At 38.0% G+C, this 144,179-nt stretch overlaps 1 protein-coding gene and 1 long non-coding RNA gene across 4 annotated transcripts; both read left to right on the top strand.

The window, feature by feature from the left end:
* Positions 1-1,953: 1,953 nt before the first annotated feature.
* On the top strand, positions 1,954-11,560 carry hykk.2 (hydroxylysine kinase, tandem duplicate 2). Of its 3 annotated transcripts, XM_049465920.1 has the most exons (6): positions 2,003-2,058; positions 2,292-2,385; positions 5,437-5,742; positions 7,397-7,539; positions 10,614-10,794; positions 10,900-11,560. In XM_049465920.1, exons 2-6 carry the CDS (start codon positions 2,349-2,351, stop codon positions 11,361-11,363), a joined length of 1,131 nt encoding a protein of 376 aa, XP_049321877.1. In that variant the 5' UTR covers positions 2,003-2,058; positions 2,292-2,348; the 3' UTR covers positions 11,364-11,560. The 3 variants fall into 3 exon arrangements, with proteins under 3 accessions (XP_007234062.2, XP_015456982.2, XP_049321877.1); XM_007234000.4 differs by lacking the exon at positions 2,292-2,385 and having other exon boundaries at positions 1,954-2,058; XM_015601496.3 differs by lacking the exon at positions 2,292-2,385 and having other exon boundaries at positions 1,972-2,075.
* Positions 11,561-16,628: 5,068 nt separating this feature from the next.
* On the top strand, positions 16,629-95,830 carry LOC125782318 (uncharacterized). Its single transcript, XR_007424937.1, has 4 exons — positions 16,629-16,701; positions 18,154-18,276; positions 52,927-53,047; positions 94,830-95,830. It is a non-coding gene; the product is annotated as an uncharacterized LOC125782318 (long non-coding RNA).
* Positions 95,831-144,179: the final 48,349 nt, after the last annotated feature.

Consider the following 144,179-nt stretch of genomic DNA (forward strand, 5'->3'; position numbering starts at 1 on the left):
GAACATACTAAGTCATCAAAACCTTTTAGCTGGATAGGGACACTTTGCTAACACTAAGTAAATTAAATTTTTAATGTAGATACACACAAAAATATTATTCAAAACGCAAATATAAAAAATACCATTGCAGCTTTAGTGAGCTCCTTTTCTATTGGACAAGATAAATATTAGCAAAGATTTTAAGACAGAATTACTACATAATGCTGCTTTAAATGTTTCAGGCTTTCTGTGTCTGTGTAGGAATTAGAAGGGTATATTGTTGTATGTAGAAAAAAGCATACCCTATAATTGTCAAGAGCTAGTTAATGAACTAGCCTACCAGTTTAGTTTTTTTTTTAAGACTAGCTGGTCTTGAGATGGATTGTTTTAGCTGTGTTACAATTATCATATTAAAAGTTTACAATGTTAAATTGTGCAAGCCTATCATAGCCTTTAAAAAGACAGCATGGTTGTCTTTGTGATGTTGCATGTCGGCTAGCTTGGTGTTTAGTGTTTGACATTTATTGTTCACTTAAAACACATACAAATGATTTCAGAACATGACCGTATGTATTTGTTTGCTCAACTGTGTGCGTTAAGCTGAGGGGAGAACTTTCAGGCAGTGTAAGCAGGTGTCAACATACACAAATCCATTTATTCAGCAGTACAGTGTTCTTTAATGATGCTTTCCCATCTGTCCCCTTATTAATATTCACCATCTGATCCATAAACTCATCACACCTCCAGTAAACCCACCTGCTCTTACCTGTTATTTATCACTGAGAAACACACACCACACCCTCAGCTCAGGATCCTTTGCATACATACATGCATCTCAGTGTGCAGAGTAAGCAGGGTATATATATATATAACAGACATCTATCTATCTGTCTGACAATAAATAAATGTACTAGTTTATTAAAAACACCTTTTATACACACAGTACCTTCAGCTAGTTCTCCAGGTGTCACCATATTGAAATTGAGTCACAATAATTCAAATGATGAGAACAAACATATAAGCAGGATAAGGGAACATTTTGCTAAATGAATTCTGTGAAAAGCATGAACAATATATTTATGCTTCCCACATAGATATATTTTTAACAACTGCTGGAATTCAAGTATTTCCACAAAATTAAATTTGCAATTTGTTTTCCATATTCTACCTGTTCATTTGTGCTTGTCAGTCGACTTTAACGTGACCTAATTTTAAGATCTCAATTACCTCAAGGTATGTCTTTGCATGGGGAACGCTATGCCCCTATGACTTATATAGTAAACCAGTTGGAAGCATTGGCTAAAAGCTCTGCATTTTGGAAGGCTAGAGGTAAACTGAGATGGGCTGATAGACAAAAGTTGGTAACGTTACTCAATATCATGTTACACTACATCCCAAGTCAATTTCGCATTGGATTTCTCTTTCAAGGGGCTGCTATGCTAAGACGAGAGAGTAGATAGGAAAATATATATTTACAGCTCTCTTTCTTTGATTTTCCTATTTTTAGGTATATGTTTGAGTAAAATTAACATTGTTGCTTTATTCTTTAAACTACAGAAACATTTGTCTTTCTTCAAATTCCAAATAAAAATATTGTCATTTAAAGCATTTATTTGCAGAGAATGAGAAATGGCTGAAATAACAAAAAAGATGCAGAGCTTTCAGACCTCAAATAATGCAAAGAAAACAAGTTCATTCATTCAAGTTTTAAGAGTTTAGAAATCGGTAGTTGGTGGAATAACCCTGGATTTAAATCACAGTTTTCATGCATCTTCTTCTCCACCAGTCTTACACACTGCTTTTTGGATAACTTTATGTCTTTCCTGGTGCAAAAATTCAAGCAGTTTAGCTTAGTTTGATCGCTTGTGATCATTCATCTTCAGGACTACAGGACTGTATCTATCTCTCTGTTTGTCTGTCTGTCTGTCTGTCTAGCTGGAGTTATCTAGCTAAGTGAAGCGTTTTGACATATTGAACGTACCTCTGCTGTTCGCTTATTGAACGCACCTTTTAACGTGGCTTCACGTGACGGCTCTCTCTGCATTTGGTGTTGTTGGTACCCGTAAGCTGAGCTCGTGGGTATGTAATATAATCAGGTACTCTCTGAATTTATTCACTTTAAACTCTCGGTGTGTATCTGTGTGTGTATTATCCGTGTCTGTGTGTGTTCAGCCTCAGTCTGTGTCTGTGAGGCTGTGCAGTGTTTTCTGCAGTTCAGGGTTTGAGTTCTGGTTGAGGGTTAAAAGTTTTATAGTCGCTTATGCAGAGGTAAATCAATTTTAAAGTGTAAACGTGCTGTTTTGATCCTGCAGAGACGGAACGTGACGTGATCTGTGCCCTCAGGCACCTGTATTCACACAATTACAGCCATGAAATATCTACACAGCCAGCTTACAGCGTTTCTCGGTCATTTTGGTCTATTTCTCACATCAGAAGTGAATTTCTTAAAACCAGTAACGCTATGTTTAGCCTGCATATCATCTATTCACTTGTGCACATCATAGAAGCCATTTCTCATTCTTTCTCCCAGAGTCCTGTCTGCTCTTTTCCCATATTATCAGTATGCTCTGTAGATAACAATTATTATAACTATTGTAACTACTTTACTGTGCTGAACTGCTCTCCTATCCAACAAAGCATCTTGCCATTACAGTACACAGGTCCTTACATTTAGATTAGTTAAACCAGTTTTCACGACCTGTAAAACAGTTTTTATACATTTTTATTAGACATTTCTGCTAAATATCTCGTAAATTGACCACTAGCTATTACATACATCATGACTTTTTTGTGGATATCTTCTAAATATCTCGTAAATTGACCACTAGCTATTACATAAATCATGACTTTTTTTGTGGATCTGGAATGTGATTTTGAGGGCACTGTACACTCAAATAATGCACCATGCTTTGTAGTAAACTTCACTGCATACTATATGAGCTAAATGTGTCCCAAAATGCATTGCAAGTCTCGCTACTAAGCAACATACAGCCAAATAAACAAAACAACGAGTCATCAGGGTTGTCAAATAGTTAACTACATTAGCATCCAGATAAAACCAATTCACTGGATAAAACGTGTTTCAAATCCGCCTCAATGCAGAGAAAACCTCTCATGTTCTCATGTTCAGCATATTAAGAGTATTAAAGGATTAATTTCAACATGCCCTTTAATAGAATAATTCATCCTAAATATCACTTATTACAAAAAAAATCAACACATTTAAGTGATTTTATCTGCATGTGTGTATTGTTTATTGTTTTATGTAAGATAAACTTGCAAGCAAAGAAAGAAAGTAAGTACTCATACATAATAACCAACACAAACATTTATTATTTAAATTTCCATCAGCAGGACTAGCACTGTCTCTGCAAGGTTAGCATTATCTGTCTGCAGCACTGATGCATTAAATTTCTTAACACTTAGCACTAAAGCACTGCGTTTCCTCAAGACAATTTCAGGCACAATTCGACATTAGGTATGAAACCACCCAATCAACACTATGTGTCCCTGGACCCTGTAACTTAACACATTTCTCCACTTAGTTCATGAAAAAGCCACTAATCCCTAAACCATACATACCTGTCCTTATTATTATTTTTACATTTCTTCTCCTTTAAAAATCCCTTTATTGTGTTAGTTTCCACCTCTGCAGCACCCTCTCAGGTTTAATTGTGCTATAGACAAGACACTCATGCCCTGCTCCTAAACCCATACATCACCCAGTACCCCTCCCAAACTACCCTTCACATTTTGTAGCCTTTTTAAAATTTGAGCTGAGGGTGGAGTCAGCAAAAATCAGGCGGTTTAGTGACCCTTTAATGTGAGGATTATGTTTCTAAACAGTATAAATGTAACGGTCAGAGATTACTCCATGATCAGCATAGAGCATCACTAACTTTTAGATTGAAGTTTTAAACACAGTTTAGCTATTCAGCCTTACCAGAGCGGGCACATGTTAATGATGAAGGAGTGTCTGAATTAACTCGTATTTCAGCACTACTGTAGTGAACTAACTAACGCAACACTTTGAGGGAGTGGGTGCCGTTTCAGTTACAGCCTTGGTGTGCAATCTAACAATGTACTCTGTACTGTAATACAGTATACTTCATATTACAGATAAGCAGAGTGCCTCTTTCACCCCTCAGCAGGAGGATCCTACTCTCTGTTTCATGATCATAGCCAGGCCTTTTTGCAACTATTTTTTAAATATTTTGTTTCTTTTTCTTTTGTGAGGATTAAATATAAACTTTCCCCTTAAATATGCTTTTGTAGATTTCCAAACAAGATTAGACAATATATCTGGCAGTTTATTAAAAAAGAGAAATTTGTGGATCTCTGAAACTGGCCGACACCTGATTTAAAAAAAAAAAAATAAACAAAAAAACTCTGATAAAATCTGGACTTTGAGCCTGTTGAGCTCTGGACGGGATGCACTTTTGCTGACACACACCTGCACTGAGTTTTTTTTTTTTTTTTTTTACCAGCTCAGGGTTTGTTGAATTAAATCAAGAATCAAGTGGAACAAACTAATGGATCCCTTCGTATTGGATATTACAAAATACCAGCTAACTGGTAAAGTCTTGAGTTATGGGCAGTAATGTCAAGTGAACTCCAGTACAGTATGAATCAGGTTTAGGTATTTCCGTTCTCCAGCTTCCGAGCCGAATCAAGAGCATCTGTGAATTAGTGGGGTGTGCTCACATCATACAGAATAATATCATAAAACATTTTGACACGATAAAAAAACTCCACTATTGTTGTAATTTTTGGTCATTTCTTAAAAGCATGTTGTTTGTCTATTTTGAATGTTCGTTTGCAGTTTATGTGCATACAGTAAATACGCTGAACTTCAGTGTTGTGGTAGATTTTTGTTGAATCACTTTATTTTATTATTATTTTGTACTTTTACTGTTTTAGAAATAGATTCAACTTTTAAAAAACTAAATAAAACTTTAATATGTATTTGATTGCAGGAGTATATTCTTAAAATTAATAGAAAAAAAGGTAAATCATCAATAATATCGCTATAGAAAAATACCCTGAAATATCTTTATTTTAGGGCCATATTGCCCACCCCTACTGTGAATACACTGGCTTGCAAAAGTGTTCACCCACATTTTGTCACCTTACCGCTTGCACTTCACACTTCTCAGATTTGTATTTGATTAAAAATTTGAAAACCGGGTTTCATTTTTGTTCCACTTCACAATTTTCTTCTACTTTGTGTTGATTTGTCCCTTAATATCTCAATAAAAAACATTTCGTTTTGTGATTGTCCCTTAATATCTCAATAAAACACATTTCGATTTGTGGTTGTAAGGTGACAAAATATGAAAAAGTTCTAGGGGTATGAATAGTTTTGCAAGCCACTGTATGTCGAGCTGCATACTGTCCCTGTGTTTTACTACTGACTCAATGATATCAGTGTATTAAGTGTCTTCTCGTCTTCATCAGTTATGTCTGTGAGAGACTCCAAGCCGTATCTCAGCCTTTCCCAAGCTACTGAGCTCACGGGACGACTCTTCGGCCTGACCGTGACCAGTATCCGCCCACTGCCCAGTTATGATGACCAGAACTTTCATGTGGAGTCTGCAGAATCTGGACAGTATGTGCTGAAGGTCATGAACTCTGCTGCCAGCCAGAACCTGCATCTGCTGGAGGTCCAGACACACATTATGAACTTCTTATGGGAGAAAGGTCTTCCTGCCCAGACTGCAATGCCCACCGTAACCGGTCAGCTGATGAGTCTGGAGGAAATTGGTACAGTGTATATATACATTTATTTGTTCTGGTGACTTGCTGTAAATGTAGAATGCCTATCAGTGTTAATGTAAAATTGATAAAGTCGGAAAAGCATAGCATGAATTTTGCTAATGTTCCCATTTAGTGTATAGCAAACCTGCTGAATCTGCTATGATTAAACAATGGAATATAATTACAGTACAAATATGACTGTGACCAAAATAGGTCCATACTTCTTAATTATGCTATGTTCAAGTAATTATTCGAAGATTGTATAGGCTAGTTAAAAAAGATATCTAAAAAAAAAGCTATTTGAAAAATGTTTAACATTTATTTCTAAACAAAGACTGTAATGGAAATACTCTAAATAAATCAGTATTGATTCGGAAATTGAATCAAATTGGGACCAAGTGATTTGTAAATCAGTGGCAATACTCAGTCCTAATACACAGAATTTATGGGCAAGTTTGACTTTTTCTTTGGCAGTCAGTGTAAAAGGTTTCAGTGTATGTTGTAAACTTGTGTGTCATCTAGAAAGTTGAGTTTTCCATTTGTAAATATTAGTTCATTGCCTTTTCAAGTGCAATTTTTTCAGTGATACTAATCATATTTCCCAGTTTTAGATACCATTAAATAGCAGGGTTAGTATTGGCCTATACAGGAAGACACTGTTTAGTTCACTGAGTAGCGTTAGATGCACAAATTAATTCAGATATTAAACTACGTAGCTGAGACTAGTGATGCACTAAAATGTAAAACTATTACATTTTACATTTTACGTATCTTTTGCACTGTTTACGTATCTTTTGCACTGCTTAATTTAATTTAAATTATTATATAACTGTATTTGCACTTTCTGTTTGGCTGACATCAGTTATCCTCACATTATGCACATCAACTGGTGTTCACTGTCTATTGTGTTCAACTGCACTACCTCCATTCTCCATCTCCATTACACACACACACACGAAGACTGTACATTTACACTGTATATTCTATTTCTTATTTGATTGTATTTATATGTATCTTTATATTTTATATTTTATCTTTTTTAACTTTGTGTATTGTGTAACCTGCTGCTGGATGCCAAGAATTTCCCCCCGGGGATCAATAAAGTATCTATCTATCTATCTATCTATCTATCTATTACAAATTTTCCCAAAACCAAAAGTTCTTTATTCACATGCAATTGTTTACATAAACAATGGAAGGACAAAATAACAGAAACACCACTTAATACTCATCCTGTTAATGCATTACTGAAATTTAAGTAGAAGTAAATGATTGCTTATTTAAGAAAATTCTCAAGTGATGGGTTAAGTTAATTTTTTTTGAGTTGCATTTGTGTTTCTTCTCCAGTATTGTTGGGACAGTGAGCAGTTAATACAGTAATCAAGAAAAATGATCAACAAATGTTATTTTCATCCTTTTACGTCCAATGCCAGGTACAGCTACACTTTTAGGGAAGTTTCTGTTTTTGTGCCAAAAGCAAATACAAAGCTTTTTCACTCCTGCATGTTAAATTAAGGAGGTCTGGCACAGTTGGGTGGTCTCAGAGGAGGTGTGCTTTTCTAGACCATATTACTGTCTTTATGCCATTCTCCACAACAGAGGCTGAGTGTTGAACGTACAATATCCTATAATGACTCTGTTTTTCCACCTTTTCTTACAGACTGTGGTTTTGGCCTGCAGAAGTATATGGTGCGTTTGCTGACATTCTTACCTGGAACGCCGATGGCGAAGGTGACCTACACTTCACAGTTTTTGTTTGAAGTTGGAAAAATGGCTGCCACCGTAGACAAATTACTGCTGCAGGTAAAGAATAATGTGTTAAAGAAATTAACACCGACTAATGTCCTTCTTTGGTAGTCTTTGTCTTGAAGCTACAATTATTGGTCACTATAACACGATGGAAGCAAACAAAAAGTCTCTGCTTGGCCTCCTTGTTGTCATGGTTGCACAACTGCAGGTAGCATAGTCTAAAAGAAGAGGGTGGCATTGAACTCTGAAGACTAATTTATGCTTCTGTGCTGCTACACATAATCTATGTCCTTATGCGCACTCCCCCGAAAAATATTACAGCGATAACAGCAGCTGTGATTGGTCCACTGAGTCCTGTGTTCCCGCCTTCACATGCACACCAGACATTAACACAGTCAGTCCAACAAACAATTTCTGCTTTGAGAAATAGTATAGGAATTCAGCCAAAAGAATATAGGCAGGCTTGTTTGTCTAAGTAACTGGTTGAAAGTGATGTAAATGGTTTAATTTGTAGTAAAAACCCACAATTGGGAAAATGAGAAATAGGATCAATGAAATAAATGTCAAGCTTGAAATTACAATATTGCTAGTTACAATATGTGTCCTGATATTGTTTTGGCACATGCAGTATTTGAGGAGTAGTTTGGAATTGGAAAGGACTGTTAAAGTTCCATTTGCTCCTCAGCTAAAGTGAATCTGAATTGTACAGTTGAAAATTTACATTGATTAATTTAGCTTAATAAATCACTATGATTAGCCTATAATTAATTAGATTGTTTAACTGCTTGAAAACACTCAAAACACACAAATCATAGAGTTGTTGTTTGCCTTCACACTTTAACCACAGAAGCACCAGTATGGGTGCCAAGTGGTCCAGAGGTCTAAAGCGCTGCCACTATGAGCGGGAGGTCGCAGGTTCGAACCCCCGCTCATGCAGCTTTGCCATCAAGCTGCCTGTGCTCAGAGGGAGCAAAATTGGCCCTGGTGGGTAGATGGTGCTCTCCCCCCACATCACTACTAGGGTGATGCCCGCAGCACAGGGCATTGATGTATCAGAACCGAGCCGCTGCGCTTTCCTCCAAGCGCGCTGGCTGCTCGGCAATGCTGCACCAGCAGCAGCTCGAAAAGAAGCAGTGGCTGACTTCACATGTATCGGAGCAAGCATGTGTTAGTCTTCACCCTCCTGGTGTGTTGGAGCGTTACTAGTGATAGGTGGAGTCCTAATTGGGTTGGGTAATTGGCTGTGTAAATTGGGAGAAAATACGAAAATATAGAAATAAAATTATATATACAAAAAAAGAAGCACTAGTACCGTGCAAATGATAATATGTCCAAATGTTTGTGGACATATTTAATACTTTCCGCTATTTTAAGTTGCACCCATTGCTGGCACAGATGTGAAATGCAAACATAAAGCTTGTCTAGTTCCTGTAGAAAGGTATTGCCAATAGAATAGGTCTCTCTGAAGCAGATAAACATAAACCTACTGGCACCATGTCTAATGCCAAGTGTGTACTGCAGCAGTATTACTGTGTTCTCTGGAATAAGGTAGTTCCATCAAGTACTTTTGGAATAAGTTGTGGAGTTTGGGATGATGATCATCCAACACCCTGACCTCACCAATGCTTTTTACACTGAATGGAATCAAGTTCCTTACAGCTGTTCTCCAAACTCTTGTAGAAAACATTTCCTTGGACAGTACAGAAAGTGGATGGTGTGTGTATTCCAGCCTGGCCTTCCTATTCACCTCGTTAACAGTTTTTAATTTTTAATCTTCTGGTGAACCCTTTGTAATTTTGTTCCCGATCTTCTGCGAACAGTAGATTGTGATATCTTTACTCCTGCCCTCTAGAAGTTGGTGCTGAAGTCACTACCAGTTGTTTTAGGGTCTTTTTTTACAGCACGCATAATGTTTAGAGGTGTGCCAAAAAATCGATTCACATAAGAATCTTGATTCTCATTTACTACGATTCAGAATCGATTTAAAATGTCCCAAAATCGATTCTGAGGGGCGGGTTTTAGACTGATTTTGGGCTGGGTATTTTTGTTGGACCTGGCAACCCTGGGGATAGCGCTTGTCCTTTCAAACGGAGATCTTCCAGACACACACAGAGCGTAGGTGTTTGAGAATCACCGGTAAGATGGCAGAACAAGCACTATATTACATTAGATTAACGTGTAGTTTCAATGTTTTATGGCAGAATGCTTCATAACAAGCATAAAAAAGATCGCTAGTAGTTAGTTTCAGTAACTGTTAGCTAGCTAACTAGCTAACTTTCCAGTTCCACCTTAAATAACGCTACAGGTGGCAGCGGGCTGCAGCATTTAAGGCGGAACGGAAAAATACAATAAGCTAATCAGAGCTAATTTCAGCTCCTCATCACAGAGGAATTAAGGAATGGACCATATGAATTAATTTCTCCACCTCCTGCCCCCTTTCTGAAGAAATACAACGACCTTAAATTAACTAGTTAATCAGCAGCTGCTCCTGAACTTTAGCGCTCCACTGCTATCATCACATCAGCCCAGCAGCGTCACCTACACACCACCGCTAGTAGCCTGGTAATAAAGCAGTGTTATTTATTATTTATTTATTGTTCATTAACGTCATTGTGATATCCCAGTGATTCCTCTGTCACTGAGGACCCACATTCCTGCACATTTTATTGTTTTTGTAACACATTACCTGCTCCAGGACCAGTGTATATTATGGAGGGTTTTTTTTCAATAAGATTCATAAGCCAGAAGCAGAAATTTTTATAATTCAAATCGTTTTGAATCAAAAATCGATTTTGAATCGAATCGTGGCCCCCAAAATCGGAATCGAATCGAATCGTGAGATAGTAAACGATTCCCACCCCTAATAATGTTTGTCACCGACTGATGTGTTTTTTCTTGGTCTACCTGTTGGACACCTGTTACTTACCAGTACATCAGTGATGACCTTCTTCTTCAGGACTTTCTAATCAGTTGTAATAGCTATGGACAATATTTGTACAACGGCTCTGATTGATTTTCCATCTTCTCTCAGCTTCACAATTGCTTGTTTTTCAATATATGATTTATAAAATAATAAAAAAAATACATTTGATCACTTTCTGTTGCTCCTTTTTACAAATGTGATGTAGATGGAGCATCCACACCTCAGCGCTCTTCAAAGAGAAAACTTCATCTGGAATTTAGCAAGTGTACCTCTATTGGAGCAGTTCCTGCCATTGTTTGATGGAGAGCCCATACAAGAGGTGGTGAAGAGAGTTTTTGAACAGTACCGAATCAACATAGCACCAAAGATACACTGCTTTCGTAAATGTAAGTTTCCTGTGCTGCTGATGTCAACCACTTGATCAAGCCACCAATTTTTCATAATTTTCCAAATGATATTTTGTCCCTGATATTTTGTTTCTTGCTCTGCAGGTATTAACCATGGTGATTTTAATGATCACAATGTCCTTGTTGAATCAGACGCTTCATCTGGGTACAGGATCAGTGGAATTCTCGACTTTGGCGATATGAGCAATGGGTATTTTGTGTTTGAGCTGGCCATCACCATCATGTATTTGATGATCGAGAGCTCCTCACCGTTAGAAGTTGGGGGTCCAGTAATTGCAGGCTTTGAGAGTGTGATTCCGCTGAACTCGGAGGAGAGGGAGGCGGTCTACCTGCTAGTCCTGAGTCGCTTCTGCCAGTCTCTGGCTCTGGGCCGCCACGCAGTCCAACAGCAGCCTGAAAATGAGGAATACCTGATGATTACGGCCAGACCGGGGCTCCGGCTGCTGCAGCTGCTGTGGAACACGGGCAAGGATAAGGTGGAGAAGATCTGGTTGAGCGGAGCTGCGGAGTTCTTAAAGAAAAGCAATAATGCTGTGACACAGAATTAATTAAGGTCAATTTATGTCAAATTTGCAAACTTACATGTTTATGGGGATTCTATGTGATAGACCTAGTAAAATAGCAAGTACTGTGGACTGAAAAAATAATACATTAATACAAATGGTGCACTTGTATGTAATACTTTTTGATGAACCTGATTCAATATTTTTTTTATTTTTACTATTGAATAAATATGCAAAGCGTTTTTCCCTTGGTTTGGTTTGTTTTCACACAAGGAAAAACCACAGGAGTGCCAAAGTGCATCCCAACAAACCACTTTAGAATATTCTCTTTGATTGGAGCAAGAAAATTAATACAGGAAGAAGTTCCTATGCTCTGATATAGTACATATTTTCTGTGTAATTTAACATGGAGTGATGGCAGATGGCAGAATCTGGAAATTATAGAAGGTTAAGTCATTTTAAGTCATTTAGCTCACACTTGTGGGGTACGCACGATAGTCAGATCGAATTTGGATCACATTCTCACCACAAACTAACTGCTCTTTGTTAGTTTGTTTGGGACCAGACTGAGACCACCTCCTCTAGCAGGTCTCAAAACAGTTTTAATCAGCATATGAGTACAAGAACTGTATTCACACCTGCTCAACATAATAGCATCAAAGGGAAAAAATAACCAGGGCAAAAAGTGCTGGTGTGGAAATGCTCTAAGTAACTGGAAAACCTCAGGTATGCCTTTTTTACATGTGTCTTACTATAGCAAAGGCTTTAGACCCGCTTTGAGATCTTTAAGGTTTCACAGAATAAAACAATAAGACTGTGAATCGGGAACAATTAGAGCATAATAATGTGATTTTTGTATGTGTGTGTGTGTTGACCGCAGCAGGGATACTTAATTTGATAAATTAAGCTTCTTTAAGTAGGTTTTTATGTACACATTACAGTGGCCCTGAAGGGAACAATTACATAAAAAAAGAAATAAAAGGTCATATAATAAATAAAATGCTGAATTAAGAAATGTATTATTTTGTTTGTTTTTATTTCATTTATTCCACTTGTGTTGAGAGTACATGATGATTAATGATTTTCTCTTTATTTTTATATATATATATATATATATATATATACAGCTCTGGAGAAAAAGGAGTTATTTATAACTATATTTTTCTTTTCATTGGCTTTCCTGAGAACAAAAAAAATTAGCAACGAGACAGCATTACTGGCCTATAGGTAACTTCCAGGTATGGGAATATCACGGCCGTCCAATAAAAAAGTTTTTAATTTTGTTAACCATTGTTTAATGGCTTTTTAGTCTGTAGTAATAATTCTCGATGACCAGACTAATAGAATAATTTTTTTTAATTACTGTACAGTGACAATGTATACTGACATATGTAAAATATAAAATAATAATAGTGGCAGTTTTTGTTCTGATTTCAGAACATTTGGAACAAGATGCAACCCCCTACTTGTTTTTGGTTTATTTAACTGTATTTTATACAGTATACAAGCATATAGTTTAGCATAATAGGATTGCACACACATTACAAGAACACTTAAAATCTAAGAACTAATTTAAACCTAGTTTAAAAATACATATTTTATAATTGGTTTAATAATTTGTATTTTTCAGTGTTGTGTGTGTGTGTGTGTGTGATTTTGTTTACCATTTATCATATCACAACTTAATTTTAAAACTTTCAAAAAGTGGTTCATCAGGGTCACTGTAATACAGTAAATAACAGTAAATAAAAAATCTTTTTTATTATGAAAATGTGAAATAATTTAAAACTTTAACACTATAAATGAAATATAATTGCAAAAAATAAAATGCTGAATTAAGAAATTCATTCTTTGTTTTTATTTCATTTTTTCCGGTTGTGTTGAGTGTACACATTAGTTAAATGATTTATTATTATTCGTATTCTTCTTATTATTATTATTTAATTTCTAGGTTTTTTAAAGTTTTCTTTCAGAGCAGTTCATCAGTTGCTCTCGTCTCCATATCCTTGATCTCTAATACAAAACATAATTAAATTAAGATTAAATTAACACATTTGAAGTCCCACGGGCAAGGGACAAAAAACTTAGGAACCTAGTGCACTATTTGTATTAAAGGCCCTGATTTGGGAAGCACCTCTCGAGGATGAGCAGGATGAACTGTACAAGTGCAGAAAGAGGCCTGCTTTCTATCTATCCCCTAAAGACAAATATACTTGAGCTAAGAAATTATAATTCAGCAGGATGTTCACCACAGGAGACGCTCACCTCCCATCATTATCTGCTCTAAATTTGAATTAATATTTTATCTGCTCTCACTCACGCTGAGAATTATAATCTGCTGAGGCTGAAATAAAGAATGACTGTTCTTTTTGGTCTGTTATGCCCTTCAGAAGTACTGGAAGAGTCTGTGTTTTTATCTGGACAATCAAGCAAAATCTGGATCAAAGATAAATATAGAATTGTAAAGTAGGGTGATTTAGTGAATCACTACTGCTTGATGTCAATTTAGGGTGTCCTGTCACTAAGTACGGTTTGGTTCAATCGTTCTAGAGCACGGTTGGTTCTGCCCTTTCCCCACATCCCGCTGGCCTGCACTCACACTGCGTTTAAACAATGCGTGTCTGATGCATGGGCTTGCCGGTGTTGTGTCAAATTCAGCACCCCTGCCATGAAAAGCACCCTTTCTCAGGAGCACGTTCACGCCGTCTTCTTGATATAGAAGGAGATAATCTGCCTTAAATTACATATGCACCAAAAGTCATGGTTATTTCGGTCACAGTTACATGCATAGAGACATAGCGCGAACTCGTGAGAGGGGGTGCTTTTCCTGGCAGGGATTCTGAATTTGGAACAACACTGCCTTGTTTATTTACAGGAACATTGCATTACTGACATCATCATGTTCTGTGCTCAGGCACGGGTTGCGCTCACACTACATGAGTACTGTGCTCAAGTCCAAGTGAACCATGCTCATGCCCACGTCTTCAAGCACGCCAGGGCACGGTTTGGAGCGATCACACTAGACAATCGAGCCGTGCTTTTGAAGGTAACTATGTCTATGCATGGCACAGATTGCCTAGTGTGAGTACACCCTTAAATTCTATACGGCTCAGGTAGCATGCTTTAGGGACAGGTAATACACAATGTACCCATTGGTTAAAATATTCACAGTTGACTATGTAGTGTTTACAATGAACCAGGAATGCCACCTCTCCCAGAAGTTGCATGAGTCTTTTGCATGTTGATAGTTGCTCCCTGATGCTTGCAAGTCTTGCATCCTGTACAATATTTGAATGTACCGTCAACCTCTTTTTCAGTGTCCATGATTTCAGTTCACTTTGTTTAGTTCATGCTTTGTGGCTTTTTTAGAACAGAATGTAAGCCATTAGAGTCTAGTGAACTGAGTGGAGAATTAAAACAGTGCTTGAACTTGGCTGACACAGTACACTGTGCATTACTTCAGTAACGGATACTGTCATGTCATATTATTTCATGTCGTATCACGTCATATCATAGCCTTCATCAGCTGTTAAAAAGAAGTTGATTCCTTGTAATACGCTGAGACATTCATGACTTCACATTTTAATGAGGACTATCTGAACTCATTATTAGAGCCTGAGCACTTTTCTGTTTCTGTTTGTGTGTATTTTCTGCTCTCTGGTAAATCTGTGTGTGTGTTTGAGTGCATGTGTGTGACCTCAGGGATGGATGTTTGCTGACCAGAGTGAACACGGACATGAATGTGATGTCAGATGCCATACCAGATCAGAGAAGAGTGCGTCAGCAAACCGTAGCAAAGAATATGACCTCTAATGGCTCCCACACACATGAACTATGTGACAGAGAGACTGGACACTGACATTTAACTGACCTCTACAGGCTCCACCCACTTACAGTTGGGCTAGTTTTACAATATACACAATCTCATTCCCCCCCTAATGAGAGAATGCCTTGCCTTGTTGCAACAGGCCTAGCCTTAGTCATATGTCAGGAGGGACATTCCAGAATTTTGTTACATTTCAGGGGTGGTCTTCAATTTGATCATTTTTAGTCATATATTTATTCAATACAGGTAATAGACTATCAAAAAGTTTGATATGTCAAGCTCAGGTATCAAAGCAGTTTTTTAATTAGATTATACAATATATTTGGTAACTTACAGTAACAGGGTTGCAAATCTAGGCTAAGTTGTGGTTTACCCCAGGAACAGATGCTAACTGTAAATGTAGCTATGTATACAAGATCAAGGACAAACATGGTTATATAAGTAAATAAAGTAAATTTTGACTCTACTCATTATTAGTCTTACAATATGAGTAACAGGGTTGCGTTCACTGAGTGACACACACAACTTGGACAAACATATTTGGAAAAAAAAAACTTGAAAATTGTCAGAGCACTTACCCTTGGTCTTGCCACGTGGGCAGAAAATGTCCTTATGATGTAACTTCCTTTGTGCCAGTAGACAAATATTTTAACTCTTTCTCTGCCAGGTAAAATTCCTTATGGTAACAGGGTTGCGCGCATGTTATGGGACACAACTTAATAGCATAAAAACTGTAACATGCAATACAATGTAGACCAAAGAAGTTGTTTTCATAAGTAAAGGAGATGCATATCAACAATATACAAGAGGAAGTCATTTATTTAGAGCTTATTTTAATTGTTAAATTTGCCAAAGGAGTTGGTCACCCAATGAGCGGGACAAGAGAAAACCAAAGGTATTTGGTCTTTTGAATAATATCTAAGGAGCTTATTTTTCCACCATATTTTACAGTTTGTCTTATAACAAGTTCCTTTTTCACAAAAAAAATGTCATTTAGATATTTTGGATATGAACATTTGAAATTTAAGTGGTGACACAGGACATGTACCAAAATCATGGAATGTCCCAGGAACATTATTGACACACTGCAAAAAGTTTATTGGCAAAACCTAGAGAAAATATATGTAAATATTCTGCAAAAAAAATATTCTGTTAATTTTTCTTAGTAAGATTTAATAAAAGAAGCAATTGCAAAGTCTCAAAATTAGTGAAGAAAGTTTTAAATCAAGCAAAAATCACAGATAAATAAAAAAATAATTTAATTTGGACACAGAACCGGAATCAGAATACACTGACTGGTGATTTTGTGCTTATTTTGAGGTCAAATTGCTTAAAATGAGAATAAGATAATGAGGGGAAAAGACTTAAGATCATGATTCCTAAATTTAGCAAAAATTTCGCGTGCTATGGCTTTGGTTTTTGCAGTGCATTAGTGTAAAAATGGCTCCACCTAGTGAAGGTAACACTCAGTTACAGCTGTAACAGAGGGACCTGGGTCCTAAACATACAAACACAGCGCTGCGGTCTTTGGGATTGTACCTCTGTTTACTTCTTCTGGTTTGTCAATTATGTTTATTTTAAAAGCACTAATGTTGTACAACATTTTAAGTATGTTATTGTTTGGTGCTTGTTTTAGTGTTGCTCCCTCCTGTAACAGTGAATGTGAATGTGAAAGTGAATCCTGTTAATGCTACTTTTAGAATAGGTCCAATTAATGCTAATTTCAGTGCTGATACAGTGCTACTTTTAGGGTTAGTATAATTTATGCTAGTGTTTGTGCTAATATTGTTAATGCTACTTTTAGGGTTAGTATAATTTATGCTAGTGTTTGTGCTAATATTGTTAATGCTACTTTTAGAATTAGTATAATTAATGCTAGTGTTTGTGCTAATAATGTTAATGCTACTTTTAGGGTTAGTATAATTAATGCTAGTGTTTGTGCTAATATTGTTAATGCTACTTTTAGAATTAGTATAATTAATGCTAGTGTTTGTGCTAATAATGTTAATGCTACTTTTAGGATTAGTATAATTTATGCTAGTGTTTGTGCTAATATTGTTAATGCTACTTTTAGGGTTAGTATAATTAATGCTAGTGTTTGTGCTAATAATGTTAATGCTACTTTTAGGATTAGTATAATTAATGCTAGTGTTTGTGTTAATAATGTTAATGCTACTTTTAAAATTAGTACAATTATGTTTATTTTAAAAGCACTAATGTTGTACAACATTTTAAGTATGTTATTGTTTGGTGCTTGTTTTAGTGTTGCTCCTGTAGCAGTGCAGTTATTCTGTTACTTGTAGCATTTAGTGTTAATAAGGTTAATCCTACCTTCAGGCTTGCTACTTTTAAGGATAATTTAATGTGAATACTGTTTATGCTACTTTTACAATCGGTTCAATCCATGCTAATTTCTGTGCTAATAATGTTAATGCTACTTTTAGGGTTAGTGTAATTAATGCAAGTGTTTGTGCTAATAATGTTAATGCTACTTTTAGAACTGGCACAATTAATGCAAATGTTTGTAATAATATTTTAATGCTACTTTTAGGGTTTGGATAATTAATGCTACATTTTGTTTTATTCTGTTTATGCTCCTTTTAGAGTTTATCACAATTAATGATCATTTCTGTGATAATGTTAATGCTACTTTTCTGGTTTGTATAATTAATGCTACGTTTTGTGATACACTGTTAATTTTACTTTTAGGACTGGTACAATTAATGCTAATTGTTGTGATAATGTTAATGCTATATTTAGGGTTGGTATAATTAATGCCACATTTTGTGCTAATAGTGTTAATACACCTTTTTTGTGCTTATACATTTAATGCTAATTTTAGGGCTTTTACAATGAAGGTTATGTCTTGTGCTAATAATATTAATGCTAATTTTAGGGTTGCTACAATAAATGCTACTTTTTGTGCTAATCATGCTAACACTTAGGCTAAGCCCCAGATGTTTAAAATGTTCTGCTTGGAAGCAGTATGACAGATTTTTTACTCTACAGGTGGAGAGTGCACCTTACTGCAGCGATGGCAAATGGACCTTCTGAACAGCTTTTGTTGCGGTTGTTGACAAGCTGAGAGACACCGAACCGGCATCTGAAGAAAGAAGCACTTGGACTAACAAGGTAGAGCAATATTACAGGATTTTACACACATATATGGCTTAAGTTCCTCCATGATGCACAGGTCTTCATCTAAGTTTCATAGGGCAGTAGCTGTGATCCAGCCTGGAGTGACAATGCCAGAAGTGCCTATATCTCTATTACAATCAGTCTACTGTCAACATGATTTTGAAGCTGTTATCTTAAAGTAATAATTATTTGTTGTTTTAATAACTCCTAAAACTTATTTAATAAACATTAATACATAAACATTTAGTCATTAACCATCCCCCCTAATAATGCTAATAATGTTAATGCTAGGCTTGAACCAATACATGCTTTCTATGCATATACTCTTTAAGGCTACTTCCCAGATTGCTACATATAATACTTCTTTTTGTTCTAATAATGTTAATATATGTAGCAGGGATATTCAATGCGCATTATGTGAAAATACTACAAATAACTTGTGACGTACAAGTAAAATAAACAAATAAACAATATAAAAACACTAATATAAACATATATCTAGTTCACTGTACCCTCTTCAATCCTACTGGTGTGTATGACCATATAACATTATGTTTGGTTTAATTGTTGATTTAAAACCCTGTGCTTTTGGAATATATTTAGAATATTTTATCCACTTAGTTCCATCCAGACACTAAACCACAGGTGTTTTTTCAGAAACTGATTAATGTTCATTTACCTTTGCAATTGAGCATTTTTAAGCTGTGGTCATTTACCGTGTGTGGCTCTTGTTTAACTGTCTCATAACAGACATTTGTTTCAAATAGATTTCTTGTTTAGACGCATTTTTGATGCCAAAAAAAAAGAACATGTCCAGGAAAGATATGACGTATGGTCACCTTAGTATATCCACTGCTTAAATACCAAGAGGCTCTTCATCTAAATCCCTCTTGAGCTGATAGAAGATAAAGTGAAATGTGTGAGCGAGAGAGAGCGAGAGAGAGAGCTGTTGTCGAGTTATTGACAGTTAAATTAAAGTTTCTGAATGTTAATTCTCTGATCCAGCTCCCCGCTGCGTGCATGCTCTCGGATCTCTCCTCCAAATGAAATAAAGCGAGCAGTGAAGATCTCAGAAGGATATTAAAAGAGAAAATGCCGCAGCTAATCCTCCTGACATTTCAGAGCGCCTCACCACCCGCTGACACGAGCAGACAGTAATACTGCATTACTGAAAGTGTGGAGGACAAAAATGAAAATCTGAAAGATATTGTGTTTTGAAACGGGAGGCTTAGGTACGTTTATTTGTTTCATGAAAAACAACTTATGGCGGTGTGTTTTCAGGTTAGATGCGTTATTATCTGTTCTGTAGCAATAATGTTCACTATCGCTGCCGGTCTGTGTGTGCTTTATAGACTGGGACACTGTGTACACATTCGTGTTTGTTTGTATTCTAATAAAGGCTTCTAACTACACTTTTACAGGCGTATATATAACTTCCAGAAATGGAAGTTTTCAATAATAATTGACCTACTTAAATCCCACATTTAATTTGATCCAGTGCATTATTTTGCAGGTACTCTAAAACTCTAATGACACTGGATTAGACTAAAGCTATGGGCTGTGTGGACATGTCAAATCTGATCTTTTCCAAGTAGATCTAGTAATATATTCAATTTGTAGGCATGAAACATGAATGTAAATGCAAAATTCAAGTGGAATTTCTGTGGGTTTCATGTGGGTTTCATGCATTTTTATTTTTTTTGTTTGCATGTGCTTGAGAGAGTATAAAGATTGAAGGATCAAGCTGGGTTGCTGGTGTGCTAATGGTGAGGTAGAAATGGGGACTGAGGCCTATAGTAATGTTGTGTGAGGCTGGTAGCTGCTGTAAAATCACACAATTCAGCATTTTGCATGTTAGTATTCTCTGTTTCACAAGTTAGTATGCAGGAATGAGACCAGACATATCGGATGACAGCCACAAGACACCATGCACTTCCTGGTCTTTATTAAGCGTTGCTAGCTTGTCGTCCTAGCACCCCTAAAAGTGAAAGCAAAAAGTTGTGTTTTGTTTGACTTTTTAAACAGAAGTGTGTCTTTGATAAGCCAAAATGTTCGGTCTAAGAAAAAATATCATTAACAGAGTTTTAAGAAAATGCAGCTCCCTCACAGTGTAAATATGCAACCACTTTCTCCCCATGCTGCTGTGCACTGGGCACACAAAACTAAACATCACTCTTTTTGCTATTTTGGATTGATACTTTTTATAATTTAATTAGCAAATGCTGCAGGCTGGAGTGAGAGAGGCTAGCTGTTATGCTTTTAGTCGGTTTGTGTGTTTATTATATTTAGTGTGAGGTGCTAGACTAGTAATGTGTATCAGTTAATAAATGTTATCTATACTGAGTTCTAAGTAGTTTTTAGCTTTTATCTATTTAAATTAAAAGAGATAATGGGTGATGCAGCTGTGGAAGGACCTTTTCATAAAAAAATATGTATAAATGGGCCTCCAACAGGTTTATCTTCTTCTTCTATCTGCTGAAAAGATGTTTAAAATGAAAGTACCACAGCTGTCCTCGTATGTAAAGTTTTGTGTGTTTGATTTTAATCTAAATTATTCTATTTCTTGTGATATGATACACTCACTCCTTTTTTAAGGGAGGACAGTGGGGCTGGGTTTTGTTGGGCGATCAGCAGCCCTAAACCTCTGATCCTATAATGGAAATGGGAAAAGAAGTGGAAAAGAATTGTATGGCCTTACTAACAATTTGGCCCTGCAGCGGCCATAGTTGCAGGACTACCAGCTTACAGTAGCTTAAAGCAGTGATTAGTAGTACAATGATGCAGGTGTAAAAACTCTGTGCTTAGACACAACAATACTTCTAAGCCAATCAGAATTTGAGGGTGGAAAGAAGTTCAGTGTGAAGCAGATCGCATTGTGGGCAGATGCAGCAGGGTGGTGAAAACCACGGGAAGATTTACAGCAGCATTTATTGAGTTATTGCGGGTTTGGCCGGTGATTTGAAACGGGTGGAAATGAAGAGGAGGAGGAAAATCACCCACATCACTGAGTCTCTGGCCTTCACTCAGCAGTGCTGGATTCTGCACGGCCCAGAGAGTGCAGTAACCGTTAAACAGCCCGGAAGATTCCACCAGCGACATGTTTTCCCATGGAGGAGTCGCAGGGGTTTGATTTATTGGAATGCTCACTGGCTGTCAGATATGGGCCGTCTCACCCCGAGCTGTATAGCATGTCACACGTCTGCGTTTGGCGGGGAGGAGAATAATTTGTTTCCTGTGAGCTCCACAGCCAGAAGAGTGTTTATCGTCTAGCCTTTGAGGAATGAGTTCCAGTGGAAAGGCCGCTCTGTGAAAAGCAGCGATGCCGTAAGATGTTTAGACGTTCTGGAGCTTTTGCCAGCATTGCAAACCCCCGTCTGAAATGAATCTGGTTTTATTACGGCTAATGCAGATTCCTGACTGCGCTTTGATTCTCCACTTTGAAGCCACTCTGGGAGGACTAAGGCCAGATCCATTAAAAAGCTTTTAAGGAAATGGTTAAGAAGTACTCAAAAATGTTTTTTTTTGTCTTTTAAGAAGTTCTTAATGATCATCTGAAGAAAAAATAAATCTCAGTGTGAGAAAATCCATGAGGCATCACTGAAGCAGCTAGTCTGGATAAGATTTTTATGTTGGTTAAGTTTATTTTTTTTACATATGAAAATCATTTTAGGCTGCTTGAATCACAGAACTAGCCACATCTTTGTGTTTAAGAGACAAGCTCCCAAAAATGTTCAACAGAGAGTGAGGAATACATCTTTGATGCACTGCTGGGTATTATTTAAATTTATTTCAAGTCTCATATCTGTATGAATGGGGAGGGACCAAGTTACTCAAAACTGAAGGGCTTACTTGAAATCCTATTTGAAATCGCTAATAAAATCTGTGAAAATCTACATGAATAAAAAGTAGTGTTTAGCTTGTAACAATACAATAATAAAAAAAAAAAACGATTTTTCAGATGGTTTTGTCTGCTGCACTTAATATATATAAAATGATTCCACTTTCGAATATGGTTTGACTTTATATGGCCATGTATATCATATATGTACATATATTGCATTTCTGGATGCCTGACCCCAGATAAAATCATGCAAATCTAACAGTGCTAAGAACCACTGGACTAATACTAAAATAATAATTTTTACATATGGGTTCTGGAAAATTGCATTAAAATCAGGTTTTGCACAATTGCATCCTGTTGTAAAAACTAAAGATACAGTGTCAAATACTGCACAAGTCTTGGTTAAGTGACTGTACCTGAGGTCAGAGATCATTCATGGTAATGTAACTTTTTACAGTTTTTCAAGATTGTTAAAAAGAAATTAATGAATTTTGTCTGATTATGTCTTTTTTTTTTTTGCTGTGCAGAATATTTTTGCTTACCATCCTGTCCAGAAAATATAAAGCGCAGCTGAACCACACAGAAAGTTTCTCTTAGGAGAAAATCGTAAAGAATTTAATAGAATTAAACTTTCAGGATTCACACTCACTGCTCTCCAGGCTAAAAGTTTAGAGATAAATAAAAAAAACCTCAGACCGAGTGTCTTTCCAGGTGTAAATTTGAAGCCACATGTCTCCACTGTGTCTGTTTGTCGTGTTCTGGGTATAATTTAACAGTGATGGGAAAATGCTGAGTGATGTGTTGTGGTGCTTGGAGAACTTGAGCAGTGCTGGGAGTCGCCGAGTGTCAGCTCCGGTGTGCTCATCCTCATTAAAAACAATGATTTTGAATTCCTTTAGAACATTTTCCTCATGGTTGCCTCTTCCTCTTTCTGTTTCCTGTTTAAGAAGCAAAAGAAGCAGCAAAAGTTCTTCCCACAAACTTTCTGCTTGTCCGGGAAGTTTGGAACTAATTGACGCTTCCGAAAGCGGCTTTAGACGACCTTCCTGTCATTTACTCATGATTTCTTCATGTGCAGTTGCAGTATATCTTGAGGTGATGACACTCTCGCACTCTCATTAGTGTGTGTATGTACCATGAGGTGTTGAGGGGCAAGAAGAACACACATACATGTCATCTGGGAGCAGATCCGTCACACAGCAGCAGAGTAAGATGACGTTTTCTCATAAATGTTTCAGAATTTGGTCTGAGTGTTTCCTACTGGACATCCATGTCCACTTCTCTGCTTCTCTAGAGGAGGTCAGGCAGCTTTACACTAGCCTCATTTAATCAGTCTGTTCTTCTATTGATTTTACAAGATCTCATAACTCAGGGCTTCTGAGCTCCAACACTCTCCTACTGTTTTGTCCAAACAGCTTCTGTAGTTTGATTACCTGATGCAGACGTGACAAACACTTCTCAGCGCCCACTCTGCAGGCTGAGTGTCACATTGTCACAGTGACAGATCATCTGTCTCCAAGTGTCTGACAGTTTTAGGACTGTTTTCCATTCTCGCTGCAGTCTTTACCAGAGAATCTTACAGTTTGGGCCAGAAAAGTTGAAACTTGTTCAAAAAGAGGAAAAAAGTATCTGTTAATATTGAATTCTAGCAGTATGTTAGCACTAAGCTATAGATCAGATTAATCCTAGAAATCTATAATATGAGAAATCTGATAAAAAAAAGAAAAGAATTTTAGCTCAGTAATTAGATTTTTTTTAACTCTTGTTTGCAGTTACTCTAAAGCACAACTAAATTACCAAATATGTTAATAGAATAGCCAGGTTTTGTTTTGCAGTTCTTTTAGCACTTTTGAATCAGAAAACTCCAGCTCCTGTTGCCGACCCATGGCATAGATGAACCTCAGGGTTCCTTACTGGTGCAGACTCACAGTGAGGCACATTAGGCTATGCTCAATCCAGTTTTGCATTACTAAGACCCAGAACTAAAGCCATATAAAGACACTAAGACATTAGAATTATGTTATGTTGTGTTTTGGGTCATTGTCTTGTTGCATCATTTGACTGCATGTATTACTGTGTAAAATTGCTAGCAGAGTATTCTGTTACTGAATACTGAATACTCCTAATACTCATTAGTTACTGATACAATAAGTCAAGAAAGAAGATTAATGAGGCAAGTGCAGTGCAGTGAGGCCATGAAACACCCTCTACCATGTTTGACAGACAGACAGAGTTTGTAGGTGCCAGAATTATGGCATTTGCTTCTTTTGGACAAATCCCATTTCCTGTTTGTACCGCTACTGCTTGTTTTCAAGTGTCACCCTTACCTTTGGCAAGTTAAAACTTCTTCCATCCTTAGCTACTGGGATGAAATACACATAATTATTATTTGTGCTTGTTATGAGGAATAAGACTTAAATAGATTGAGACTACATTAAACTAGCAAAGATCAATGGTTATCATTTTTTTTTCTTTTCATTATTTGTTTCTTTAGTTGCTTGTGCAGCCATCTTGCTGTGATTTGTAGTAACCCTTCGTTTAGCCTGAATACTTTACCTTATCCCTTCTATCCCAACAAGAATTGGGACCCTATACACCTAAATGCGAGGGTGCAAATTTAGGGGTAGGGCTAAGTGGTAGGTGCAAGGTTTGAAATGGGATTGGGCCTTTTTTTTTGTTTGTTTATTTCTTGGCAAATTACAAACTTGCCCTGCTAGACCTACTGCTTGGTGCTGGCTTGCTTGTTCAGTTATGTAATCTTCTTTCGCTCTTCTTTTACTCTTCTTTTGCTCTTCTTTAGAAGCTAGCATGTAATAATTTCACCCCTTGTTATTTAACAAGCTTACAAAACAACAACCAAAAGACCAAGATCATGTAAGAAAGTGAGAAAATGGCTTTGATGACCTGAGGCAACATCGTCCCAATAGAAGGTTACATTTCTTCACTTGTAGTCTGGTGCCCCATTTTGTCTTTCATGCCCATGTTCTTTCATTTCCTGTTGTTGTAGGTTATATTACACAGTGACTTTCCCACTGAGTGCTGCCTGCTTTGTCTGAGTACTTTACCCTGAGTTTTCAAAGGGTCAGCAGTGAGGATGTCATCTTCAATTTCTCTGTGGTCAGCCCTCCTCTGCTTTCACTCCTGTGTTTTCCTCTCACCTTTGACCTCTTTTGTCTATTCCAGGCCTTGTACAGATTGGGTATATAGAGGTTGTGTAGCTGCGGAAAGTCAGATCAGTTTTTAGAGAGAAGCGTCTCTCCAGCATCCTGGAGAGAATAACACTCCTCTGCTGGACGCGTGGCTCTGTGGGGTCTGACCCGAGAGTGTACTGCAGTCGGGCCTCTAACGACCTGAGGAAGTTCCTGAACTCCACCTAACCTATCACTGCTGTCCCAGATCCCCTGACACGTAAACTTTCACAAAAGAGACATTCTGTGCATTAAGTGTTTACAGTCTCAGGTTAGCACTTAAGGGACATTAAGAATGTGAGTATTTTTTTTTTGATTGGCCATTTATGTGGAATTTAATGGCTATCAACAATGTCACCCAGAGAAACGCAGTCAGAAATTGTCACAGTAGTGGTGAATGGAGCAAGATGTCTAAAATAATCAGAGCCTGAAAAGCTGATAACAGACAGGAATACACTACATGAGAAGCTGCATGGACCATAATTTTGAGAGTATTATTCGTCTAAACTTTGCTTTTAAATCCCCGTATCAATAAATGGTAGAGGAATACATGATGTGTGGCAAAAGTAGTCTGCCCATAAATAGATCCGTTTCAGATTTGCTGCTGTTTTTACCAGTATAAACATTAAATATAAAATCCAGAAGACATATTTAGGTTTACTGGTGGTTTATGGTAGTAAATAAGATGTATTTTTGCAGTGACAGTGAAGGTAAACTGCAAAAGGTAAAAATATGTTCATTTTTGTGCCCTATTTCAAAATTGATTAAGTGCAAGTAAGTAGAGGTATTTAAAAGGATGCCTTTTGACTCTTCTTCTTTTTTATTGCCATTTTAAATACAGTATATATTATACATATTATACTTAGAATTTTTATTTTGGGATTACTATTTCCAAAACACACTGTCATACTAAAGTCATGAGTTACTAGTAGTAAACTGATCATGAAATGATCATAAAATTTCCTCCACTTGTATAAGTTGTTTGGTGTTATCCTGTGGGTGAGACTAAACACAGGCTAATTTGTATGATCAAGCTTAATTTGAGTTCAAGCCTATAATGGGGTGCCATACATTTTGTGGGCAGATTCTACAGTGTCACTTGTGTGCGAAGAAGGCATCATAAATGTAGAATGAACAGAACAATGGCTGATATTGATTGTTACATTTGTACAATCGTAAAATTGTCCAAGCAAACAGACAAGCAACTCTACGATGATAATAAAAATGCATCAGTTTACTGTAGTTTTGCTGTAAATTTACATTTAATTATATTTCAACACATTTCTGTGCACATAAAATAAAGAACAGACCTTGTCACTGTATATAATGATGTATAAACCTGTCCATAAAAACTAAATCTACATCAGAATGTTAGAAGGCAAACAAATGCTTTTCTTTTCTTTTCTTTTCTTTTTTTTTTTCTTTTTTTAAGCTTATTTAGTCATTTGTATTCTGGTGGCCATAATTCTGTCCTGGAATGCCACATCTTTAACTGCGAGGTCTCTATATTTTCCACTCGTAACACTGTTTAGTATTACAGCAAAGTGAAGGCAAATTGAATCTATCTGACAGTGATTTATTCCTGCACATCAAACATGAAGTGCTCACACCAAAATGGATGCGTTTTTAAATCTGTGTGGCACATCGTTGCATAACGTGCTGAATATGAATGGAAAGAATGTGTTTGTTTCTAAAGATGCTCGCTGAGCTTTATTGCGTTTTGAGGCAGATAATCCACTTGCTTTCTCTCACTGTCAGAATCTACAGTCTGAGAGCGAAATCTCTTCCAGATGATCTGCATAGTTTTAAACGCTCTGGAGATCAGGGTTTCTTCACAAATATGAATAATTTTTGTGTTATTTCCTCCCTGATGATACACTTATATCATTTTTGCATGGCCATCTATACCTATTAAAATAAAAAAAATGTGGTTTATGTTACCGTATTTTAAAGGTATATGGAAATTAGCTTTGTTCTGATTGACTGTCCTTTTTCATGCCTTAAAAATGTGTCCAGAACTGAATCATACATGTTCAAAACTGTAGTGGGCAAATAATGAAAGGTTATACCCTCCACAGTTAGCATTGGAACTATGTAGCTATGCAAATACCATTTTTTTCGCACTATAAGGCACACTTAAAATCCTTTAATTTCCCCAAAAATCGTCAGTGCTCCTTATGTATGAATTTTGTAAGGAAGTTCAGGTTGTAAGGAGCAGTAAAGAACTTTTAGTTTAGTTCTCCAGCAGTGGTACTCGCGCTAAGTGCTAACACTTTGGCTGTCCAGAGGTATCGGCCTGTTGCTAACCTCAGCTAGTGCTGCTGGAGCAGCATTCGTATTACCCACTAGCGGTTAGCTGCTAATGCTCCAGCCTTAGTGAAATTTGGAAATCTAATTATAACTTTACTGTTATACTAGATTAACATCCAGTGCTCATTTGACTTTTCTGACTCGTCTGAATTTATTTATTTATTTTACTGTTTTGTTTACTTAGCTTAGGTTTTACAGGCCACCCAGTGACGAGACCTGCTGATTTAGAAGAGAAACATGGTGACACTACTGTTCCTTACTAGAGACCGGAAAATAGACCTTTATTGACAGTTTGCCTTATAATCCGGTGTGCCCTATAGTCTGAAAAATAAGGTAACAGATAGTGAAGTTTCACACCCCACCAGTTATCACTAGAGCTGTGAAGCTAACGTAGGTAGTTAACAGATAATGAAGGCTCATATCTCACCAGTGTGCACATTAGCTTCATAGCTCCAATGATAACTGGTGACGTATGAGCCTTCATTTGCTCCAATGCTAACGGATAAAGTATACTGTGTCTAAGAACTTATACTTCATCAATTAGCAGTGGAGCTAATGTACCTAGTAAATGATAAGGCTTTTACATTTCCAATTAGCACTGAATGTACTAGGCTAATGTAGATAATGAAAGCTTATATTCCACCAATTAGTGCTGGGCCTACAAGGCTAATGTACATAACAATAATACAAGCTTAAATGCTGCTGATTACTATTGGTAATGCTCTGAGGCTAGTATGGCTAACAACTAATAAAAGCTAACACAATCCTTTAGTTTGTTGTTTCCTTGCATCAAGATATTTGCATTGACAAAGTGGCGAAAATCTCACTTATTTAAAATAAATGTCACTTCTAACACTAAATATCCACTACAAATAGCTACTCCTCATAGCAAATGACTGATCACCTGTCGCTCTGTGGCCGGCTAATGTGAGCGCAGGGTAAATCACAGCCTCTGCTTGTCGGCTGTGTAAAACAGCCTGTTTGACAAATGCGGCTCATTCTATTTGCCCTCCGCCACCATTATTCTAACAGAGCTGAAATACGCTGCTTGTTGCCGCCCGCCCCTCTGCCAGACCAAGGAGTTTCTGCTGATCCTCCACAAGTAAATATTTATATCTACTCTCTCATCCTGCCCTCACAGACAAACCTCCATTATTTAAGCAACAGACAACGTGCACATGACTGAGGAACGATTATTACTGGCGGCGGTTCAGAGGAATGATTCTGGACCTTCTTTAATCGTGTTCTCAGCACAGCCTAATGAGAACCTTTTTTCCCAGTTAATACAAATGATTATCAACCATGACATATTATGTTTTTTTTTTTACATTGTTTTTTATGGTTAGGGTTAGTACGTTTTTCACAATGGGATATGTCATGGCTAACATTACTAAAAACGTTGTACTCATCCCTTTTGTCCAACAACATGTCTCTTCAGTCATATACATTTGTCTACAATAAGAATAGCACCCTCTATTCATACTGTAGTGTACTGCAGTCAGAATGATCGTTCAAATCATACGAACTTTATACAGCATTGTACAGTGCCCTCTATGCTTCCTGTAGTATATTGCAGTCTGTATGGATTATATAAACAATATAGAATTCCTGCTTTGTCCATTAAGCATTGTACAGTGCTCCCTATGCTTCCTAATGTGTATTACAGTCTGTCAGAATGATTGTGTACACATTAAAAATTGTTAAACAGGGTCACAAATCTTATCTAAAAATGGGGCAGGTTTACACCCAACATTAGCACAATAGTATGAAGACTATGAGCAACTGTTTAAACCAGTGAAATCAAGTTGCAGCTAAAGTGTAACAACAGCCTGCAGATACACCTATACTGTACACCAATACTTTGTGAATAAGATTGGTGATTCCTGTTATAGAGCATTATAGAGTGCTTTTGTTTTTAAATAAATGGCAACAGTCTGTGTCGGCCACTGTTCCTTCTCCTGCGGTCTGTTTAAAGATTTATGGACTTCAGACCGGGTTTTTTGGGTTTTTGGTCATCCTGCCAACTCCGATCCCCGGGCCGCTCTGATGAAGCTGGGGGTGGGTGGTGGGACCATTATTCACCTCCATCTTTCTCCCTCACACACACAGCTTGAATCTTCATCCCTTCATTATTCTCCCTGCCTCTAAAGCCAAAACACAGCACACCTCACCTTTTTAAATCTGGGAACAAGATATACTGACTCCATACTTCTCTTCAGTCCCTCCTAAATCTTCCTGGATGATTTCTTGACTGTGGGAAACAAAAGTGCGTCTCTGAAAACGCCCCTGAGAGCAGAAATAATCCGAAACAGATATACAGCAGGTATGGTGGACAGTGGTCATGAGATCAACAGTGATGAGGGCTGCTAGCATAACTTAAATATTAGAAAATGCTTCAAAATAAAGCAAAAACGAGGCTAAAGTGTAGCATGTTCAATTTTGAGTATATTTGGAAATAAAGACAGCTTAAACCAGGATAAATTATTGTCTAAACTGGTCTGGTAATGGTTTAACTGATTGACCAGCATACTTTCATTCAAAACACAATACACTATCACTGTCAGAAAGCAAAAAAAAAAAAAAGCCAACTTCCCTAACTTTCAATGGATTGAATGTAAAATGATCTTATTCCAGATTTTATCCACTTCTATTGGTCCGTTCACAGATTAAAGCTGTTGAAAAGTAAAAAAAAGAGTACAAATTCCATCTGCTCAGTTTATTACTTGTACAAACCCACATGTCTTTTATTAAAATTGTACATAACTCTAAATAACTACAAGTAGCTAAGTGAACGTGGATGCTCAACTGTTACAAGTATTTCTAAATCAGATTTTCATAGCTAGTTTGCTGCCTCACTTGTCGCATATTAGTGTTCCACAGTAAACTCCTGTCATCCAAGAAAATGGAATGAATTGGGAGCAGAACTCACTGTCACTGTCTCAATCTGGATAAAGCAGCCATATTTAACTATCCAATTCCTTATATGAACTGGAACAGACTCTTGGCTGTGTGAATGTGTGTGTGTAAGACAGTCTGATGATTTAGTGTTTTTTTCAGCACATAAACTGTACGTGGTAGGAAATCACGTCTATCAATTATTTGAGAATAGCTACCGTGACCCTGAAGGGCCTGAACGCTCCTCATCAACCAGAACATTTATTTCACCATTGGTTTACAGATGCTGAATGCCTTCCAAGATATTTTCGGAAGACTTGAATTATATGAACAGATTTTTGGGGTCTGCCTGGCGTTCTGCCAAAGACAGAGCCATAAAAATGGGGCAAAAATACACACTCCTCTAAACTCTGTTATAATAGAAACTGCCAGCGGGCAGATGTTTTATAGAAATCATTTCAGATATACTGTATTTACTGGAAACTCGTATGAGTGAGTTAGAGTGTGTTTTCTGTTGTTTTCTGTGTTTGAAGAGATGTGTTGAAATGATTGTGGTGTATGTGGTGATTGAACATTTTACAGATACAGTAGATACACACTAAGAGCATTTTCACACCTACACATTTTGGTCTACATAATCGGACTCTGATGTGTTATTTTCCCTTGGTATGATAGGTTTGGGCTGTTGTGAATATAGTAATCACACATTTGAGAGCAAGTGAACTTGGACACGTTCAAAATAATCTCTGGAGCAAAACGCTTGTGGTGAGAATGTAATCTGACTTAGATCTAGTTTTGGTTTAGCCTGGTATACATGTTATTGCAGATACTGCCTTTCATTTTGGTTTTTAAGTTGTATTTACTCAGGTAAAGTTCTGTATATATATCCCTCATAAGGTGATTTGCAGCTCATAACCAATCACACTGATAATTCTAACAGGAACGCGCTATGGGTTTGTGCACTGCTGCATGTCCATGTGTGTGTAAAAAGCTGGTGGGATGCACCTGTTGACAATTTAATGAACATCTGAGGGTTGACATCTGTCTAGGTTGTTTTCAGTCTGTGGTGCATCCTGTGTTTTCCATTACCAAGATAGCAATGTACCCAGTGGCGTGCACACATAGACATCAGCACATAGCTAAAGCACCACCAGCTCTGCCCTTTATTAACCAAAGTGCCCTTTTGAAACTGAAAGTGCCCTCAACAACTGAATAAGAACTGCACGCACCAATACCCCCCCCCCCTTTCCACAACTGATTAAGATCTGTGCGCACCCACAACAACACCCCTCCGCCAACCGTGATAGAGAGAGCTGTACTTTAGCTCAGTAATTGTGTTTCTTAATCCAATAATAACTGGAGTACTCTCTGATTTCTAAGGATCTGTGAATGCATGAAAACAGAATGTGATACTGAAAATAAGTAAGCAGCATTTAACAAAGCACTTGCAAGATTTTGATTTTAATAATCTTCATCTTCAAGTATGTCTGCTCATATTACAGCTTGAAAAATATACATGGTGTGGAATATGGGTTTGAATTGAAAAAAACAAAAAGTAACATTGATGTCCTGACGGTCTATTGACTATGAAATGGCTGTCTATTGACTTCTATTGAAAAATCTGATGTGGTCCTTCAAAGCATCCACCCATCAACTTCTACATTTATGAATTTCGATTCTTTGTTGGGTTTCTTTTCTAATTAAGTAAAATATTGGAGTATTCCTTTAAAAACTAAGAGAAGGCTGAGCTATTTGTAGATTTCATGAGCATGGAATCCAAAAGCAGTTGTGTTAGTCATCTCCTCGGTTTTATTGAGGCACGGCTGAGTGAGACTCAATCAGACAATAGCCCGCCAATCGCAACACTGCATTACACTCCCTGAGTGACCAGCGCTGACAGACTGATGGGCAGCTATTGTTTCAGATCTCAATTGGAGGAAGGTGTGTTCTCCTTCTTGCTCCATTTCTTTTCCTGTGAGCATCTGCACTGTAAAACACGGGTTACAGCACAGCCAACTATTCATTTTCACATTTATCATAAACATCATTTGAAACTGCATCTGCTTGACCATTTGTCACAAATGGCAACATTCAAGACATGTAAAAACAATGTATTTGTGTTTTTTTCACCATTGCTGTCTGTATATATTACAAATATAAAAATAGAGAAGATTAGTTTCAATGTGCTTATTTTATACATTAAATCCAGAATATATTTTACGCTTCACTCAACAGGAAAATATGAGGAAATATGAGTGCGAGTATGAGTGAGAACTATAAATCATTATTTTATACTAGTTAGATGTTCTCTTTTTCTTTTTCTTGCTCTGTTTAAGTTTTGTTCCACTGAGGGGCGATCTCTCCCCACCGCTCACAGCATTCCCAGCCCCCCCATCCCCAGCCAAACTTTACAGAGTAAAAGTCTCTTTAGCAGAGTCAGAGAGTTTTACAGTAACAGGCAGACGAACAGAGCAGAGTGCAGAGTTTTGTATTTACACACAAATGTCTCTGAAGCTGTGGGTGTAGATAAGATTTTTTTATATTTTGTCCCAGTAAAATTCCATTTTTAAAGAGGTAAATCTCCCTATGGCTGACATAATAATAAGAATTTTATATTTAAATATAAATAATTAATTATTGTTTAAAAAGATGCCTAACCTGAGTAATGAGTTAGTATTTAACAATACAATAAATAGAAATCCAATGTGATTCAGAAGACATCAAGGAGAGAGATGAAATAGATTGAAGAGAGAAGGTAGACAGAGGCAAAAGAGAGAGGGAGTATGAAGAGAGGAGGAAAAAAGAGACAGAGCAGAGTAATAGGAGAGAAATAAGAAGGTAAAAGAGATAGAACAGGGAAAAAAGGAAGATATAAGAAAATGAGAGGGGGAGAGAGAAGGAATAGAAGAAAGAGGGTGAGAGAGAGAGGCCAAAAAGAGAGAGAAAGAGAAGGTAAATAAAAAGATTAAGGACAGGCAGACAAAAAAAGCAAAAAGAAAACAGAGAGAAGTACATGAGAAAACTAAGAAAAGGAAGAGAGGGAGGAGGGAATGAGTGAGATGAGAGAAGGAAGAGAAAAAAAGCAGATATTGACAAATTAGAGTAAGAGAGTGAGTAAGTGAGTAAAGGAGAAAGGTGAGAGAAGGAAGAGAGAGAGATTAAAATAAGAAAGAAGTAAGAGAAGAACAGGAGAAAGAAAGAGAGATTAGAAAGGGATGTAAAGGAAAAGGGTAAGAGAAAGAAAAAATGAGAAAATGAGAGGGGAGAGAGAAGGAACAGAAGAAAGAACAAAGAGAGGGTGAGAGAGAGACTGAAAATTTAAGGAGAGGAACAGACTCAAAATAGAAAAAACATAGAGAGAGATACTGAAGAAATGTGGTAAAAGGAAGAGGGAGGGAGGAGGAAATGAGTGAGACAAGGAAGTGAAAAAAAGCAGATATAGACAAATTAGATAGAGAAAACTAAAAAGAAAAAGAAGAGAGAGAGTCTACAAAGACAGTTATGAGAGAGAAGAAAAGGAGAAAAGTGAGAGAAGTAAGACAGAGAGAATAAAAAGAGATAAGAGAGAAGAAAAAGAAGAACAGGAGATAAATAGAGGGAAAGAGAGAGACATACCCCAGGTAGTTACTATGGGGCTCTTATGGGATCTCTAGTGGTTGCTGGGGTGTGTGTTCCTTACTGGTGGTTTTAGTGTTTCACAAGTGGTTGCTGTGTTATTCCAGGTGGTTGCTAGGTGGTGTTGGTGTAAGAAGATTGGTAGGGTACTGCTAGCTTGTTGGTATGCCATGTCTTATAGATGTCAGCAGATTTGTTAGATGGTTTCTGTGCTGTTCAGGGTGGTTACTATATGGTTGCTGTGGTGTTTTTGGTGGTTGCTTGGGGTTGACATGGATTGGTACAGGTTGGTATCCCACATGGAAGCAGGAAGAAGGTGTTGCTTGCTGGATCTTTAACATCATGAAAACATAAGGAAGGTGTGCAAACTCTTGGCAACAAAGCTGTAGAGATTGCTGATCGGGTTGCTATGTGGAAATCATACATCAAACAGGACGCCATGCTGTTCCCAATCATACACAGTTAGAACAGTGTTGGAACAGTATTGGAACGGCTGTGTGTTATGACAAAAATCCATCTTTTTACACAGAAGAAACTGTAAGTGGGCTAAGTTTAGCGGTTAGTGTGCTATGCTAATTGCAGTATTGAAGTGCAGTTTTGATGTGGAGGTGTGTTTCTGAAACGACAACCCCCCACAACGGTCTGCTGCAGGCGTGCGACGGCCAAACAGCCGAGAGTGATTTGTTTCTCTGTAATTAAGGGGCCACATCACACACACACACACACACACACACACACACACACACACACACACACTTACACACACACACACACACACACACACAGGCACTGCTGCCAGAAGTGAGCTTTTACACTGTTTACTGCTTTCACCCTGAAAACACAAACAGCTGCACTTACAGAACACCGTGATTACAGTCCAGCATTCCCGCATGCTTAATGCATGGCACACAATAAATATTATAACTATGTATAACGGAAAAGTGACATCACTCAATTTCACTGTATAAACATCACAGGCTGCAAGGAGAGTCCGGTTTGAGCCGGATTTCCAGGCCAGAATGCGAAAAAACGTACAGATTGCACACAGAAACATTGCTCTACCATTTTCCGGTGGGCTCCTTCAGTCTAAATGTTTTAATTCGACTGTTTTAGTGGAAGACTTTAAACTGGCTCATAAATTTCAGGTGCCTGTGACCTACATAGTGACATCATAAGCGCAGCTAGCAATTAGCATTGAGAGATTAGTAGCAGAACTTCACGCTGGATTGTTTTTTAATTTCTCTGCAAGCTCCACAGTTTGGCTGTAACTAAAAAAAGGTCAAGGAATATATTTTTTAATTGATTTCTATATTTGTATGACTACATTAGCATATGTATGTAGGCCTGCTTGTTGAAGCCTTGGCACTGCATGAAGATACAAGTAGTAATGCAGCTGAAATGCTGTGAAGCACGGCTGTTTGTCCAACAGTCAGAGTCGAATCACAAATGACAGAATCTGTCAAAAAGCTACCGAAAGACGTTTAAAAAAACAATCAATGAAAGTGAGTGTGTGGAATGGCTACAGAAGTCCCCTTTTCAACGAGTCTTACTCTGTAGCTAATTAGTGAATATAAAATATAACTTCATAAATATAACTTCATAAATATAACGATAAAAAATATATAATTTCAGACCTCAAGTAATGCAAAGAAAAACAAAAATCATATTCGAAAAGTTTTAAGAGTTCAGAAATCAATATTTGGTGGAATAACCTTGGTTTTTAATCACAGTTTTCTTACATCTTGGCATGTCCTCCACCAGTCTTACACACTGCTTTTGAATAACTTTGTCACTCCTGGTGCAAAACTTTAAACAGGTTAGCTTGGTTGTGGCTTGTGATCATTCATCTTCCTCTTTGATTTGTTCCAGAGGTTTGAAATTTGGTAAAATTAAAAAAAAACTCATCATTTTTAAGTGTTCTCTTTATTTTGTCCATGAACCCCTGGAACTGCAGTCTTTATCTAAATGGAAATGTTACTGAAATAAAGTTGAAATAAACAAGAACATTTTTAGTCTTATCTTAAAATTGACACTGTGTCTGAGTCCTGAACAATTTCTGGAATGTTATTCCAGAGTTGGGGCGCTTTATAAGAGACGGCTCTTCCCCCTATTTTAACCTTCTAAATTCTGGTAACTAAAAAAACGAAGCCAGCACCCTAAATCCTGAGTGATCTTAACCCTAATGTCTGTACAACCAATATATTTCAAAAAGAGAACCATAAGACACAACATGCTCACTTAAATGGTAATGTTGCTTGATTAGTAAATGCATAAAGAGTTGACAAGTATTTCAAATGCAAGCTTCTTTAGAAAAGAGTGACTCTTGTAGGAGATTTCTGGACCTCCTTGAAAAACAACCAAGTACAAAAACATAAATGTAATAAATGAACGTGAAAGAACGTCAATATCACTCTAATAACCCACTCAGCATTCCCGTGTGCAGAGTTTGACCTGGCAGATCATGGTCATCCATGGATAAAACTCATTAATTGTCCCAGTCCGAGAGCAGTTACCACCACCGCATCTTTATATTTCTGGTAAAATAGAAGGAAATGAGCCTCCAGTGCAGGCAGAAAGTATACAGGCCCCCATTCGCTTCACCTCAACTTTGTCATGTTACAGCCGAGAGGAACCTCCAGAGAACGCCTAATGATTTCTTGGAAGTAAAAAAGGCATTTCTGTAATTACAGCACTACAGTAACACTCTAATATTTCACTGGTAAGTTTTGTTTGGCACAAAATAGTCTAAATCTTCAAATGACCAACAGAACCTTGTCCAATCAGGATTGTTTTGTCTGTGGTATCTCAGTAGATACAGTAAAGTGAGCTCTCTGGCACTTCTTCAGACACTTTACTGAAAGATTCACCCTGTTTCCAACTTGTATATATATTTTAATACAACACATGAAATGACTTTTATAAGCTTTACATTTTTGTGCCCTATCTGGAACAGACGAAACCTGCCTAAGTGCACTACAGTTAGATCGGTGATAACATAGTACTTAAAGTGCAAAGAGGCTAGCAGAAATTAATCTTTTTTTGACACAGTTTTACCTTTTATAAGCTTTAATTGTCATGGTTTACCTTTGAATATTATCCAATGTTGGTATTGAGAAATGTGTCATCAGACAGGTGGACAAATCCTCCTCATACCTGTCCACTGTAAATCAGAAAATGATGGCTTCATTTCTCAGTACTCAGTACTGAGCAAAAAATCAGTTTGCTGTTATTTTGTGAGAATACCATAGATATTGTCAGTGCTTAAAGAAAGTATAATTGGATATATTTCAGCATTGCAGATGTTTTGAGTAAAACTATCTGCCACTGTTGATTCATTTAGTCTTCAATCTTTGGATTGCAAAATAAATATTGTATATCCTAAAAAATGCTTTTCAATATTGTGATATAATAAAATATTTTTACCATATTGCCCAGCCCTTATTCCCAGTAAACTGGAGAGCTTGTGTAAGAACCAACCAGGATAGTTTGGATGCAGATGCAAGGCAGGTTTACTATACAAAAAACACCAGGCACAATTGTAGTCAAAAAGACAGGCCAAGATAAAAAAAAAACAAGGAATATAACACAAGGCAAAATTCGTAGTCAAGGTCAAGCAAGAATCAAAAAACAGGAATACAAACACAGCAAATAACACACAATAAAACATAGAAATGGCAATATCTTGAGACTAAACTAAGCAAAAGTCCCAGTATAAATAGTCCAGTTAATCAGCTGATGTCCCACAGCTTATAAGTACTCTGGAGAGGCTGATCTTAAAGGTGCAGTGTGTGCAGGTGTGACAGCTTGTTTAGCTGTATCAACCAAAAATCATTCTGATTGGACAATCCCTCTATTTCACAACAGCTCACCCAAACAAAGAAATAAAAATATCAAAAAATCCTGCTGCTGTCACTAAGAATTATTTATCTTCTCTTAAAAGCAAGTTATATGGTTGCTTTTGTTATTTGTTTGTGTGATATTTGTGATTTATGTATTTAGCTTCCACCCCTTAAAACTATAGTTCTTATCTCTTCCTCATTCTTAAATAAAGAAGTGGGTAGTATTGTGTGTCCCTAAAAAAAATTTTTAAAGCTGTGGCGGAATGTCTTTATTATGTCATTTTCACCTGCAGACTGCTCTATTATCTTGGCACACTTTCCACAGCATCAGCCAAACCTTCAACCTTTTCCACACCTTCTCCCCATGTTCCACCAACAAGTACCAGATTACCAGGATAATAGACCAGCCCTCACATGACCAGCCCACCAGGCACTGAAGTAGGGGTTCGCTCCAGGCGCTGTACAAGCTAGAACCTCCACAAACCTGATCTCAGAGGGATCACTTTCATTTCAGACACAGTCAACACAGCCTGTCATCTGAATGCAGTCTGAGAGGAGCAGTGGCAGCTCGTTAAACACAGGCAGTGATGCTAATGACCACTTTAACCCCACACGACCCCAATACACTCAGCGCTGCAGAGTTGACCCCTGACCCTGTAACGTGGCCTGGGAGGATTGTCCGTTTGTCCTGCGGAGGAAGTGTGTCAGAGCTGCAGAGGAAGTGCTTGAGAGTCACAGACGGCGGGCCAGAGAGGTCAGAGAGCTCGTCTGTAAAACTGCCCCAGAGGAGATCCCGGCTCACTCTGCGTTTCCTCACTGGCTTACACTCAGTCGCCGGTGTCGTTTTGGTGAGGCGCGGCCGTGCGGAGCCAAAACAGTACCACCCGCCTCCCGGCGGACCCCCCACTACAGCGGCAGGGGTCAAAGGTCACACTGCTGGCATCGGTTCTCAGGGACCGCTTTTGGTAGTGCTGTGTTTTTATCAAACTGCGTCTCTAGATTCGAATGTGTATCAAAAATGACATGCTGTTATTATTACTAATAATAACACTGCTTGTATTTGTGTTTAATATTGACATATAAGGCATTAGGTTTCATGAGAATGAGTATGAGGATTCTTGCTCACCCAGTTTTACGCAAGACAGGTTTATTTGTACAGCTTATTCCATATCCAGAGACATAAATATAAATCAGAAAAATATACTAATGAAGAGAGAAAAACATTATATAAATAATTGCACCAATAAAAATGTTAATTAAAGATAAAGTAAATTGAGGAAAAAAATTATTAAAGATGAATTAAAAGTGTAAGTAAAGTAAAACATTACAAAAGAAAAAAGAGAACTTTACATAAATATTAATAGGAACAGCAAATGAAAGACCACAAATAAAAATGTAGATAAAATAAAACGTAGAAACGTAGAAAATACTGTACTTTCACTAATGCTTTACCCTTGACCTTATCATCCAAAAATGAACAGCTGAGAATGAATCAAATTCCACTGCAGTTCAACATATTCCAGCTTTAATAAACATGGTTTCATTTAATTAATTTTAATAAGCATTCCTGTAGCTTTTATCTCAGATATAGTTAGTTGTGAATGTATTAACACAAGATGTTTTATTATTTTGGGCATATATTCACTCCTGAAGCCATTTCCATTACCAGTGTCCGGTGTTTGGTCTGGCAAAGGGTCTGGGGAGAGATCTCACTGTCGGTTTTGTGTTGTGGTCTGACCGTAGTCTGGCTCAAAACAGTATGCTTACAGTTTCATTTAGATTGGACTAAATATATAATCTAGATAGAATTTCTTCTTTTTCAATATAGTAAATCAAAGCACTTTATTGTTAATGGTTGGATTGTTCTATTTCATATTGTTATTTTTCCATGATCTAAAACTCAAAAATTGCTAAACGTAGAACTCTGTTTCAACTTTGCCTGGTAGGACTTTTCATGACATTTCTGTGCATTTTCTTATATTTGCTTTGCAAACACTTGTATTTTGAGCAGAGTTTTTGAAATCAAACACATGCTATTGTTATACTGAGCGGATAGGTGTGGTGAGTTTACACTTCTAGGGGCCCCATGGGCCACACCTTGGGTAACCCTAGTCTAGAGGGTTTATATAACAGAGAAACAGGAGCAGTGTTCCCACTTAGCATTCCTCACCCAACTGACCTCTGATGTATTATTCTGTTTCTCATTCACAGTCTTACAGCTCCACCCTCACACCACCTTCTAACAGTTCTGCTTTCTCACCATTTAAAAGATCCAACATTAAAAAAAAAACATCTTATATTTAAAATTCAGCTTCTCAACCCTCTAATAGATTAACTTTTCAGCAGCTCTACTCTAATGACTCTACCTTCCTACAGCTAAAAGAACCACTCTATACAGCTCCACTCCATATATTTCCACAATCTAACTTCTCTACATTCTTTACATCTCTACTATTTGACAACTCTACCTTTACTTAACCACCCAACAACACACATTCTAGCAACTGTACCTTTGCACAGCTCAACTCTTATACAGCTCCACCCTCTAAAAGATCTACCCTTTTTGCAGATCCAACCCTCAAACTCTTCTGCCCTGCAGAGCTTCTAACAGTTCTAACTTCCCACAGCTCCTCTTTTAGAACCATTCCTCCCAACAGCAGTTCCACCCTCATAACAGCTCCAGTTTCAAGAAACTCTACCCTGTAAGCGGTCCACCTCCCAGTAACTCCTTTTTCTGTACACTCCATTTTACTACAACTTCGTCTCCAACAGCAAAAAGAGCTCCAACTTCTTGCAAATCCATGTGCCTGAAGTTCTACTCTCCAAGTGTCCACCTTTCTATAGTTCCAATAGTACAAGAAACAAGACCTCAATTCTTCAGCTTCTCTTTGCCAAACAAATTTTAGCTTTTGGCAAACCCATCAGCCTGCAGTCCCACCATGCAAGAGTTCTCCATTCTACAGCTCCATCTTTCTATAGTTCTACTCAATTCTTTAGCTTCTCTCGGCCAAAATACATCCACCCTCCAATAGCTAATAAAGTTTTAGCTTTTGGCAGATCTGCCTGCAAAGATCAGTTTCAAGACTGCAAGATATCAGAATTCCATTCTTGAGATTCTCTCAGCCAAACCTACTCCACTCAAAATATCCCCACCCTCCAACAGTTAAAGGAGCTTCACTGTCTGGAAGATACATGTGCCTACAAATCCATCTTGTAGATGTCAACCTTCTGACAGCTCCATCTTTCTGTAGTTCCAACAACACAAGATACTAGACCCCAGTTATTTAGCCTCTCTCTGCTTCTTTAGCTTCTCTCTGAATTTACATCACCACAGTTCTCCAACCTCTTTGAACTTCCTTATGAATCCACTCTCCTCCCAATCTGGATACAAAAAGATAAGGTAACGAGGTGCTTCAGCCAGTCGCCCTGCCTTATTGCCACATACTACTGTCATTTCATGAGCTAGCCTTGAAGACAACGCTACTTTTCAATGGCCAATCTCTGATTGGAAATGTTTGGTATGCTTGTGCAAAATCGGCTGGAACTGTCTGAATATTCAAACTGCATGAGATGGTTTGTTTAGTTAGCATACTGAAGTGTTGCTGTAGTTTGAGGGAAGTAGTTCATTTACAGACTGGGCTCTGGGGATATTCGATTCAGACTGCAGGAACGCCTCTCTGCTGTCCAGAGTCCAGAGCATCCAGGCGGACGAGCTCTGGAAGAGGAAAACACCCAGACTTACTGAGGGCAGTCACAAGATGAAGTGTGTCAGTGTCACATGATTAAAACCGATTGGCTCACTTTGTTGTGGTCACCGATGACAAATCAAAGCCCTTTGTTAAGCTGAGGTCGTGCTTCATGGGCGTCCATGAGCGCTCCTCTCTTTTTTCTCTCCCAGAACTCTCGAAGCTGACAGCTGTGTATGAGCGGCCTACTAATCCAGGCCACTCTCTCATCTCATGACTGCAGATACCGGCCAAATTAATTTGTCCTTCAACCTTTTCTGCAAAGCAGCAGCTTGCTGAGATGAAAGTGCTTTGTGGAAAGACTCTTTCATTTTGCGCAACAGTCTGCTTTTCTTTGCGGAGGACAAATGGACCCATGGGTCCATCACTGACATCCATACATATTGCCCACATGGGACCTATGAACAAAACTTTGTGTTTCAGTTGGGCTACCCATACCTGCCCCACAGGGACATGTTATCTGGGTAGGTTTTTAGTTGGTTACAAATGTTTGAAGTGGACTTGGTATTTATATGGTATTCCAGTTACTGTACTGTAGTGTTGCTAGGTGTTTGATGTAGTGTTTTATTTGAACTTTTCTTCTTTTTTTTCTTGATGCATATGAAATCAGCCACCGCCTCTTTGTGATGTGGGGAGAGAGCGCCATCTACTATACCCACCCAGAGAGAGCAAGTGTAATTGTGCTCTCTTGGGGCTCCGGCAGCTAATGGAAAGCTACATAAATGTGATTCGAACCAGCAATCTTGATCATAACCGATCATAGTGGCAGCGCCTTAGTCTGCTAGACCACTCAGAGCCCCTATTTTAGCATTCATTATGAACACAAAATATGAATACATTAATTTCAAAGCTAGCGTGTGTGTGTTTATAAGGGTGGTTGAACTATGACTCACACAGCTGCCCTCCAACCATCCTCAGCTCTCCTCCAGGTCAGGGTTTCCATTAAAAAAGTTCATTTCCATCCCAGAATATTTCCCTAAGCCAATGATTCAAACCAGACTTTAAAGGATGCGCTTCCACATTTCTTTTTTGCGTGTATCGCCGGCTCATCCTGCAATTATCTGTTCTCTGAGACGTTCTCGGCTTTCGCTCTGCCCATCGCAGCATCCAGAAGATGCATTAAAGGTTATTTTACACTCTGTTAGAACTAATGAGCCTCAAAAGCAGGAATTAGAGCGTGAATCAGAGCTGCAGGTTCTGTTAGCATGTTTATCCCCTCACTTATATTACAGCTCTAACAGGAGAGTTCCTGCTACAGTCAGGGCAGCAATAATCAATAACAGCTTTGAGAAATCGGAGCACGGAGTCAGAACACGGGTCCAGAAAATCATATTTGACTCGCACTGTATTTAGTTTTTTATTATCTGTTGAGCACACGCGGGATGTAGGACAGTATATGTAATACCTGTTGATGTTGTTTTGATTTCTGAGTTCTGGCATGAGCACATCGTCACCCTCTCCAGACAGTCTGAATCAGCCTGAAGAGATCTGAAAGATCATACCTCTCAGCTGCTTCAAGTTTCATTATATTTACTGCAAAGTTAATGATGTCTTACCGAGATGTTTATTGTATCTGATAATTTAATTGTGGTTATAAAGTATATCTTTTTTCATGCAGTTTGTTGGTTTTGGTCTGAGGAAGTTTTGCGTTTTTGTTATTAGGTCATTTAAAGTTGAAGAAGTTTTTTCATCAGTTGAAGATTAAATAAGATATAAATGAAAGTTTTAAAGGAGACTCAACAATTCATTTTCCAACAAAATTACCAGCTTAGACCTTAGTCTTTAAAATAATGTTCCATTGTTTTGTTCTTCAGCTCTTTCACCCAACGACCTTTTGGTTGTTCTACTAGTACAAGTGGGGGAAAAATAAATCTATGAAAATTAAGTTTAAATTATTCAAAAAAGATGTGAATTATCCTTCCAGTTAGAGGACTTAGAGGACCTTTCTGTGACCTGAATCAGTAGATGAGTTTTTTTTTTTTTTTTTTTTACTTTGATCATTTTACCTCTTGGTTTAATTCAGTATTAAAAAATAGCTTAGTATGCAGACAGCGCTTGTTCATATCTTTAGTATATATCTGGCTAATATATCAGGTTAAACTGTACCTGAACAGCTGTGTAGCTCAAACATGTGGAGTATATTTGAGAGTTGGGTCAGATCGAGGTTGGAGCACGTTCTCACCACAAACAAACTGCTCCGGATTTCATTTGGGACTCCTTTTACGGGTCTTGGTATGAATGGTTCAGTCCACACCCGAGTGTGATGACTATTTTACACATGCTCAAACAAACCACACCAAAGGTACAAACGAACCAGAGTCCGTTTTAACTAGACCAAATAGTACTGGTGTGAATACAGATATTGCTTTGTGGTTGATAGAGTTTTCTAGATTGTTACTGTGGTTCTATGATTTTTAAAACATTTTTGAAGTCCCATGTTTATTTTTTTGGAACCTGCAGGATTGTCTGGTTTGAGTTCCGAACGTGTTTGAGGGGCTCTGCGGAATTGGAGGAAAAACAGAATTCCTCATTCCTCTCCCATGCTGGAGGTTCTTTACCTCTGTGGCATGGAGCCTCAGTTCATTCAGCAAAGCCTCTCGCCTCACCGACCCTTCACATCAACCACAACGCGTGGAAAAACAGTCCAGCCGTGAACCTGGGAAGGTGACGGATACGGAATGTGTGAAAACAACCAGCAGCCAGAGTGAGCGGAATGGTTGAACAAATAATAAAATTCATACATAGTTTCCCCCAATCTCTTCGATCTCTGAGCTTTTGCATTAAACATGTGAATTATATGATCAGTGGAAGCCCTAAAGCGTGTTTTCCATCAATTAGCATGGTGCCAACTGCATGGTCATTTCACAGACTTAAACATAAGTAAAGTATACAAGGCGTTGTGCTTTCCAGTTTCTTGTTTAAATGTGCCATTTCTTATTAACACCAGCAGCAGAATGATCTCAATCTCCTCTATCTACATCTGTGTTTAATCTGATTGACCGAGCCTCTGGAAGCCACTGGTGTAAAACACTGGATATTAAATGCTCTGTGTATTAATGCTCTGCAATGTCCAAGAGAATTCAGTTCTTCTTAACTCCAACTCAGAGGTTTCTCATAATGCTTAATCCACATGCATAAGAATGAGATTTTAAATATGTGTTAATCAAATTAGTGTGTGTATGAGCACCAGTTTTTAATATAGACAGGCATAATCAAAATGTTTAAGTAATAAAAGTGATATGGTTCGCTAACATCAACATGCAAAAGATGAAAACGCCTGATGCAGCATTGCCAAGTAACATTGCAGCGAGCTCGGAGGAAAACGCAGCGACTCAGTTCCGTTACATCAGCTCACAGACACCTTGTGCTGATCAACATCACCTTTTGGAGTGATGTGTGGAGAGAGCGCCATCTACCCACCCAGAGAGAGCAAGGCCAATTGTGCTCTCTCAGGGCTCCGGTAACTGATGGCTAGCTACATGAACAGGATTCGAACCAGTGATCTCCTGATCATAGTGGCAGCGCTTAGCCTGCTGGACCACTCGAAGCTCTGTGTTTTAGGTCACTTTTGAGAAGAAAATTTTGACGCAGCTGTGAGTAACACTTTGTGTGTTCAAATTTTGTAGTAAACTAAACCATTGACAAAAATGAAACTACTTGGTTTTCATTGGACAGCAATGATATGCAGCACATACTGCTGTGTGACTTGTGCATCTGAAGAAGATGCAATTTTGAGACAATGCTTTTTGTTTATGGGTGATGAATGACTCATCTCTCAATTACATCTCTGCTTGATGTAATTGGCTCTAATGGCTAACCAATCAAAAATGTTTTACAATTTTGTTTTTCGAACTAGACCATGGCTCAGTGGACCCGGATTAAGACCACCTCTTTTCCATGAACCAAATTTGATCTTTTGATCCTCCAGACCTCCAGTGATTTGTGGCACCTTTTACAACTAAATAGTGACCACCCCTGAAGAGATCTTTTTTTTTAGACTGTTAGAAGTATTAAAGTATTTGTAAGAACAGACAGACAAGCAGACGGATTTTTCAGTGTGGAGTTACTGTTTTAGAGTGTCTTCCACCGTGGGGAATCGGGCTATAATTTGAGGGTGTGGAGTGTTTTAGATGTAATTGAATTACTCAGAGAATCCCCTTACACACTCTCGCTCATTTAATCCTGTGTTCCGAGCCAAGTGGACTGAGCAGGGTTATTTAATAACAGCTTTATTAGAGCTGAGTAATGAACACACCCCTAATAGTTTTCACCCCACTTTAATAGGAGGGTAATTAAGGGAGGAGGGGTAAACACAGCAGAGCGACTCTGGAGAGGCTGTTTGTTTTTCAGTGAGATCGAGGAGATTATCAAGCCGCAGTAAAACAAACCTCGCTGTTTATGCATTTATTTATTTGTTTTTACTTCTCTCAGAATGCAGAGCGGTGGGTATGATGAAACTGAGAAATAAAACCCAGGAAAAGCAGTTGAAGTGAGTGAGACGTGAGTCTGAATTTCATTAGATGTTGAAATTTTGAAACGGTTGACTGGCAGGAGGGCAGAAATTCAGCTTTTTATTTTAAATGTTGATGAATTGGAGCCTGTCTGGATGAAACCGGTTAGGGAAAGCAGTGCCTTTTGGTTCTGGGAAAAACAGAACCAAGGATGACTCTACATGGTGGTTAGTAGCAGGGAAGAACTGTGACTGTTAGAGCGGTAGCTTCACTTTGAGACACATATATCAAAACTTGGTGAAAAATAGAAAAGAATATAAATTCACTAAAAAAAATTTCTTTCTTGAATCCCCCCCAATATGATTCTACTAGTATTTTAGTGCTAAGCTAATGGCAATGGCTACATTCTCATTACTAGGCTGAATTGACTCCAATTTTGTTGCTCTTATGTTACTGTGAACAACCCAACCCATTTTTTTCGAATCAGATTTAAATCACTTTCAGCTACGTTCACATGGCAAGCCACATTGCTGAAATCTGATTTTTTTCCTTTGATAGTATTTGTCTATCTTGACGGTTCACATTCACAAATGTATTTGTCCTGTATCTGTGTGTAATGTAAATGAATATGTCCCTGAAATGGTAAATAAATGCGTTAGCAGCTCATATGTGGAGCATCTTTTGCTCGAGTGGAGAGAAAACAGCTGGTCTGAAGTATATGCTCAGGTCGAAGAGGTAAAAAAATTGCCAGGGGGTTTGCTTTTGGTGTTTTTGCAGCTATAGCTGCACAGCTGCACCAAGAGATGTGTTGTGGGTATTAGAGAGAAGCACGTAGCACATGGCAAAAAGCAAAAATAAACATAAATTCTGATTTGACCGTTCACATTCGTGTCGCATGTCCATGGATCGGATGCGTATCCGATTTAGGACCACATACGGAAGTGGCTCAGATCTCACAGCCATGAAAAAGTCTGATCTAAACTACATTGCGCAAAAAATCAGATTCACTTCATGCTGGTAATGTGAACATAGCCCTTTATATTTGGTCCTAGATCAGATACTGTCTAATTTGTCGGTATGTAACATGAATGTGAATTAGGGGTGAAACGATTACTCGAGTCATTCGAGTTACTCGATAAAAAAAAAAGATGGATTATTTTCTGTGCCTCGAGTAATCGTTTAATTAATTTTAAAACACAGAGCATGGAATTTGGTGCAGACCTTTAATGTAAAATAGCGCACTTAGCGTCACGTCACCCACGCACAGGAAGCAGGTGGAGGAGGCGGAGGTTTTTAGATTGGTGAGCAAGTAAATTCAACTGAGATTAACATTAATGTACCTTAATACCTTAACGACAGTGCTGTGGAGTACTGATTGAGGAAGACTGTCTAATGTGTGTGGTTAGTTTTTTAGAACGGAGACAAGTTCTAGACTAAATACAGGCTTTATATAATCAGTAAACTCATCACTGTGGAGTTTATAAACAAATACATGTTAAAGTTAGCTGTCATTTAGCTAAGATGCACAACATAAAGCCAATGTTTATGGCTTTATTATTGATTAATGCCCTATATTTAATACTTACAAGAAATAAGTTGAAATAATGTACCTTAGTTTATGAAATTATTAATTATTAAATTATTACTTGTGGTATTTGTCTATTTTGTGTTTTATTTATTTATATTTGTGTTTGCAATGTGGAAATGTATCTTATGAATTTAAAAAATAAACTGATTGGTCATTCATTATTAAGTGAAATTTCTTATTTTATGAAATCTCTCATTTTATGTTTTATCCGATTACTCGATTAATTGAATTGATTTTTCAGTAGAGTACTCAATTACTAATATAATCAATAGCTGCAGCCCTAATGTGAATGGTCATTTTGGATTTTATGTGTCTTTTAGCCCATCATTATTCAGTATCATTGTGCACAAATTTGAAGTTCAGGGACATATTATTTTATGTTAGACAGACACAGACCTCTTACATTTATGAATCTTGTCAAACTTGTCAAACAAATTAGCAAATATATGAAGTAAAGGATGAAGTAAAGAGTCATCCAAAGTAATCCATTTCAAACAATCACATTCACTGCATATCTAGAATTTTGGATGCATAGTTCTACCAAGGAAATCCCAAACAATAGCAGAGCTTGATAAACTGTATCTGACTAGATACTACAAAAAAAATCTTAATTCCAATCTTAAATCTTCCACTTTATGTTTAACAAAACCCTTTTGTTGCAACCAAAATGTAATAATGGAGAAACACAAGTAATGTAATACTGAGTTTAAGTGCAAGTATTATTCTCTGTAATGAAAATAAACTAAAATTAGAGAAATGTACTTTTAATTTCCAGAAATCATTAGTCCATCTCCGAACACCTGGAAAACTTGTAACTTCAAATTAACATGATGATAAAATAAGCGTAATGTTAACTGGCAGATGTTCGTGTTCATTCATTGTCAGCAGTTTTAACAATTTTCTCTGCTGTTCCTTTAAGATTAATAACTGAATAATAACCTGTAGTTTAAGGGGTTAATTATTGAGGAGTGTTCCTCCTGATTTATGCTGTGGCTTCCTCTCGCGCTCTTAGTCACTCTCTTTATTTTCTTTTCGGAGAAATTCTCCAGTGCTTCGTGTTCCCCTCTGGTCTGTATGTCAGTGTTTCCAAAAGCACGTAAAGCTCCTCAGATCCGCAGCGCTAGAGGAGCTGAGGTGGCCGTGATGTTCTCCTGAAGCTTACAGATATTTTCCAGTGTTTTTTCCTTGTGGTAAGGCGAGCTGCTGTGCGTCAGTTATCCTCTGACGTGCAAAACAAGGCTTAGCAATTAGCGACGAGCTAAAATGCATTTGTATTCTAGGAACGCTAACAAGTAAATAAGCCGGAGGAGCTGTGCATGGTTTACAAGATGAAAAAATTACTGTCGACAGTAATTGCAATTGTAGTTTGTGTTGTGGCGACAAAGTGTGCTGACTCTGCTGTTCTGAACTCGATGGAAATGTGTGGAATGAAGGAATTAGCTTCATACACGCATTGGCTGTAAATGTAAAAGACCAAAATAGTGGCTTTTTTGCTGGACAATGTGTTTTGTGGTGCCATTTTTGTCAACATTATTGTGTGTTCATTATCATCTGGATAATGGGGAGAGATGAGCCAACATGCATTTATGTTTAAAACAAATGTCCAGAACAAGATTTTTAATCTTAAAATAAATTAATTAAACATTTTTCAAGTTGCATATAGTTTTTATTTTCATTTCATTTTTTACTGTACCTTTTTTACTGTCTTTATATATGAAATTTGTTTGCCAATTGACAACAAATTTATGTGCACAGGTGTCCCACTGATCTGTTTGGATTTTGAGCATTTTGAGAGGAATTGAATTCTGGGAAGCATTTGTAAGCATCAATAAAATACACAGTTAGCTTCCAGTGGCTCGCAAAACAATCTGATAAAACACATAAGTAGGAGGGAAGATGCTTTACATCTCTGTTCAATGAAAAACCAGTATCTCAATTTTTAGTTTACTGCCTCATTTATATACTCAAGTTGGCTCTTACATTGTGTCTAAATGTCTAGATGAATGGACCAATAGAAATTCTCTAAAATTCCCATAATTATACATTTTTATTTTTACATTGACTTCCCTTAAAAGTTAAGAAGGTTTTATCTCTCTCATGTAAAGGTGCTGTTTTGGACATAATTTTTTTTTCTTAGACAGCAACACTTTTATAGCTTTTCATATTTTTTCTTAACAGTTTAGACAGTGGATAGAAGTTAGAAGGTAGGCTGTTCATACTACTTTTACTCAATATCCTCGATATCCTGTCACCGAAAACCTCCCTCACACTGTCGGCCATGTTTCTTTCTCTATGATGTAAAAGTTACAAGAGTTCCAATCAGGACATAAAGGAAAATGTCATATCTGAATACCCCAGCAAAAATAGGTGAGGGGGCTATCTTTAAGGTTATGCCAGAAATAAGAATATATTGAAAGCCACATGTTAAAATGGCCCAAATCAAACCTGAAAAAAAAAAAAAAAACTCTATTTATTGTGTTTTTGCTGTTCATACCACCACAAATATATCACATATGTGTCACATTTGATGTAAAAAAAGTGGATTTGGCATGGATTTGGGACACTTTTACCTAACCTGTGTTGGTACATAGCTTAACTCCTAAATATTTTCAGTCCATTATGGTCCTAAATTGGTGTAAATTTGAGTGTGGTGCATCAATACGTGTTAGGTCTTTTACTCTCATTGGTTACCTCAACTGTGACTTTAGTCTTCTTAATCTTGCCTACTTTTTAGTAAGTAATCTAATTATCTTAGGTTCAACGAATGTAAATAGACATAATTGAAGTCCACATGTTTAAACTCTTCAAAACTAGATGACCCTTTGTTTTATGACACTGTGATTTTTTCGTTTCGATGCCTGTATCAGTTATCCACCCTGTGAGGAGGAGGATTGTTAGCATGTGGCATTAGCCTAGCATTAGCATTCTGCATCTATGAGTGCTAACCCCCATTGTGTGTTCTTACGGCAAGCTAGAGGGGAGGGAACTGATGGTAACAGTTACAGTCCCCTCCGTACCCCTCCAATCAACCGGCAGAACGGCAGGCGGTGATTTATCTGAAGCGTTTTAGTTGTCAGAGATGTTTAACTTCCCACAGCGAAATGGTTCTCGCGTGCTGGGTAAACAGCCATTAGCAGTGTGTTTATTTGGAAGGAGCGGGCCACGGCCGGCCGTTCCCAGAGAACACTGGACACGGTGCCAGAGAGATGAGGGGAGAGAGGAAGAGAGAAGAAGGCAAGAGAGGAAGACCCAATTTATTTTTGGTAATTGGCTCCACTTGAGCAAACAGCTCCTCCTGCCTGGCAAACTCTCCTGCTCGGTTTGATGCCAACGATAAAAAGCAACAATCCGCTTCCCCTGCTCTCCAGAGCGGGTCCGGAGAGGGGGATGAATCGAGCATTTTCCAAAAAAGATGACCTTCCTTTCCTGTTCTTCTGCTTCTGCTCTGTTCCACTATCCTCACGTACATCAGATTGTATATCGCATTACAGCGTGATCAGGTTCATGGGCTGATGTTTCCTGAAAAGTGCTCACATTCCAGAATGATGACCCGACTGTCTGAACGGGACACGTTCACAGGATTTACCTTAAATATGAGCTGCTTTGCTTGGCAGCGTATTTGTGGTCCCGTGTTTTGTCTACAGTCATGTTTGCGCCCCGCAGTAAATTCTAGCAAATATTAGCTGCCTTGCTTTTCAGATTGTGGAAACGATCGTATGCACAAGATAAATTGTATAAAAGGTCAAACAGATCATTAGAGAATGATTCACAGACCGCTGGAGACACAGTAAACCACTCGTTTCTGTTTGCGGTCTGCTGTAACTTTACACACATAAAGATCTAAGTAAATAAAGCCATCACAGAGAGGACTGTTAAAGTTAAAGTAATGTCTAATAAGGTGAAGAAAAGTGAAAAATAGTAGTTCTGATTTTACATCTGATTTTAACCCCTTAAACTGACCTGTGTGTCAAAACTACTACATGTCCTATTGGATACTGAATAATTCATAGTGAATATTGAATGATTCATAGTCAAATTCATAGGGGTGACAGTGGATACTAAATTACTCATAGTGGACACTGAATTATTCTCAGGGCAATATTTTATATGGGATGGTGAATAATTCATAATTGATTCTGAATAATTCATAGTTGTTCCTGAATAATTCATAGTAGAAAATGAATAATTCACAGTGGGAACTGAATACTCTACATGGACAAAACTATTGGAACATTATTCATTATTTTTTTATTTATTTTTTATTCTGCTTTTGTATATGTCACTGTTCCACTTCTTAACAGTTGGGTGGGCTTTCTAACCTTGCAGCCCACACTTGGCATTAGGCATGTTCATGTGGGTCTAGGGTGTAGACTAGTTGTTACTGAATAATTCATAGTAGATACAAACGTTTTAGAAAACCCCCATTTTCCCCCAGTCCATAACTGGAAATGGTCCAAAGTCCAGTGAACTAAATGTTGCAGTAAACTGACAGGGCCTTGTAAATGTAAAAAGGGAATTTTAGTTTTGTAAAAAAAAAAAAAAAAAAGAAAATTATAAAAGTATACTATTGCTAATTTTAGGAAAATAACAATGGAAATAAACCAAGCTTTGGAAATGTATTAAAAAATGTCAATTTACAAGGTCTTTGTCTGTAGTAAAGCAGTACTGGCAAAGATTGTGTTACTGAACTCTCTACTGCAGCATTTACACAAAAAATACACAGATAACCTATTAAAAGTTTTTTTTTCTTTATAGAAATTACATATGAAGCCAGAGAGTACTGGTTCCTACACATTCAAAAGACAAAAAAAAAACTGTACAGAAAGAGGTTTGGCTGGCCCACATGGCAACACCTTTAACTCAGTTTAACATTTATCTAAGTGAAGAGAAGAGTTAGAGGTCTGACAGGCAAAGTGCAGTAATGCACTCGTTGCTAAGATGATAAAATAAAAACTCTTTGTCTGGGTCGTACAGCACTGCTAGTGGAATATACTAAAAATAGCAGTGTTCTGCTGGTCTTTTGACTGGTAGTGCACTAATACACATTACTTCTGAACAATACATAGTGTATACTAAATAATAATTCTACCACAAAAAGAGTTAATAATCCAGAACGATCAGATTTTTCCAATTCCTTTTGTCCTCCTTCATTGTTAATTTCTGTTTGACAGGTTCTGACCAGGCAGTGACCCCCTCGAAGGCCCACAGTACAGCCCCACTGTCCTGCTGCCGCCCTGTTGATTCAGAATGTTTCCTCTTTCCTGTTGGAGACTGCTCTGCATAGATGGACAGGTCAGTGCGAGGCTTGGAGTTTCCCTCAGTGGTGAATGTGTCTTCTTTGCAGGTCTTTTTGAATTTGCTGACATAGATACAGTCATCACACAGCTTTGTGTTCATTATTACACATATCCGATAATAATTTGGTCATTTTTCTGTATAAGTGAGGAAGTGCTGCTGAGTTATGAGATGAAAGGTCAGCTGTCAACACAATGCTTTTGCATTTAAGCCTCAATCCCAAGAAGAAATGGGGAAAAATGTGTCTGACTTCTCTGCATTTAGTACATTTGGAAATAAAATATGCTATATGCATACGCATATACATGATTAATAGTTAATTAACATTATTGTAATGAAAAGATTGATTATAATTAATCTATTAATAGATTGTTTTCATCAAGTGTTCAATCAGACAAATGAAGGAGTATGTTTATGATTATATGAGTTTTAAATATATTAAGCCTAATCCAGTTCTGATAATGGTTTTGTACCACTTTGTTCTATCAAAGTAACCGCTGACATCCTTTAGAGACCAGTTCCTAATGTTATGTCCAACTGAAATAAGAGTGAGAAGAATTCTCAGAAAATAACAGAACAGCTTAGTACATAGTTAGAGTGTAACATTAAACAAAATATAATGTAGTATTTTAACACCTGGATCATACATTGAATTATGTCTAATTTTGAAAGGATATTATATATTATGGAACTGGTCTGCACAAAAGACCTTTATTTAATTTTAAATCAGAACTGAACTTTATGTTTTAAAAATAAAGGAGTTGGCTACTCTAGTGCACACACACACTATACAGCTCTGGAAAAAAATAAGAGACCACTTTTTCTGAATCAGTTTCTCTGATTTTGCTATTTATTGAACATTGTTGTTTTATTCTATAAACTATGGGCAACATTTCTTCCAAATTCCTAATAAAAATGTTGTAATTTAGGGAATGTATTTGCAGTCATTTTTAATCACACTCTTACACACTGCTTTTGGATAACGTTATGCCACTCCTGATGCAAAAATTCAAGCAGTTCAGCTTGGTTTGATGGCTTGTGATTATCCAGCTTCCTCTTGATTATCTTCATCATTTTTAAGTGGTCTCTTTTTTTTCCAGAGCTGTAGAACATTACATTTTATAGCATGTTCACAACATTGTAAAATAGTTAATTTATATCAGTACAACTACTTACCATGCACTTTGCGTGTTTTATAGTTGTCTTTTCTTGTGTAACGTATCTAAGAGCTGAATGATGAGGTAGGTTAGTTAGACTTCATAAAAAAAATAAAAAAACTTGATTGGGGCATCCCTTGTTAACTGTGATTATTTTATAATTTTTTGGTTAAATCATAAAAAGAATGGGAACACCTGGGTGGCTCTTGTGCATCTACATACTGTATATACACCAGACTCTGCTACATACTGTAAATATACATTGTGAGAAGGAACATCATGCCTTACTGGAAGAAAGGAAGATTTACACTGTTATACTGTTTTTAATGAAAGTGTGGAGAGTGCCGGAAACCGTTTGTGTTACTAAAACTTGACCTCTTTTACATTCAGTCATCAAACGATTTTATTTCATGTGTGGAAATAAAGAATCAGTCAAAATGTCAGTTATGTAAACACCGTGGCATGAAAAGCTCCGAATGAGTCCGAAGAAAAAGTGCATCTGAATTTATTTTAGTAAATGTCAAAGCTTCCAACCCTGATCCATCACTGTCTTGGGTCTAGTTTTTTTTTTTCTTTCAGAGGAAGGGGGTGTTTTTGTCTTTAGCAGATGTGTGTGTGCGTGTGTATGAGAGTGTGTGTTTTTCATGGCCTGTCAGGTGTGTGTGTGTGTGTGTGTATTTCTACGTGGTGTGGGTGCTCTTGTCCGGCCGCTGCGCTCCTGCTTCACGCTTTAGACCTCCTGCTTCTCCTCAGAGTTTAATAAAGCCTCTGTGGAAAAGCTCTGCAGGCCCAGATCAGGCCGGACTCCGCGGCCGCCATGTTATTCTTGGACATAAAGCTGACTGTCGCTCTCATTTTTATTATTCTGTTCAGTCTTCAAAACACACAAGGAACGTTTTCATCGTCCTGCTGGGAGTACAACAGCATGGGTCAGACAGGTTCCCTCTAAAGCAGGTAGAAACGTATGTGAAAATGATTTAACACGTTGCTTCAGGCCGGAGACAGAGATGGAGAGATGAATGACATCAAGTGATTTATGGCCATAGAGTTTAATTCATATATTTATTTCGTTTTTCCGTGGTCTAAGTCACAGAGGTTCCTAATATAAGCACTAACTGCACGTAACAAACACAAGAAACAGTAGAGCTTCTGTTTACGGTTCCTACTCCTACGTTCCAGAGCTGTAAAGTTGTTTGGTCGGTTGTGTTCCAGTTAAAGCCGACAGAAATTAAAGCAACGGCTGTGCCAAAAATGGAATGCGGCCAGTTTTTTCCACCCTAGCTTCAAAATGGTGTGGATCAGCCAAGACATATTGGGTGCCCCTTTATTTTTACACTGGGGCTATGAGGCTGTAGGAGGTTTACACCTCACCAGTGGGAACTGGTGCTATAAGGGTCATATAACAAGTATTGTAAGCCTATACTTTGACATTTTGCACTGAAGCTATGAGATTAATGTAGCTAACAAGTAATTGAAGTTTATTAACTTGACATTTGGCATGAAAGCTGCTGGATAAATGTAGCTACCATGTAATAGAAACTCATACCTCACCAATTAGCACTGCAGCTTCAAGGCTAATGTAGCTAACAAGTAATGAAAGCATATACCCTGGCAATGAAACTATACAAAACTAATGTAGCTACCAAGTAATAGAAACTCATACCTCAGCAAATGGCACTGCAGCTCAGAAGCTAATGTAGCTAACATGCTAGTGTAATTAGCATGGTGCATTCTTATGTTTTTACAAACTATATGGTGTTGCACTGTGATGGTAATGATTCATTTTGCAATATGAAGGAGAATAATCAAATCTGGCCAGGAACCATATAAGCTTTCAGTATGATCTTTTTGTTTGTTGTATTTATAAATAATAGGGGTGTCACGATCTCGATATTTTATCGAAATCGAATCGAAATGAGGTCATGGTCTCGAGTATCGAAGTCAAAAAGAGGATTGACGATCCCTCCCGCGCGCGCTACGCAAATAGCGCAGCGCGCTACGCAGACGTTAATAAACATCACTGTGACAGCGCTAGTCACAGTTTCACCACATCACTTATCTAACCAGCCTGTACTGATTTCTGCCCCCCAATAATGCTTTCAATAACCTCTAATAGCCTTTAATAGTCTTCAGTAGCCTTTAAAAGACTTACCTGGCGGCCGTGGTGTGTCCACTAAACTCCGTAGTTATAAACATCCTGAGGTTAGCAGCGCGCTAACTGACCTGTTTATAATGTAATCCGAGCAGTGACTCCGTGTCGGCTGTTCTAACCTGCTGCTGTTAGCTGCTTGGGCTGAAAGATGAACTGTAGTGAGCTGTATTATCCGGTTAGTGGGGTTAAAACCTTTATTTGTTTACAGAAACAGTAAAAACGGACTGGCTGAGCCCTGTAGCCCGTGGCTGGGCTGTACTGAAGTAGTGACTGAGTGAAGGGGGCGGGGCTTGTGCTGCTGCTGCAGCTCCGACTAGTGGTTGGATGAAGAACTGCAGCTTCATGTAAGTGAGCAGTTTCACCAGCCATCCACACACAGCTCTGATAAACTGCTTGTTTTAATAGTGCACACTGTTGCTACCAAAAAAAGTCACTAGATGGCATTACCATATATATCTTAATAAATAATAATAATAATATTTATAATATTTATAATAATAATAATAATAATAAATATATTATTTAAATTTTATGAGGCATAAAATAATAACAAGAAAAAAAAACAAGAAAATCGAGAATCGAATCGAATCGTGACCCTCAAATCGAAAATGAAATCGAATCGAGGATTTAGAGAATCGTGACACCCCTAATAAATAAACAAATAAATGGAAAAATAAAAAAAAAGTATTTCCTAATAACTTGTTTGTGCCACCCTTGGCAGCAACAACTGCAATCAAATTTTACTGATAACTGGCAATGAGTTTCACATCTCTGTGAAGGATTTTTGGCCCACTTTTCTTTGCAGCATTGTTTTATTTCCTGCTGCAGAACCCCAAGTATGCCTGAGCTTAAAGTCATGAACTGATGGCCAAACATTTTCTGATTTTCTAGTAGAGATCAGAATTCATGGCTCCATCACTTACAACAAATTGTCCAGGCCCTGAAGTAGCGAAGCAGCATGATGTTCTTTTCTGAAAGTATATGTTTATTTTACGCCAGATGCAATTGAACACACACCTTCCAAAAAGTTCAAATTTTGTCTCTTCAGTCTGCAGAATATTTTCCCAAAGTCATATTGGGGATCATTAAAATGTTCATTGGCAAATGTGAGATAGGACTTCACATTTGTGTACTTTTTGGTCAGCAGTGGTTTTGCCTTGAAACTCCTCCATGGATACAATGTTTGTCCAGTCTCTGTCTTATTATTGAATCATTAACACTGACTTTAACTCATGCAAGTGAGACCTGCAGTTCTTTACATGTATTTCTGTTTTTTTTTGGGACCTCCTGGATGAGTTCCCCATGCCCTTGTGGAGTAATTTCAGTAGGCCGGTAACCCCTGATAAGCTCCATGAGTGTTCCATGTTTTCTCCATTTATGAATAATAGCTCTCACTGTGCAATATTACCTTTACTAGAACTTTTGAAGAACCGTTTTAAAGCGTTTCCCATTTTTACATTTTAAAATAGTTTTACCACTGTTTTTTCAACAAAAATGGACAAATGTATAGAGATAATCCTGGCTTTATATTGGCTTTTTTAACCTATGCAACATAAAATATGATTGCCCATTCCAATTTTCCCTTTCATCCAGTTATTCTGGGTAAGAGGGGAAAATTTCACACATTTTATTTTTCTTTTAGGCTGTGTGGATTGGGTGACTGAGTGCTGTATATTTCTCACGTCTCCCACAAAAGCGTTTTTGAACTTATTCAGAAGTGATGAAACATGATGGCTATGTGTCTGAAAAAGGGGCACAGTGAGGAACAGTGGGCGGTTTATACCCGCATCATAAAACAGCGCAACTGAACTCGTAAACCATCCACGCGTGTTTGGTTATGATGGATAGCATTCGTCCTCCTGGGCTGTAAAGCTCTTTTGTCCAGTGATGTCACTGCATTCCCACTGCTGGGGGGTCGGGGCTTGGTGTTGACTTGGGACGGGCTCCAGGTCACTCTTCTGCCCCCCCCTTTTCGTTTACTTTGGCACGGTTATGAGGCTCCGAGAGGACAGTTGTGAACTCGGAGGCAGCCTAGTGTATTCCCACCAGAACTCCCAGCAGCCGTAATCCAGGAGAAACCAAATCCATTCTGCAAATATTTAGGGGTCCCCAGTCGACACCATGAGCCTGCTCTTATTTGGTGAGACGATGCTGGATAAGCTGCAAAGTGGCTCTCACAGTCAGTCCATCTAAGAGTTCAAGATCTTGAAATGTCACCTAATTTTCAACAAATTCAATCAGTGCATTATTTCCACATTAAACATGTAAATATGTGATGCTAATACCCCATTGTGCCTCAGTAACGCACCAATCCTAATGCTGATATACCTGCATTATCATTACACACAGCTTAGCATAGTAGTGTGTCGTTTGGGACAAAATTACCACCCAGATAACATGCACATGTGGGGTCTGTATGGGCAGCCCAACTGGGAACGATAAAGTTTTGTTCATGGGTTCCATGTTGGCCCCACATATGGAAGGATGTCACTGGTGGGCTCTATCAGGGTCAGTGATGAGACAAGGAGGAGTTAAACATGGGCTCCATCTGGGTTGTACACTGGTCTTGGAGCCTAGATGGGACCCATGTGAGATTAAGGTGGGCTGTAGCATTGGGGCCCAGCACCATGTACAAACCCACTCAGAACCCAGGCCCACACAGAACCCAACTAGCCCATGTTTAACCCATGTGAACATTGTTGATTGGGCAAGGCTATTAAAAGTCTGCCAACTCTGTACTGTTTGGCTGTCTGGGTGTAGAATCATTCACTGTTTTGACCCAAAACCCAAAAATCTCTGAGTGAGTCACTGTCCCCTGTGATTTGGAAATTGACATACTTTTTCGACTAAACCCAGAGATTTGGAGAATGACGTACTGTTTCAACTAAACCCAGAGATTTGGAGAATGATTCACTGCTTTGACTAAACCCAGAGATTTGGAGAATGATTCATTGTTTTAACTAAACCCATAATTTCAGTAAATGATTCATTGTTTCAGCTAAACCCATTCATTGTTTAGATTAAACCAACGATTTAGAGAAGGATTCACAATTTTGACTAAACCCAAAAATGTGGTGAATATTCACAGTACCGAATAATCACAATGAGAACTCTTCACTGTTTCAACTAAACCCAGAAATTTGACAAAGGATTCACTATTTTGATTAAAGCCAACAATTCAGTGAATGATCTATTGTTTTAACTAATCCCAACAATTTAAAGAATCATCCACTGTTTTGACTAAACTCAATGATGTGCAGAATGTTTCACACTTTCTACTTATCCCCAAAAAGGTAATTAATTTGCTGTATTGACCAAACCTCAACAATTCTGTGAATGATTCACTGTTTTGAATGAAACACAATGATTCTAAGAATTATTTAATTATTTATTGTTTCAACCAATGATTTGGAGAATGGCTCTGTGTTTTGCAGTGCAGTGTTTCAAAATGGCAATACACAGTGCAAAACCTGAATTTATCAGCAAATATTGTCTATTTTTCTAACAAGTACTGGAGGTTTCTAAACCAGCTATTAGCACTGAAGCTACACAGCATTGACGAGATGCCTCAAACTACAGTACATTTAAATTAAGTTACAAAATCTTCAAAATGTACTCAAGAAGCTACTCCTATTCATACTGCTGGAAATTTTAAGAAATGATACTACTGAAATGACCATTTAAGTTAAAGCCAATCACCCAAATAGCTGTGGAATCCTGGTGGGTTTCACAGTGAAAGACTGGCAGGGATTAGGTTGTATGAAATCCCTACCTGTGTTCTTTTCAGAGTGGGCAGCTGTGTGTGTGTGTGTGTGTGTGAGGGACTCACAGGGCCTTCAGTTATGACAGATAAAACAGTGTCTGTGCTCTGTCATTAAACACACAGCAGGGAACAGCTGCAAGTGACACACTGTCAGTGAAACATCAGCCGAGAGAAAAGCTCTGCTGAATGATGAAGCTGCTGAGGGCTTGTCTGCAGTACAGTGCTAATGATGACAGTGTGAAGGCCCATCTCTTTTGGCTGGGATTTCCTCTCATACACAATGCACCCTTCTGTCTCCTGACTGTCCTCCCTGACGGACCCTGAAGTACCTCCTGATTGTGTCGAAATCACGCGATGACTGCTGAAACCTCAGTGGAACAAAACTGAAACAGAGCACAGGAAAGAGAAAGAAATCAGTGAAGGAAATGATGGGCAGAAACATGGAGTTTAATATCTAACTGCTGTCTAATGTTATCATGACAGCAATGCTAGTGCTGTGAATGTTTTGGTCTTTTTTGCTGTTTTGCTGTAGATAGATTGCTGTCATTGTTTACTGGATTGACGGTTCAGTTCCTGTAAATGATTCCTCCGATACGCTGCCACTGTTGAGCCTTTTAGCTGGGCCCTTGACCCTTTCTGATCTCACATCAATTTGCTTTTAAAGTTGTCACACATTTTATGTCTTAAACACGTCTGTTTAAGCCCGCCTTCTCGCCATGACTGTTACTGAAACTAAAACCTTTTTTTTATTTTTATTTTAAGGCACATACATAAAAAAGAAAGAGATGACTTAGTTTTATAGGCTATTAAGGCTATTTATTAGTTTTGCTAAATGAATGAATCTTTATGTATTTATCTTCACTAAAAATGTGGCATAATTTATTAAGGCTCACTTGAAGCTCCCTGGCAACGGCATCAATGTCCTAACCACAATGGATGAAACTTATGTCCCAGATTTTTCAAAAACAGGCTATTGGGCCTATTGGAATCTTAAAGTTGACGCTTCAAGGATTAAGGAAAATCTCTTAAGGAAAATGTTTTTAATAATGGGAAAATATAGATGCAATGTTAAAATTGTCAGCTATTATTTAATATTTTTTTTCCCCAGATTCAATCAAAGTGTGTTAAAAAATTTAAATTAAATGGAAAAGTATGTTCAGTTATCTATGTAGGTTGTTAACATCAAAAGATCTTTATTCATTTTGTACAGGTTTGGATTTGGGGTAGGTCTAGTAAAGAGTTAAAAATAAACCCAATATGACATTATTTTATCCTGGGATCTGTCAGAATCTTAAAATAGTCACTTCAAGAATTAAAAAAAAAAAAAAAACAGGTGGGAACAAAAAATACAAAAAAGGTGCTTGTGGACCCCTGATTCCACCTAGATTAATAACCTGTACAACTGTAATCTGTAACAAAAACTGTCTGTAAAAAAAAAATCTGTAACAACACAAACTTCACTGGTAGTTCCACTGTTATTACATGGAGTGTTAATGTGTAAATGTGTAACTACACAGTTATCAGAGACACCTATTATAAAGTGGGACTGGGGTATTTCTTATTTTCTAAAGAACAATGGTGTTATAATAATATGACAATTTCACCATTATAATGTTTACTGTGCCACTGTGGCCCACAGTACAATCAGGCTGAATAATAGGGAAATATAATATTATAAAATGTACTCCTGTGCTATTTTCTTTTTTAACTCACTGGACATTTGAGGCACTAAAATTTGATATTTATCACCTCTGTTAGAGGTCAGGAGGACAGACAGGGTCAGAGAACCAGAAGAGGAACAACAGAACCACACCAGAGAGTTTATTCAGCTCCCACCAGTGTTTGTGTATGAGTGTGTGTGTGTTTGAGTGTGTGTGTGTGTGTGAGCATGTGTGATCTCCCTTGATAAATTCGGACTGGCCGAGGGCTGTCTGTAAACCACTTCCTGAAGAACATGTTTTATATCAAAATATTATTTCATACACAGTTATTTCACTGATTTGTATCAGGAAAAAAAGACCTTTTTACCCAAAAATATGTTTTTTCTTTTTTGTTCTTTCCCTTGGCAGAAACACACACCTCCTCTTCGACAGGTTTCGTATTGCTGTAGTTTTAACCCTGCACCTTCCGACCAACCTGCTAATACATTAAACACACAAAGAGCATTCAGTATGGTTTCTGTTCAGATGTTGAAACAATTACGGTCACTTATGCTCAAATTATGGTTTCTGTATAATATAATATTTCATAAATGTACGTGAAAGTGTCACTAACAGTTTCTTAACCTTATTTAATGTGCTATCCCACGTGGACCGAAGCAAACTGCCCTTTAAAGCTCTAAATCAAACAGTTTCCCGAGGCCATTCAGAGTCCCTGCACTGATATTTAGTTCGGTCAGTGAATGCCAAGAACAGATCTGTTCTCCCTCGGCCTGATGGGATACATTTATACAGCCCCCCCCAACACTTACCCTCAATTTGGTCAATCAGCAAAGACATGTTTAGAGTTTCTTTAGCTTTAGCATGGGAGCTATTAGGCTAATGTGATTCCACCCCAACATTTAACACAGTAAAACAGTATTAAACACTTACCTGCCATCATGTATGCATTTTGTCTTTCTAGTACATTTGTATGGTTCCATGTGATAAAGTAAGCATATTGCATTTCTCCTAGTCGTCCCAAGTTTTATGTATCAGTGTGTTTACGGCGGCTCGCACTGCCTTGCTGGTCTGTTAACTCTCTCTAACATTCAAATCCTAGTTATGCAGCTTGCCATCAGCTGCCGGAACCCTGAGAGAGCATACAATTTGCCATGCTCTCTCTGGCTGGGTAGATGGTGCTCTTTCCCCTCATCACTCCTAGGGTAAACACTGCTATTTCTTTTGGAAAAAAATTATCACGTCAAATGATTTTTGCTAAAGAACACTGCACATACCAGCAAAAAATGCAGGTGGGACCTCTTGCCTTGAATGCAGATGTGATTTTTGACAGTCGGTTGTCTATTCATGTGGACAATTCTAGCCAGATGTTGCCGCTCACTATCGTGCTGTTCATTGTGGAGGAAATGCCTGCGAAGTTTGTATATCTATGATGTATACCCAGTACAAATGTGACATTATTGATCGAGAAATGCTGTATGTTCACACAACTTTGGAAATGTCTGGAATGTCCCATTGATCTACTATGACTTCAGTTATAGTATTTCACATCACCTTGCCATGAGCACACGAGCCAGTATTTAAATCTTACTTACAAAATAACACCTCACAGCTTAGAGTGCAGGTGTGGATGTTCCCAACTGTCCCCCGAGTTAATACTTTATTATTAATTTACATGCTGCTCTCAAAATTCTCATGACCTTCGGCATGTCAGTGTAGAAAGTACAAATAAGATATGAAGTGCCCTAAAATAGAAAGCATATTACAAATTGTAAAAAAACAAGTAAAAAATGCTGAATCAAGTAAAACTGACAATATATGTAAGAAATAAGACAATATGACTGTAAAACTGTAAAAAAAAAATCTAAAAAGTAAGGGTAAACAGGAAAATGAACATTGTATTTTGTAATAAAAAAACACGTATTTTGTAAATAAAAAAAGTACGTGTAAAATGGAAAGTGTACAATAGAAAGTGAAAAAAAGTGAAAATTAAACAAGAAATTAAGTGATTGCAAAAGGAAAAGCATCAAATTTTAATTTCTGTAATAAAGTACAAAATAGATGGTATAAAATGAAAAGGGGTAAAATTTAAAGTAAAGTAAAATTTAAGAGTTCTACCTTCATGTCTAAAACCAAAACTACAGCCTTGGTCTAAAAACACCATGTGCCATCCAGACTAGCATGTGTGTGAGTGTGGGTGTGTAGTCCCCCTCACACTGATACACCTCACAGACACTGTATAAAGAGACTACCGCATGTTTTAATCGGCCACTCCAGCAGACCATCTCCTTCATCCATTCATCCTGCTCCTTTTCTTCTCTGTTTCTCCAGAACAGTTTCCCTGGGATTAGCAATGTTAGCTTCACTGATCTCCCACTCATTCGTATAGAGCGTTTCGTATCCAACAAAGTGTGTGTCCTGCTGGCTGCTGGCTGCTGGCTGCGTCCTTCCCTGTTACGACCTTGCAGAGAGCAAACGGAAGGACATTACTGAAGCTTAACGAGCAGGAAGAAATCAGAGACAATCAGAGCCGAAAACTGAGGTCATCTCTGACATCCCTCCAAATAAAACAGCCTGACCACTCCATAGCTCATCATCCATGATGCCCCCCCTATCCCTTTACCTCTCCTCCGCCTAGGCAGCCAAGTAATCCCCACTGGAAGGGTGTATGTCGGTGTGTATGTGTGTGTGTACTGTATGTGGAGATCTTCGGGGAGGATGCGGCAGACGGGTTCAGTCTGAAAGCTCTCATCCTGAGAAAAAAAGCAGCTGTTCTATGATTTAAGAGAGAATTTATGCTATACAAACTAAGGAAATCCATTAGATTTATTTTAAAGAGACTTATACACAGAGAATCATAATTGAACTTATACCTTTAAAAACTTGTGATTAACTTGGGCCCAGTCCCATTTCACCCTTGGCCCTAACAGGTTGTTTTGCACATTTGCGCTTAGGGGTAAAGTGTCCTGATTCCTCTTAGGCTCAAGGGATATTGGAAAGTGTTAGGGCTACATGAGCCTTCAAACAGAGGCTCACTCAAAACAGAGGGATATTAAAATCACTGACAAAACGGCAGCACAAGCCACCAAAGAAACCCACAAAATTAAATATTTTCCTTGTTAAAAATTACGCTAACCATTATATTACCGTAGTTTAATGTTTTATGGCCATTTGTATTTCTTCAAAACAAGCCTTTCAAATTGCTATTAGTTCTCAATAGCTAGCAAGCTAGCTAACTGTCCCGTTCCACCTTAAACTGTGAAACAGAGGCTGGAGAATTAGAGGTGGAATGGCAACATCAAAAAAAAAGGCTTATTCCTTCTCTGAATCACAGAGGAAATAAGGAATGGAAGAGTTTGAAGATTTACAAAGACTGCAGGCAAGATCATTTTTATGCCAAGAGATTCAAAGACTAGACTCAGACCAATGTAGATGTTAAGTCTTTAGAATGTTAGTCTCTTTCCAAGACTACTAAGACTCACACTTGCATGCCCAATAACCCCAATATTTGGTTCAGACTCGTTATTCAGACACTTAAAACTCACTTTAGTTTAATCCAAGTCAACCCAGGGTATCCAAACTCAACTCACACTGGTTCCCCTGATATTCAAGATTCTACCCAGACTCATAACCCAGAGACTAGATTCAGACTTGCATTTAAGACACTTAAGACTTGATTCAGAATTACAGCTCAATGACTCCAGCCATCCAGATATCCAAAGACTAGACAAGTTAGGTGTTAAGTCTTTGTGGTGTTAGTCTTTTGCCAAGACTATTAAGACCAATGACCACAAGACTTGGTTCAGACTTGTTACTTAAGACTGTACACTTAAGACTCAACTTAGTTTCAGCTGAGTCAGGCCATGGTATCTAGACTCAACTCAAACTGGTTCCCCAGAGATTCGAGACTCTATCTAGACTCATAACCCAGAGATTTCAGACTGGATTCAGACTTATATTTAACTCAACACTTGATTCAGACTTACAGCCCAACGACTCCAGCCACGATTCAAATGTTTGTGCCCAGAGATCCAAAGACCTTTCTCAGTCCAAGTTAGGTGTTGAGTCTTTGGGGTGTTAGTCTCTTACCAAGACTATCAGGACTCAGACTTGCATGTCCAGTGACCCAAAGACTTGGTTCAGACTCATTACTCAGACTAGACTCAGACCAAGTTAGGTCTTGAGTCTTTGGGGTGTTAGTCTCTTACAAAGACTATCAAGACTCAGACTTGCATGCCCAATGACTCCAATACTTGGTTTAGACTCATTACTCAGACTCAACATTAGTCCAGGATGTCCAGACTCAACTTACATCTTTACAGAGATACGAGACTCAACCCAGACTTGCATCCCATAGAATCAAGACTCATGATTCAAACTCATAACCCAGAGATTTCAGAATGGACCCAGACTTGTAAAGACCCCAAAGTCTTGAGACTAATCTAGAACTCAAAACAACTTGAAGCAACTTCAGTCAAACTTATAGAACCTCATTGGATGTTGCTCATCATTTCTCATACTGCTTAGACGCACTTACAGTACAAGATTAGTCACAAGAATGATCTATGATGATGAAACCATGAACTGCTCATGCCGTACGAGTGGTCAAGACAGACAGCACTGGGTTAATGGGATGCTGCATAAGGTTCCCAGATGGTAAAAATGGTTTAAAGATCCATAAAATGCTTTATATCTAAAAACAAACAGTAAAGAACTTGTTGATAGAAAAAAAACAGAAGCTAAAGGAAAACATGCAAAGACCAAGTGAAGATCTTTCACCGGAGGAGAGTATTGAACTAAGACTTTGTGTCATTCCCAAACAACCACTTAGAGCTCTGACATCACAGAAATTGATGATGCACTGTGTGTGTGAGTATGTGTGTGTGAAAGAAAAAAAGGACCATCAGATATGTCCTACATGTGTTGTCGGCACCGCAACACGGAGGGAGGCTGTAATTTAGCCACCGCGGAGATCAGCGCTGGATGGAAATCCTCTCATCTGGCAGCTATTAAATCATTCCGCCTGCTTTGATTACAGATGGCTGAGCAGCGGCAGTGCGCAGACGGCCAGTGCAGTCGTAAGAGAGTGCAGACGGTCGAGCAGGATGTCCACAGCATGAAAAACTGTGGAACTTCAAACAAAAATACTTTAAAACTCTAAACATCAAAACTGTAAAATGTGCCACATTCTTAAACCTATACATTTTTTAAAGTTCACAAATTTCCCACATTTTCAAAACTGTAAAACTTCCAAACATCCAAAACAAAATTGTTCTACCATTTTGTGAAACCGCCAATGTTCAGTAAAATGATTTATGAGCCCCTAAAGTCTAACTAGTCTAAACAGAATCAAGTTAAAGTTGACCCAGATACTCTCTGGATATAAAATACATGTTAATTCCAAGTGTAAACAGGTTCTAAGTGTCTACTTCCAAGACACACATTAAGCCCAGTCCTGGATTTTACAGCATTTTGAATAGAAATGTTCCACTTTTTTCCACAAGAAAATTTAGAACTTGATGCCTTAATTCTTCTAATGAAAGAAACCTTAAGGTTTTATATAGTCCCAAAAATTTGTTCCAAAAGGTCTAAATTCTCAGCTGGCCACAATCTTTAATAGATGCTCGATCTGGTCAAATGTAGAGTGTAACATGGGTGACCAAATGTATCGGTTCTGATACATCAGCTCACAGATGCCTTGTTCTGATCTACATCACCCTTCTACCTACCATCTACCTACCCAGAGAGAGCAAGACCAGTTGTGCTCTCTCGGGGCTCCTGTAGCTGATGACAAGCTACATGACCGGGATTCGAACCAGCAATCTCCCAATCATAGTGGCAGTGCTTTAGACCGATGAATATTGTGTGTGTTTTTAAAAGGTATTTCACTGTGATTTCCCACCAGAATTCGGGTAGAAGTTTTGAGTTCAGCTAAAATTCAACATTAGTTAAGAGTATTTCTGTCGTCAAATTGATGTATGGTGCCTGCAGGGATATGACAAAGTCCAGGAACATCAGTAGGTGATCAGAAAGCACTCACTATATGAATCAAAATGTTCTGGAGAAGAACAGTCAGTGCTGGATGAATGTTAGACTCAACAGAACAAAGAATAGGGAAGAAGATACAGACATTACAATTTACGAATGTACTTGGGTGATCATGTGATTCATCTTCTTCAAAGTCCAGCTAAAATCATAAGCACATGCAGGACTGGGTCGGTGTTTTCCTGTGGGCGCCATATTTCGGGGAGTTTTTAAATGCTTGATCGGCGATTATTTTCAAACCTGGAAGAATCGAATCCAGAATGAAAGCTGAGGACACAATTAAACAACTGAAAGTAGAACCATGAGAATATGAACCATATGAGCTAATGCGATTCACTTAATGTGTTTAAGAATACTGAGCGGATCCGCAACACAGACTGCGAGTGTGTGTGAGAGTGTGTGTGTGTGTGAGAGAGAGAGAGAGAGAGAGAGTGTGTAGCACCTGGGACATGGCGGGAGGAATTTGGCGTGTTAGGTTTTGCATGGCTGCATGAATGAACTCCATCAATCTGTATCCAGTGGGGGATGAGAGAGAGAGAGAGAGAGACGTTTAGACTTTAACTCGCACTCTTCCGGCTCTGGGCAGTGGAGGGGAACTTCTGCAGGACATCAGAATAGGAATTAATGTTGGGGGAAATATATTTTTAACTCGAAGCACCTGCAATTTATCTATGGTGCTACGCAAACAACCGTGTTTGAGAAGGAGGTGATATAAACTAATTTAACTTTTCAACCCTGAAGAGCTTCAGTTTTCAAAACACTGAACACCTGAATGAGAGCAGTTTTGGTTTTAGGAGTTGCAGAGATATAGAGCAGAGTTTTTTTTTAATACAACAGCAGTCGTGGAACTTGCTTCTAGCATAAAGACCCAGTTACACAGTTACTGTGTTGGATGGAAAAAAATGTTTTTTTTTTTTTTTTATTATTACAAAAACACATAGATTAATGTTTTCTTTTACACCAAATCTAGAACTTAATATATTTTTTAATTGACTATTTTCGAATGTCTGTTGAGCATGGTATGACTAAATGATTCATAATTGTTTCACAATATAATATTACTGTAGTTTTTTACACTATAATGTCTATTTTCTGGTCTATTTCATACATACGGCGCACTGGATTATAAGGCGCATTTTAAGAGACACTATAAACAACTTCTAATTCAGCAGGTCTTGCCGCTGGGTTGTGGGGGAGGGGGGGTAGCTAACTAAGTTAAGTAAGGCTAAGCTAAGTAAACAAAACCGTATAAAAGCAAGTCTTAGCTGCTATTACTGAAAAATATACTTACTACTTTCTGACATTGTAAATGCTTTCCTCTCTGACCACCACTGCTCTCCACTCTGTTATTTTATTAAGTGATCAGATTAATGTAGAAAGGCTGATATCACACACTGCATGGCTTGTTATGGCAGTGACATTTAGAACTGCAACAAATGATTATTTAGTAGTTTGTAATTGTTCCAAAGCACATTTTACCTTACCTGCGTATGTCTCCTCATCTGTGAATGTCATCTTGTTGTCCAGTCATGGCCTTAAAAGAGAAATTAAGTGTGAACTGGACTTGGTTTCTGGTGAAACATGATAATGAGTACAAACTTTTGTCAAATAGCCCACCCCTGTTCTTCCCCAGCATTCTGAGGTACAGCGCTTTTAACTTACGCTTATTCAAGTGATAGTGGCATAGAGTTGCTCATACAAAGGAATGCTTATCATTACACTACAAGGTTTAAAAGAGCTTCACACTTCATTGGTAGAATTTTAAGGGTCCTGACGTTTAAAACGAGGCACTGAGAACTTTGAAAGATCACAGATAGTTTATTAAATAGATTCTGTGTGTACAAATTATGCCCCTATCACTAGCATTGTAAGCATATTGGGAGTATAAAAACATCAGCATTCAATTTTTTTATTTACAAAAAAATTATTTATTTACACTTTGGTGCTTATAACCACAACCCCTGTGAGATATTACTTGGTAGACTGACTTATTTTAGAAAGTTCCAATCAGGTAATTTATTTCTGACTGTTGTTCTCTTCCATTGAGCATACAATTCTGGATTGCAAGACACGCAAAGGAAACCAGACTGAGATGCAACTGTACAAATCTAATTTTAAATGTGATTTAGGTTCCCACAAATTAGATTAAATGTGTGTATTCTGCTGTCCAGACTATTAAAAATCAATCTAGATACAACCTAGGTATTTAAAAAATCTGATTTAGGCTTTTAGTCTGTTAATAGCATAAGGAACTACAATAATTAAAGTGGACATAAAGTATTAAAAACCTAAATCTGAGGTCGGGGGGTTTGTCATCTTGGAGAATTGGCTGCCCAGTTCTCCTCACAGCGCTGTTTGTAATTTGGGAGTGTAAATGGTGTGTTCTGCCTGATACATGCTACACTACTCATTTAAACATTTCTGCATGACGACGTTTCCAGTAATGTTCTCCATTAGAGACAGAACGCTTCAGCACTGCTGCAGTCTCCAAAAACCCTGCTCTGTTTCTGGTGTTAATTCAGGCAGTTTGACTGGAGTAAGTGGAAAAAGCTGATGGCTGAAACAGTGCAGGACCGGAGCTGGACCCTGGAAGCCACAGCATTTACACTGGACTCCTTCACTCGGGGGGAAAAATGACTGACATATCAGTAGCTTTGAGGTCTGAATGAAAGCTTGTGATTTGCCATGCTTTTTAGGAACAGTTTGAATGACCAGTTGCCTGGTTTATGTCATTTAGAGAAAGCATATGCTAGCTTTTACCTTCCTAGCACTGGTGGCATTGTCTTAGCTGCAGGGTGGTAATTAGATATGACTGGCTTCATGCTGCAGATTAAAGTGAGCTGTGATCTTTAGACTTAGTGATTAGATATCAACTAAAAATAACACAGTCAGTTTTTTCTTTGGTTATTTAGGTGTTTTAAAGTTAATTCATGAAGGGATTTATGTGCTGTTTATGTGTGCGTTTAATATTTATAGTGGTAGTTCTGCTACTGGAGCATTATTTACCCTTCTGAATTTGGGTTGCAGGGTGGATAAGGGTCTCTTTACCAGAGCAACTGCCATTTTAGAAGAGAATTTCCGCTCGTTGGCAGTAGTTTGGAGATCTATCTAGCTCTAAAATCTATTTGCTCAGCAAGAATATGGCCCAGCATCAGTGCTCTGCCCTACAATGAGAGTAGTGACAATTTGAGTCCAGTATTAGTCTCCTTGATGTCTCTAACCGACAACAGAGTGATGGGTAGAAAGAGGTTCTGTTGGAAAATAATAGCAGCCTATTTATTAAGTTCATAGTTTTAATGTGAACTAGTTCATTTAAATTAGTAAAAACTGAACTTTGAACTTTAAACTTTTTAATTTTAAATGTCAACTGGCACAACCCTAGTGAAAACTCTCTCTATTCTCTCTCTATTTTCTCTATTCATCTGCTTATACTTTTGGAAAACTGAGCCGTGACTGGTTAAACTGAGTTTCATTCTGGAATCTGATACGAATTGGATTAGAAACCACGTACAAACGAGGCCTAAATCCAAGTGGGAAAAGTGGCATTTTGGGCAGAAAATCTGTCCTGCTCAAGTTCGACATTCTGACACTTTTTATAAAACTACAGCAAATATTACACAGACTTAAGAACAGTAATGAAGTGTTTCCTTACTGTCCACTGATTTAAGTGGCTTTAAGTAAGTGAACAGGCTCTGTATTCTTTTCTAGGTTCAAATAAATGTGTTGCAAGTATCACCCATGGTAACTGCATGTGCGCTACAGATGCAGCTGAAACAGTTTAGACTGAAAAAGGAAAAACTCACTCACTGTAACTCCGGTGAGATGAGCGAGAGCTGAGATGGGCTGGTATTTAATGAGGATTTCCTCACAGATTTCCCAGTGCACCCGAAGTTGGGATTTTTCCAGGAAGAAGACAAAGCTGATTACATTCCCTTACAAACCCGGAGTCTCTGTCCTTGGCTCTGTCCGAGCCACTCTAAAACCAGTCCAGATGATCCATTATTACTGAGCGAATACTTTATTTACCCCTCGTTATGGTGAGCTTCCCTGGATGAAGTCTGGAACGCTCCAGCTGCTCAGACAGCTCCGTTAGAGAGGACGCCGTTCTTGGCAGAATCTGCCCAGCTCCGCATGATAATTGCCAATTACTTCAGAGCAAGAGAAAACCACCAGCCAAAAGCCGAGCCCGATCTGGAAACAATCAGCAGGTCAGAGCCCTGGCACTGACCGCAGGCTCTTCCATTACTGCAAGGATGAGGCCTCGTTTATCTGAGCTTCAAACTGAGATTCTTCCTCAAAAGAGTTTACAAAGTTCGTAACACTGCAGGAATGACTCCACTACTGATCATCAACGGCAGAACCAGCTACTGACCTGCCCTTCTGATTTTAACCCTTAGAAAGCTGGAGTTTCCATTTGCCACACTGTTCAATACAGGTCATGTTTATTGCCACTGTGCATCAGAATAGTTATAAAAAAAAGTAGTATTGGCTAAATAGTGTCTTACAGTCCGGTAAATACATCGACTGCTGCTGTAATTTTCACAAAATTCAATTGCCAGTTTCCTTCTTTTGAGTGGTAGTCTAATATCGATACAGTTATAAGTACACATTAAAACCTATTACTAAAAATAACCTACATTATATACACTGACTATTTAGCAATGATTTATTAGAACAAACCCCATTTGCGTAAAAGTTTTCCACAGTGTAAAATTTGATAAGTTGATTTAATTGGCCTGAAAAAGTTATGTAAATATATATCTTATTTTCAAGATATGTTTAGTTATTTTCTACTATTTATTAAATTATTATTAAAGCAGTTTTCTTTATTCAATTTACATACAAATTTAGTTGTACTGACTGTAAATAGCAAAGCAATGGTAACATTAAAATAGTATAAAACTGTTGGTTCCTGGCATCTTTTATTTGCATATTGGGTGTGATTCCCCCACCACTAACTTCTAAATATGTTTACTTAATGTCTAAAATTGAATGTAAATATTTTAATTCTAATGTCTAGAATTTTGCAAATGTTTATTCAGTTTACAAAAGTTGAGTTGTACTGACTGTAAATAGCATAAAATAAATAGATTGTCAGGATATTTGTCAGTATATTTGTATTAGCCATGTAATATTACTAACTCTGCTTATTCAGGCAAGATTAGCTTATGTTTTGTTTATAAAGAGAGAATGCAATGTTTCTGCACCCTTTTTCCAAGACTGTCTTTCTCTTACATGTTCCTTAGTAGCAGTTCTTTGCCATCAAGTCAAGTGAAACCTCACAGTAGAGAAAAGGGTAGCTTGCTCGTATGGCCTACAACACTGTAGCCAGGCAGTCAAACATTATGTAAAACGTAACTGAACTGTAAATTTAACAGAGTGAGCAGCTGCGAGAACTTAAGTTTATGTCCACTACTAAGGACATAAACTGACTGTACTGTCTGTACAATCAGTCAACCCATGCTTTAGAGAAACTGCAGTGTTAGTTAAGAAGCCATGTTGTAGAGCCAGAGTGACTTACAAGGCTATTCCTGCTACAGAGGTCAGCCAATGTAGTTTTAGGAGTCTTGCACAGGGACTCTTATTGGTGTAGAGCAGTATAGTCACCCAGATTGGGAACTGAACCCCAGTTTCCCACATGATGTGGTAGCTCACTGGCATGCAGTGGTGTTATCCACTGCAACACACCAACTAAAAATCTGAATTCTGTATTCTGAATCTGGCTTTTTGCAAAATATAACTTGAACTGAATGCAGATGAATTAGTTTTTGTATTCTCAATACAGATCCTGGGGTTTGTTGAAACATTAATGCCAGTCATGTTGCTTTGCGACAGTAAAAAAAAAGGTCACCTAACAACAATTACACATCACTTCACATCACTGATGAAGAGAAATGTGTGAAAATATAATGTGGTGTTTTCATGCTTTTCTTATGGTAGTTATAAATAGAAGAAATAAGAAATAAAGTCAGGGAAAATGTGGAAAATGTTAGCTCTGTTCTGGAAAGAAGCGTGGGCGACACTGAGTGACTGCTCTTCAACAAAAGAACGAACGAAGAGCAATAAGCTATTTCTGATGGGAAAGTGTGTTTTTGTCTGAGATTTAATTGCAGGTTTTCTTTGTCTGTCTCAGTTGAACATATTTACATTCAATTGTAATTAATCTGTGACGCATTTCCAGTCTGTTCCATACACAAGGCTACAGAACACTTAATATGGACATAACTAAAAACCTAAACACTCTGCACTGTTTGCAGTTAATGGGTTGCAGTGGACCAGGCATGACAGAGAGCAAGGAATTATGGGGAAAGAAAGCCAGTGTAGATGCCTGGGTGGTAAGCTCTAGGATGTCAGGATGACGTGACCTCTTTTAAGTGGGTGAAACTGTGAAAGAGCAGGGAACGAACTCTACAAGATGGCCTGTAATCTTACCAGGACAAAGCATCACCGGGGAAAGATAATAATAATAAAGGACACTTGGAACTTCAGTGCAAGCTGGCAACTGGAACCAGATGTTTGAGTGCGTGATTACTGTTTTATTGGGAATAATCAAAACAAAACAGCCCTCGCTCTTCTGCAGGTCTAGCCTTTGAAGTGTCTCAGAATCTTGTAAAATGGCTCTGATTAAAAAAAATAAAACACAAAAAAATGACTGGCCACATTTGTCTCCAATTTCCATGCTTTGTTCTTGGGTAAAATAAGGAGGATCAGGGCAGATGGCTCTCTTTTTTTTAATGACCTGAGATGTGTAAAAGAGCAGAGTGTGCTGGATCAGATCCATGCGCTTCAGTCGTTCTCAGAAAATTCTAGATTAGTCGCTATAGTGGAGCAGCTCTGAATGACTCAATTCAAAATAGAACTTGGAGCTGCTTCATGCTTCAAACACCTGTAGCACTTGGAGTGTATGAACAGGGACAAACCATGGTTTTGAGCATCTTTGAAGGCTCACAAACTTCAACACTAACATAAGAATCAAACAAAATAAAATGATGCGCTTGTAATAAATGTTTTTTTTTTTTTTTACTAATTTTACTCCAATCCCCTATTGCTTGCAATGCCACAAAAATAGGAGGTTTAAGACCAGAACACACCTCCTTCGATACAGTACATGTGAAGTCAGCCCCGCCCCTTTTTTGAACTACCATCAGCATCACTGGGGCAGCCAATGAGCTTAGAGGAAAGTGCCAGATCCCCAACTCCAATTCAACAGCTAACAAATGCCTGTGCTGACCAACATCAACCCAACTAGAAATGTGACATTGTGGATTAAGGAATTATAAATGACTGCACAAACTTAGGCCTCACAAAAGCAGTAACTCATGTTACCTTTCCAAATGGTCAAACTCACAAGAAAACATACAGTAGATAACAGCTCACAACTAAAACAGATGTGGGCCTTCCCAAGCCACCTTCTGAGGTCCCTTAACCTTTGTCATGTCATATACCATGAAGTAATAACACAATAACACAAAATGTCAAACTCAGATCAAGATCAGATTCTAAACTTTTTTTTCTGTGCCAGGCCAGAAAAAACAGCATTATGTCTGGCTGTATTTCAGTATATTTGGGAACTATGTAGGCCCAAATTCCAGTTTTAGGCTGTGTTATTCCAACAAAATGCCTCTTTTCAAGCTGAGATGATACACTCAGTGGATGTATGGACTTCTAAAACTCGTAAAATCTTCAAAACGTCAGGTCCTGCTTTAGCCACTTCAGTTTCTTTTGGTCTGCTCTTTGTACGTTTTTGGACTGGTTCCCATCAGAAGCACTCCAGAGAATGTGTTCGAAATACAGCTGCAGCTTTTTTTTCTCTAGCTGAGTTCTCGTGTTTGTCACAGCCGTGTTGAATTGCAGATTTGTGGGGTACCGTACGCTACAAGGGAAACGCCAAAGGGTTTCCCTGCAGTGATCTAATCTGTGTGATTGGGTCTGGAGGCTCTAGCGAAGGTTTCAGCATTTATCCTACAAGTGCAAACCCACGGGTGTTGGGTAAAGGTGAGCGTGTCGGGAGGCTTTGATCCACGCTCTCAGGAAGCCGAGAGGTGCTGGAGGGAAAAGCCGAAAGTCATGAGCGTTCGGTCTCTGGAGAACCTCCCAAACCACTGCATCCCAAAAGGAAAGCTCCACAAAACACAACAACTACACGGATGTGGAAACTCCATATCAGCACAGGCCGAGAGTTCAGTGGGAGTAAAGGAGCTGGAAGTGTGTGTTTTCAGTGTGATACACATCTCAGAGAACAGAGGGACGAAAACACGGTCGTGGCCCTCCCAAACAAAATATGTGGTCAACTGAGACGCTGTTCTGCTTCAAAGTTCATGTTTATCTTTACCAAAATAAAGATATAAATATGTATTTAATGCTGTGTCAGGAAGGGAGAGTACAGGAGGTCTTTCTGATGTTTTTAGCAAAAGTATCACAGCTCTGCGTCTCACTCTGTGTATTCAGGTAAAATTTTTACTGACTCACAAAAGTAACGCACTGAACTGACAGTTGTGTGGTCCCTAGACATCTCCATAATCTACTGATCAGGACATTCTGATCAGGACATTTAATTTGATGTTTCTCCATCAGAGAGGAGAAACAGTTGGGACCCGATTTTAGTGATCTTTAGCTTGATTTTAGGGCAGTGTGTCTTTGCTATCATAATAACGGGAAAAGTATGCATTGGCATGTGCTAATTCTCTTAAATAATCATGGGTATACATGCAATAAACTAATCAGCGTGTCTCTTGCAGTTCCATTTAAGAGCCTGGTGTGCTCTGATTTGATTTAATTTTTGTATTCTGGTTATAGTTTATGTTAAAGTTTGCATAGCTACCAACAGGCATGCGCTATGGGTTTGTGCACTGCTGCATGTACATGTGTGTGTGTAACAAGTGGGGACGTACTTGCATTGGGTACGCGCCTGTGACCATTCACTGCCAAGATAGCAATGAACATCTGACTGTTGATGTCTGCTTAGGTTCATTTTAGTCCGTGAGACAGCAATACACCAGAAATGTACCAGAACATACTTTATTTCGAGACCAGCTGTAATATGATTATCACACCAATTCACATAAATATATTCACAAGAACCATTGCTATTTTAAGAATGGATGCAGAAAGCGTGACAATTGTTAAGATTGTTGGTGGGGTGTAAGGTAGCTAAGAACATTGCAATGATTCTTGCACAGCAAAAATAAAGGGATCAGTCTCACTGTTCCAATACTTTTGGAAGGGAATGTATCTCTCCCTAATACAAACTTGCTGTTATAATTTCCTCATATATTTGTGTGTGTTGATAATTTAAATATATACAGCTCTGAAAAAAATAGAGACCACTTAAAAATGAGTGGTCTAAAAAAAGAGTTTCTTTAATTTTACCAAATTAAAAACCTCTGAAATATTTATTTAAGAGGAAGATAGATGATTGCAAGCCATCAAACCAAGCTGAACTGCTGAAATTTTTGCACCAGGAGTGGCTTAAAGTTATCCAAAAAGGGTGTGTAAGACTGGTGGAGGAGAACATGCCAAGATGCATGAAAACTGTGATTAAAAACCAGGGTTATTCCACCAAATATTGATTTCTAAACTCTTAAAACTTTATGAATATGAACTTGTTTTCTTTGCATTATTTGAGGTCTGAAACATTTTTTTTGTTGTTATTGTTTGTTATTTTAGTCTGCAAATAAATGCTCTAAATGACAATATTTTTATTTGGAATTTAGGGGAAATGTTGTCCGTCATTTATAGAATAGAACAAGAATGTTCATTTTACTCAAACATATACCTATAAATAGCAAAATCAGAGAAACTGATTCAGAAAGTGGTCTCTTAATTTTTTTCCAGAGCTGAATGGTTATAATGTGGATTGTTTTATATTTGTAGGAGGCTTAGTCCTAGCCCTCCCTGTGTCAAAACCTAGCCCCCCTATTTATGAATCTCTAGTGACAGCCCATGATGTGAGAAGTGGTATTTTTGGCTGTTGGGCTTCATCTTTAATTGTAATATAACATCCTAAATAAAAAAAAACAGATTTTGAAATTGGAACTTGGGCGAATGTCTGACAGTGTTATATAACACATATAACAATATTATATAAACTTGTTAACATCTCTATGCAACCTGTAGCTAGCAGCTAAAACTGAGGAAATGAGCTTACTTAGCTTAAAATCAGAAACTAGTGATTTGACAACGTTGTCAACACATAAACACTTACTATTAATTATCGATCCAATAGTAAAAATGCTAGGAATCCTTTTATCACTTTTTGCTCTGTTTTTGTTCTGTATTTTGCTCTGTTTCTTTTTTCTTTGCATTCATTGATGGTATCCTTTTTCATTTGTTCACAGAAATACTAGAAATCCTGGGCTACTTTGGTGCTTAACTCATTAGTGTTATGCTGTTTTTAGCAAGGCATCTTGTGCATGCTATAGTTGCAGCATTCTGGACCCAAAACACAGATGCTATTCTTCAAATTGATTTTAAGCTATTATTTTAGGGCTAAATTGCTACAGAAAAGTTGCTGTGCAAAAAAAAAAACCTTTGGATGCATCATAGAAACATAGCTAGCGAAGAAATATTCAGGTTATATAGTTCATCAATAGTATTACTGAAGGTATTTGCAAATATGTAGTTTCTCTTCCAGCACTTTGCAAGAGCTCACTGAAGCTGTGCTCTTTTAATGACCAAACATGATTTGTAGCCCAAATCAAGTGTGTGGGCTGTTTTTTTTAATTAAGGATATTAATTAATTAGAAATGTTTATTTAGCTGTGAGCATTTGTAGTTGTAGTGGTACAAAAGGAAAACCTCAAATTTATCACCTGTGTCTCCATATAAGGAGCGTCCAGCACAGCTCAGAAGACAGATCACTGGGGTGTGGTGGGGTGTTGTTGGGAGGGTTTGGGGTAATGTCATGAGTATAGCTTGTGGGAGAGCAAAAATAAATAAGCTACAAATAAGGAGACTAAGGAAAGAGTGTGAATAAGAGCGAAAAGCAGGAAATATTATTTTGTGTATAAATGTAGCAGAGTGGCCTAAAGAGAAGGAGTAAAGTTGTTTTCAGGAAAGGGGTCTATTTCTGAAGATATAAAAGTGATATGGTTCATTTTTGTGATGACCGTTTAACCTTTCAGAGTAAAAAATGTTAAATGCTTTAAAATGATGGGTTCGAGGTTTTGTGTTAAAATGAATGAAGCTTTTCTATGCTAGCAAACACTAGCATATTGGAAAGTATGTTAGTTAATAAAGTTAATTTACTTTTTTAAATTAGGATGTGGCACTAGGCCTAAATTGTGAAAACCTGTCAAGGAAAGGTAAAAAAATTGCAGCTGAAAGTTAATGTCTGACAATACAGAGAAGATGGGATAAAATTATTGTTTTAGGTATGTGTTAGGTATTTAGATGACATTCAAGGTAGAATGAGGGAGTGACATATATTTAGAAAAAATTACAAACATTTTTTAAAAACATATTTTGTGAAATAAGTTCTTTGTAATGATATTGAAGCAGACATATTATACCTCTTTATACACAAGTTAGAATAGGTATAATGGCTATACAAACTATGTTTTGCAAACAAGTTGTTTGCTCTTACATAAAAAGATCTCACCTACTAAATGCTGAGCGTTTAGTGTTGTGCTAAATGGCAAAACACAAACAAGCTAGCCAAAGCTAGCTTATTCTTAAATTTAATAGAAACACATACTTATGTCATCCTCATCTACTGACTTGCCACGAAGAGTAGGCATAGATCCCTCCCTCAGACAAAGTCTGCTGGGTTAATCATGTGGTGTACTGCTTGGGTTGTCCTATGCAGATTTTGCAAACGGCTTATAGAAGCATATGATTCCTGACACCCAACTCTTTCAGCTTATTAACAAAAAAACAGATGGATCAATTTATTTATTTAATATTAAAATGTTAATCAGTCACAAAATGTGATCAGTACCATTTTTATAATTTTCCGAATGTATAATATATATATATATATATATATATATATATATATATATATATATATACACCCTAAGGCGGCAAACCCTGATAATCATTTAAAAACTCTTTTTGATAGAATATGCATCATGATATTTTAAGTGCACTAGTACTGACACATTTAAAAGCCCACTATAAAAATAAAATAATACAATATATTTATATAGTGCTAATCTTTACAGCTTTTTTCACAAAGCAGCTCTACAGAATTTTGCATCTGAGCTCTTTGTGGACAGAACACTCAGTCAGAGTCAGTTTCACAGTTCTGAGTGAGAAATACCTGATTAAAGTTGATAGTAAGGGTTTTTACTCTCTCACTCATTCAGCGCTCTGATTAGCCGTGTATTTTCTTAGCTGTGTCCATTTATACTGACCCTGCTCAGATTCATCACTGCCACCCGTCTCTAAGGATGTTAGTATAATGTCAGTAATGGAGCGGACGGTATTTATTAATCAGGCGATAACCAATCAGTATGAAAGGGTCAGTAAATCTCAGTAGCCCGGGGTTATTCTGGGGGCAGTAGCTGTAGACACACAGTCTTTAGTTTCATGTTACCACTGACGTGATTTAGCTTTAACTGTAGCAGATAGCTTCAATCAATCAATCAACCTTTACTTTCACCTTTTATACAGCATTTACAGTATGAAAGGGATTGAAAACATTTATTAAGAAATTAGAAATAATAAGGAACAGAACAGTAAAAAATAATAAATAAAATAAAAACAAATTTTAAATCAACATTTAATATCGGTGAATAAAATATATATGTAAAAAGAAAAAAAAAGAAAATTCTAAAAGACCATACAAACAGATTGACACATAAAAAGTAAAGAATTTATAAAATATAAAATAAAGAAAAAATAATAATAGTAAAAGTAAAGTAAAATAATAAGAATGATAAGAAATGATAATAATAATGAACTAAAAACATAAAAACAAAAAAAGATGAGAATAAAAAATTGTAATAAATAAATAAAAATAAATAAAACAAATTGAAAATTAAAATAATATGAAAAATATAAACTGATTTAAAAATAATTCAAAACAATCACAGGCTTTTTGGTGATTAGAAACTAAAAGTTTAAAATGATTCAGTGATCCCTAAATACATATACAGCTGCTTACCAGCTAATGTTAATCAATGCAAAGATTATTCATCATATATTAATCATCTTTTTTTTTGTACAAAAAAGAAAAAAAGTTTTTCATGTCTTTCAATCAAAATAACATACCTGTAATGACTCTTGCATTTGAATAGATATAAAGTACTTTTTATTGTTTTTGTTGTTATTATTGTTTAAAGTACAATGTCAAATATTTCAACTTAAGATTTAAAAAAAATAATGTGTCACACTTTTTGGCCTTCCCTCTGTTACAGCTGTGTTCAGGAACTCCACATCCCATACTGCACCTCCTTTCCTTCATAATTTGTTTCTCACCACCCACTTAAAGACATTTCCCACGTTTTCAGTCACCTAGCTACTAACCAATATGTTCACCTGTGTTTCCCCTGTAGCCTTTGTTTAAATGCTCTTTTGTTAGTCTCATTCAGTGCAAAGTATTGCCAACTCATTATGACTGTACGGTACGGCATGACCAAGTATATGCTGGCCTACTCTCTCTCTCATCCCTAGTTTATGTCTGCTTAGGTTGCTATATATATGTTTGCTCCTGTGTTGGATAAAACCAGAGACTGTAAAAAAGATGGACGCTGTGTCGCTGTTTCTTTCATTCAATGAAAATGAAGCCAAAATCTTCCGCCATGTTGGCGATCCTGAAACCCGCGTCTGCGCAGTAGAGACCAGAGGAGGGAGAGAGACTGTGGAGAGACAGCCTACTCATTTAAATAAACCCGCCCCTGAGGGCTGCCTCCACAGAGCTTACACAGTCTGTGGTCCCGCCCATACAGTCATTGGTCCCACCCCGGCTAGGTGTAACCCAGCCCTTTTACAATAACCACACCTTTTTAAATAGAGCTAAATAATGTTTAAAAAAACAAATTCTGTGGGAATATAAAAAATTGACAATATAAGCAGAGGTTACACTAGCTGTTGCATTTAAAAAATGGAGATAGAATTACAGTATATTGGGAAAAAACGTGAAAACATTGAAAGTTGTCTGTTTTGCCATTAAAACCTATGGGAATGGGTCGGGTTACACAGCTTTCTGCAACTGAACAGCAGGGGGCGCCCGACCTGTGGTGGCTTCACCGACAATGCTCTGTCCAGCTATACACTATGTCTATGGATAAAACCAACTGGAGAGTGTACTGTAGCTCTAGGGTTGCAGAAAACTAACCAGATTGGTCACTATTGTTTTTTTTAATACCTCACCCTAGGTGGCTAAAATATCATTGAGTATAAAGATTGGCAAGGTCAGGTTAACTAGCCCAGCAAACATTAATATCCTAGCCCTGTACAGCTGATATTGTTCAGCTGGAAAACCGCCACTGTGTAAAGCAATCGTGAATTGATGCCAATAGTGATGCTAAGAATCTTTAAAAATATTTATTTTTGTTGATTTATACAATATGACTGCCACCTCTAAAAAAAAAAAATCCTAACATTAAAGGAAACATTTTAGTATGACTTAGTAATAGTTTGGTAACCGCAAAAGTGTAGCATAACACTGGAAATAGATGCAGAGTAACCTTGGAAATAAGTGTAGTGTTACCAGAGAAATGGGTGTAACAGATTGTTGGAATCTCAGAGTTTTGGGGTTTACGGGTTTATAAACTGTGGGCAGGAGTACTGCGCTCACGCTGAAGAGCGTTTACAGAGCAGTAGCTGAAATGATGACATTATCACGGTGGGTTCCTCTCTGCTGATTTTAAAGCTCCATAAAATACATTTTTCCAGCCTGTCCTTCTCCATCTGCTCCATCAGGTCCACTCCCTCTGTTTCACCTGCACTGAGGAGTGAATAATGATGCAGGCCTACATAGTCATTATATCAGAGTACTAAATATACTGTATCTCCGTGGACGGGCACTGCTGGACTGCAGACTGGAGGCTATAACCCTTAATTTGGAGGATAAATATTTCAGTGCATCACTGAGGACAGAGGGCAACTCACACACGGATATGTGATATCTGAATATTAGTAGCATATTCATGTTATATTTTTTAATACAGACTGATTTGTGAAGCCAGGATAACACCCTGAACTTCCTGACACCCCACACAGTTCTTCAGCTTCGTCGTTGTGAAAGCTCACACACACACACGCTGCCCACAGAGATGGGTTTCTGTTGTGCAGGTCAGTGTTTCTGATGGGTTTAAATCTGTGAAGTACGGCTGTGAATAGAGCTGCAGACTGAAAAAAGGGATCTGCATGTAAAGCTGTTTTGTGCTTGTTTCTAGAGGTGGAATGTCAAGGTCATCTATACAGATAAAAAAAAAAAAACGTATACAGCATAAACAGCGCTATTATACAGATCTGAAAAAAATAAGAAAGTATTTAAAAATGATGAGTTTCTTTTTTTTTTTTTTTACTAATTTGAAAACCTTTGGAATATAATCAAGAGGAAGATGGATGATTCACAAGCCATCAAACCAAGCTGAAGTGCTTGAATTTGTATCCAAAAAGCAGTGTGTAAGACTGGTGGAGGAGAACATGCCAAGATGCATAAAAAGTCTGATTAAAAATCAAGGTTATTCCACCAAATTTCTGATATCTGAACTCTTAAATCTTTATGAATACAAACTTTGAATTTGTCCTTTACCAGGCAGGGTAATGTTAAATAGTACATAAAACATGATAAATGTCTCATTTTCATAATAAAGTTAATTGCTTTCGGTTAAATGCCATGCCAAATGATTCTATGCTACTGACAACCCTACAGAATTAGACTGTCTATTGATAACAGCTTTTTTTGCTGCTTTATATTACTGTTATGGCCCACAATGCCTGCAGTGAAAGAGTGCTACCAGTGGTCTACCAAGTTATATACTGTAAACTTTGCTTATATATGCATGATGATTTACGTTCATTTATTTACGGCCATGGTTTGAGAGTGACCCTGCCACAGATAGAACAAAATCAGCCAATCAAATTCCATGGTAGTAACTGCTTAGTTTTGAAAGCTTTTGTTTCAGTCAAGTTTAAACTCTGGAGTTTAACAGCGTCTCTGCGGCTGCACGTCCAGGCTGAAGGCTTTAGTGAGGGGCGTTCGGCCTTGGTGATGAAATTCATGCTGAATAGTTGCACCGGGCACGGTGTGGATCCATTTATCACAGTCTGGACCTGCGTGTGTCCGTGTGGTTCTGGGTCAGAGAACTATTCAGCAGATCAAAGCGTCACAAAACCACTTCTCACCGGATCATGAAAAATGCATTCAGCTCAGAATGCTGCAGAAATTATGACTCAAATCTGGCCCCTTTTCTGTTTTTTCTCCTCTTTAATGCAGGCGTGCTTTCTTTTAACCTTTCCTGAAATGAATCACTGGCTTTTTTTCTGTAAATATTTCTGTGAACGCGATAGCCCTGAAGTTTCCGGGCCCTCCTGCACATGTGCAGAGCTGTGATTCAGTACATTTATGCCTATTCTCCTTCTCTCTTAAAACTAAACACGGCAAGTCATCGGAATTATGAGGAAAACTTGCCTTTGTTAAACCGTAACTTAGAAATGGATCAGTGATTTGTAAATCACTATTTGGCTGAATTGTTCTCAAAATCTGCCAACTGCCAGTGTTTTTAACATACGCAGTGTTCCCTTTCCCCTGAGCTTATATTTTACTGACCAAATTAAATATACACTAAAAGTGAATGATCTGCTCCTTGTGGCAGCTCCAGACACAGTAAACGGGAAAAACTACTAATGATGTGGACCACCAACATTCAACGTCAAGGTCCTCAGAACAAGGAGATTGGGCTACTCATATTCAACAATGAGGAAGATCCACTGAAGTCTCCAACAGACAGTTAAGAAAAAATTATTAAAGCAGTTGGGACAAGTAGGCAGGCCAGAAAGGAGTCATGGAGACTAAGAAGGCAGGATGACTAACAACAACGCAATCAGGCCAAGACAGATGGACAACAGGGACTTAACGAATTAAGACAAGGAGGTGGGACCACCAATATCCAAACAGTCAGGATATCTTATGTGTAATGGCAGGATGTGTATTTGTTTAGCTAGACTTTGGATGGGACATTTAAAAAGGTTTTTTTTGTGAAAGTGGAGCTTTTCAGCATTTCATCACTGTCCAGTAAAAACCAAGTATCTCAATTTTTGTCACATTAGGCATATATATATTTTAAAATCACAAACTGTGCCTTACACTGTGATACATTTTATTGATGAATGGACCAATAGAAATTCTCCAAAAATACTTAAAATTAACTTTTTTTTACATTGACTTCCTTGGAATGTCTCTGTCCTATAAATTTGGTGTTTTGGAGATATTTAGAGTAGGGCTGCATGATATATAGTTTAATTATCGCCATTGCAATGTGCATATGTTGCAATGTTTTGGTTGCAATGCTTTGATTTCCAGTTAAAGCTAAATTCACGCTTTTAATCACAGAAAAAATGCTCTTATTTACCTTTTAAAAAGCCATTTAAATGGCTGATTAAAGGGCTAATTACTGCTGTTTTGCTGTTTTCCTCTGCTTTTGTTCTCGTCGTTGACTCAGCTCTTGATCGATTCGGATGCAAGACAGCGCACGGGTGGGGGCCGGGGCCGGTGACGTCTTGGGTCTTGCATTGTTTAATATTGCGATATATACCGCCAACAACAATGTGATGTAAAAATGTTCCAATATTGTGAAGCCCTAATTTGGAGTAATAATTGAGGACATTGCATTAATGTGAGTTTATCTTTCTACATTGAGTAAATGCATTATCTTTGGCATAGCCCATGTAGGTGCTCTACTTTTAACTCAACATTGAGTTATGATGAGAGAATTTGGGAATGTGTGGGTGGGAACTTGAGCCTTGGCTGACCAACCAGAGCTGCTGCTGTCTGCATCGCATAGTTCCGTATTTGGCGTAGATTCGACAATGAAGTACAAATTGGCCATTAGGAAGAACACTGAAGGAAAAGCTTGTGTTTGAATTGGGGTGGGGCTTTGAAAGGATCATTTTAGGGGCGGACTGCATTGGTGCTGAGGTTGGGTTTTTGGTGGGAACAGTAAAAGGAAATTTTTGGATGTAACACATAAAAAAAGGGATATCATTTGATAGGATGCAGGGCTTTGGAAGAAACAGTGAAGGGAGTTTTTTTTAAGGAAGGGGCTTTTGAAGGAACACCCGAGTGAGGTGATTTGTGAGGAAGCACTAAAAAAGGGTCTGCATTTGTTTAAGGGGTGGGGCTTTGGAAGGAACACTGAAAAGGAGAGGTTTAGTTTATTTGACGAGAGAGGAGTTTCAGCTAATGTCCATCAAAATGTTCTTTACACTAATATATGTTAATGTAACTATGTAGATTTTATTAGAAGTCATTTTAAAGCATTTCCTCTGGTCCACTCATCATGAAATGCTAACAGACTGAAAATATTGGAGGTTGAAAGTGCAGACAGGTTAGATACTTTGATGGAGTGATTATGATTGCTTAGCATGTCTCGCCTGTCAGAGAAACACAACACACGTTTTGGAAAGTCCCTGTGTTTCTTTTTTTTTTTTCCTCTTGGCCTGGTTGGCTCTTTATGATGGGTTTTGGCTTAAGGTGGGGAATCTGAGGATTTGTCTGGCACTGAACTGGCCTGGATAGAGAAGAAAAACAGGCTTATTTGGGTATTTGACCTGCCCTGTTCTACTGTGATTGTTAAAACACCTGATTTCCTGCGGCTTCAGGGAGCTATTTATTAGAAAGCAATGGAGGATTTACAAGTCAAATTGTTAAATGTTGTGTCTACAATGCTCAAATCCTGTTATATTCACTCTTTTAGAGATTTATGAGTCCAATCGAGCACTTAAAGGGCCCGGTGTGTGTGTGTGTGTGTGTGTGTGTGTGTGTGTGTGTGTGTGTATGTATATATGTGTGTGTGTGAGCAGTTAAAGTACGACCCACTCCAGCAGCTTCCCTGTTGAGAGTCTAATTGGGTCTAGGCTTACAGATCCAAAGCTGTGCAAATAAATTCAGTGCTCTCTCTGCGGAACACTGTTGTCTTGCTGAAGTCCGGAGAGGATCTCGGCCTGTGGTCCAGAACCAACCTCAAGCCCTTTCAAATCCCCTCTCCAACATGCTCTCTTTATTTCTTCTAAGCTCTTCTGGGCTTGGGGATTTATCTTATCTGCTTCATCATCTCCACCTGGATTTATCTGCCTTCTTTCCAGCCTTATCTCCACTTTGTAATCTCTCATTAGCATAAACTCCCACTGCAGGGTTCACGCGGGTGAGACGGAACGTTTGGGTGAGAGAAGGACGAGAAAGACAAAAATTTATCTTTTAGGTCCCTCTGGGGGAGACGGCAGTCCAAACTGTCAAAGATAGACTAGAGAGATAACTTTTAACTACACTGTAGTAAATACATATATGTACTGAATATATATACAGTGATCTCCTATGTTGTTCATTAAGGTTGTTCAAGGCTCTTTAGTGAAGACAGTGGTTCTATATAGAGTCATGACAACTTAAATTACTGTGTGGAGAACTCTGATAAATAGTTAGCATTGGGGCAGAGTTGCCAGGTTCACGGTTTACTCGCCAAATTGGGCTTGTTTGAAAATCCAGTCTTGTGTAAAAATTCAGGGGTGATTGATTTTAGTTTCAATCACCCTTGTTAGTTAGTTTAAGTTTCTGAAGGGTGTTTTTTTAGACAAATTTGCACTGAATATTTCTGTTGAACCTGGCAACCCTGCATTGGGACTAACATGTTCCAATCCTGCTGAGGCTGGCTACATCATGGCTCACCCTTGTAAAAGAAAGAAAAGTGTATTAAATATATATATTTTTAATTATACTTAACGTGGAAAAGTACATACTTTTTAAAATTTAAATATGTACTGAAATACATACTAAATGTACTATTTTGGAACAACCAATGGCAACTTAAATATATTTCCATTGAAATTAAGCAATATTTAAACACAACATAAAAGCATTAGATTGTGCATTTGGCTGTTTTTTTCTGCATACTTTTTAAATGTGTTTTTTAAACATCATTTTTAAAACACTTGAAGTATATTGTAAATGTACTACTTTGTGTTTTGATGCACATATTGTGTACACCTAAATGCTACTGAAAAATGTACACTAAAGTGCACTTTAATCAGTATTTAATGGCACTATATATTTTTTTTCTATCAACACAATGTTTAATGTAAAGCATATTGCTGGCCTTTCTAAAGTCTTGACCTCAGCCCTTAGAAATGCTGTATGTGGACTGTGTTAAAATGAAAGCTAGCACATTTTATTAAACAATTGAATTCAGCCAAGAAGAGACTGTAACAAAATATTAGGTGTGCTGTGTGTATTATTTTGATTCTGTATAATTTTAACCCCATGATGATTTCAGGGAACCCTCTAAAAATGTGTTCATATTTTCATTTTGTCGGTTTGTAGAAATCTAAATGAAATTCAAAGTTAAAAATTGTTACCCTGTTTTGAAAGTGTAGGTTATTGAATAGAAAGTGCAGATTTTTTGAGTAGAAGTTAAAAGTGCTAGGTAATAGACATACTCAGGTATAAACCTCAATTACAGTGATGTGGTAATTAAACTGCTTGAAGTGAATATGCTTGAAGTGAACATTTGCATATGGAAAAATGACCGTAGTTAATACGTTATGGAACAGTCCGTCAGTTGGGCTGGATTGACAGTTTCCTCTCTCTCTGCTCCATCCGTCCATCTGTCTGTCATAAACGCTTAAAGCCGCCTGTCACTTTACACGCGCTGCTCTCTGGAGGCCAATAGATTCCTCATTTAAAGCCCAGATCAAACTCAACATGAGCATGGTTGCTGCTGAGAGGCCTGTCAGAAACCGGCCAATGTGGCAGTAACATGAATAAACGTCTCTTTCTCTCTTTCTCTCTTTCTTTCTTTCTTTTCTCTCTCTCTCTCTCTTTCTGCCTCTGCACCCCTATCACTCACTCCTCTTGCGCAGGGGTGCGATTCCAGATGTGCGTTTAGAGGTTCTGGAGTAGGCAAGAGAAAATCTAATAAACCCCAGCCCAAAAAAAAAACTGATCCTCAAGGTGAGGGATAGCGTTAGCGTTAGCATCAGCCTCTCCTGGAAGTCTCCTGAAGCTTAACCCCGGCCAGAAAGATGGTCAGTGGAGGGCTAATGCGGCCCAGGCCCCTCTGTCAGAGGGAATTATGGGGTGTAAAAACAGAGCCTCTGTGTTTGCGTGTTTACAGAAAACTCCCTTTCTTGCTGGCTTTCATTCCTCCGGCTTTATTTTCTCTCGCCTTTAAAGAGGTGAAGGAACAGCTTTTCCAGATTAAGGTCAAATTGAGAAAACAATGTTAGAGCGCCTGATCTCTGTAATTAGTCACAGATCTGCCTTTAAAAATGCATCGGATTCCCTCCCGGCTCCTGAGAAAACACCCGCCAGTGCTTAAGTTAATTTTAACAGTTTTGTCTCCGCACCGGAGATCTAATTTTTGCTCATTTCACGTGCCGGAATTCGGCTCCAGTGCCGCACCACTCGACTGTGCCTGTTTTTCTGAAGGTTCTCTGGATTCAAGGTGCAACTGATAAAGAGCTTAAAGGAGAAATCCGGTGTGAAATGAATTGAGGTGTAGTGAAACATGATAACGAGTACAAACCTTTTATAAATAGCCCACCTCCATTCGCCTCAAGCTTCAGAAATACAGTGATTTTAGCTGATGCTCCCAACACTAGTGATAGTGGCATAGTTTGCCCATGCAAAGAAATTCTGCTGTTTGCTATAAGCTATAGTTTTACACCTTTATGAAGCTCAAAGTAGCTCCAAATTTCATTAATAGAATTCTGAGGGCCATAAGAACTTTGAACATACACAGGTAGTTTATTAAAAACACTGTTTATAAACACAATACCTTCAGCTAGGGTGCAGCCATCTTTAAATTAAGTCAGATAAGAAGTAGACTGATGAACACGAATGTATAGACAGGAAAAGGGAACAAATGCATGAATTCCACCTGTTTCTGAAAATGTCTCTATAATATTCATGCATTTCCAATACCTTGAGGTAGTGTGCATATCTTTTTTTATAAACTATTGGTGCACCGTCAAAGATTTCAGCGCTTAGATTTAAATATCAGGGCCCTCAGAATTTTACCAATGAGGTTTAGAGCTACTTTGAGCTTGTTAATAGTGTTAAAATAGTGCTTTCTTTGCATATGCCCCTATCACCAGCATTGTAAGCCTGTTGGGAGCATATGCTAAAAACACAGTATTTTGGAATGCTGGGGGTAAATGGAGGTGGGCTATTTGAAATGAAAATAAATAAAGTTTGTACTCATTATCATGTTTCACTACAACCTAAGTCCATGGGTTAAAGGATTTCTCCTTTAAGAGAGTAAAGTTTATGTCTACAACAAAATCTACAATTAATCAGGACCTATAATGGATTGTACAGTATTGTCTATAAATAATCCAGTTTCTAGTTATTCAGTTATTCTAGTTAATACTATAAATTATTGCTACTGTGAATCAGAATCCTGCATGAATTATTGAGCATTTGAAAATGGAACAATCGATAGTAGTTACCTTGTAGGTCAGATAATGGATAGTAATTTATGCATAGTGGATACTGAATTCTTAATACATATTGGATATTGAATATGCTATTGACTATACAACACATGCTACGAATCCGCTGAGAACTATTAGTATACATGATGAATTATTATGTAAATATTATGATTTTTTCAATATACACTATACATCAATTTGTACTAATAATTATACAGTATCCACTTATTCACTTGACAAAATGACAAAATCCTGCACCTAATAATTAAGATTACATGCAGAATCCAGCCCATTATTTAGTATTTACTATGAATTTATCATAATACAGTGTAAATAAGGACTATAATTTGCTGAGAATTATTGCTGATAGTTTCTGAGAATCCTCTGTCTTTAAGATGCAGATGATCCAGAGCTTCAGAGAGCTGCATCATCTCCGCAAAGACAACAAACACAGGCTGGACCCGGTTAGTTCCAGAGCCTGGTTAAATTTCACAGAGGTGTTTGCAGGAAGAGCATGCACACACACACACACACACACACACACACACACACACACTCTCTGGATTAAAGCCTGCATGTGGTGTGAAGATTTTGAACCCCGGCCTGCTTCTTAAAGTGGCAGTTTAGCAAAGTGTCATTGCACAAATACAGCTGATCATTCAGGACGTGTTTGGTTTCTGAAGTTAGCACCATTTTATAGCACTGGAGATAAACAACTAATGTAGCTAATAGTAAATAGAATACCCAGTCAATTAGCTGTGGCGCTAACTGTTTACATGAACCATCATACACTTACTTGTCTTTTTATTAAATTTTTATTTTAGGATAGATAATAATATACAGTAGATACTGAATAGTTTATAGAGGATACTAAAAATTGAAGTTTCCCATGATTTATAGTGAATACTGAATATTTTTTAGCAGTTCCTAAATAGTTTATTTTGGATGATAAATGGCTAAATACCAGGTTAGTGGCTAATGCGGCCCGACAGCACTACTCTGAGGAACCCTGAGTGGTACTTCTAGTGGAAATTGACTAGTTCATGGTGAATACTGAATAATTCATAGCAGTTCCTGAGTAGTTCATAATGAATTTAGAATAATTTATAGTGAATACTGAATAATTCATAATGAATGTCCATGGTGGTACTGTGGGTACTGTTACTAAAAAGTTAATCATAAATACTGAATAATTCATAGCAGGTAGTGAATAGTCCATATTGGATACTTAGTCATTTATAGCAGATAATAAATAGATCACATTTGATACTGACTAGTTAATAACAGTTACTAAACAGTTCATACTGGATATTGATTTCTTATAGTGGATACTGAACAGTTTGTAGTGAACAACAAACAGCAATCAAATAGCAACCACCTGGGAAATGCTTTAGCTGTACACTTCGTTTAGTAAAAGCACTTTTATAGATACATTTTATCCTTAATTTATCAATTAACACAGCAATAATAGCAGATTTCCAAACAGTTAATGGGACTTAAAACTAAAAGGTGTCCCCTAGAATAAAGCTCCACCCACAATACTCAGAACATTTATGTGCAAAAAGCAGCAGAGAAAAGAATCTCAGTGGGTTGTCCTTGGTTTTTAGGGACTTTTATTTTGTTCTCCTGTTGTCTGGGTCATTTTCATGTCTTAGTGGTGTTCTCTGGATTATTATCCGTGTGTCCTTGTGTGTGAGGAAGATTTGTAGGAATAAAGTCATCACTATTATTACTGAATCTCAGAAATGCACTTTCAGGTAATAGACTTTTATCTGTCTGCTGGAGTTCTGACTGTTTGAATGCCTCCATTAACCACAGCATGAGCTTCAGTCTTTAAACAGAATAAAGAATTTAACTGAGAGAGAGAGCGAGAGTCTTCTGTCAGTGCTCTGTCTGTCTGTCTGTCTGTCTGTCTGTGGTCAGTGGAGAGTGATTATGATGAGATTGATCTGGATGGTTTAGAGTGAATACAGTATCAAGGGGGCAGTACAGCCCACACACTTCACACACAAACCTGCATAGAAGAGCTGAGTATGTGTGTGTTATTATTTAGTATCCACTATAAAAATTCAGTATCTACTACAAATCATGTGGTGTCTACAATTATTCATTACGTGTCCACTATGCATCAATCGGTATCTACTATGAATTATTCAGTGTCTACTACAAATCATGTGCTAACTGCAATTAACTTAATGAAGTCTTTATTATAAATTACTATCTATTAATCTAAGAATCATTCAGTAGCCATTATGAATTATTCAGTAGCCAATTTGGGCTTGTAGTATCCACTACTATTATAAATTAGAATTTATAAATTAATCAGCATTTACTATGAATTATTCAGCAGCTACTATTAATTATCCAGTATTATCACCAAATTTGATATCTGTTATAAATTAGTTGGGGTCTACTATGAATTATTCAGTATCTACTATGAATTATTTAGTATTTAATACAAATGTATTGGTACCTGTTTTTACTGGAAATCTGTTCTAAAATATTTAGTATCCACTATGAATAATTGAGTGGCTACTGTTAATTATTCAGTATCCGCTATGGTTTTGGATTATCTACTTTAAGTATCTATTATTATTTTGGATCTATTTTAAATAATTCAGTATTAACTATAAATTATTAAGTAGTCGTCACTAGGAATTATTCAGTATCCACTGATGTATACAATAGAGTAGACCCTCACACAGACTGGTAAAGTGAGCTGCAGTTCCCTTTCTCTCTCCACTGGGTGGCAGACTGTGTATTTTTTTCTGGTTTGTTGCCAACAAAAGCATTCCACTTCAGCTTCTCCGGTGCAGGGAGTCTCCTCTGTCTCCTGATTTCCCCAACCTTAGCTTTCCAGCATTAGTTCATCTCAGAGCGTCTGTGGAGCATCTGTTAACACACACATAGACACACGCACACACACACTGACATCACTGTTATCATCTCATTATTCCCCACTGGATGGCAGGGGTCAGCTCTATCTAACAGAGCGCTCTTATAAAAGAAATTGAATGTTCCACTGAGAAGAATTAGAGCGATGATGGACAGAAAGAGAGAGAGAGAGAGATAGAGAGAGAGATAGAGAGAGAGATAGAGAGATAGAGAGAGAGAGAGAGAGAGAGAGAGAGAGAGAGAGAGAGAGAGATGGGCAGGGAAGGAACATATAGGAATTGAAGGGAAAGATAAAGCAAGCATCAGAGCAAAAGAGAGAGAGAGAGAAGAAGAAGAAGAAGAAGAAGAAGAAGAAGAAGAAGAAAGCATCAAAAGTGAGAGAGTTAGAGAGGGACAAAGAGAGCGAGAATGAGGAAAAGAATGAGAGAGAGAGAGAGGGAGAGAGAGAGAGAGAGGCAGTGAGACAGGAAGAAGAGGAGGGAAAAGATAAAGCAAGCATCAAAATTGAGAGAGAAGAAGAAGAAGAAGAAGAAGAAGAAGAAGAAGAAGAAGTTAGAAAGGCAGTGAGACAGGAAGGGGTGAGATAAAGTAAGCATCAAAAGTGAGAGAGTTAGAGAGAGCCAAAAAGAGAGAGAGAAAACGAGATACAACACACAGAACAAACACAGAAAGAGTAAAGACAGAATGAGACAGAGAGAGTGTGAGAGAGAGCGAGAAGGAAAAGAAAAGGGAAAGAACAAAGACTGACAGAGTGAAGACAGAGTAAGAGAAAGTGAGCAAGAGAGACTTTATAGGCAAGTATGCACTATATTGCCAAAAGTATCCACTCCTACATTGCGTTTGGTGATGTAAGGCTTGGATGGAGCTGCTCAGCCATTGAAACATATTCCATGAAGTTCTCTACACTTCACTCTTCATAAGCTAATCTGAAGCTAAGTTTTGAAAGCTATAATTGACTCTAAATGAAAGACGGCATCTAATGACCATGCTCCATCATTTTACGCTGACAGAGTGAGCTGCTTTTGTTCTCAGTCAGTTCCACTGTGTTATAATATCACTGACAGTTGGCTGTGGAATATTTAGAAGTGAAGAAATTGCACAACTGGACTTGTTGTACAGGTGCTGCATCCCATCACTGTATCACGCTGGAATTCACTGAGCGACTCATTCTTTCACTAATGTTTGTAAAAGCAGTCAGCATGTCTAGGTGCTTGGTTTTATACACCTGTGGCCATGAAGGTGAACCCTAAGTTTAATGAGTAGGATGGGTGAACGAGTGCTTTTGACCATGTAGCGTATGAAGAGAAAGAGAGAGAGAATAAGTGCAGAGAGTGGAAGAGAGGTGGTTTGTGGCAGGTGGAGGTTTTCGGTGGGAAAAGGTTGCGAATAGAATTAAACATGAGCTCTACACCTACAAGAATTTTGTCTGTCAATCTCTCTCTCTCTCTCTTTCTCTCTCTCTCTCACACACACACACACACACAAACCCTCTCTCTCTCTTCCTCTGTCAGGTGCTGGGGTGGATCTGCTTGGCTGGACTGGAACAATTGGAATTGCAGATGGAGGGAGAGTTGCAGTTTGATTGACAGAAATTTAGAAATTCTGCAGAAGTTCTGAAACGCTGTAAATGCCTGAACTGTGGCGCCCATTTGAGCTCAGATGTAGGAAATTTTACTTGGATCGATCCTATAAGTTAGATTTCTTATTCTAAAGGTCTGGAAAGCCTCACCAACCCTGAGATCAGAATCCAAGATGGCTGTATCACACAGTATTATTAAAAGCAGCAGTATTATATAGTTTATTTGGTAACACTTTACAATAAGGGTCGCAAATAACAGTATTTATGAAAGTAATACATATTGTTAAATGGTAAACTAATGTCTGAATGAACTATATGAATATAATGTATATTATTTAAGACATTATTTAACGTTGCTTCTGTAATGGTTAACATTATGGTTATATTCGGTTGTCTTAACTAATGTCAATTAATAATTAGTTAGGACGTTCTATAGTAAGTACTGCTAATTAATGTACCCTTATTGTAAAGTGTTACCATATATTCTACACTTCTTTCCAATACAGACATATATACACAGATTGGGCAGATACTTATCTTTATTCCCTCACATTCTTTACCTCTTTTCTCTCTTTACTCTCTATTGATTTTCACATACAAAGCAAAAATATATTTTTTCTCTATTCTTTTTCATAGCTGTTCTGCTTTATTTGTTGTTGTTCCTTAATATTTGTCTATTTTTTTGCTATATTTGATCTTTTTTCTATTCTCATTTTTGTTTTGTTATCGCTAATATATGAACAATGACTACAGAAACTATAACTCTGTATACAGTACTGCCTAACCTCTATTCGTTGGATGTTTGGATGTACAATATACTGCATAGTGCGATGATATTAGCAAGTTTGGCTAACAATGCTAACATAAGCCAATGCTAATAGATCTGTCATTTCCAGCTTTACTCAACCCTGATAAAACCCCATACAAACTGTATTAAATACAAAACGTATTCATTATTATTCACCCTAATAAGTGACAGTGTATATCACAATACCTACATTTAGACATTTTTAAGACTTGTATCTATTTAATAACACATTTGTAGGCCGAACCTAGAAAGCTCAACTGTCAACAAATTGGAGAACTGTAGCTCTTTACTCAGACGTCTTCCTTCCGAAGCAGAATCACATAGCACTGTTCGTACGTGAGCGTGTAATGAGTCTGCTCTCGGGTATAATGTGTTCCTGTTCTATAGAGTTGTTAGAGAGAGGTTGTCTGTAAGTGAGGATGTGAACTATGTCATTTATCTCCATACAGCTTCACACAGACTGTGTTTCACATCAGCTCTCCTTCATTTACTCCCTCTGAGTGACAGCACAGAAAACACCACCGACAGATTCAGAGACAGATTTCCTGAAGGAGACACAGAGTGCAGAGAGGCAAAAAAAAGACTGAATCAATGAAAGATTTAATGAAAGCTTAAAAAAAAAAAAGGAAAAAAAAAAGTCTGGGTGAAGAAAAACAGACAAAACTAAAATTAAAACTAGTTTGGATTTAAGTCATTTAGGAGACACATTAATCAAATAAATTAAATAGTTCTATTTGTTAGGTGGTTTCACTGCTTAACTTGCTTAAGAGGTTTTAGGAGAGTGTATTGTAACACCAGCTCTACCATACCCGGGACTGAACAAGTATATAGATAATAAAATCAGTTTAAACATTAATGAATGAATAGACAAAAAGGAGTTAATGAACAAATGAAATGAGTGAGTAGATTAAAGAATTGGACATGTATATGTATAAGAGTAGAGTTATTAAAAAGAGAGTATTTATATTTATTAATAGTAAGTGCATATATGAACGAGTGAGTTATTTTATACATAAATGGGTAAATTAATGAGTAAAGAAGTAGATGGATAAAAGAGATGAACAAGAAGAACAATTTGCAAGTCAACGGATGAATGAATGAAATAACTAATGAATGCCTATGTGGATTTTGATTACATGATTTGGTGAGTAGGTTACTGAGTATGTATGAATGAATGAATGAATGAATGAATGAATGGGATAGCAGATAAATACATTAATAAAACAAATTAGTGATTGAATACATAACTGATCATTCATAACGGAAAAGATGAATGAATGTATGAATTAATTAATGAGTAGATAATTAAATGAGTAACTATATTTTTTTAATATGTGAGTATATGGGTTAATGGATGAATGAATTAAAACGCATAAGGGTTAATAAGTAAATAACTGAATTAGTAGGTGACTGAGCATGTCAGAAAATTAGTATTTGATTAAATTAATGAGTAAATGATGAGCAGATGAATAAATGAGCGAATGAGTAAAAAAAAGTGGATGAATGAGTGAAAATATGAATGCATGCATTAAACATAAATATAAGATTTAAAAAAGTGGATAAATTATTTAATGAACGAGTAGATGTATAACTGATTGATTAGGTGAATGAATGAGTGAGTCATGAATAAATGACTCACTAGCTATGCAGCTGATGTACATACGTATCTCCTGTAATTGTGAGGAGGAGCGACTGAATGAGTAAATGAAGGAGTGTGTATCTCACTATATAACACTCTGCTGTATGTTTTTGTGAATAATGTAGTCTAACCTCATGAACCATGTATGGTTCTGTTGTAGGTGTGAGTGAGTGTGTGCAAGTGTGTGTGTGTGTATGTGTGTGAAGGGACCCTCCCAGCTCAGTGTGTGTTTGTGCAGAGCGCTAAATCCATTTAGCCTCAGCAGAAAGGGCTGCTGTGCTTTAATTGAAATCTGTCGCAGCGTTTAAACGGGTAAATAACGTTTCTTTCCAGCGGCTGTTTGAAGCCAAGGGTCGGCCCACTCAGAGCCCCCCGTAATGGAGGTGATAGCAGGAATTTAAATATGTTTTTAATGCAGACAATAAATAGACCAAAGGGATGTTCAGGCTGTAATAAGAGTGATGGAACTCTAATTCCTGTCTGATAGTCCTTCAGCGATGAGAAAATCGGAAGAAGGAATATTGTTAAATATTTCCAGGATGAATATAAGAAACATGAAGAGCACACACGCTGTCACAGTCACACTGTCTGACCTCAAATTGGTCCCATTCCAGTGTTGGAATTTATGTTGTGGCCTGTAAGAGTAAGTGTGAACCCTGCCTTATGAACACATCACACAAGCAAACCGAGGCTGACTGAGAAAATGGACCTCTGTCTGTTTCTGAACAAATTTTGGTGCTGTTCATTTGGCATCATAACAAACCAAGCGAAGGAAGCGATGTGACAAGATTCACCCAGCTGGTCAGATTGGCACACAGTGGCAAGTAATTACAAGTCTTGCTCTGAGAGCTGATCAGGAAATATATAACCGATTTAGTGTCTAAAATGCCTGTCTCTACTACGCTAGTGGTGGTGGTAAATTAACTTGCTATGGTTAGCAACCTTACTGAAGCTTAGTGATTACCTGTTCAGCAGAAAAATAACACACTTGACCCCTTCCTTGGCTGCAGTACTCTGTTTTTATGCTGTTGTCTATACCTGACAACCCTGAGTGTGGAAATGGAGGCTACAACCCAAACAGATTTCAGTGACATACCACAAAGTTCAAATAAGAAAATATTATGGTGTGGATCACACTGTACATAGTAACATTAATCACTGTGCAGAGCAAATATGTACCTTCTATGACCTACAATTTTTTTTATATATATAAAGTCTAGAATGTACTGTAAGTCTTTTGTTCTGTTTGGCGCTATGTTTTTTTTTTTTTTTTTTTCCCCCACAGTGGCTCTCTCATCACTTTATTTGTTAGTCCCCAAGCGTTCCCAAACTTACAGTTCCACTCTAGACCAGTCCTCCCAACTCAGAAACACTCTCCTACACTCCTACAGACTCTGCTGGTTCTGATTGTACTGCTGTCCTCCCACACACAGCCCTGTTCTACAGACCAACTCTGGAACTTTACTCTTACTGCTCTACTAAACCTTGCTTGAGAGCTACACGCATACACAGCACCACAAAAAAGAATGTATCTGCTATAGAATATCTATGCAGTTGTGTAGGTTTAGGCATGGCCTCTACAAGACCTCTGAAGATCACCTCTTCTTTGGTATGTGGCCACATGAACGTTGTATCTGCATGATATAGATTATCTCAGAATAACTGCATGCCAAGATATCTGGCATGTTGTGTTGCGTAATAATCAGACTGAAAAAAGAGGGACAGAGAGAGAGAGAAAAAGAAAGAGAGCACTCTTTAACTGTATTTACGGCACTTTGATAGAAGTAAACTCCAGAGCTGACTGTTGAATTGGCCTCATTAGTGGTCTTCAGTTGTGGCTGAAATTGAGCGTGATTAGAGTGTAATTTCAGAGTCCGATTAAACGCAGTGCCTTTGGCTCTGTGCTCGTTAATGCCAGTCAGTAATTAACATACATGCGGTTTGTGTTACGCTAATGTCATTCCAAAGAAAATACAGCCAGCACAGACATTCCTGGAATGTAGAGCAGATCTGTGTGTGGACTCTTTTAAACTGTAGCTGCTGCTCAGTTTATATCACAATACCTACATTATTAATATTGAGCCTAATCAGAGAATGTAGATCCTCCTCAGTTTACATCACAATACCTACATTTAGAGTTTTAGTAATTAATATTGATCCTAATAAGAGAGCGTAGCTCCGTATCAGTTTATATCACAATACCTACATTTAGAGTGTGTATTTAATTAATTATTATTTACTCTAATGAGAGACTGTAGCTCTGCCTCAGTTTATATCACAATACCTACATTTAGAGTGTGTATTTAATTAATTATTATTTACTCTAATGAGAGACTGTAGCTGTGCCTCAGTTTATATCACAATACCTAAATTTAGAGTGTGTATTTAATTAATTATTATTTACTCTAATGAGAGACTGTAGCTGTGCCTCAGTTTATATCACAATACCTAAATTTAGAGTGTGTTATTAATTAGTATTCCCTTTAATGAGAGACTTTAGCTCCACCTCAGTTTATATTACAATACCTACATTTAGAGTGTGTTTTTAATTATTATTATTATTGTTGACCCCAATGAGAGACTGTAGCTCCACCTCAGTTTACATCATAATGTTTTCCCCAAATATCCTGGTTATCCAGTCCACCCTAATCAGAGTTATTGATCTGTCTGTGGCAGCATCGTCTCTGTTCAGATCTATTTAGAGATCTCTGGCTCTTAATTAGGCCTCATTACTGCATGGAGCTCCTTAATGCCTTGTTGATGTTGGGCTGTATGTGTGTTATTGATCTGTGTGTGTGTGTGTGTGTGTGTGTGTGTGTGTGTGTGTGAGGGGGGATTCAGACTGTTACAGTTTAATGAGGTATCACCGAAAATCTGCTGACTCACTACACATAGATATTTAGTGCTGTGAAAAGGTATAATTTCAGATAATTGTATAATATAAATGTAATAACAAAAACGCAAATGTAACATGAGACAAAGTGTAATACAGCTGATAAAACTACATAAAACGTTAAAGTACACCTGCTCTATTACACACAAGTCAAAATTACACAGTTATGAGAATGAATATTTTTTCTCTTTCACTTCAAATAACTAAAATATTAGCAACTGAAATAACCCGGGGTCTATTCTAAATGTCTTATATTTCTAATATTTTAATATAGAATTTGTGGTAGAATATTTTAGCATATTTGTTAGTTTTACAGTTTTTTTTCATGTTTTAAGTAATTTTATCCAATGAAAGTGAATAGGGAAGAAAATATGTATTTACTGAAATACAAGTGAAATCATCTGACAATGGATTGACCTTTATTAGATACATTTACTTATATCTGTACAAATAACAGATATATACAGTACCTATTTAAAATAAAATGTACATAGCTTACATTCAGTGGTTTTTCATTATTTAAAAAAAATATTGTGTATTTTAGATTAATACTAAATGCATCCAAACTATGAAGAAAATTTAGGAATTGTGAAGTAAACAAACAATTGTTCAACAAACCAGAATATGTTTTATATTTTAGAAAACACCTCTTGCTTAGATGACAGTTTTGCCCATCTTGGCTGGATTTTCTCAGTCAGCCTAATGAGGTAGAGTCACCTGGAATTAATTACTTGAATTTCTTGCTCTCCTAATGTGTTTGAGAGCATCAGTTGTAAAGTTGTGAAGAGGTAGTTACTATACAGTGAATAGTCCTATTTGAGTAATGTACTAATCCATATTATGGCAAGAACTACTCAACTAAGTAAAGAAAAAATTACTTTAAGAAATGAAGGACAACCAATTGCTGTAACGCGTGAGCAGAAGGGAGGCGGACGTTTAAGCGGGTAAGACATAAGACTTTATTAAATAACAAAAACAAATAAACAAATAGGGGAATGACGAATATAAATATATACATAAACAAACAAACAAGGAGTAACGATAAACAGAATATAACTAAACACGGCTAGGGATATATACAGGGATAACTACGTAAATATATATATACAAAACAAACAAAGAAACAAACAGGAAATAAACGTGACAAGAAATAAACAAGAACGAGTAAATACAGAAACATGAAATAAACAAACGTGACGTGGCGTGGCAAAACAATAGCAAATAGCGTGATGAGACAAACAAACGTGGGAAGGTGCAAAGACCGCCCCCAAACGAAGACTAACAAGTACTATTTATACTAAACATGAAACAATGAACACCTGGGGAAACAGGTAACAAGGGGCGGAGCTACAAATTACACACACGTAATGGAAAAGTACAAGAGAAACACACTAGGAAACAGGGAAAACACAGGAAAACATAGCAAGGGCGTAACAGAAGCCCCTCCCTAAACGCGCAGCTCCCGAGGCGCGTAAGAACGAACCCCGGGGGCCGGCGGCGGGGAGAGGCCGGGAAACACAAGAGACGAGACCTGAGACTTAACATGGGGCAGAACTGGAGACTGGACTGAAGACCTGACAGGAGACTGGACAGAGAAAGGAGACTGAACCGGGGACGTGACTGGAGACTGGACATTGGGCGAGACAGGAGACTGGACAGGAAACTGGACAGGGGACGATGACTGGACGTGAGACATGACGGGTGACTGGACAGGACTAGACATGGGAACGGGAACAAAAACATTAACAGGAACAGACACGAAGACGGTGACAGGAACAGGCACAGAAAAACCAGACAAGACAGGAACTGGAACATAGACAGACACGGGGACCAGAACTGGAAGTGACATGGGGACCAGAACCACTTGGGGATGCCCAGGACTGGCTAAAGTCTGAGGTGTGGTCCGTGGGGCCAGCCTGGGCACAGTTCTAGGGCTGGAGTCCGGGGGCCTTGGGGCAGACCTGGGCACACGGGGCTTGGGGCGAAACTTAGTCCTGGGTGCCGGGATAGGCGTGGGTGTGGTGACGGGCCTCGCTGGCGACGCGACGGCTTGGGCAGCAGAAGCTGGAGGCGCAGCGACTCGGCCAGCAGGAGCTGCCGGCGGTGCGGCGTCTCGGGCAGCAGGAGCTGGCGGTGCGGCGACTCGGGCAGCAGGAGCTGGCGGTGCGGCATCTCGGGCAGCTGGAGCTGGCGGCACGGCGACTCGGGCAGCAGGAGCTGGCGGTGCGGCGACTCGGACAGTAGACACTGGCGGTCCACGTAATCCCAGAAGTAGGGATCCTCACAGCCTGCGTTTCTGCCCGCCTCGTGTCCCCCGAGGCCGATAGCCCCAACAGTTAGCCCCCCCCCCCAAGAAAATCCTCCGAATTTTGGGACCTCTTAGAACGCCTAGCCCGAGGCCTTCTCCGGCCTCGATGCCTCGGGTTTTCCTGCGCCGAGGTCCCAAAGGGGGCATGACGGATGGCCAGCCCGGATCCAACCCAAGGGTGTCCCGCATAAACGTCCATGGCGGTCGGTCTTTCTGTAACGTGTGAGCAGAAGGGAGGCGGACGTTTAAGCGGGTAAGACATAAGACAATAGCAAATAGCGTGATGAGACAAACAAACGTGGGAAGGTGCAAAGACCGCCCCCAAACGAAGACTAACAAGTACTATTTATACTAAACATGAAACAATGAACACCTGGGGAAACAGGTAACAAGGGGCGGAGCTACAAATTACACACACGTAATGGAAAAGTACAAGAGAAACACACTAGGAAATGGGGAAAACACAGGAAAACATAGCGAGGGCGTAACAATTGCAAACATTTTAAGAACCTTAAGAGTATCCTTAAGTGCAGTCAAAAGACCATCCAACGTAATGATGAAACTGGCTCTCATCAGGACCACCCAGGAAAGAAAGCCCAAGAGTTACCTCTTTTACATATAGAAAGTTACATATAGAAATATGTAAAACAATATTATAATTTTAATACAAATAAGGGGGCTTCAATCAATCAATCAATCAATCAGTTAACAATATTTAGTTATAAATCGGAATAACTTAAGCTCAGACACATCCAGGCATGGTTACTGCCAGTAATCCCACTGAATCTTAACCCTTCCATCTTGCTCAGGTCCAGCTTCACTTCAGATCATCAGTTAGTCAGCATGGTTCCTGCAGAGTGTCTGGCATATCCTCAGATGTTTCCTCTGTTTTTTCAGGCTCTGATGTTTTGGTGTTTACCTCCTACCACCCTCTGAGCCACGGCCAGGCTGTCAGGAGGTGATCAGCATTTTTACTCCTCGGTTTCTTCCTCGTCGTGTCCGTCTGCATCTCCACACGCACGCCTTATTAATCCATTCCTCTAGCAGAACCTCCCCGGAGGTGCAAGCAGCTGCTCCTGCTCTTTGAAGCTGCTCTCCAGCTCAATTATTTACTGGCCCAGGGAGTCATTTACATTTGGTGGCTTGAAGAATGCAGCACTAACAAGCAGCGAGGAGTACACAGTCTATATCACAGACACACACATAACACGAAAGAAGAGGTATGTGAGAATTTAAGGTGTGAATGTGAGAATTTGGTAAAGACAGTGTTTCTCTGTAGAACCAGGACAACTGGTCCCGCTTAGATGTTTCTTAATATCGAAAAAAAAATGGTTCTCTATAACACAAGACAGATCAAAGAACTGCAGTATATAGAATCTACATACAGTACGCTTATTAAAATATAGGTTCCTGAATGGTTCTTGCCTAACCTCCCTAGGGAGGTTCTTTGTGCTCACACCTCATTTACAAACACAACCATCCATTAAAAAGGTCTTTACCCTCCCATTTAATGATTCATCCATTAAAAGGTCATTTACTAGCATATGAAAGGTTATTTAACAACTTACTGAAAGGTTCTTTAACCAAATATTCAAATGTCCTCTTTCACCATCGCAAGGTAGGTCCAATCCAAATTTCACCCCTCGCCCCATAACAAGCATTGAAAATCGCTAGACGTATGTCTTAGTAGATAGTTAGCTAAATTTCCCATTACACCTTAAATGGTGCAGCAGCTACATTCTTGGACCTGAGGTGGCTGCATGATCTAAATACTGGAATGGAAAAATTAAAAGAAAGGAAGAGTTGTCTCATTACTTAAGGAGATGATTTTAACCATGTTCCCTTGGAACATGGGATAAGGATACAAGTATGAAAGGTTATTAAATAACCCACTAAATTGTTCTTTAACTAGATTTTAGGTTTTAGTGAATGGAAAATGTAGTACTTAATCCACCCACTTGAAACACTCACTAAACAATTCTTTATTAAGACAGTTAGAGAAGCCTTAATTCTCCCATATTTGGCCTAGACCTTCAACCATCAAAATAGCAGGTCTGAAAGGTGCAGCAAACCACGGCCGGACTAAACTATTAAAATTTGGTCTGAACAAAACTGGTGGTCTTGGTCTGGGTCATAGTGAGAAAATACCTTTTTTGTTTCTGACCTATGAACCAATAACAGGAAGTTTAGGTGGGCTAACGTTACCCGGTAGATACTGAAAGAAGGCAAAGAACCTGTAATCTGTTACGGCCATTCTGCTGCATTCAACTGCAGTAATCTGATTAGGAATATTTCCTACAGTACAGGGAGACAGAGTCTATGTAGCTGATGAGGTCCAGACACAGTATTGGTCTTAATGCAATTACTAAACCTTCGTACTTTGGTCCAGACTTTTATGTGTAAAATTGGCCTAAAAATGTAAAGGCTTTCAAACCACTCATGTTAATGATCTTTAAATAATTAATTAAAAGGTTATTTACAAGAACATATTGCCGCCATTAATTATGACAGCAATGAAAAAAATAATGAAGATGTCGTAAGTTCAGCACCTTCCTTCTGACCCCACATTTCCTCACAGTGAACTGGAGCTGTGACTGCAGAGATGTTACTCATCAGGTTCAGAGCTGTCAATCACCCTAATGACAGGGACTGGAGGGGGCGGGCTTAATCAAGGACAAACAAATAATCAGGCTGGAATTTGACCCTCACGAACACCCGCCTCTTCTCCAATCAAGGCCAGATGTGTGAGTGTGTGTGTGTGGGTGTGTGAGAATGTTTTGAGGATTGTCTGGTTTGGAGGGTCATCCGTGGTCAGTGGATTCGTTCCTCATTCTGACCTGTGACCTCTGTCCTTGTTGCTGACCTCTGTAAGAATGTGTGCTACTGAAGGCCTTTCTGACCTGCTCTGAAACACTGCAGTGATCACACAGCTGTGTGTATGTGTGTGTGTGTGTGTGTGTGTGTGTGAGAGAGAGAGATGTACAGGTGCATTTAGTAATGTGAATGTGGAACCATGGCTGTTTGAACTCTTTGTATCAAAGCTAAGTAAGTAAGTAAATAAGCTATAAGCTATAGCTGGTGCATTTAAAGGTGTTTTGAAGAGTGTTAGGCAGTTAGACAGCAGTCAGTCTGATGCACTTTGACAAGGGCCAGATTGTGATGGCAGTGCGACTCGGTCAGAACATCTCAAAAACATCATTTTTCTGGTATGCAGCGTATATATTCCTACCAAAAATGCTTAATAATTAAACAACACCTACTGTAGGGGCCACTAATGAAATCTACAGAGGACCCAACTCACAACTTGCAGGGCTTAAAGTAACTGCTGCTAACCTCTTGGTGCCAAATACCACAGGACACCATCAGAGGTCTAGTGAAGTCCATGCCTTAAATGATCAGAACAGTCGGGGTGGCATACTTAATATTTGGAAAGCAGTGCAAATGTTATGGCTACAAAAGTATTTATCAATAAATCATAAATATACAGATAAGAGACCACCACAAGGAAGAGTGTCTTTGATTTTACCAAATTAAAAACCTCTGGAATATAATCAAGAGGAAGATGGATGATCACAAGTCATCAAACCAAGCTGAACTGCTTGAGTTTTTGCACCAGAAGTGGCATAAAGTTATCCAAAAGCAGCGTGTAAGACTGGTGGAGGAGAACATGCCAAAATGCATTAAAATGTGAATAAAAACCAGGATTATTCCACCAAATATTGATTTTTTAATTTATGAACTCTTTAAAACTCTGTGAATATGAACTTGTTTTCTTTGCATTATTTGAGGTCTGAAAGCTCTGCATCATTTTTGTTATTCAGCCATTTCTCATTTTCTCATTTAAATGACATTATTTTCATTTGGAATTTGGGAGAAATGTTATCCGCAGTTTATAGAATAAACTTTTACTTAAACTGTACCTATAAATAGCAGAAACCGAAGTGGTCTCTTAATTTTTCCAGAGCTGTTTATATCCTGGTTATACTGGTTAACCACCTTAGAAATTGAGCAGCACAGGGTGTGTTTTTCTTTGAGTTTGAAGGTTAGCAGCTCTACAACTATGATTGGTGGTTTCTTCATTAGGGTGATCACGCGATATCCCACCAAAGGGTGACAAGGAGAAAAGTGTTTCTAGCACATTCAACCAGTGTTAAACTGTCTAAACTTGCTGTGATGGTTTGGGACAGTTTAATCAGTGTCAAATTTAGTTTTACACAGCAAAACCTATTTTTGGGCAATTTTTTAAAAATGATTTAAAATGATTTAAAAATTGCTCCAGATCACTCTTATTGACTAGCACTTACTAGCTACTGGTTACCATGTTGTACTGCATCATACTAGGTTCTAGTGCTCCACACCACTCCACATCAGAGTGGACCTGTTATACCAGTTACAATTGTTTTACACTTAAATCAGGAACAGGAAGCATCTTGTTATAATTATGAGACAACTGCTGTTTTTGGATGTGGCTGGTCTCACAGTTCTGCCCTAATTTCACAGTTAATCAGTTAGCACTACCTTAGCATCATGCTAGCTACCAGCCAATCCCACATCCCTACCACAGCGCTTAGATGTGGGAGATGTTTCTCAGTCGTAAAGTGGAAAAAAATACATTTGAATGCACTAGCCATGCTTTTTATGGAAAGGGAAGTAGTCAGAAACATGCCTGAATTCAATCAAAGGGTGTTTTATTACTTTCCTGCCTTAAAAGTCAGACAAGCAGTATTTTAAAGTGAGAAATTCAATTTGTTCATTTTGAATTGTGACTGCACCTCCCCCATTGTTTAATTGTACTCCAAACCCTATATAGAATCAGTATAGGTTGTGTTTTTGTCTGGATGACCAGCTTTTCCATCACCTCCTTCACCTTCGCTGTCAAAGACCTGATCTGAAACCAGCTACCAGCAAAAGCATCTCTTAAGCTGGGTTTTAATAGGGGTCAAACTCTGTCTTTTCTTCCCAGTTCTAGTATTCAGGGTGTGTTGCGTGCTGTTTTACTCTGCTCTCCTACGTTTCCCACAAGCACAGAAGCACTTTGAGCTCTTCGTTCTAATCTACTCCACGCCCGCTGAAGCGTGAAGCTCCAACAGGACATTTCTGTCTGTGTTTCCAAACCAACTTCTCAGTCCTTCACTCTGAATTACTGCAGGAGTCAAACTCTTTAAAGCAGGAGAGGTTTACTCTCTTTCTGGCAGGTCTGAAGGAGACTGGCCACTCACGACTACCTTCAGACCACTCAGCCGACCAAATCAGAATGTTTGTAAACATTAGCCACTTCTTTAACATGTAGGATGAGTCTGATTGCTGGCATTGTAGTGCAGTGTTAGTGATGTTAGATGAGCCCAGTCACCAGCATGCTAACACCATCTTAAGCCTGGCTGCCAGCATTCTAGCTTTCACACCTGCTAGTTTGTTTCAAACCTAATAGAGAAGTGCGAAAGTGCGTACCAAACAAGCAACTCAATATTATGATAAATGATAAATAGCGTGCCATTAGCTACCGAAGGCCTGTGAGAGCACAATTGGCCTTGCTCTCTCTGGGTGGGCACCCTCTCCCCACATCACTCCAAAGGGTGATGTCAATCAGCACAGGGCGTCTGTGAGCTTATGTATAGGAACCGAGTTGCTGTGCTATTCATCCGAGCACACTGTGATGCTACTCACAATGCTGCATCAGAAGCAGTATGAAAGATGCGGAGTCTGGCTTCACATGTATCTGAGGAGGCATGTGCTAGTCTTCACTCTTTTGGTGTTGGGGCATCACTACTGATAGGGGGGATCTTAAGTAGTGCGTTGGGTAATTTGGCCGTGTAAATTGTGGAGGGAATGGGAAAAAAAGTTAAAATTAATATGAATAAAAAAAAAAGATTTAATTTTGCGAGTGTTTTCTTTGAGACTCCACAGTGATGTTCACCATTGTCTTCTGCTGTGTGGCATAAAACTGGACTCCAGCCTTGTGATGTTCAGATAGCCACAGACATTTCTGTTAAATAAAAACAAAACATTGGTTAAACACTGCAGATGAAAAAAACGTAAATGAGATCAGATTAAAGAGGTGAGGCAGGTTGAAGTGAATGATGAAGAGCAGTGTTTGACTCTGAATAACCCCTTTAGCCTTTTTGGCCGTCTGCTGCTCTGAGGTGGATCTGACGAGTCAGAAATGATGGATAGAGTCTGTGGCGTGGATGAGGTGATCCTAGTCTGTTTCCCTTCTCCTTTTTCGAAGATGAGACGGAGTGAGTGGAGGATGGAACAGCTTGTTTCTGTTCAATTTTTCATACAATAGACGTCCTTGCCAGGACCTTCGGAGTGGAGGTGTTGGAGAGATTGTGAATTTAGCCTTTTTTTTTTTTTTTACTTGGCCTCCTGCAAAAACTTGGGCTGTAAAACGAGAATAATTCTCTTGAAAGCTTCTCTTGTCTCCTGTTTCCCATTTACTTTGTGTGAGTACTGAAGCTAAATACTCTTATTCAGCTCATCACATGTTTCAGCTTTATGAGCAGCTCAAGAGTTTTGAATATGCAGTCAAGTATTTGGTTGATGACAAAGTTCACCATCTCAGTGAATTGGAAATTAAGAATAATAAATAAACAATCTAATAAAATTACTAAACAAAAAATAATTCCAAACATAGCGTGAAGTCAAACACAACTTCACAAATTTACAAACTGACACATTTTCTGGGGTTTTATTTGACCAATAACAGGCATTGTACTGCCTTCGGCCAGAGGGGTCACTCAACTTCCATGTGTGCAACATGTTAAGCAAAGTCCCTGCACAATTTTTGCGTCTGTTTGCTTGCTACGCAAATACGTCAAATAGTCTTTAAGTTAAAAAAAATGGGGCTTAGCAGACTGACTCTCACCATTTAGGAACATTCCATTTCTTGGGCTTAAATTTTTCAGTTTTTAAGGGGCGCCAAGTAGTCCAGCGGTCTAAAGTGCTGCCAGTATGATTGGGAGATTGTTGGTTCGAATCCCGGTCTTGCAGCTTGCTGTCAGCAATCCGCACAAGGCATTTGTGAGCTGAGGTATTGGGACCGAGCCGCTGCACTTTCGTCCGAGCACGCTGGCTACCTGGCAAATGGGAAAAATGGAAATAAATCTCAAGAAAATTTATAGAATTGGACCTAATATAGGCAGTCTCTATACAATTCAAAGTTAATTCGGCTACTTCTATCAGCCGTCACATCATCAAGAAACAGAGACCCAGTTCTGTTAGTAGCCATACAGACTTCTTTATGTATTTTCTAGCACTTAGATCTGGTCTGTCTATTCTTAAGTATTTGTAGTGGTTTGGTTTACGTCTTATGGTAAACATTTTTGTATAGGTATATCTCCTTCAGAGTACTACACTTGACTAGATATTTGAAAGAAGGTTTTCTTCATCAAGGACAAAAACAAATCTCTCATCTCTCATCATCTACATGGGCTGGATTCAGTGGTCTTCCACAGAAGCTCACCACTTCATATCTTTTTTTATAAGTATATTAAATTGCTGATTTGGCCACTTCAAAAATGTCTCATGTCTCCCTAAATGATGGCCATATCAGTGCTTTCTAAAGCAAATTTAAACTAGAATCAACTCCAGTGTATTTATCTATTTAATAAGTTATGAATGAATAAGAGAACAACCACACCTGGTCATGAATCTGCTTATAAGTCATTTGCCCCATTCAGGTGGTTAAAATGGAGTGGAAAATCTGAAATGGGATAGAATGGAGCTTCTGATGGACTAGTGCACTATTCCAGGGGTACTCCTGCCTTGTGCCAGGAGGAATCAGAAAAGAAGATGGATGGATGGATTGATAGATGGGTAGATAGATGAAATAGAATTAGACAGTGCTGGATCTTGGATTTTGGGGTTTGAGGACTTATGCTACCTTGACACAGGAGGTAAAAGTGGCCCAAAGCCAAATTTTTCATCATGTGTAATTTGTGTGAAAGCATGAATGCCAAAAAAGCATACTAAATTTGACATTTAGATTTGGACCACTATCATATGTGATATTAAAAAAGCAGCAATAAAGCTCAGTGTAAAGAGCCATATTGAAATTCATGCGACTTTTACGATATAGAGAAGGAAAAAAGTTTAAAGGGTAATGAAAAAGTAGAATGGAAAATGAATGACAGCAGTGAGTAGTTGGTGTGATGTCTCTGTTACAATAATAAGGCTTGTGTCGCGAACCTTATGTGTTTCCAGTGGAAAGGCTGTATGCGGCCACAGTTGGTGTGAATAAATAACGTGGCCCTTTTTTCTGCAAACTTTAAAAAACACATTTCAGCGATAACCCCAGCTTTTACTGAAGTTCCTTAATAGTAATAAATTATTAGGATGAAACCAAAACTTCATGTGAAGCTATTCTGCGTATGTGCATCAGTTACACAGTGCAGATTGTTTAGACATATGTGGCATATGAGTCACAATAAAAAATGTGGAATTGAACCAAAATCGGGCCAAATGAGAAACCACAGGCTGGAATGGAACAGAATATTGTGGAATGTAACAGAATGACATGGGGCAGAATAGGGTAGAGGGGTTATTAGAATGAGGTTGAATGGTGCATGTTTGAAAGAGGTATAGGAAAAGTTTGAGCTGAAGCTGAATCGGGTGCAGAGAATATATTTTTGCTGTTTATTTGCTATTAGGGTTGGATAATAAGTCCAAAAATGTGTAACATAATACATTCTTGATTTTAGTTGATACTATTTCTCTATCCATATAAGCAATAGCAAACCACAGAAAAACTGCCAACAACACCCACAATACATGGCTTTGCCTATAATATTTTGAAATATATTGATATTGAATTTTTGCTTCCACCCCATATACACACACCTGTCTGCAATAGCATTGGATCTGTTACAGTCCAGCATGCTGTTAGTGCTTCGGTGGGCAGCTGTTTAAATCCAGCGCTGTCTCTTTCTCTGCTTTGTCTCCCTGGTGGATTCACAGTGAGCTCTGAAACACCGAAAGAGAAAAAAAAAATGTCTGAATCTGTCGGCACACCAATCCAGCATCTGCAGCGCTAATATAAACAAGTGCTTTAATTCCCATTCAAATATACACATGGCATAATTTGTTTAACCCACAGTCTCTGGCAGGGGAATTCATCATTCTGTGTCTATATAATTCTATTAACAGAGCTTATTAAAGTCATGTGGCGGTCGGGTCGTAATTGAGACACCACAACACGGGGAAAAAAAAAAAAACTTCAGAAAAACGGAAACGGGCACCGTGTTATGTGATCTGTTTGATTAACAATCTTTAAACACAAATGCTGTTTAATAACTTATGACAGGAAACCATAGCACGGGAACAGAGGAAAAATAATCCTAACGCTAACAATTCATTCCTCATGCGTGCGCCTCGGAGGGGTCGCTCTAACACGGCTTTAAAACGGCTCTGATGGATTCGTGTTGTGTTCTGTGTACACGCTGTAATCCTTTAAACACAGCGAGATCTGCGTAGTTGACAGCTTTTTAGATCCATCACTGCTCCTACAGGCCATCTAAAACAAATGAATCAACTGGTACAGCCAGAACTGATGTCCTGCAGCACTGTCATAAATGTAGGGGGTAGTTTGATTTTATGCGAGATCATTACGAGGGGCTGGAGGTGGTTTATTGTCGTTATGTTCTTCATTATTGAGGTATTTTTCTAAAATATTTAGGCCCAATCCCATTTCATCCCTTGGCCCTACCCCTTACCCGATTCTTGTTAGGTTGGACAGGTAGGTTAGGGGAAGGGATATGGCTTGTTAGCCCTTCAAACAGAGATTTTTCAGAGGGGTATGAGAATCAATGGTAAGATAGCAACACAAAGTGACGCTTAGCACTATTTTACCAGAGTTTAATGTGTAGTTTCATTGTTTTATGGTCAAATTTTTCATAACAAGCAAAAAAAAAGATCGCTAGTAGTTTGTCTCAGTAGCTAGCTAGCTAGCTAGCTAACTTTCCCGTTCCACCTTAAATAGTGCAACAGATGGCAGAAGCTGCAGCATTTAAGGCAGAACGGAAAAATAAAATAAAAAAAAATCTAATCAAAGCTAATTTCAGCTCACAGAGGAATTAAGGAATGGACAATAATAATTAATTTTTACACTTTCCTCTCCCCTTTTGAAAGAAATGATGTAGCTGGTGTGTGAAGGGTTGTCCCAATTCTTAATGTGGAGGATTTCACCCCTTTTCCTTGTAACTCTGTTCCAAGGGGAATGGTTACACTCAAAAAGTAGGGGTAGGGGCAAGGGGTGAAATGGGATTGAGCCTTACATTTAGAGTCCAAATGTTGGGTTACATCTGTTAGATACTGTATACATTGTGAGTTGTTGTTTTTTTTATCTTGTGAGTGTGAAAGAATTTGGGCCAGAATGTGGTCTGATAGTAGGGGTCAGATAAACGGGACATTTAGTATCTGTAATTCTGTGGACAGTTAACACTCCTCAATCCACAGTGTCACAAATATGAAGTGGGAATATGTCATAGAAGGCATTACCACCCACAGTGGGCAGTGCAATGAGTGGTAGAACTGAAGACATTACCTGTTAGATATGGGGCCTCCTGAATTGAATGTGGTTGTGATTCCTGGTAATTATTCTTGTCAAAATAATTACCAGAAATCACAACCACATTCAATTCAGGAGCCCCCCTATCTAACAGGTAATGTCTTCAGTTCTACCTCTGAAGTCCCAACCAATGATAGACCTTGTTTTGCATCACTCTACATCGTTCTTCCCTACTTCCTCTTGGAGTTTCCCAGCTGCGCACTTACATAGTGTTATATAGTGCTTATATTTTGCAGTATATGTTATTTTAGCAGCTCTAGTAGTTCAGTACTTCAGTAGAGAGCTTGGCTTTTGAATCACATGGTTGAGGTTTTGCTACCTGGTTTTTCTAAGCTGCTACTGTTGATCCCTTGAGCATAGCCCATAATCCGGTCTGCTCCAGACAGGAGGCCTGACGCTGGTTTTCTGAGCTGAGATTTTTTTTTCTAATACTCTATATATTTAAATGCAAGTAAAGGTACATTATTATACTTCCATTATCTTTTTATTTCATTTTTTTATGTTACTTTCTTTTTCTCTAAACGTATATCGTCGTCTTTTTTACAGAAAACCCGAAAAGCACTTTGTAAATCATGTTTTCCACCCTGAGTTTCCTCCCTCCTGTCAGACTCCACTTTATTCAGGGTTATCTACACGGATTCCTTCATTAGCCCCGTCAGCCCTGTCCGGCCGGGCAGAACTGTGGCTCCATCTCATTTTCTCTCCGTCTGGATGAGCTCCACTGCGTTTATTCTGCATTTTGAAGACAATGCAGGTTATCTCAGTTGTCACACCGTCTCTGTTTGAGTATGCTGTTTTCTTTTCTTTTTAAAGGAAGGCATGATAAGAAATGATGAAAGCAGTTTATCTCATTAGAGGCATGCCAGTGAGTAATTTGGTCAGAGCCAAGAATCATACTGTACAGAAGAGAGGTATTTTGTTTTTAGTGGCGGAAGGTTTCCAAAATAACAAGCTTGAAAAATTCCTGTGATGATCATTAGCTTAGATACTGGCCTGCAGTTTGCTGTTTGTGTACCCAAATATAAGTGTGTTTTAATATCTACATTCCTGTGCAAAATGTTAATATTCTTGATTTTGGAAATTTTTAAATGGGCAGGTACCCTAATGCTTTTTGCTATGTAGTTTAAATATGGTATATGCAACAATAGTGGCACATAAAAATATATATTTTGTTTTCTTCACAGTGTGTTACATTTATATTTTAGGTACTATTATTTTATTATTGAGTTTTATTATTATAATATTATTTTTTTTGTAAAAAACAAGGTTATTTAAAGACTAAAAACTATACAACTATATATTTAAAGAGAACAAAAAGCTTAACATTTTTGTGCAATTTAACATAACGGTCTCTATTGGTCTACTGAGGATGAGAACACACATTGTCAAGTTTTTTCCTGGGAACTGTGTGGGCTCTACTGCCAGGAAATTTCCCAAAAGATCTGCTTTCCCAGAATTTACACTCCAGCTTGCATGCACACTGAACCCCTTCCTTTTTAAATACCACTAAATATCCGGGGAAAATGACCACATGGAATGCACGACAGTAACAAAACCTGAGTTACTTATGGTCATAATGAAATTTAACTTTCAATTTTAGAGCAGGCTTCCCTACACAATGACTTGCTTGCTTGTTTTTTATCTTGTCTTCCAGATTTGAGGTTTGCAACAGACCTGAGTAATTCCAGGTATCTGTACCATGCACAATAATGCTAAATGCTTCCTCAAGCACCTACGTACTTAAGAAAAGCCACAAAAAATCCTTTTCCACAGCATTTGACAAAATATTTACCTAGTATTCATTAGTGTGGGATTAATATACAGTAACCTGTTTATTTTTACATCTTGTCTTACAGACAGTTACAGACACTAAGATTTTTACTGATGTGGTAGAGTGCAGTCTATATCAAATTAAATCAAGTTTACTTTTTATATAGCGCCTTTTACAACTTACATTTTCTCGAGGAAGCAGGTAGCAGGATAGAGAATCAAACTGAATCAGACTGATACACGGATAGCACATAAGGACAGGCCTAAATTCACTTAGAAACTCCAATAATAATTATCTTATAACTGCAAAACCCCAAAGTGTGGCACTTTGTACATTTAAGCTCTATTTAGTAGATTTTCCACTTAGTACATCTGCAATGCTGTCATACTTTTTACATCATTTTTCACTGCTACGTTTTCAATAAAGTTATCCTGTATAGTCAGAATCAACTAAATGAATGCTGTGTATAGCAGTTAGGTAGTGTGTAGCTACCATTAGCCAAAATTTGAAGTCAGTCACTGACTGTTCTGAGAAAAAAGCGCAGCGACTTGGTTCCGATAAATCAGCTCACAGACACCTTGTGCTGATAGAAATTAAAAAGAGAGACCAAGGCCCATTGTGCTTTCTCAGTGCGCCAGCATCTGATGGCAAGCTGCATGACCAGGATTCAAACTAACAATCTTCCGATCATAGTGGCAGCACTTCGGCGCCCCTAACATCATTTATTAAGGAGAAAAACACTGCTTTGGCACAGTTTCGTACATTGGTACATTTAAGTATTAAAGTAAACACAACCTGTCAACATTATCTATACTGATGTACTAATGAAGCTAGTCTAGCTAATTTTAGGCAAATTTGCCATCATCTATCTGTTATTTAAAGCCAGACTAGCTACATCGCTGTTTTGCTAGCATCTTCCTCAGCCATGTGATCTTCATTAGAGTATGCCATCCTGGGCAACCCGTGGTCGGGGTCAGGCTGGGTCTGTGGCAGGAACCTGGGGGCAAAGGTCATGAGTATGTGACCATTCTTTAGTGTGTACCCACACATGTCAGCAAAGTCCTGAATGAACACCCACTTCCTCCCCGATGGCCACTTCACATCAGTAACTGTTTAAAGAGAGCTGGAGCAGCAGCTCCACAGATGACATTTTCCCTCATCGCCACAGGAACCCAGCATGAGGAAACGACAATAAAACGTTGAGGGGGGGCGGGTTAATGGGGGTAACCCTCTATTTAGATGATTTGCAGATTCTAACACTTTTTGTAACCTAAGCTAATTATCTATTGAAGTCAAATGTGCCTAGTTTACCACTGGCCTTTCCAACTGTAGTCAATTAGACAAGATATGTACAAGATATGTTTGGTGTTTGGTGAAGTTTGTTTTTTGGGTTAGCACTGCTACAATGCTAATGTAGCTAACAAGAAACAAAAGCTTACAGAAGCTGGCCACTGGTTGAAATATGATAGGAGTTATGATAGGAGTTCTCGTAACACTCAATATGGAGCCTTTTTAAACTCAATATGGAGTCCTTTAAGTCAGTTAGTTTGCTAGTCATGTTGAAAGTGGAGCACAAGTGAAAAAAACCTTATCCATGGGTTTATTTATCAGATTTTATCAGTGATTTAAAACATGTTTTGAAATTGTAACCTGATCCTCAGTTAAAAGTAGTTTGGTTTCTCCCCATTCACAGATATAGGAGTCTTGTCTCTGCATGGAAATAAATGCCCCAAATGAACAGACTTGTATATATGGACTTTGTTCATGTCCTATCATGATGCCTCAAACAAATGCCCTGACTCTTATATGACCAGTTAGCTGCTTTAGCCTAATTATTTTGAATATCATACAGTATAAACTTGGTCAGTTAATTAAACTCAATTGGTTTAAAACAAACAAATCCATAAAACCATTTAAGTTATGATCATAACTTAACCACCCTTAACTGAATACAAGCAGTTCACATGTTCAGTAAATTAAAGGAATTGAATCCACTATCCAGTACTGGACTTTGTAATTCTTAGTAGGCGAGACAGTGGGGAACTAAGTCAAACCTGGAAGGACATATCCTAAAGTGACTTTTCCACATTGATCTAAACATTTAACAGTTTATAGTTTCTTCTCAAAGCTCAATTTTTGCTGTCTACATTTTGAGTTGTTTTTTATATTATATCCGAATTTCATGATGAATAAAACAATAGAAAGGCTTTTAAATGGCTTAATAAAATCATTTTAGGCACATTGTTCTGACTAAACCTCGGCGAACACAGTCTGCCTCACGCTAAATAATAAGCAGTGCCAGCTAAACTGCAGTAAGCTTCTCAGAAGCAAAATCAAAGGAGGAACAAAAAAGTCAAGTAAGCTGTTTTTATTCTTAGTTTTTCTCATTTTAATTGAGTTTTATTGAGTTGGATGAACCATTGACCATGACTATTAAAGCATTGACCCAACTGAACCCGAGGAATCTTAGAACCCTCAGAGTTTGAGGAGGAATAGACTCTACTGAGTTTGTGGATTCTAAGGAACCACTAACTTTACAGAGTCTAAAGAACCTTTGAAGCCACAAATTTATGGAGCCGTTGACCTTACTAAGTCTGAGGAACAATTGATTTTGTAGGGCCTGAATCAGAGGAGCCATTGACCCTTATCTGTTCACCCAAGATCAAGGTCATTAAAATAACTTAAAGAATCTATATGTGTCTTTGAAACAGTCCACAATGTCCACAATGAGCAATTCAAAATAGGGGTCCACCATGTGTTAATTTCCATTGAATGCCTGTAAAGTTCCTTTTTTGCCCATTGAGTTTCTGTTTTATATTATTGTGTACTTGGCTGGTCTGGATCTTCAGTGCTGATGATTCACATATTTTTTTGTTGCTGTTTTCATTCATTTTCCCCAAAACACTGATGTTGACGGCCGTCCCGTCAGAGAGTCTCAGACAGATCGCTATCTGGGCTGGCCGCCATGCAGACTGCCGCCGAAAAACACCTTACGCACACACACAAACACACACACACAAAGTTCTGCCATGCTATTAAGCTAAATAATCTGGTTGGAAAACGGAATAGGCACAGATTGTTCTGGCTAAACCTCGACGAACAGAGTCTGCCTCACGCTAAATGAGCAGTGCCAGCTAAATTGCAGCAAGCGTCTCAGAAACAAAATCAAAGGAGGAACAAAAAAAAGTCAGATAAGCTGTTTACATTCTTACTTTTTCTGCTTTTAATTGAGTTTCAAACGTTTCAGTCGTATTAGGCTGGTGCCATGCAAAAGTGCGGAAAACTACCACACTAATGCTTAAGGCTCCACAGGTTACTGATTGTGCACCATGTATGGGTAAAGAAAGTTGTGATGGTATGGCTATTTAAACTCTAGCAGAAATACCTGGGCTGAAAACTATGTTAAAGGAGTCCAAGAAGAAACTGATAGAATTTCAGATTTAACTTTTACAATAAAACTTCAATTTCTACCATGAATGTGAACTTTCAGTTTTATTGATCAGGTGAAACTGCCACATGGAGTATTACAAAGGCACATTGAAGACTTTTGCTATGCTGGGTATGTGGGATTGTGTATTCAGCAACTTTGCTCTGCAGCTTTATTCACGTTTAAGACGAGGCTCAGTGTTAGTGGGTGTCAAAGGTGACTCAGCAGAATGAGGAGCAGCCTTTCAGGAAGTGGGCGTTTTTTAACATGGCCTTGAGGCACAGGGTGAAAGAATTTGCTGTTTTAACACGATAAAATGAATGAGGGATAGAGAGGAGAGGTGTCACAGACCTCGAAACCTTCCTGATAACATGCAGAAACAATTAACTATCATTTAAGGGTAGAAAAAAAAACTATAAACCTACTTGCCCGTACAACTGCAAAATCCCCCAGTGCTGAATTAACTCCCACTGTGTTAACATTCACCTTTAAAGTGAACTTTTAAACTTCATATCCAGATGGATTTAAATGAATTTGTAGAAGTTAATTCAGCACTAGGGACTTCATTACATGAGTTAAATGGGATTTCAAATGAGAAACAGCATTCCAGACCTCCAGATCGATACCCCTTTTCTTCAACCTAGACCAGCGTGATAAACTCTAATACTTTCTTACATTCGCTCAACTACTACTAAACTGATAAGTGATGAAACTGATGTCAAACACCAAAAAGCAGTGTTGACCACCCTGTCGGAACTTTTAGCATTGAATGGTCATTGAGAAGATATTGATTCTGCCATTGACCCTACAGAGTCTGAGGAAACATTTACCCTACAGAGTCTGAGGAAACATTTACCCTACAGAGTCTGAGGGAACATTTACCCTACAGAGTCTGAAGAACCATTGACTCTACTGAGACTGAGGATGCATTAACCCAAATGAGTCAGATGAGCCATTCTAAGTCTGTGAAAGCATTGACCCAACTGAACTAGAGGAATCTTAGGCCCCTCAACGTTTGAGAAGGAATAGACCTTACTGAGTCTGTGGAACTTTTGACCCTAAAGAGTCTCATGGACCATTGACCTTACTGAATTTGAGGAAACTTTGACCCTAAAGAGTCTCTAGAACTAATCTCTAAACCTACTAACCAACCATTCACCAAGAAGAGCCAGATGAACCATTGACCATACTAAGTCTATAAAAGCATTGACCCAACGAAACCAGAGGAATCTTAGACCACTGTTTGGGGAGTTTGGGGAAGGATTGATCCCACAGAGTCTGAGGGACCACTAACTCTACACAGTCTGAGGAACCATTGACTCTAAATAGTTTGAGAAACCATCGACAACACAACATTTTAGAAACCATTGACCTTACTGAGTTTGATAAACCATTGACTCTGTAGGGCCTGAATCAGAGGAACTGAATCTGAGGAGCCATCGACCATAATCTGTCTGCCTTGTCTTTGGAAAAAAAAAAAACAAGTGTCTAAATGTGTCTTTGAAAAAAGGCCACAATGAGCACAATGAGCAATTCTTAGTGGGGGTCAACCATGTTTTCATTAAATGCCAATTTTTGCTAAAATTGACCAGCCTGTGATTGTACACCCTGTTGTGCAGCTTGCCAATAAATATTTATATTTTTGAGGGGCATAAGGTACAGTGTTCCCATAATGACCTCACTGTGATGAGAATTGCATTGATTGCATTTAACCTCATGACAACATCAGTGAGGTCATGTACTAATGTTAGATGGTTAGTTTTGGAGCAACTTTTTGAATTGGAGCCCTACTCTTTTACAACGGGCAGTTTGCTGCTCAAAAACCTAAGGTGTTGTTGCTGAGGGGCTTTACACCCCTGCATTGTGCTCACGGCAGCTCCAGAATATCAGTGAATATCAGTTTTAACTTTACTATAGAGATCATTTAAGCTGTGTGAGAACTTCTGGGTCAGCAATGGCTTCATCCTAAAGTACTGTAGCTGAGCTAACTGATTGGAAGAGCTGTCCAGATTCAGTTCTTTTGGACATTGGTCAAGAGTATTTGTGAGCTTGTTTTTTTTTGTGTGTTCGGACGGAGACAGCGCAGTAAATCATTGTTTGTCTGGACTGTTTCAGAGGAAGTTTCCCTTTAATCAGTGGAGCGATCCTGCTGCTGGAAAGGGTTCAGTGTGGAGGCGTACTGGACACGCTGGACACAGAGAGAGAGAGAGAGACAGAAAAAAAAATGAATTTGTAAATAGTAAGGGAATGAATTATGTGTTTGCGGTGAGTGAAGTTCAATGTGAAACGCAGAGGCTCTTGGGGCCTCATTTACGGCCTAAAATTACGCTCCGAATTCATCCTGAATGTCAACCTGCAACTGTTTCCTGCAAGTTCCTGAGAGCAAATAAATGTTCCTAAATCCTTCCTACACATGCTCCGTTCATAAATCACATGTTTCCTCCAGAACGTTGCATGTGCGAATGAGCTTATCGACCCCACCCCAAGAACGACCCCAAATTTCTGTGCGTTTTATATCATACATAAACTTCTGCAGAAAATGAATGACTAACGCCAGATGTACATTACGAGATTCTAATCTCGATTTTCGATGTCCGACAGGGCCGGGCGTCCTGCTCAGAATAGAGGGTGGAGATTGATTGTGTGGCTCCGCCAAGCTCTGCAGGATCTGCTAAAAGATTTATAACAGAAACAGAAGTGTATAAGAATGGAACTTGGCTTTATAGACCCAAACAGCGAGCCCTTCACATGACTGCCAACATCCGTGCACTGCTCTGATACATAAACACCACTGCCTGTGTTTAGACTCATCATCGCTGAGAGGACTGATGAATGTCTCACATTCAGAGGAAGCTCAGTCCGGGGCAGTGAGGTCCTGAAAGGCCAGCGATGGACAATCAGCTTATCAGAGCCCACCGAGGGTGATGTTTTGGTTTCAGAAAAGGTGGAGTGCACTATGATGTTACGGGCCCACCCTCCGCAAGCATATTAGATACATGAGGAATGGAAGTCAAATGTGAATGTCCAGAAAGAAGCTCTAATAATATTAATACTCAGCATGCAGTTTGAGTAACACTATCCACAAAACTATTCTATTCTAAAGTTCTAATAAAATAATATTCAGATTGAAGGTGTAAAAATGCTAATACCCAGAAATAAGTTCTAAAAATATTAATATACAGAATGTAGTTTTAGTAACACTTACCATTAAAAAAAATTGAAAAAAGTTCTAAAGACTTTAATATACATCATGAAGTTCGAATAATATTAGTTTATAAAATGAAGGCATACTTTTATTAATATGCAGAACTAAGTTTGCATATTGCAAGTTTGCAGTAAATTTTGATAAAATTATTAGCAAGAAAAAAATCTAGACTGAAGGTCTAATAACATTGATATGTAGGATGATGCTCCAATAATATGAATATCCATATAAACATTCTAATAACAATAATATCTGGAATAAATGTCTAAAGTACCCATAATTAAGTTATAATAACAATAATATCTAAAATAAAATTATAATATATTCTAAATTGTGTTCTTATAATAATAGTATCCAAAATAAAGTTCTAATATATTCTAAATTACATTCTATTAACAATAATATCTAAAATAAAGGTTTAATATATCCAAAATTAAGTTCTTATAACAATAACATCCAAAAAAAGTTCTAATGTATTCTAAATTCAGTTCTAATAATAATAATAATAATAATAATAATAGAAGAAAAATCTAACATACCTTAAATAAAGTTCTAATAACAATAATATCTAAAAAAAATAGTTTTAATATATCCAAAATTAAGTAATAACAAATAAAAAATCCAGAACAACATTCTAATTACATTAGCATACAGCATTATGTACATCCAAGAAAAGTTATAATTATAATAAAATTCAAAATATAAGTCTAATAACTATAATATACAGATTGAATGTCTAATAAAGTTTATATCCAGATTGAATTTCTAATAAGGTTTTACACAGAATTATTTCCTAATGAAATGCTTCTTATTCGTCTAGATTCCGTTGTACAGAAAATGTTAGACTATAAATTATAGATTATAGTAATAGTCTTGTAGCTGCTGTAAAAAGATCTGAATTCTTGCTCTGTAATCTGGGTTATGATGGGTCGGCAGTAAGAGTAGACTGATTACCAGAATCTGGATTTTAAGGAGGCGTCATCACTCCCGTCTAGAGTGGAAAGTGCTCTTAAGGCTGCTCTGCATCTGCTGATGGAAATATTCGGCAGGAAGGCTTTTCTTCCTGACAATAAAGAGTTCAGAGTAAAGGCAGAGGCCTAAGGTGGCCAAAGCAGCAGCCAGGGAAATACAGCAGTTGTGGTCCAGGTGACCTATAGCTGCTGTAATCGCTGCCATTTTACCCACAGGCCACTGCAGTAGGAGAAACAGTGGAATTATGGAATTGTCATTATTGATATGATAAAGCCACTGCAGCTGAGAGTGACTCACATACATCTGGTATGAAGCTCATTATTAAATGTGTTTTTTTTTTTGACATTTTGTATTTCCTCTCTGCATTTCTTTTCTGTCTGTAAATGTCAGTTCCCCCCTTGTATTTTCTGTTGTCTCTATTCACCCTTTTTAAACACCTCAGTGTCACTGCTGCACTGAGGATACTGTAGATCACCAACATCGTCCTGTGGGTAGTGTCCTGTGGGCATTAATGAAAGACTAGATGATGACCAACACAAACTGTAAAATAACAGATTTGTAGTTTCTTTCTCTGACTTTACATCTACAAGGTATACAAGGTCTATTTTCATGCCTTTTGCCTGCATTGTTTAAATAGCAATGGCACTTGAAATACAATATATCTACGCTGATGGGCATGGTGGTCATGATGGGCATGGTGGAGTATTGCTGTCTTGACAATATAAAAACACAGGTGCACCACTTACTAAATACAACCTATACAGACATCAACCATCACACGATCATTGTAAACTGTTGCGTCCCCAATGTGTGTACACTCCAGCTTGTTACGTGTACACAAGCACATGCAGCAGTGCACAAACCCATAGTGTGTGCCAGGTGGCAGCTATGAAAACTTATACATTAACATTAAGAGATAATCAGATTTAGAACTTTTGTCTCTGACTTTATTTTATCTACATGGTACATCTACCCCAGCTGCACAGACAGGAGTGTCTCATAGAGAGGACAGTGAGTGGACACAGTGTTTAAAAACTCCAGCAGCACTGCTGGACTGAAAATAAAAGGGAAATAAAGAATGTACAGAAACAGATACTATAGGACTACAGTCTGTAATTATAGAACTACAAAGTGTCCTATATAATCAGTGGACCTGAAAAAAAAAATAGAAAATGGGTGTAAAAACAAGAAACAAGGATGTGGTCATAATGTCATGTTATGAAGAATCAATCATATTGGTCCTTTGAAACTAAAATGTCAAATTCCTTTAATAATTATATTAAAATTTTCTTATTCGTTAAACACTCACACAGACTGTTGGTGTGTCGGAGGCGGTTTATTAAAAGTAAAACCACCATGTGCTCACAGAGCTTTGATCCTGTCGCCCACCTGCTCATTCTGCAGCACCTGTTGTCCCAATCTAATCTGGAGCCTGTGTGTGTGTGTGTGTGTGTGTGTGTTTGTGTGTGTGTGTGTTTTGTGGGGGCCTTGAATGTTCAGTTCTCTGAATCTCTATTACTAAATGAGCAGCATCTTGCCACAAAATACCGTAGTAGTAATAATAATAGTAATAATAAATATTAGGTCAAACGTATCTTATTAATTGCGTATTAAAGTGTATTCAGTCAACAACAAACAATACAACAGTGTGAATGTGTGTTATGTAAAAAAGTTACTTTCTTAAAGTGACAGGATTATCCCACAATAACAGGGTGGTTAGGGAATTATTGGGACAGATATAAATTGCTATTAATTGAAATTTTTAAGAAACAAGCTAAATGGAACTTAAAAAACTTAAAGAAAGAAAAAAGTGAAAGAAAAATATTATTTTGTAAAACAAAATTGTGATATATTAACATTTAAAATAAGCATTCAATTGAAACAGGTATTATGAATTTAGCAAAGACATTTAAAAATATATTTACACCAATGGGTGTGATTGTATACACCTGTTATTAATTAATGAAAATAATTAATACATGCCTTTTGAGCATATTGAGGTGCGTAAGGCATACTTTTCCTGTCGGTACGATAGCGAAGACACACAAACACACCCTAAATCAAGCTGCCTAAATCAGCTCGCCTGAAGATCACTAAAAATATTTTTGTATTGAATTTACTGCAGCAAAAAAAAAGGAAGAAACAAATTTTAATAGGCTTGACATCAAAGATAACAGAGAAGCAGTTGTCCATATTTTTGCCCATGTTCTGTACGCTATATAACGTGGATTTTGGAATTAAAGGGCAGTTTTTATTTATTTATTTTTGTAAATGTTTCATGAAGTCCATAAGAGTTGTCTAACCTCACACCAGTACCCACAGAAGAACCTATTAGTGGGCGGAGCCTAAAGAGATTAGGGGCACATTATGTTTGAAAATGAGGACAAAACCTACAGGCTAAAGTGCAGGACCTTAGCTTTAATTTGACAGCATTAGGTTGAACCATACAGAAATATCAGTCCTTCAAATATGGCCCATTTCCATTTCAAAGGCCCGTAACTGATGTCCTGTTTTACTGCCATTGACACTCCTTTGGTCATGTTGACAGACAGCAGTAACACACTCCAGATGCTAATGGCACATGTAGAGATGTAGAACGTAGAGCGTAGGTTAGCTCTTGCGCATGGACTAACAATGCAGTGAAGCACAGCTGGATGCAAAACAAATGAGCATCTAAAATTCTGCTTAGTGTCAAGAACTTTCTTTTGCTCTGGCTGCAGAAGCAGGAAACCCTGAGGAAGTTCCATGGATGGATGACCAAGTATCGTTTTTAGCTCAAAAAATGGATTCAGTCTTGATAGATTTCAGTAAAAAACAACCAGAGAATTCAGGTTTTACTCTGTTGGAAGACCACCGAGATGTTCATTTAGTCTATAGTCTATTTCCAGGCTGTCTACAGACTCTCTACAAACCCTTCAGCTCTTCAGCCATCCTAAGTTCTGCTATGGCTTCCTGTGGATGCTCCCATTAGACCTAAAACCCTACACTGGCCTACAAAGCCAACAATCTACAAAGCCAATCCATTCATTCATCCCTACTTGATGGCAATGGTCAAAACCAAATCTGCACCAAGACCCATGGGTCCCTCAAATATGTTTGTGGCTTTGGTACCAGTGACCAAACACTGGCTGTTTGTTTGCTTATACCAATCAAACCCAAAACCTTTTAATCAAAACCCCAGTGCTCTGATAACTAAGCCACCACTGGTGGTCTTGGTTTGACTGATGATCCTTCAAGGCACAAGTAAGAGAAGCATCAAGAGTTTTCTCTCTTTTGGAGCTGAGAGGATGAACGAATGCCCTCTGGGTGTCTGAGATGTTTGCTTTCTTCCTACATTGACTGAAGACCCATCTCTCTCAAGAGCACTTGACCAGTTTCAGACCCTGCATCCATTACGATGGATATCAAGTTTTTTCTTTTTTTAATGTTTTGTTGCACATAAGAGTAATTGAAGCCTGTTGTCCATCAGAATAGACCACGTACCACCCAAAAAAAAAAAAAAATACTACCCAATGAAACAGTAGCTTAGCCCCACCCACTGCACCTGGAAAACACAGCAAGTCATTAGGGCATGGCAGCATAAGAGCCGACGAGGCAAAGTAAGAGCTAATTTTTACATATTTTTTTTATTTTACTGATTAGGGATGGTTTGTAAAATTAAATGGTAAGTATTAAATATAAAATAAAAATGCTAAACCATGCAATGAACATTAAAAAGCAATTAAATTTTATTTAAGAGTTTATATTAAAATATTACAGTCCTGTTTTGTGTCCAGCACAGAAAAACAGCATTCTTCTATTTTCCCATCACTGGAATATAATTAAAGTCTGAAAGGGATAAACTAGCTCAAAACCACATTTTATCATCCTTACTCTGGTTCTTAACCTAATTCTGTTGAGAATCAACTGATTAATGAACAGATTATGAAACAAAATATCATCTCTAGACAATCTACTGGAGGTTGGGGTTAGAAATCTTTGGACTCTTCCTTATTTCCAATGAAATATGCCCTTAAAATATAGGGGCTACAAAGATTTAATTGGGTGATGCCATCCAAGACCATATATAAACCACTTTATGTTCCAAAAACAGACATTTTTAAAAATGTGTCTTCTTAAACATCTGAAAAAGCCTACTGGTTAACCAGCTCTTGTCCAGTGTAGTGTACAAACAGTTTATTTCACAAACATGAGTACACCCCTCACATTTTTGTAAATATTTACTGTATATTTTATCTTTTCATGGGATAACACTTAATATATTATACTTTAATACAATGTAACGAAGTCAGTGTGTAACTTCTCAGGCTTGTATAGCAAAATAACTCAAAGCAAAGCCATTAATGTCTAAACTGCTGGCAACAAAAGTGAATACACCCCTAAATGAAAATGGCCAAATTGTGCCAAAAGTGTCAATAATTTGTGTGGCCACCATTACTTTCCAGCACTTCCTCTACTCTATTGGGCATGAAGTTCACTAGAGCTTTACCCGTTGCTACTGGAATCCTCTGCCACTCTTCCATGATGATATCGCATATCTAGTGGATGTTAGAGACCTTGTGCTCTTACACTTTCTATTTGAGGATGCCCCACAGATATTTAATATAATTCAGCTGTGGAGATATGCTTGGTCAGTCACCTTCACCTTTACCATTGCCATTGGTTTCGACATTAATGGCTGAATGTTGAGTTATTTTGAAGACACAACAAATTTACAATGTTATACAAACTGTAAACCGACTACTTTACATTGTATCAAAGTGTCACATCTTCAGATGAAAAGGTATAAAAAAAATATTGTCAAAAATATGAAGGGGGTATTCACTTGCATGATATAATGACAATCCAAACTGTCATTAATGTAGTAACAATACAGTTTGTACAACATCACACATGTTTTGGGACTGTCCTGAAGTATCTAAGCTCTAGAGTATCTTGTGTTTTATTGGATGTATTAGGTGTTGAAATTCAGAATCTCATCCACTTTGTATCCCCATAATTATGATTCTTCACTCCAGCTCTCCAGTCCACAGTGCAAACTCTTTCTTCTAACTCTTATAGCTGCAAAGAAAACTATTCTACTTTTTTAGTTTAACCCCACTGTTCCCTTATTCCGTACTTGGATTTCCAAAACTCTGTCAATTGCTATTCACGAATGATCATGCACTGGATTTCAGGGAGCTTCAGGTAAAACCATTAGTATATGGCCCGATATTATTCACCATTTAAGAATCTTCTTAGCGTGTCCACACACTAGGCACGGTTTGGATGAATTGTGCTGGAGCCCGCTATCTACTCCTCTGTCAGCCTGTAGTCACACTACGTTTAAACAATCCGTGCCCGAGCACGCTTACATCACTCACTGCTCAGTCGGCTTGCCGAATTCAACAACCCCGCCATAAAATCACCCTCTCTGCATCTTCTTGATAAAAGTTACATACATAGCAACACAGTGCACTTTCCAGAGAGGGAGGGATTGTTCGGCACAACAACTCCAATGTTTGTTTACAGGATCGGCACATCACTGACATCATCGTGTTCATTGGGCACTTGCACTCACACTGCATGCGTACTGTGCCCGAGTCCAAGTCAACCGTGCCTGGGCATGGCATGTATTGCCTAGTGTGAGTACACCCTTAAACCATAATTATCTATTTCTATTGTGTTTTTTTTTTCCCCTCTCTTTATTCAATCTTGGACCAACATAACTATGTTTATTATTTTTCTGTTGCTCTAATACTGTGTATATTTGTGTTATACATGATCATCCACTGTTTCTACTGACCTGTCCCTCTGCTCATCATTTCAATAAACAAAAAGTTGTTCTCAAATAGTAGTTTGGAGCCACTTATGAAGGAAGTGAACATCTCAATCCTTCTGTGTGTTGATCTGGAGAATAACACAATCTGAATGCCTTTAATATAGAAAAGCATTGTTCTCTGAAATGAGAAACAGTGACTCCTACATGACTTACTCAATATCAATATAAATACTGCACTGTAACCTCCTCGCTCCACTTTAAATGCAAAGTGCTGCGCCGTGTATCACTGAGGCCGTGACATTTCTGGTTAGTTCATTATATTTTTCATACGATGTCAATCCTCCAGACGAGAAAAACCTAAAAAAAAAAAATGCAAACAATCAAATGCAGTTCACTCACTGGAATTAGAGAATTTGACCTCTTGCTGCATTGGACGTGTTATTGATGCATCTGGGGAGGCCTCGTCCAGCAGGACAGTGGGTAGAGTTCATGTGTGTGTGTTGTGATGGATGTGAAGTGTTTGAATAAACAGCCCTGAGGGCACACGCATGAACACACCCTCCACTAAAGCAGGCCCGGGCTGAGAGTGTGTAGTGACAGTGCTGACGGAGGATGATAAATGAAGACGTATGGGTGCAGATAGAGAGTTAGATTAGCCGTGAGTGTATCCGACACTACACCGTAATCAATCCCTCACACACACACAGAAACACACACACACACACAAACACACACACACACATACATACACTGTCCCTTTCACTCCTGAGCTGTGAGCTGTGTCTCTCCCAGACCAGTGCTGTACATACCACGCACTCTTAACCCTTACACACCTACATTACTATATTACTGAATTTAAAGCAATTTATAGCCTCGATGAAAAGTCCCACAGGTCAGTGCATCGTTATTTAGCCAAAGAACATGGCAGAAATCATGGGACACAATATTAGTTCCTGGCCCATGACTTTTTACACACATTTATGATGTGCACTTAAAATCTTTAATTTTCCCCAAAATCATATATAATAGGACTGCAGCCTGCGCGTTCACCACGTTAAAACAGGCTACGTGGGACAAACTGCTAGCTGATGAGTTTTGTGCTGTCGGGTGGCGTTTACAACCGCTAACCACAGCTAGCTAGTGCTAGCAGCATTAAGAAAATGTTTTTTTTTTTTATTATTATTACAGTTTTATTTACTAAGCTTAGCTTTACCTAATATATACCTAGTCCCCACTTCCCCCCACCACCAACACTCAGTGGCGAGACCTGCTGAATTAGAACAAAAACATGGCAACACCCCTGTTTCTTACTAGTATCACATAATGTGTCTTTATGTATATATATAAAAAAACTGACTAGAAAATATATGTACATTGACAGTGCGCCTTATACTCTGGTGCACTTTATAGTGCGAAAAATACAGTATGTCATTATACTGTATGTTCAAAGTTTACAGCAATCCCTAAACCTCTGATCACAACTATATATGTTATGTATTGTCAGGTCTGACCTCTTTTTGTGTATATGGTGTACGTGAGCCTGAGCAACATTTTCTCAAAGTTTTCTTTGAAAACGTTTTAATAGGTTATTCTTTAAATATCTCTTTTATAAGTAGTGTACAGTGCCTTTCATTTTCCAGCCTCGTTTTCTTCCAGTTTTCGCTCGGAGCTGAAGCGAACCCGCCGCAGATATGCACCCCCCACCCCTACAGTGCCTCAGAAGTGTCTCTGGACATCTTTGGGTGATTACTTTGGTTTCTCTCTCTCGTTTTTTTTTTCCACACAAGACGTGATATATTCGAGTCTGAGGGGGCGCATATCAGCGCCGCTCTTTAAACCGCTGCCAGCATTGTTATTTTCTCTTATGTGTGTGTGTGTGGAGATGAGCTAATTGCTAGCGGGACAGTTATGGTGTGCAGGAAATAAGAACGCTGGGCCTAAATGTGTGGAACACATGCTGAGAACAAACAGAGCCAAAAAAGAAAGAAAGAAGAAGAAGATTTCTAGCTTTGGACGAGCTTAAACAGCTGCATTTGGAGGTAAACACCCAGATAACTGCAAAATTAATCAGGAAGCTTTGAAAGAAAGCCGAAATTAAACGAGGCTTAATGTTTCGCACACGACATCAGCCGCACTAAAAACACAGACAGCAGCGAGGGGCTGTGAAAAATGACCGAAGTTGATTGGGCGATAAATCTTTGTGTTGCTAAGTCTGGCACGCCCACGTACGATCGACATCCGTCAAGTCTGTGTGATTATTACGCAGAGCTGGGCTTAAACACAGTATGATACACACTGATCTCATTCTCACTGATTCATAAAAATGTGGTCTGTCATTTTTACACTTTTAAAAATGAGAAAACAGTGACACTTAGGCCCAATCCTATTTCTTTTTTGTGGTCTTTGTAGTTAAAACCTCTTAATCAACAGGCTACTAGCGGAGGTCCATAGGTGACCCTGTTGGGCTGATGTGATGATAGCAGTGAAAAACTTTAGGGTATCGGATGTCTTTTCAAAAAAGGGAAAAGTGGTGTTATAATCAATTACTGTTGTCCATTCCTTAATTTCTCTGTAAAAGGAAGCTGAAATTTGCTTTTATTTAGTTTTTCTGTTCCACCTTAAATGCTGCAGCCTCTGCTAACACTTCCCCCTATCCCTCCAGCCTAACAAGAATAGGTGTGCACACCACACCAAACAGAGGTGTAGGGCCAAAGGGGTGAAATGGGATTGGGCCTCACACACCTATAGTTACATGAAATAGGAAGCGTTTAATACTTTTTAAAACTGCGATACTTTTCTGTCATTGAGGCTGAAGTTATAAGTAATGTTTCAGGCCCAACTGCATTTTAAACAAGATACATCATAGGCCAGCCAATCAGAGCAAATCTCATTAGAGATCATTTACATGTATCAGTTTTAACCCTTTCAGCCCCTCCATCCATTACAATGGACATCAAGTGTTTTGTTGCACATAACACTATACTATATGAACCAGCCAATGACCAAGTTTATAAACCAGTGAAACAGTAATGTGACCCTCTGCACTGTAAAAACTATAGGTTAGTAATAGAGCCATTAAGGCAAGGTAGCAGCCAAAATTGGCTAATTTAATGTGATTTAGAACTTTTTTTGTTAAAGTTTTTTTTTTTTTTTTTTTACTGTTTAGAGGCTGTTTTTTTTTTTACTGTTTTATTACACACAAGCTTCCAATGCAATGGAATACAAAAAACCATTACATATATTTTAGTTGATTGAATATATTTGCTATATATGTTTTATAGTGAAGCAATAGAATAACATAAGAATAAGAAAACAGCACTCTTCCATTTTTTCCATCACTGGAGATAATTTAGGTCTGAAAGGGTTAAAGGATCCATTAAGGATTATATTGTCTGTAGTAACCCATAACATGAACAGGATGCATCATCAGATATTAAAGAAACATGCTGAGTTAAAGCATTGCAACAGCTTGTGTCAGCAGAGCTTCAACCAATATGTTCCTATTTGAAATGTGTGGTATTTCACGCTAATCTGTGTAATCTGTGTGGAATATGGCCTCAGCATCTGACCACCGCCATATCCCTAGTCCCATTTCCACATCCGGGTTAAAGACAAAAGCACGCAAAAAGCTTCCTGCAGTCACGGAAATGGATGATCTGGCTATTTTTGCTGCTGAACAGGTAATCACTGAGCTTCAGTAAGGTTGCTAACCATAGCTGGGTAATTTACCACCACCACGAGCATGTTAGACACGGGCATTTTGAACAATGCAAACATACAGTATATGTAGCTCATTCTCACACTCACACTCATTCCTAACAGATTGTTCCTTTAAAGTTTGTTTAAATCTTAGAGCTTGAAAAAGGTTGGAAAGTGTTCATAAAGAAATGAGTTATGACTGTTTTCGGTTCATAAAACCCATGCAAATGTTTTCAGCAGAGTTTTTAAGGAGCTAAAATAAATGAAGAATGAGGGACATGGGCCCTTTAAGCTGAACTCTCCATGCAGAGCTGGAACGCACCCAGTTAGCATTTGGCAGCGCTCACTCAGCCTGTCCGTGAGCTTGCCTCTCTCCGTCTCGCTCTCTCTTTCTCTCTCTCTCCAGCTGTGCAGGGGAGTGCACATCTGGCAGCTGTGACAGGTAAAGAAGAATAAAGTGTAAGGGCACAGTCAGCACTAATGGAAATAAATGCCGTACCTGAGCCTCCGGAGAACCGGACTGCTTCCTGTCTCGCTTTCAGAAACCTCAGAGATGTTTATGTTTCAAAATATTTCTCTTCTGAGTGAACGAGTGTGTGTGTGTGTGTGTGTGTGTGTGTATGTGTGCATGTGATCCTTTATTACAATGCAAATGTGTGACAGAAATGTACCGTACATCCGAGCAAGCCCAAGCGGTGCCATTCAACATTCCAGCAGAAGCGGGAAGCAAAAGCAGCGGGAAAAAAAAGGCAGCTCTGGTTGCCAATCGGCTAAAAATAAAATTAGCGCAAGTTGCGCCACTAATTAGTTACACATGGAGATGTGCATGAAAACACAGAGTGCGAGAGAAAGCCGTCTGAAAAGGTGATGACATCTTCAACATCTTGCAGTGTTTTGTGGTATGGGAAACTCACTGCAAACAATTCTGCAGGATACACACACACACGCACACTAATACACACACACACGCACACACTGTGTGCACAGCGTTTCCTCTATACACTCCGCTCCAGTGCATAAAAACAAAGGCAGGCTGAGCCAGAACTAATAGCAGCTCATATGGCTGCACGATGTTGCTTTATCAGGAATCACTATTGCGATTGCGATAAAGGCCTTGCAGTTCTTATATTACAGGTTATAGTATGTTGATGAGCCTGGACGAGCAACCTGACCAATCACAGGGTGTTTATTGTGTGCCGTGAGCATCCTGACCAATCACAGTGTGTGTGTACTTTGTATTGTAATTGTCCTTTCAAATAACACTGTTGTTTTCACTGTATGTTGTGAGCATCCTGACCAATCACAGTGTGTGTACTTTGTATTGTGATTGTTTTGACCAATTAAAATGTGCATATTGTGTGCTGTGAGCATCCTGACCAATCAAAGTGTGTTTACAGTGTGATGTTAGCATCCTGGCCCATCACAGTATGTCCACAGTGTGCTGTGAGTGTCCTGACCAATCACAGTGTGTGTACTTAGTATTGAGATTGTCCTGACCAATCACAGTGTATTTATTGTGTGCTGCGAGCATCCTGACCAATCACAGAGTGTGTACTGTGTGCAGAGCCAGCAGTCCTAATACATAAGCCTATCCAATGTGGTTGCTATACAGTTGCTATGCTGTTCCAATAGATTGTTTTATGGTTAGTAAACCATTGCTGTGGTTTCCTAGGTGGTTGCTATGGTGTTCCATAGGATTGCTATATGGCAAAAACATTTTTTTTTAGCTTCTAAGTTTTTTTTGTGCAGTTGTTGTTCGATTGTTGTCAGGCTATTTACTGTATGATAATTTCTAGGTGTTTGCTATGAAAGTTAGGGTGGTTGTTATGGTGTTAGCTTTTTAAACTCTTTTTCTAAGTTCGTACGTTGTTGCTATGCTTTATGTTCTTGCTATGCTATGTCTTTGATGGTTGCTGCTTGGAAGTTGGAGGGTTATTACTGTATCTCACTTCGTTGCGAGGTGTTTTTTTAATGGTTAATAGGGTGCTGCTTGTTTGTTGTCATGCATTGCTGTTTTAGGTGGTTGCTATGCTGCTTTTAAGCAGATGCAATAGTGTCCCAGGTAGTTGACCTGCTAATCCAAGTTGTTACTATGGTGTCTCATAGGGTTGCTGTCTTCTTGCTTCCAAGTCCTTCCAAGTGGATGCTGTGGCATTTATGATGTACAGTATATGATGGATATAAAAGAAACGATGGACAGATGTCTGCTGTGGTATTTAAGGTGGTTAATATGGTGTTTTTTCTTTAAAATAAATACTTTGTAGTCACAGGGGGTGTTGCTAATATACTGTACAATTGCTTATATCATTAAAACCAAAAAATGAGGTAAACAAACCCTTAAAACCCTACAAAATCCAGACTTTTTGTTCCTGTGGAGAAATTTTAGATGACTAAATGGTTGCTAACTACAGAAACCAAATTATTTCAGTCTTTAATCACAGTGCAGATATTTAGTCCACGCTGTGGCCGTGCTATGGCGTAGTGAACAGGTCACATGATACAGGAGGATTAATCTGAGCTCCATTTTTCTACCTGGAAACGATTTCCCTCCCCGACTGCTCCTGCTCCTGAGTATTTTTAGAAAGGCCAAGAGAGAGGAATTACATCTGTAACTCTGTTCACATTCGTCTGGCAGCGTTTCAGCTCTTTGTAGGTGATCTAAGCTCTGATTCACACATCATAACAGTCATGTCCTTTTTTTTTTTTTTACTCTTAGTAAATTCATCACTCTTAACAGAGCGATTCCAAAGTGCCTCCATTTAATATTATAAAAGCTCTAATTGTTTCCTTAATTCTTCTTTTATTCTCCAATTAAGGGCAAATAAAGAGACCCTGTTCCACAAGAACAAAATTTAAACAGTTGTTAAGGAAATTATGAAGAAGTTTTTAGAAGTGATTAATAAAACACTGTTTTTTCTTGTAAAAAAAAAGCACATTTTCATTGTGCTGCTATAACAAGACCCTAAAAGGAAACAGCTATAAAGGCCTATAAACTCATCTATAAAGATATACAGACCCTATTATCTGTTATATAGATTAGTTATACTTTCATACACAAAGCTTTTACAGAACTATAACCAAAGTCTGTGTGACATTAGCATAGATTCATTTGGCCCAGATTCTTTCTTCATTGATCAGAGTCTATTTTGAGTCTGATTATAGAGCACTGCTTCTATTTTTAGTCAATTTAATTCACCTCATTTCACATTATAATTTTAGAAACATTCCAATACTGAAACACAGAATTATTGCTATTCATTTATAGTTGGATTTAAACCTCATATATATATATATATATATATATATATATATATATATATATATATATATACAGTTGAATCACTATAATCACTAAACTAGCAGTTTACTACAGTGTTGCCTACAGAAGTATAGTCTCGTCCATTCAGCCAATAGCCATTTTGTCCCGCCCACTGAGCCAATAGTTGACTCTTATCCTACAGCAGAATGGCTTCATCTGTTCAGTCAGCAGTCTTATATACTTGACTCACCAGTTGTTAGTACTCAGGTGAATGACTTCCCGAAGGCGTCATACAATCATGAGAGTGATGCGTTCTGGGTAGTGTAGTCTTGTGGCTGGAAATCGCAGGTAGAGCTGAGTGTGGGGGAGTTTAGCCCCACCCATTGAAAATTAGGTTTTAGCCTGGATTGTTTGTTAAAACAAGACACCCAATCTAAATAAGAACAACAAGAAATACAGTACAAGTCAAAAGTTTGGACCCTTCTCATTCAAGGTTTTTTTTTTCCTACATTGTGAATGAATTTCGAAGTCATTCAGATATAAATGAAACACATAAGGAATCCTGTAGCAAACAAAAATACTCTGTGAAGCATTAAGGCGCTCTTATCTGGGGTGTTGTTAACTTGCGGTTTTGAGACTGGTAACTCTGATGAATTTATCCTGTGCAGCTGAGGGAACTCCTGGTCTTCCAATTTTTAGGCCGGGCCTGATGAGTGCCAGTTTCATCTTAACATTTTTGATGGTCTTTGTAACTGCACTTGAGGATGCTTTCAAAGTTTTTGAATTGTTTTGGATTGACTGAACTACTAGTTGAGTAGTCCTTGCCATAATATGGATTAGAACATTAATCAAATAGGGCTATTTGTATGAATTTCCAGTGCAACAAACTCTTGCACAGCTATGAGCTCACATAACATGTGAAGATGTGTAACAACGTGTCCAAAATTGTTTACTTTACAAATCCAAATTTGTTTCTTCCCTACAATAGTGCTATATCCAGTTTTAAAATACAGTTTTATTCCACCAAATATTGATTTCTAAATTCTTAAAATTTTACGTATATAAACTTGTTTTCTTTGCATTATTTGAGGTCTGAAAGCTCTGCATCTTTTTAGTTATTTCAGCCATTTCTCTCAGCCAATGCTCTAAATGACAATGCCTTTTTTTAATTTGGGAGAAATGTTGTAAATAGAGAGAAACTGATTCAGAAACTGAAGTGGTCTCTTAATTTTTTCCAGAGCTATAGTTATCCTTTTAAGTACTAATAAAACAGTAGGCTCCCACCAGTGAAAGAGAGTTTGGAAAAGCAAATTATGGCTGTGTTTGGAACATAAACCCATACACATGCTGTATGTAGAGCTTGGTGTGGGGGAGGAATAACAATAATAGGTTAAACTGTAGTAGGATATATGCTCTTTAAATTAAGCTGAACAAACTTTGGAAGGTGTTTACATTGTTTGCTGTAAATTGTGGACAGTTCTGGGGTTGAATGTCAGGGTTGTTGGTTCTAATAGCCAGTTTAGCTGTGTCCTTAATGTCAGCTGTCCAGCTAGCGGGCCTGTGTTAGGTGGCTAGCTGATGGTGTGTGGCAGCTACGGACCCTAATTACAGATACACACACCCACCCACCAGTCAGCACTACCGGAATAACTACAGCACTCCAGTAATTGTTAGCTAGCTGTAAATCCGTATATAGAAATGTGTAAATGGCATCAATGGATAAACATTGTTTTCTAGAGACTCCTCATCTTGCGTATGTGATTCAGCTGAGAGTTTTAGATACCAGTTTTGTAGACTAAAGTTTGTGCCTATCTCTTAATAACAGAGCAATCCCACTTTGGTTTGCAAATGAAACATTAAGGGAATGCTTCCTTAAAGAGCTATTTTTGTTAATGAAGTCTAAGAACTACTGTGCAAATGAAATTGAGGCACAAAGACACAACTGCTTACAGCAGTTTATGAATGTTATTAATCAGAGGTTAATCTTTTTATATGGAACAAAGCTGTAATCTCTCGCTCTTTTTCAACTACTATATTACCATTCCTCTCTTTTTCCCTACTGACTTGCATGATTAGCAAGTAGATTTTTCATTAGGACAAAGTAGAAGTTAGAAAATTACTAAAAACAAATTGTAGAGAGAGAAATAAACAACGACCAATCTGTAAGTGCCTCTGACACAGCATACAATTTTATCAGTTTTATTTTTAATGTTTGACTTAAAACATATTGTTGCTGCCCAATGAAAACAAGGATCTATATTCTTGTGTATTTTTAGTTTACTACATAATTTGAACACACCAACTGTCCCTTACACTGTGTCAAAATCCCGTTCTCCAAAAGGACCTGAAATAAACTCTTTTTACAATGACTTCAATTAAAGGTTAAGATGGTTTTATCTCTTTCCTGTTTTTTCCTTGCTGTTTTGAAGATATGCACAACCATAAACTGTTGTTACACTTACCTCAGAAGTTGTGTCCAGCTTACATACGGCAGTGGTAATTCACTTATTAGTTGGCACAGGTGGCTAGTGACTAAAATTAATTTCCTCTATGGATGGTTTGATCATGACACACACAGTTCTCTCCAAAAGTATGGGAACAGTGAGGTCAGTCCCATTATTTCTGCTGTAGACTGAAAACATTTAAATTTGACATTACATATAAATTTGAGACAAATTATCAATTCTTCAGCTATTATTTCCAGGTATTTACATCTGGATCTGAAACACAGTTCAGAAGATAACACCTTCCGTCTGAACCCACCAATTTTTCTGGTGAGAAAAAATATTGGAACAGATGAACTTAAAGTAAATTGAAGTGAATAAGACAAATCCTTCACTTGCAGTAACTGCATCAGATCTGTGACCCAATCATGTCTCGTGAATCACGTTTCAGTCTACAGCAGAAATAAAGGGATCGGCCTCACAGTTCCAATATTTTTGGAAGGGAATGTAGCTTTCCAAAGGTTGCTGTCGACACTCTTCACTGTTGAATCAAAAGTTATCTATCTGGCAACCACTATAAGGCCTCATACAAACTCTTAATTCATGTTACAACCACACTCACAAGATAACACCTCACAACCTTCTCGAATTCTCGAACCATCCTCTGAGGTAACACTTCATACACATACAGCTGTTTTAAGACTTTAAGACTGGCACACTGTTTTACCATAGTTTTGAGAAGATTGTGGGTCTTATAAGTTAAGTTTTAGTCTACAGCAGAAATAAAGGGATCGGCCTCTCTCTTCCAATATTTTTGGAAGGGAATGTATCTTTCCGAAGGTTGCTGTCGACAATCTTTACTGTTGAATTCAAAGCTCATCTAAAAGTGTCTCTGCAATATGCTTTCCAAGAACTGTCTGGTGTGTTTGTACTCCCAGCTAAGAAATAGATGCCACTGGGGAGCTTTTTGCCCTCGTTAGATGGCCACTGCTTATCTTCCCCTGCATCTCTGACTTGTGTACAGTCATAAAATGACTGCAAAAAGCAGAAAAGTTTAATTTCTTAATTCTACTTGTTTTAGTTATTCACATGGTTGTACACTGTAAACCTATACGTTGTTTGAACTCAAATAATTACGTCTATTTTACGTAAAATGAGGTATTTCTACATTACTCAACTAACACATACACATTCAAACTGAGATCTAGGAGTTGAACCAACTTATAATAACTGAGTTTAGTCTGTTGCCATTTGCAGCTTCTTTTCCATTGGCTTCTGTCACAATCTATTTGCATACTGGGTGTGTCCAACAGTTTCTGACTAACACTCACCATCAGTGTGTAGTGATTCCCCCTGGGCTACCTTAAAAATAAATCAACTTTTCCTTTAATTGTTACAACTTGATGTTCTTAGTTATACTAACTTTAGTTTTCATTACCCATTATTTAACTTTTTTAAGGCAACCGGTTTCCTTAATTTTTTTATGTAAATTCAACTTATCCGGGATTACAGTGTAATGGATGGAAGGACAACTTATTTAACTTTTTTTTTTCCTGCCAACAATGTGCAATTGTGCTTTACTTTTTATGCAGAACGTTTGGTTAGTAAGAGAGAAAGTAACAAAGAAAGGGAGAGCATATATAGAGAGAGTTAGAAGGAGTGAAAGTAAGCGTGAAAAAGGGAGAGAGAGAAGATGATGTAGTAGCTGATAAAGAGCGAGCGATTACAGCTTTGCTCCGTATGAAAAGATTAACCTCGCATTAGAACTGCAGATCAGGTTCCGTTGGGGAGTGAGAGGAGTGTACACTGTCTGCGGTGTCTATAGGAGTGATATCTGAGTGTGAGGAAATCGCAGCCATTCATCACGTGAGTGGGACATTTTTGACCTGGGGTCGGTTCCCTTAAACTGTACTATAAAACCAGCTCTGTTCACGACTGTTTATTTTCTGATAAAGCGGAGATCCCTCATTCCAAGCCGAGGATGGGATATCCTACAGAAGATACGGCCTCTGGAGCACCTCTCCCAGACCACCGCACCAGCATTACGGCCAGCAGCTGCTCGATTTGTCATCGTCAGTATCACTGGGAAAGCCGTGTACGTCGCGACTGTAATCACGTGTAACATTTTTCCCAGCCTGCACAGCGTTTTCCCACATGGCCTTTTGTCAGGACTGTTCAGTATGGAGCCTCCAGAGCAGGCCTTAGACCACCAGTAACATTACCTCTGTCCTGTCTAATGTGTTCAGTTTGCTGTTTAGTGTCCACTTTAATGGGAATCCCACCAGTTGACTCAAATTGACTGCCATTTTACTCAGTCAGATTGATTCACATTGGTATCAGGTCCCATGATTCCATGATTTTATGATTTCAGACAGATGCTGTCAGTCAAGATCATTACCATTATCCACTGTGCTGGACATGAAACAGTATATTACAGAAAATAATTAGCTATATATACAGCTCTGAAAAAAAATGAGACCACTTCAGTTTCTGAATCAGTTTCTCTGATTTTGCAATTAGCAGAGTCTGATTTTATTATATATTTATAAAGTTCAGAGTTCAGAAATCAATATTTGGTTGAATAACCCTGGTTTTTAATCACAGTTTTCATGCATCATATCATGTTCTCCTCCACCTCTCTTACACACTGCTTTTGAATAACCTTATGCCACTCCTGGTGCAGTTCAGCCTGGTTTGATGGTTTGTGATCATCCATCTTCCTCTTAATTTATATTCCAGAGTTTTTTATTTTGGTAAAATCAAAGAAACTCGCCATTTTTCAGTGGTCTCTCATTTGTCTTATTTGTCTTATTTTCCAGAGCTGTATAGAACCAAAATTTTTTTTTTTTGGGTGAACAGGCCTTTTTACAGTACTATATAGAACCAGTTTTGGCTTAGAGTGAACCTCCTTCTGCAGAACACTATACAGGAACAAACTCAGCACATACATGCTTTGGCCACTTTATTAGAAACTCCAAACTTCTGCTTCTACTCACTGGGTAAGTTATTATATGCAACACTTGCCTTATAAATACACCGGTGTTTATAGAAACCTCTTTTTGTTAAGATATTGTTAACCTTTTCATACCTGAAATATCTCCAGTGATGGAAACATATAAGAATGCTGTTTTCTGCCTGTAATGCACAGAAAAGAAGACTCTAATATTCTACGAATAAATCTTTATAGATTATACATAAATAAATACAGTTTGCTAAAATAATTCTGTTTTTTTCCATTGCATTGGAAGCTTGTGTGTAATATGTTATATTTGACGTTGACCTTTTTATTTCATAAACCATACCAAAACAATAAAACACGATTATATTAGTATTAGTAAAAATATTAGCTGTAGTTGTTACTTTGCCTCAATGGCTCTTGTAGTACTCTTTCTCTATTGCAGTGGGCGGGGCCAAGTTACTCTTTCATTGGCTTATAAATTTGTTTATTGTCTGGTTCATGGTCTACTCTAATGGACAACAGCTGATGTCCATTGTAATGGATGCAGTGTCTGAAATGGTTAAAGTCGGAGTTAAAGTTTTTGAGGAGAATGTATTATTGCACTTTTAAATAATTTGAATAATTGCATTTTAAAAGGTGCACTCTGATTCAGTCTCTTTTAAGAGTAGAAAAAAAATTGGTAATTTTAGCAAGGATTGTATTGCACTCTTATTTAACTCATTAGCACACACTTCTAGCTTGCCAGGTCTCTTTATCTGGGAACTACCAAACACACATTGTAACCAATTCCTGTATTTTTTACAGTTAAATCATGCAGTAAATAACTGTTAATGATGTTCTATTGTAAATCTGTAGAACACAATGCATCTTGGGATGTCCTATGCAAACAGCTGTAATGTTTTAGCATAAGATATATATATTTTTTATTTTCACTTATGTTTAAGTTTGTATTTTCATTGTAGAGCTGCTTCAGTGAGACACTCCAGTGTGTTTACACAATCAACTCATCGCACAGCTCTGAGAGTGTGTGTAAAGTTTCCCTGCAGAATCACAGCACTCAGTCGGCACCACAGTTAACAGTGAGTGTGTTTAACAGAGAGGGAAAGTGTGTGGTGAAAAGCACCACCCCAGAGACTCTCTGAGGAACACACACACACTTCATACTCACTTCATACACACACACACACCTGTCCAGGAAGAGGAAAAAAACAACAGCAGATCAGATTCTTGTTAAGATGGTCATTGTATGGGAGTAAATCTCTCAACAGTTTGAATTAATTGCGATTCTTTAGGTAGCAGTTCAGTGAAGGTTGAAAATGAATGGTGAAGTTTGGACTGATTGGTAATGTATACATGTGCACTACTGTAGAAACTGTTTAAACAGTAGTGCTTCTCTGGGGGCAAGGCAAATTGAGCACTGCTAGCATTTACATTTACAGCATTCAGCCGACACTCTACAAGATTATTTCTATTACAGAGGTGGATCAATTTAATATTGGGAATCTTGCCCAAGAACTCTCATTGGTGTACACTGGAAAAAAATATGAGTAAAATGTACTTTAAAAAGTTTTACAACTTTCTGCATTTGCTTTTTTAAGTAAATTTAAATTCAGATAAATTTAAGTAACTTCAACTCGGTTTCAAGACTTAAATGTTACATAGAGGAAATAAGTGAACTGAACTTCAATTCTTTCTTTTTGCTGAATCAATCCTTTCTTCTAGTAACCTTTACTTAATTTCTGCATACAATATTACCTAATTACAATTACTTAATTTATACAATATTACTAAAATAATTTATGATACATAATATATTATAATTTCTGAAATGTAAATATTTTTAGTTAAACACACATTCATTTACATTCGTATACTGAAAATAATGTTTTACATGCCATCCATGTGTTGAGACATGTGTTGAGATATGTGTTTGTTTTAACTAAAAATATTTAAATTTCAGCAATTATAATATATTATGTATCATAAATTATTTGAGTAATATTGTATAAATTAAGTAATTGTATTTAGGTAATATTGTATGCAGAATGAATAAAAGTTACTAAAAGAAAGGATTGATTCAGCAAAAAGAAAGAATTGAAGTTCAGTTCACTTATTAACTCTATGTAACATTTAAGTCTTGAAACCGAGTTGAAGTTACTTAAATTTATCTGAAGTTAAATGTACTTAAAAAAAGTAAATTTTACTCATCATTTTTTCTGTGTAGCACAGCTTATTATTAAATCCTACCCTCCCACATGATGTGGTAATTCACTGGCATGAGGTGGTGTTATCCACTACACCACACCAACCACAGAAAACAAACATTGAACATAAGATAAAGCAAAGGAATAGCATAGCATGAGATAAAGCATAAGAAAAGTTTGCGAGAGGGCTTCCAGCTGAACGTACAGCAGAAGGTGAGTCTTCACCAACTCGAAGCACAACTTCCAAAGCAAAGACATGAAATACACTATATCGCCCCCGGCTTTAGAAGTACCATAGTGGACAGTGGTAATGAGCAGAAACCACAGTGTGTTGTGTGTCTAAAAAAATACAAGCGTCTGACAGTTTGAAACTTTTTTTCAGAAAAAAAAAAAAGCTCATGAACTTTTGTGCACAAAAGAATGGCTTTACCAAAGCTGTGTCTGTGCTTTCAAATGATCAACTTCAAATATAAAGTTGGAGTGAAGCTCAGAAGCCAAAGACAGTGTGTACGGTGTGTGTCAGAACGGAGGGGCTCAAAAAATATTTGTATCTACAAAAGAAAAAGTTTGGGATACACCAAACAGCATAGTGTGGAGTATATATCAGTATATTCTCAAAAATATTTTTATGTGAGTTTGGAAACCACTATGTTAAACCACTATCTTTAGGCTGTTTGAACTTTTTGGGGTTTGTTGAGTTCACTGACAAAATACAGAAGATACAGCCCAATACAGAAGAATTAGTGGACCCAGCATAGTATATACTAAAACTCACAGACAGTAAAATTTAAACAAAAATGAACAAGGTATGTACTGCTTTAATAGGTGGTCTTCTGCATTCTCCACCAATTGTGATGTTGGCCTCTGCAGGTGCAATTAAAAAATGTTAAATGCAAACAAACAATGAAAACTAAAGTAAAATGTAGTTCACACTGACTTGACTCATATAATTGTTAATATCTAACCTCTAAGCTCCAGGGTCTTGGGTTCAAGTCCCTTTCTGGATGAAGATTCCATGTTCTTCACAAGTTCTTCATTTTCAATGTTTGTTTCCTCTGGGGCCACCAGTTTCCTCCCACAGTCCAAAACATTGAGGTTTGGTCAAAGGGTTACACTTAAAATTTCCCCTGGTGTGCAAATGCGTGTGTATGTGTGTGTGTCTAAATGGCTCTTTCCTGGGTACACCCCCTAGTGGTGGATGCAGTCCTCCAGAATGGCAGTCATTCTAGTTGAGTAGTTAAAATGCAATGCAGTTAAAATTGCACATTTTGCACCTCTTCCTCATTTCACTCTATATTTTAATTAGTGGTGTCTGTCAAGTAAAAAATCTAATCAGATTAATCACAACCATATTCTGTGATTAACTGTG

The sequence above is a fragment of the Astyanax mexicanus genome, chromosome 16 (assembly GCF_023375975.1).
Source record: "Astyanax mexicanus isolate ESR-SI-001 chromosome 16, AstMex3_surface, whole genome shotgun sequence".
NCBI lineage: Eukaryota > Metazoa > Chordata > Actinopteri > Characiformes > Acestrorhamphidae > Astyanax > Astyanax mexicanus.

Coding starts and splice junctions, on each gene's coding strand:
- hykk.2 (XM_049465920.1), top strand. CDS start 2,349: ATGAAATATCTACACAGCCAGCTTACAGCGTTTCTCG. Junction 2,386..5,436: donor CCAGCTTACAGCGTTTCTCG/GTCATTTTGGTC, acceptor CGTCTTCATCAG/TTATGTCTGTGAGAGACTCC. Junction 10,795..10,899: donor GATACACTGCTTTCGTAAAT/GTAAGTTTCCTG, acceptor CTTGCTCTGCAG/GTATTAACCATGGTGATTTT.